Source organism: Mirounga angustirostris, unplaced genomic scaffold, assembly GCF_029215605.1.
Source record: "Mirounga angustirostris isolate CCGP_5_RB_7025 unplaced genomic scaffold, mMirAng1.0.hap1 SCAF_8, whole genome shotgun sequence".
NCBI classification, from domain to species: domain Eukaryota; kingdom Metazoa; phylum Chordata; class Mammalia; order Carnivora; family Phocidae; genus Mirounga; species Mirounga angustirostris.
In genome coordinates, this window is record NW_026991716.1 from 60,491,518 (window position 1) to 60,635,696 (window position 144,179).

The 144,179-nt window shown below is 38.7% G+C and overlaps 1 protein-coding gene across 1 annotated transcript; it reads right to left on the reverse strand.

Annotated features, from left to right (window-relative positions):
- Positions 1 to 33,625: 33,625 nt before the first annotated feature.
- COL9A1 (collagen type IX alpha 1 chain) lies at positions 33,626 to 120,343 on the reverse strand. Its single transcript, XM_045867063.2, has 38 exons — positions 120,321 to 120,343; positions 119,701 to 119,774; positions 118,453 to 118,530; positions 118,183 to 118,315; positions 112,330 to 112,726; positions 100,514 to 100,597; positions 99,746 to 99,766; positions 98,212 to 98,286; positions 97,843 to 97,878; positions 97,657 to 97,719; positions 90,376 to 90,429; positions 90,081 to 90,116; positions 88,141 to 88,164; positions 87,260 to 87,313; positions 85,711 to 85,764; positions 84,811 to 84,843; positions 83,799 to 83,855; positions 82,087 to 82,140; positions 77,918 to 77,971; positions 75,390 to 75,443; positions 72,413 to 72,466; positions 70,772 to 70,825; positions 70,578 to 70,631; positions 70,389 to 70,442; positions 69,903 to 69,956; positions 68,845 to 68,889; positions 67,505 to 67,558; positions 67,346 to 67,399; positions 58,720 to 58,773; positions 58,023 to 58,094; positions 57,390 to 57,425; positions 56,714 to 56,758; positions 55,361 to 55,393; positions 51,717 to 51,863; positions 51,428 to 51,482; positions 49,320 to 49,508; positions 42,729 to 42,806; positions 33,626 to 34,506 (listed from the first exon to the last, which is right to left on the reverse strand). Exons 1-38 carry the CDS (start codon positions 120,332 to 120,334, stop codon positions 34,322 to 34,324), a joined length of 2,766 nt encoding a protein of 921 aa, XP_045723019.1. The 5' UTR covers positions 120,335 to 120,343; the 3' UTR covers positions 33,626 to 34,321.
- Positions 120,344 to 144,179: the final 23,836 nt, after the last annotated feature.

The following is a 144,179-nucleotide window of genomic DNA, read 5'->3' on the forward strand; positions in this document are numbered from 1 at the left end:
TGCCATCTGCCTCCGTACGTTTAGGTCGGAACAAGTGAGCAAGGATATGTGTTTTTCTTCAACCACAGCCAGCCGCTCAGGTGCAGACATGTGGTAGACAGAAAGCCGGTTATACCCAGAGATGGAGCTCTTCCAGATAAGTGAGATGGGGGGAGGGGGAAAACAAATCCATTCAGGTTATTCTAAAAATCTCTAAAAGCAGTACTTGTCTAGGGAAAGCAAGTTAATAACACCTTTATATACATGATAGTCTTTGATGAATTACAAAAGACAAAAAAAGACTGTACAGTTATTTCTTTTCTTACATTGTTACCAAAAGCATGAATTACATTTTTTTTTAAGATTTTATTTATTTATTTGACAGAGAGAGACACAGCGAGAGAGGGAACACAAGCAGGGGGGAGAGGGAGAGGGAGAAGCAGGCTTCCTGCCAAGCAGGGAGCCCGATGCAGGGCTCGATCCCAGGACCCTGGGATCATGACCTGAGCCGAAGGCAGACGCTTAACGACTGAGCCACCCAGGCGCCCCGCATGAATTACATTTTAACACTAGATTTTTCTTCCTTTATTCAAGTGATACAGTTGGGTTTTTTTGTTTTTTGTTTTTTTTTCTCCACATCCTCTCTTTAATCAGCTTTATCTTTGTTGCTTGTGTTTCTGGATGTAATAAATTCTTTGAACCATACACTGCAGGTAACGTGTCCTTAGTTCAAGTACTCTAGATAATTCCCAGGGTGTTTCAGAGAGGTTGGGGGACTTTGGTTGGGTTATCAGCTGTGACGGGTTTTAGTGTAATTTACAGCAGTGAAAACATGTGCTTGTCTGCAGTTCCAGCCTTGTAGAATCCATCCCAGCACAATAAAACTCTCCTAGGCTTTTCAGAGGAGGATGTCCATGCAATTGCCTGCTGGCTAAGAAATCATTTTCCTTACCTTGATCTCTCTCTTCAAACCAAATCTCAAAAACACATCTGCTGTTGGACTCTAGGTATTTGATTTGACCCCAAGTGCTTTTCCTTCTCACATCTCCTGGCCAAAAGTTGTCTCTGTCTTATAAATCTCTGAGCAGGGGGCTTTATGTCCTCCTCCAGAACTGCCTTGTAAAGTTTGGGAAACTTCCAGGTTAGTAAACCACTACTTAATGCTCTCAAAAACCATGATTACAGATTTCTTACTTTTCTTTCATATCCTCCCACGGAAAAATAACAAATTGTTCTCTGGCTGACAGTTTATTTCACAGTAGGATCATGCTCTGGCCATGTTATGAAATTTCCCCAGCAGCAACTGAGACCATTTACTGAGAATGACTCTCTGTGCTGGAAAATTGTTAGAGGGTAACGATAAACACCACACACCAGCCACCCAGCACCACGGGGCACCTTATTTTTCAGATTGTACCAAACAGAGTAAGTAAGGAAAATAACCCCGTTGACTATTTACAGTGAGCGAGGCATTTTGTGTTCCTTTACCAAATCCTTAGTTTTAAAGTCACTTTCTTATCCTCACTTTATAAGGAAAGAAGGTGATGCTATTAAGGTTCAGTAAATTGCCTAAAGTAAATGGAACTTGTCAGTGACAGAGTCAGAATTTGAACTCAGGGCCATCTATTCTATCAACATTGTTTTCTGTTTCACCACACTGCCACACCAAAATAGCAGAAATATGATGACTAAGTCCTCGAAACTTTACCCTTTTATTGTGTTTAACTGTGTCTACTGATGTAGAATTAGAAATATTAATCACCTTTTGTCTTTATAGGGAATAAATGGAAAAGATGGATTACCAGGTACTCAGGTATGGAAAATAACACTTCAAACAAATGTTCTGATGTAAAACCTCATCCGCAGTACCTGTCAGAATACTTGACTGAGCAGGCTGGGGAAAAATCTTGGCAAGCAGTGATTTTTTAGTATTGACGTTTGTTTTTCAGGGTATCATGGGTAAACCTGGAGATAGAGGCCCCAAAGGAGAACGTGTATGTATATTACTATTCTGATCATGAGTTAAGCCTGTCTGCTGCACCTGCCTCATCCTTTGAGTTACACAGTGGGTGTGTGGATGCCTGTAAATCTCCCAATATGACACATCTAGGGTGTATGTGATCCAAGATCTCTCCTGGGCATCACATAGGCCAATTAAAGGACCCAGAAGCAGGCCGTATGGCAGGTACCCCTACAACGATGACCTTTATTCAGAACTAAGTCTAGTGTGCTATCCCAGCTTTGGGGAGCTTTGATCCTCCTGTCTCAGACACATATTCCTATCATAGCGATCACCACTTTTCTTGTTCCTTAGAGTGGGGTTTCTCAACCTCAGCACCGCTGACGTTTGGAGGCAGACAGCTCTTTGCTGTAAGTGTCCGTCCTGTGCACACAGGACGTTTTGCAGCATCCCTGGCCTCTAGCCGCCAGAGGCAGTGCCACCAGCTCCCCTCCAGTTGTGACAACCAAAAATGTCTCCAGACATCACCAAATGCCTCCTGGGGACCAGAGTGGCCCTCAGGGAGAACCCCTGACCTCGTGGAATACGAAGTCGAGGAAGGGGGGTGGTGTGAGGAGGTAGAGCAGTGGGAAGTGGACGCGAACAGAGTGACGAGTCATGCCAATTCCGTTATATCCTTTTATTGTAATTGCTTTGTTTGTTGATGTTGTTCCACCTTCCCATTATTTTCTTTTCACTGCAAAGATTACTCAAGCACTGTTATTCAGTGGCTTTCTCGTGAGGGCTGCTAATGTGTTGCATGTGTGTGTTTGTGCACCCGTATCCAGTTTACTCGTTTTTACTTACTACACAAATAATTCATGATAACTGAAGGACTTGTGAAAACAGAGATAATATAAATAAAAAAGAAAGAAAAAGGTCTACATTATCCCACTGCATAGAGATAAGGATTCTTGATTTTGGACAAGCACTATTTTGGACATATTTCTATTTCTCTTTTACACATAATATGCATTTATACTTAATGTATCAATACAAATGAATATATGCTCTTCCAAAAATGTGTTCAGACTGTTTTGTAAATGACTTTCTTCACCTAACAATATGTAATGAACATCTTGCCATGTCAGTAAATATAGATTAACAGGTGACTTTTAGTGGCTATATGTTATTCCACTGTTTGGATATACCTTACTTCACTTTCCTAGTCTCCTTTTTCTGGATATTTAGGTTCTTTCTAGTTTTCATAATAATAAATATCACTGTAATTAACATCCTTGTGCCTACATTGTAAGACAATTTTAATATGCTAAAGACTGTGATTATTTTGCACATGATCACAGTATTGATCAGCATGTGTTAGTACTTCTTTATTTTTTTTAATTTGACTCATCCCAGGTATTTCCCCAAATATGAGTTGATATACTTGTATGCAGATACATTTGTATAACTAAGACAGTAGCATTGAAATTAGGTCCATCTGCTTTTTCTTCTTTCGACATGGCTTCTTTCTACATCTCTTCATTCCATGATCGAATAGATCCCTGTAATTGTTCATTTGTTTTCATTACTTTTTTTAAATCAGAAGAAATGGAATTTGGCCTTTTGCACAGTAGTCACAAATAAAAGAATAGCACAGTGAAATACAGGGCAACCTCAATGCAGCATCCCATCATATTTGGTATGATCATCACTTCCTGGCACTGTAGAACTGAGTATTTGGAATATCTGTAACCGAAACACTCTATGGTACATATATACACCTCTCTCCTGACCCCCCGCCCCTAATGCACAAACACGTGCAGTAGTAGATACCTTGCTGGATAAAAGCCAGCATTAAATAAACTTCTTATTACAGTCAAGCCACCTAATACTATCTTATACCTAGTTTACTATGGCACCTTACTCAGTGAATTCTCTCATAGTTCCTTTATGTTATTAAGTATATGATCTCAGTGATAACCCTCCACCCCAAGCACCTGCTCTGAACTTTTTCAAAGGCTCTCCTTTCTCATCTTCCTGAGTTGTGTATCTTTGGGACACAGCATGTATGCACACACACACACACACACACACTCAATATACTGTAAAACACGAATAAAGAAACCAACCCACAGAATCTAATAAAGATTCTGATAAAGGTAAAAGAAGAAGAAAAGCACATGATTTGAGAAGGATTTTGAGGGTACTGAAGTTTTTACTTGGTGTAAAATCTAGGTGACCATCTTCATTCAAGTGCAAAATCCGCTTGGCCATCTTCCTTTATTATTGCCAAGGAGACTCAGGCCTGAAATGAGAGCTGCTGTTGACTTTCAAAAGTGTCATCATTCTAGACTAGCAATCGAGTACAGCTAACATCGTCACTAGCTTTCTATGGGTGCCTTCAACATGCCAGGCTTGTTCTAAGCGCTTGACTTGACTCACTCATTTCTCAGCAGCACCCTTCTTAGTGGGTACTATTAATATCTCCACTTTATGGGACAGGAAACCGGGGCACAGAGGGCTTAATTCCCTTATCCAAGGTCCCATAGCTAGTAGATGCCACTATGAATCCAGAACCTTTGCTTTTAACCACAGCTTATGTGTTCTCGAAGAGATCATTATTATTAACTTTTTCCTTAACAGGGTGACCAGGGAATTCCAGGGGACAGAGGGCCACAAGGTGAACAGGGGAAGCCAGGCCTTCCAGGCATGAAGGGAACCATAGGTCCTGTGGGGCCACCTGGAAGCAAGGGTTCCACGGGATCCCCCGGGCACCAAGGCCCTCCAGGCCATCCAGGCGTCCCAGGCACTCCGGTGAGTGGTGCCGAGAGCTCCAGTAGCTCCTGGCTAGTATTGACCACATATCCCTTTTACAGTGAAAGCAATCATAATCCTTTTAAAAGAAATAAAATGAACCTAAACTGCTCTCCACAAGGGTAGCGATAGCTGCCATTTATTTCAAGTTATGTACCAGATCCTCTGCTAAGTACTTACTATACATTTCTTCAGTAGATTCTCACAACTAGGAGCATTGGTGTCCTGTAGGCCCCACTTTACAAATACAAAAGCTGGGAGTTGACTTGTTCGGGGTCACAGTTATTTAGTGGGTTAGACCCACATCTGACGGACTCCAAAGCCAGGCTCTTAAATACCATCTATAATGTCTCCCTACACTACATAAATGACATATGTCTGTTTTATATTAAAACTCTATTTGTTGAATATGCGAACAACAGCCCTGCCTTGAGTGGTACTTTGAGGTGGAAAACAGGCCAAGAAGGAGTGTCTGGTTAAGGAAGCCCATGTTATTATTAATATCCTCAGGAGGGGTGATGGATGGCCATTCACAGAGGAACTTAATCAGAAAATATCCTTGTTAGGGAGAAAGGAGGGCCCTGGAGTGGGGAGGGCGGGACTGGGAGTGAGAAGGACACACTGTCCTCAGATAATCAGCCAATACCAGATGGAGGCCAAATTGGGCATTCCCACAATATTGAGATTCTTTATTTTTACCCACTCTCCCTAGGCTCTACTTGAATAAAGCCTGTATAATGAGCTCGCAGTGCTGTCAGTAATTGGTATTAGATGCATTAACTCAAGTTAATATGTCCCATATACCATGAAAATAAAATGTTGAAAGAGAGCATTTTTGGAACTATTCTGTCCTACAGAAATCATCATTTTATGAGCCCATCACATTGTCTTTAATGCCACACATATACCTCTGGATAATAACCACTAAAAAAAAAAAAGAAGAAGAAGAAGAAGAGTAATAAAATACTTTGAAATCCTAACGATCATGAAAAATAATAGCTCTCTTTTAAAAAATATCAAGGTACCATAGTAAAATATTATTATTATAAATGTTAGATTCTTTGCCAAATTCATGTAGCTTCATTTGTCAAGGAGTTAAAAATTCAACTGACATCATTTACCTACTTCTCTTTCTCATGTCCCATAGTGTTTTCTATTAAAAAAAGAAAATTGCTTAATACAAATATGCTTACAAAGTGTAAATTACAGAATAAACTATACTGTAAAAATGACTAAAACTTGGTAAGTTTTATCCCATGAATAAAACAATTTTAAAGAATAATCCAGCATACTTGGAGTTCTCTTCCTTTAAAGAAGCATAGTATTAGTTAGATATTGACTTTACCAGTGCCCAGGGATTGGTTAGAAGTTAAACTGTTCCTGGGATATTAATGTCATGATAACACTGTTCAAGTTCTGTAACTTCAGAAAATGAAGTAATAGGAAATGTCTTTCATAATCATATGAAGCCATGTCTCTCCATTTAATAAGAAATATGTTCGAATCACTGGTTGTGATTCCAGCCCACAGCTTTTAAAGCAATTATGCACTTCAAGTTCTTCTCAGCATTTGATCAAAATAAAGATATTTATTGCCTAATATAGTCAATTGCCAAAAGCATTTTGTTTGATAAATGTATCTCCACAGAAGTTTCAAGTATGCACACCAACCCAGGATTTCAATTCTTTATTCATTTGTTCTATGCTCTACTTTAACAGACCTTTTTCTCCCTTCTTTAGGCTGATGCAGTTTCATTTGAAGAAATAAAGAAGTATATTAATCAAGAGGTCCTAAGGATTTTTGAAGGTTAGATCTACTTAATAAACATTTCTGAACTTTTCACCAGTTACTACCTCCCATCCACTGTAGGGGATCCCTTCAGCACTCTCTCCAAAGCTGGCCATTCAACAACAATGTTAAGAGGCAACCTCTTTTATGAGGGGGATGAGGCAACTCTCTTAGATAGAAAATTCTTCCTGACACTGAGTTAACTTTGCTTCTCTCTAACTTCCTCTCATCATTCCTGGTCTTTTAAATAGCACAGGTAAAGTATCTTCCTCTATTCCCATGACAGCCCTTAACAATATTTTTCCATATCCATAGTACTCATCCTTACTTTTCTGTAGTGCAAGTGTATCTAGCCCCTCCACTGTCACCACCCTTGAAAAACACTTCATTTTTTTTTTAAGATTTTATTTATTTATTTGACGGAGAAAGATAGCAAGAGCAGGAACCCAAGCAGGGGGAGTGGGAGAGGGAGAAGCAGGCTTCCCGCCGAGCAGGGAGCCCGATGTGGGGCTTGATCCCAGGACCCTGGGACCATGACCTGAGCCGAAGGCAGATGCTCAACGACTGAGCCACCCAGGCGCCCTGAGAAACACTTCATTTTAAATGACCCGCATTCACCCAGGAGTATTTTGACCAAGGCAGAGTATAGTGTGTTTTGATTTAGACCTGGGTCAGCAAACTTTGGCCCACCAGTCAAATTTGCCTGCCCCCTGTTTTTGTGTGGCCCACAAGCTGACAATGGTTTTTACTTTTGGGGGGGTGTGGCGAGGGGGAGCACGTAAGGAGTGCATTTTTATTTTTATTTTTATTTTTTTAAAGATTTTTATTTATTTATTTGAGACAGAGAGAATGAGAGAGACAGAGAGCACATGAGAGGGGGGAGGGTCAGAGGGAGAAGCAGACTCCCTGCCGAGCAGGGAGCCCGATGCGGGACTCGATCCCGGGACTCCAGGATCATGACCTGAGCCGAAGGCAGTCGCTTAACCAACTGAGCCACCCAGGCGCCCAAGGAGTGCATTTTTAAATGCTTTTTTTTAAATCAGAAGAATATTTCATGACATGTGATAATGATCTGAAATTCAAATTTATTTCCACAAATAAAGTTTTATTGGAGCACGGTCAGACTCATTCTTTTAGGAATTTTCTCTGTTTTCATGCGAGGGCAGCAGAATTGACTTGTGGTCATGGGGATTGTATAGCCTGAAAAGACTTAAATATTTATTATCTGACCCTTTGTAGAGAAAGTTTTCTAACCCTTGATAATAGACTTCAATAATGCTGCCTATGATGGCATCCTTTAAAAAAAACAAAAAAGGCTTCATTGATTTTGATTTTTCAATTAACTAACAACCCTGGATCTTGTTTACACAAATTTTTAAAGATTCAAAAGGTTTGTGTTCACACATTGTCCCAAATTGAAGATACCTTGTGGAATGTCGTCTTACTGTAGGGCAGGTGGACTGACCCTCATAACTTTGTGCCATCTCTGAATTTTATAACCATGTCATCATTCTAATTATAGGTAGAAATGTTGGAGGAAAGAGTCAAGAGTCAAAGATTAGGCCTTTCTTAATGCCACTGCATTCCTCCTGTTCACTTGTTAATTCTATTAATCTATTTATTGTTTCAGTGACCTCTGAATCCATATAGTTTTCTAAAATCCACTCTACATTTTTTTAATCTGTTCCCAAGATATCACATGATTTTGTCAAATGACTTGCTAAAATCAAGATCACTCCCCTCAACTGTGAGCTTAATACAGTGGGGAATTTTTGTCTTTAAAAAATGAATCCGCATTGGCTCTCCTGGTTCCTGCTTCTTTTGCACAGCATCCTTTCTTTGCCAAGCTAAATATATATTACTGAATTTTGCAAGGAATGAGATTACAAAATGCCCCAAGTTCACGGGAAGTCTTCCTACTGCAAACATGGAATTAGCTACTCTCCTAGAAGCTCTGATTATTTTAAGCAGTAATTAGTATTAGAGACCAAAATCTCAGTGCTTGAGTATACATTATCTTATTTCACATGAGCACTAGAGATAGAACAGAGTTAACACAGGAACTTTAGCTGCTTCAATGACAAAATAGAAAAAAAAAAGTGGTTTTTTTTAAAGGTAATGAATTCATGCTGTTGATTTCAATTTACATTGATCTCTACATAAGTATCTTTACCATGCTCTGTCATGATAGGTCATTAATACAATTGTGCACTGTGTTTTTATTTCAAGCTACCAGTTTTCTCTTTGTAATTTTAATGTTGCCCTTCAATCTAGAAATCCCTTTTTACTATCTTTTTTTCTTTTAATCTTTGAATCAAGCATCATGGGAAAGAGCCTCCAAACTTTGCAATCCAAACATACCCTCTCAATAAGCACTCCTCAAGCATCACCTGCCTGAAAAAGAAAAAGGCATCTCGAGTGCTCCAGAGAAACACTGAAAAATATAGAGGCATAGACAGGTCCAGCTAATTTGCAGGACTCAATGCAGAGTGAAAATGGGGGTGCCCTTATTCAAAAATGATTAAGAATTATAAGACAGCCATAGTTAAACACTATACCAAGCATAGGGCCCTTCTGAGCAAGGGACTCTGTGTGACTGCACAGGTGGGTTGTCCTTAAAGCCTGCCTGGGCACAGGACTTTGAGGACCTCAGAAAGCATCCACATGTTTAATAGACACAATCATGGAAGGGAAAATACCAGCAAATCTGTTTTTGAATTGCGATCTAAAATTCTCCTTTAACTCTTAATGTCCATGGGTTCTAGTGTCAACCGGCTTTTATCTCAGGCAGCTTTAATGCAGAATTTCAATTCCTTAAATGACTTTAAATTTAGTCTGAGATGTGGGAAGTGTTCATTTTGCCCAGTGGACCCTGGATGAAGGCATGGCCTCTGGTGGCCTCCCTGTTGCGTTCAGCAGAGGAGACATGCCACTTGCATCCACAGAAAGCTTCCTGCTGCCCACTCACAGGCCGTTGTGGGGTTATTCCCGTGAAGGACTGTGCCTTCTGAGGAGAGAGATCAGGGGAACTGGACCACTCTCCGCCTGTCTTGGGGCAGGCTCTTGCGGATTGCACTTTCTTCTAAGTCTGTGAATGCCCCCTCTGCTGTTCTATCCCAGCTTCCTCTCCCAGTCGTTCCCTGCCTGCCAGGAAGCAAAGGGTGCAGAGGCTCCCCCAGGCCTCCTCTGGCTCCCCCTCACCCCGCATCTCCCCCAACCACCTTCCCCAGTCTCTCCAGTCTGGCGAGGTCCCTCAAAAGCCACATGTCTTGTCTCAAAACCATATTCTAAGGTGGCCCACAAGGAAATTTTTTGGGAGACTTGTAGACTCCGAGACTCTGAACATGATACCCCCTCTCCTTTCATCTTTGTCGGTACCAGTCCAGCAACACTTTCTCCCAAACAAAAATTGTATCGAAACCCAAGATTTGGTTATTTAGCACTTGAGTTAATTTGTCCCAAGATTATTCCAATTCAGTCCATTTAACTTTCCAATTAGAAGTCACTTCTCCAAGGCTTCTGAATACCATTTACAAAAAGGGATAAGGAAAAACTCCATTTCCACAAATCCTAGAGCTCCAAGGTCACATTTCTCCCTTTCAGAAAGCTTTCTCTATACAAGCAAAGACTAATTTTCACAGGACAGTGGGCTCAGTGGCAGCTAATGTTTGTCTCTACCCCATTCACCCCTGCACAGCTACAGCCTCGGGGGCAACTCTCTCTGCCCAGCAAGTCGTGCACTGTCTATGGGGGCTCAAGGGAGTGCTGGAGAGATCCCGCTCTCCCACTTTACCATCCTTTCACTGGAGGTCCACACTGGAGCCTATAGTGAAGCCTAGATCAAAACCCCAAACTTGGGCTCTCTAGCTCCCTTCAGGGATTTCCAGGTGGCCCCTTCCCACAGATCTCACACTTTGGGCTCTGTCCCAGGCCACCAAGCCCTCCTTCAGCATCCCGATGCCCCCATCTCAAACCTAAGCATGGTGGAAGAAGGTGTTTTCCTATCAACCCCAAGTCTGGTTTCTGCTGGATCACAATGGACAAATATGTACCCAGTCCAAAATTAAATTAAATTCCCTATTTGATTAGCCAACAGATCAAATCCTTTTGCAAATAAGGTGACCGCACAGAGTGGGGCAAAATGCTGGGTGTCTCAGCTTAGCCTCTTTTGGCTTTATGAGGGCTTTGCAGCTACTCTACAAATTAGCATCTTGCGAGATCTGAGAAGCTTAATTCTTGCTATGACACCACCCTATTATACTTGGAGATTTCCATCAACACGCAGGAAGAATTTGCCAACCTGTGCAGAAATGTGGATACATATCCTGCTTTCTTGGTTCTTGAGACAAACTTGGAACCAACTGCAACTGTGGGAAGAGAGGAAAGTAAGGGCTCTGTGTCCCTGAGCAGTATTTCTGCCTCCAGAGCCAATGTCCAGGAAAGCCCCTTTATCTATGTTTTCTCCATTTTCCATACATATATTTCATATATATGTGAATATTTATCCTGTTCTCTTGTTTCAAGTGTAACACCTCTCTCGCATCTCAACAACTAAGTTACTAATTTACATATGTGTATGTATATGCATCATATATATACACCTCACCTGATAAGAAACATATCTTGAAGATGTACATATACCTTTTAAATACTTTGCACAGCATAGCCTCTATTTCTTTCAATTTGCCTCTCTCCATTTCTTTGTTTGGGTCTGTTGTTCAGCTTATAGGATTTCCTTTGTGCCAGTAATCCTTGGATGTCTGTTCATACAAAAGAGTAAGTTCTAAAAACCTAATCGAAAGTTATGAGTGAATGGTGGGACTCGCGCACCATGAGCTTCACTGTAGGGTAGTCTAACTGGGCTTTTTAATTGAGAGGACTTCAATTTCAGTGCCTTTAAGTCCTTCCTCTTATTCTGGCCAGATTCCCCAGAGGAAACGCTTCCACTTCCTGCCTGGCTGCCAGCATTTGGAGAGCAAAGTAGGAGAATAGGACTGAAAACAAGAAGAATAAATGTGCACTCATTTATTCTTCTTGTTTTCAGTTAGGGAAGCCCAAGACTCAGTGGGATCTGAAGGCCCCCCAGGGCACATGTGATCTATTTACCTTTTTTTTTTTTTTTTTTTTTTTGCTAGGTTTGGGGAGGAACAACTACCCAGCTGTATAGAGAAAGAAATTTCTTTTTTTTTTTATTTTTTTAAAGATTTTTTATTTATTTATTTGAGAGAGAGAATGAGAGACAGAGAGCATGAGAGGGAGGAGGGTCAGAGGGAGAAGCAGATTCCCTGCCGAGCAGGGAGCCCGATGCGGGACTCGATCCAGGGACTCTGGGATCATGACCTGAGCCGAAGGCAGTCGCTTAATCAACTGAGCCACCCAGGCGCCCAGAGAAAGAAATTTCTAAGACTACTTCTTAAACAGGCTTTCAGCTAATTCTTTTTATTTTTCTTCCCCTCCTTTACCACACTTCCAGAAGTAACACACATTGCCGATTCCTGAGACTTTTAAGGATTTTGTGGTTTAGAACAGGTTGTTTGTCAGTTTCTAGTATAAAGATTTGGTTTTCTTGAGTCTGCTAAGTCATCTGTCACTCAGCCTCTGGTTCTCAGCTTCCAAAATTTTGTCATGTTGTCTTCTTTCATATTCTCCCCATTCTTATGCTTTTATGCCTTTAAAAAATATCTTACTATTGCTTTAAAGGGATTCAGGTGCGTGTGTTTAATCCACCATCTTTACCCAAGGTAACATTTCAAAGCAGCATGCTTACAATGGTGGCAAAGGATTAGGTCAGAAATACAATGTAGCAGTAACAGCCTTTGGGTTATGATGAAGCACAAAATGAATATGAATCCAGCAAATGATACTGTGGAACTCACAGTTAAAATGAAACTAGAGAGTAATTATTTGAATATGTGAAAGGAAATTACTCTCCTGATATTTTCTGCCCCTTAGGAGAGAACTGTATCTAATTTTGGTTTCCACATTTAAGAGATATTATGGAAAAGCCCTGGAATAGTGAAGCCAAAAAGTGATTTACAAAACAGATGACCAAACCTATGAGTAAAAGTTATTTAACCTGAAGACTAAGAGATAACAATAGTATCAAGTAGATGACTGATTTCCCAAGGGAAATACTCATCGACTGCTTTCTGTTTCTATCAGAATAACAAAAGAAAGTAAGTTGAAGCTGTACCAAGAAAATGGGCAATTGAACATTTGAATGGCCGTTAGGAGAAAACGATGAATTTCCTTATTTGGAAATATTTACAAATTCTGTCTGTGAAATAGAAGGTAGACCTGGGCCCGATGACGTCTGAATGCCCCTTCATTCTCCATATAATATAGTTTATCAACACATTAATATTAATGTCTGCATTACGTTGATGAGCCCATTCTCTAAGGAAGGCAAGCCATCGGTCTTATTTGTTAGAGTGACTGTCCTGGGTTTGCATTGGTAGATAGAATATGTGTGTTTGGTTTATGTAAGCTCCTATTTGAACTCTTCAATTTCCTGCCTCATTAGAAAGCATAGCCAAAACGGTTTAATTGGCCAAAGATCCCTGAAAACAGAGAAAAGGCAATTAAGAATACAGGTCTTTACAATTTATTTAGAGGCTCAGAAACATATTGTTTTAAATTATAGAGCATTAGAGTAAGGTTCAGAAGAAGTAATTATCCTTTTGCTAAATGAGTATTTCTGAGAATATCCTGAAGCTAGATAATTTATAGCTAGAAGTAATAATCTTTCTAAAAGAATTCTGTTTTACTAAAAATATTAAAAACCACCTAAAGCAAATACTTATAAATTCAATTTGTGCATTAAAGAGGAAAAAATTAGTACTGTGAATATTTGTGTTTAGACACTGAAGGTATTCAAAGAGATATATCTCAAATTAATAAAAATTATACTGGGGCTCCTGCGTGGCTCAGAGTCCAACTCTTGGTTTCGACTCAGGCTGTGATCTCATGGGTTGTGAGATGGAGCCCTGACTGGAGCTCTGCACACAGTGGGGAGTCTGCTTGGAGATTCTCTCTCTCCCTCTCCCTCTGCTCACCTCCCCCCTTGCACAGGCACTCTCGCACTTGCTCTCTTTCTCTCAAATAAATAAATTTTAAAAAAAGAAAAATTGTACTGAAATATATATCTTTTAAGTGCAAAACAAATAATGTGCAGAGTTTTGAATTGAATTTCATATTTGCTTGTAAAACACCCAGTTTACAATTTCATATAATAAAGAGATATCTACATCCAATATAATGATTTGCAAAACTATAACTATATGCTAATTACAAACTTGTTTTATCTATTTAGTTATTGGAAACAAGTGTATGAACATCAACCAAACTTATCCCAGGTGGGTAGTCAGGTAATTAGAAGTTTTGTCCAAAGACCCATAATTTAATGTCACTCAGGGATGATTCATCAGATCCTCATTGGTCTTCTCTCATCCCTGTCCATCAGTCTGCATCCAGAGATTCACATCCTGTGAATGTTGTGATGCTTCCATTCTGCTTGCTTTATAATTTGAGAAAAGGAGTGTACAGTGATTGCTCCTTTGATAATTATACCTAATAGTCCATGTTTGTTAGGACTTTTCCCCTAATAATTCTATTTGAAAATAAATGTGTTTTACTTTCTCAAGCAGCACAAGGTCCTACATTTTTTAAACAAAATTTTTTATCGAAAGCCTATTGAAAAATAGGTTTTACTAGGGGATAATTTGCTCTTTATAAGAAGTTTGTAAAACACACATATCTGCTTAAATGAAATGTGCCCTTACAGTTCAGCTGAATGAGCTAAACTGAGTAAAGAGGCTAGAGAAAATTGGAGTAACTCTTCACAAGGTCTTTATGATTTGGCCTTTGTTTTTTCTAATTGGCCCCTATAGTTTCCAGAATGTTGCTGTCATTTGGTCTTACCTACAAAGTAAACACTAATTTAAAATTCAGTAAGAAAATTTTCTGGAAGATTTGTCTGCACCAAACCCATGCTGAATTCTTTACATTAAAGATTCATTTTTTTCTTACACATTGGATGTATCCTTGAAAAATTGGGTGTAAATTAGTTTTACAAATGAAATCATTTGAATTTGCTTTTTGAAGAAAATATGTGAAAAGAAAAAAAAAGGGACACCTGAGTGGCTCAGTCGGTTAAGGGTCTGCCTTCAGCTCAGATCATGATCCCCGGGTCCTGGGATCGAGTCCAGCATCGGGCTCCTTGCTCAGTGGGGAGCCTGCTTCTCCCTCTGCCTGCCACTCCCCCTGCTTGTGTTCCCTCTCTCGCTGTCTCTCTCTCTCTCTCTGACAAATAAATAAATAAAATCTTTAAAAAAGGAAAAAAGTAAAGAAAAAAGAAAAAGAATGCAGTGAATATCTTTTGTTATGCTAAAGATATGCCCTGCTCTAGTTTCTGTTTTAAATCTAATTATGCATATATTCTATTTTTTAAATGTGAGATATATAAAATATAAACAAACCAAGCAAGTTTAAATAAAGAATCCAATGGTAGATTGTATTTATAATGGGCTTTGGATTAATTTACATTAATGATTTCATTAGAATTAATTCCTAGTGTAGTAAAGTATTGAATATGGTTTTGAGGAAAGATTGAACTGGATAATGGCCTATGTAGACTTTATAACTGAGAAGTCAAGAATAATAAGTACAATCTTGGAATGATTATTCAAAAAAGCAATTCCAAGAAGGAATGTCTTATATTATGGAACAAGTTTTTAGTCATAAAATAAAGTTTATCAGCAGATAATCTTTATAGTGTCAGGGGCTTATAAAACATGGGTAATAGCACAGGCTGATAATCTCTTTCAGGCTTTCTCTGGGATTCCTGAACAAGAGCACTTAATGCAGAAGGTATAAAATGCCCGATACACAGCCCTGCTTACAGAGAATGTTTATTTAATTAATGTAATTAATGATATGTCTTATTTAGGAATTTATTTTAGTGTGAAAATTCTCAATTATATTTTCATATTTCCATTTTCTTTGAACTTCCTCAGTTTCCAGATCCTTTCAATTTCATGAGTTACTAATGCACTGATGTTCTGTAATATACTCACTTTTATCCAAAGGCATTACTGATTTATTAATAAGTCTCTTAAATAAAGTATTAATAGTTGCATGACACCAAGACCACCTATAATGACACTTTCATGGGCTAATGACTGAGCTCACCTTATAGAAGCCCCTTTAATCAGTCCTCGCTTCCTTCCCTGGGTTCTTTCTTTAGGACCCAGATGAACAGTGTTAGGCTCCAGGTAGTTTGGGGAATGAACAAAAGGGCAAATGGCAATGATATGTTCCTTAAGAAGGCTGCATTACTTTTGGGGGAAGTATTCAATTCATAAAGGTCACATCACTCAACACCTGCAAAAGATTTTGCTGTTTTTATTGACATTTCTAAATGTTCTGGGTAATTTGTCAACTTCTCATAACTTGTGTGTTCTTCATTACAATGTTTTCTTCAGGTTCACAGAAATGTGTAGAAGCTTTTTATTGTTTTTACTCTGTCTACAATTGGAATTCAGTGAGAGCATGCTCATTGGTACCAATGCTGAATTTTTTCTTTGGCCAAATTAGACATACTCCCTACTAAAACCGTGACTGAATAATGGGACTAACTGGAAATAAAACCAGAAAAAAAGAATAATATTGAGGGTGTATAATAAGATTTAAAAAAAAAAAAAAAAGCAAAATTTGGGGCACTTGGGTGGCTCAGTCAGTTAAATTGTTGCCTTTGGCTCAGGTCATGATCCCAGGGTCCTGGGATTGAGTCCCACATTGGCTCCCTGCTCCTTGCTTGGTGCGGAGCCTGCTTCTCCCTCTCCTTCTGCCACTCCCCCTACTTGTGCTCTCTCTCTCTCTAATAAATAAATAAAATCTTTAAAAAATAAATAAATAAATAAATAAAGCAAAATTTAGTTGTTGACAAAGTGCAATATTTTCCCAGTATAGGAATTAAACAGTGAAATCATAGTGAATATGGAACCAATGACCATTTTTTTCAATAAAAAAATCTATTAATAATGCAGTTTTATTCAAGGATATGAAGTGTCACGTACTATATGAGTTATCTATTGTTGCATAAGAAAATACCTCAAAACTTTAGTAGCTTAAAACAGCAAACATTTATTATCTCACATTTTCTGTAGGTCAGGTACTTGATGGGTTGCTTAATTTTGTGTTTCTGGCTCAGAGTGTACAACGAAGTTCCAGTTAGGATGTCAGCCAGGGCTGCAGTCATCCAAAGGCTGGACTGGGGCCAGAAGATCCACTTCCAAGCTCACACACGTGGATGTTGACAGTGGCCTCAGTTCATCCCCATGTGGGCCTCTCTATGGGACTTCTTAAATGTCCTTACTACACAGCAGCTGGCTTTCCCCAGAGTGAGCAGTCCAAGAGAGAGAGCAGCCAGGAAGCCACGGTGCCTTTTCTGACTTAGTTTCCCTATTTGCACAATGTCAATTCTGCATTTCCTCTATTCATTTGAAGTGAAAAGTAACTCCAGCCCACACTCAAGGATAGGGGAATTAGTCTTCACCTAACAATTCCATTTGGAAGAGAATGTCAAGGACTTTGTAAACATATTTTAAATGACCCCACACATTTACAACATTGCTGGAAAGTGGCTTAAATTTATTATTAAATTTATTATTAAATTTATTCCATCTTTTAATAGAAACCCAAAATTCTCTCCATAAGTCATTACCAGGGTTTAATTAGATTTCAGGCTAGGGTTCTCTCCAGTAGACTTGCCGCATCTCTGAAGCACTGAAAATTCTCAGACCCTCTGATTAGCACAGGTGGTCTGCATTTATATTCAGACAACTTTATACAATCCATTTTGTTTGACCAATCAATAAGACAACTCTCTCAGCAGTCAGGCCAGCTAGTAAATTAAATGCGCTTAAATTGAAAACCAAGTAGGGTTTTTTGTTGAATTTCATGTAAAAAATTTTGAAAAATGTTGATGAAAACTGTTTCTGTTACATGATATACTCTTTTTTCTTCCCTAAATGAAGAGAGGATGGCCATGTTCCTATCGCAGCTCAAGGTGCCAGCAGCAATGTTGGCTGCTCAAGCTCATGGGAGGCCTGGTCCACCAGGAAAGGATGGATTACCTGGGCCACCAGGAGACCCTGGACCCCAAGGTAAGTCTTCAAGTATAATATTTGTTTAGAACATGCTGATCACAGTTAAAGCAAATATATATGTATGTACATATATATGTGTATATATGTACACACACATATATATAATGATTAATATAGAATATCTTGTTCATATTTGACATTCTAGAAGTTGATTTTTAACTGTTATGACTTCAAGCTTAAAACTGGCTAATAATTACCTGCTACTCTAAATGTATTTTAATAATATTTGTTATAAGAATAACTGCAACAAGGGGCGCCTGAGTGGCTCAGTCATTAAGCGTCTGCCTTCGGCTCGGGTCATGATCTCAGGGTCCTGGGATCGAGCCCCGCATCGGGCTCCCTGCTCCGCGGGGAGTCTGCTTCTCTCTCTCCCACTCCCCCTGCTTGTGTTCCCTCTTTCACTGTGTCTCTCTCTGTCAAATAAATAAAATCCTTAAAAAAAAAAAAAGAATAACTGCAACAATAATGGCTTATATGTCATTATTTTGTGGGAATCAGGGTTGTTTATGCCTCCCTACTGATGTAATTTGACAACAACAAGAATCATCTTAGTATCTTGAAGAAGCTGAGGAGTATTAAGAGATGCCACTACAGTAGTGATTTAGGTCCAATAAAATTTTGAGAAATTTTAGAATCCTTCCCATATGGTTTCAAAAATGTTTAAAGCAAAACTTTACTTAAATTGGCAAAAAATTATTTTTCCACTGATGACAACTTGACAGAAGACATGATTTTGAGCATAGCTTGACTAAATTAAGCCAGCAAGGTCATTTTCTAGAAATCTGGTTAGCAATCAGCAGAGAAATCAAATAGACCCTGGTTTAGAGGACTCACAACTCTGACAAGGAACTCTTAAATCCAGTAAGTACATAGCATGAAAGATAAAACCAGAGCAACTCCTTTTCATGTGTTACCATTGAGGAGCTCAAGGGTCCTCCTTGAAATATCAAAAGTTTGTATAAAGGAGAAAACAGAGAGTGAACATTAAAATTGCAAGAGAATACATCCAAAATACTATCTATGAAGAGAATTATTTTTCTTTCACTAGTTCACTGTCCTTCCTATGAGCCTGGTTTTCCATAGGAAGTGCCCAAGTGACTGACAGGCCCTTCCTTCTCTGAGAGAAAAACTATCTCCAATCACAGGGTCTGTTAGAGTCTTACCCTTCAGTCACAGCTGACAAGGCTTTCGGTTTAGTTAGCACGATGTAGAACAACAGAAACATCATTCTAGTTCACCTAAACTAAACAGTATATTCTACCTTTCCCTGAGATCATAGAGAAGTTTGGCTGATAGTTGGAAGAAAATGTGTAGAAACGGGTGTAGCCTTCTGGGTGTACATGGTTGTGTAGAAGGTAGTTAATTATTATCTTCCATTAGTTGCGTCTGTTCTGAAATCAGAGTCTATGAATCTGGAGCAAAGAGCTTGAAGACGCATCTAAAGATGGATGATGCCTCAAACTATGTGAAGGATAAGAACTGTTAACACCAATAGCAGAAAAAAATATCTGCCGATGCTTCAAATAGCTGTTTAGAGAGGACAAGTACAGTGGGGAAATCAGGATTATCAAGGAAAATAGTTCTGCAACTGGAGACACCTGTCCATACAAACTCCAGGCTTCAGACTCCCTCCCCATGTAGGGAAGGCCCATCTGGAAGGCTTTCAGTCAGAGACAATGCCAAGACAGCCATGTTAGTGAAGCTTTTGGAAAAAGACTATTCACCACTCAATTTATCTTCCATTTTGTGAAAGATTTCTGTGGGATTTATCTATTTGCTTAAGAAATCTTCCAGACTACTTCTGCTCCTGATAAGACTTTTTGACCCAATTCTTGAATTGGAAAGACTTCCTTATATGATTTCCAACTTTTTAAAAACCAGTGTTTGGTAAAATTGACAAAGCTTGTGCTCGCTCTGGCAGCATGACATATGTTAAAATTGACAAAACTTTAGTCCTGCCATGGAGTTTCTAACAGACGTGTCTTCGACTCCAGCTCAGTTAGCTGTCTCTTCAACTTTCATATGATAGCTCCTTTCTAGTATTTGTTAAATTTGCCAGAAAGGCCGTGGAAAAATAAAAACCTACATAAAATGGGGTCCATTTTTAAGGAATATTTGCCTGTACATGCTATGCTGATAAAGCCACCAAGCAATCTTGTTGTACAAAAGAAAACAAGAGGCTGCTATTTGATTTTTGGTGCCTCTCCAAGAGTTCACAAGTAATTGAAGGCTTTGTCTGTGGTAGAGAAATAGACAGGAAGTGTTCAGAAGATAAAGTTATGCATATAGGCTCCAAGTTTTGCTCTGCCTGACTTAAAAGTTTTCTCCAAAAGGAAAGAAACAAAGTGCATATAAAACTGTTACCCTAGTGTCCATTGCAGACGTCAGATGCTGTTGGCTGAATTAGTCCTCTTCGTGACACAGCATGATTGAGTTTGAGAAAAGATTGAGGTGAGAAAAGCAGCACAGAAAGGGAAAGAAAGTGTGGGCACCGAGCCTGGCGCAGCATGTTCTGCCCACTCATTGATTCTGTTTGATGGTGGCTCATCTGCAATTTCTAAGAGACATTTTTTCCAGTGTTTATTAGGAAAGAAATCCACTTTCATTTAAAAAGTGGTCTGTATTGAAATGTGTACTATAGAAGGAGTCCTTTATTATCTTACTACCTTAAGAGCAGGACAGAAATTTAAAGGGGTCTCATAAGTTTCCTGTGCAATCCTGAGAAGCAGGAGACCTGCGGGGAGCGATGAGAACTTTGAAGCAAGACTAATATCAGCACTCAATCCTAGTTGAGAAAGGGAGGTACTGCTCCTACCAAGATTCTGACAATGAAAACTTGGATCCTCTTTCAGTGGCCTGGTCTTCTTTTGATGAAAATAGAAACCACTGTGATTCTGAGTTGAGACACTTCATTTGCATTTTCCCTGAAGTCCCAAAGGGGGTGATCGTTGTCTTTTTTAAATTCAAAAGCATTTCTAGACAACTTTATATTTTAACCATCCTGTGGGTTTCTGGTTATTGCCTTCCTTCTGCAGTGAGAGAACTTTCCTTGGTGTTCATTCCCACCTCGGATCTGCAGCGTAGGTTCCGATGGCTGGTGCAGCGGGGGTGAGCAGGAAGGTGCCACACTAGGATCAAAGAAGCCCAGTGACATGATGCAGCTGGGTTTCCATATATACATGAGCGAGGCGGATCTTCCCATCAGCCCTGATCCTCTTGGGCAAGTTTTATGAGAAAGAACTTTATTTAAACTGTTTTCAAACACAACTGATTCTCCAGCTCTGAAAATTCTGAAGAGCAGATGCTACGCTTGAAAGCCCTGTTTCAGAAAGAACCCCGCCCACAGAGTAGATGTGGAATTAGTAGCAGAAAACAGATCCAGTCATTCCATGTGTCCTCCATCCATTTTGAAAGGACATCATTGGGAATGGTGGTTCCTACTTTTGATTTTTAAAGTTTCGCTGTTATTGGTTTATAACGAAGAAAGCCTTCTGTTCTTTGTAAGCCAGTGCCCCATGTGACTGATACGGATCTGACCTGGCACACTGGTTAGTGGTAAGGGCCTTAGGAAACGGGAGGCATGTGTGTCCACCATGACTGAGGTGCATGGCAGCCCGTCAGTGGGCTGGGCCACAAGAGGCTGAACGACTTGTGATGTGTGCCGCACATCAGGACAGGAAGAACTGTCCCTCCCCAAATGCTGGAAACCCTCCTTTCATGGCCATTTGTATGCAGATAGATGCACTGAATTGCATTTTAAAAGTAAATCCCTGGGGTCAAAACAAATCTGTCTACAGAAAGTACATCCAGTCTGCCATCTAAAACACTCCAACAAGCACCAAGTTTCTTTAATGACTAGGACATTACTAGTCAGATGCTGTAGATTAGGACATCACTGTGGTTTTCTTTCCCCACCTAAGCTACAGGATATCAAACTGTCACCCTGCATCCTTATAGACCATAGAAATACGAGTCCATTGATGGGTAGACCTGCCTTTTATTCTTTTCCAAATTTCAAGACAGGCCTACCCGGAAGGGGTGAAAAGCTTAATTCTAGAAAATGGGAAAGCTTTTACTGATTTTATTAGCATTCTTATCTGAAGTTTTGTTGTGAAGCAATTATAAAATAAGACCCTATGGCTTTATGGCAGCCTTCCTAAGGAATTAGCTTGAGGCCTTATTAGGAAAATTGAGAGTAAAAGCTCTCATGTGCTTGTACAATTCAACAGCAATAGTAGATAGTTATTAACCTAATGAACTGAGAGCTTTGTACAAATAAATCATTACATTTGATAGGAAAAATGTAAATGTTACCCTATTCTGCAAATATGCGAATTACTGTTTCTTGTTTTGTGATACCATATGCACTGAAATCCACGTGGAATAATAAATTTTTGCCTTATATTAAAATCTGAGAACTGAATTTGAGTATGTAAGTTTTAGCAGATACCGTCTCCATTTGGAATTGTGTTACAGTCTTGTTAATCCACTTGGTAATCGAAAGTTCATACACGGTTTGCTTTTTTCTTTCTTCCTCATTTTTTAGCCTATGATCTCAAGCACTTACTGAGATAGCTTGAGGGTCAACGTTATAATTTTTCACAGTCGTTGGACCTGGTTGAACTATCAAATACACCTCATGTAACACATGTTATTTTACTGCAGAAATGTTTAAATAATGGAATTGGAAGGGTGCTTTCAAATGACCCTAAATATAAGCATTTTTCCTTATTGTTCACACAAGTTAAATGAAAGCCACTTATGTAAAAGAAATTCTGGTAATATTTTGAATTTGAATATGTATCAACTTCTGATATCATGCCACATGTTCAAACCACTATTGTCTCTAAAATCTAGGATTATATTGAATATCCGTAACAGTCTTCAAGTATAAATGTGTGAAAATTTCCCCCGGGATATACTTCCAATATGCACCTCAAAACATATTTCCTGAATGTATATGCTTTTTTCCCACTATTTTCATATTTATGATCAGGTCACGCCTCTAAAGTAAAAAAAAAATAATGGTGTGGTGATCCTATTGCTGATATTATTTTAATTATAAGGTATGTACTATATGGTCAAGTAAAAATGAAGACTGGCAACCCCAAAACTGATGTCTAATTCTCAACAATAATGGGAAATCATTTTTCTTACATTCTGCTCATAGAAAACATTAAAATTTCTTCTCTTATCATGTTCTGCAGTAATAACACACCTTTACAGAAAGGCACAACTAAGTCAGGACCTACTTCTCCTACTGAGGTGCTCTCCTGATTATCTCTGTTGGGTGTTTGCATGTTTCTGCATGACTGCTTTGTTCATTTTGGACGAGGTGTAGTCTTTAAGCTGCTGTTTAAATATGAAAAGTTGGAAATTAAACTCTATTTACCATCATCATGAAACTCTTAGAGCCACAAAGCCTTTTTATCGAACAGAATCTTACATGGATGCCAATATATAAAACACAGATCAAAAGTGTTATATGCTTTATATTTTTTTACTTGCAACTTTATTTTAAGTATCATTGACACACAATGTTACATTAGTTTCAGGTGTACAACATAGCAATTAACAAGTCTATGCATTATGCTGTCCTCACCAGGAGTGTAGCTCCCATCTGTCACCATACAACACTATTACAATATCACCAACTATATTCACTACGCTGTATCTTTTATTCCCGTGACTTATTCATTCCATAGCAGGAAGCCTGTATCTCTCACTCCCCTTCACCCATTTTCCCCATTCCCCCATCCCCTCTAGCAACCATCAGTTGGCTCTCTGTATTTGTAGGTCTGATTCTGCTTTTGTTTGTTTATTTATTCACTTGTTTTGTTTTTTAGATTCTACATATAAGTGAAGTCATATGGTATTTGTCTTTTTGCTTTTTAAAAGCAGAGATAAGGGCTCCCAGAGGCAGAAACTACTCTGCACTAGTCTAACTCATGTGACAACAAACATATTCAAGAATAAGAATGATTTTATCTTAAAATGTATACAGATCTTAGACCTAATTCATTTTGGCTAAAGGATCTTAAATTGATGAAGTGAGCTTAGATGAATCCCTCAACCTGCTTGCTTTCTAGCATTGTTACAGCACCTCGTCCTTTGGAGTTACGAACTGCCATGTTAAACCATGGCCTTGCTGGTTTAGCTTTCCTCGGAAGAGATGTAATGCTGATGTAGTCAGTGATTTGAACAAAGACCTGATTTGTCCTCTCCTGACTTCTGAAATGGATGGCTTTCCATATACTCACACTCTTGCTGTCATTTATTAAAATCATGAATTTTTGTTCCTTTCATTCCCTTTAATTCTTGGACTAAGGTCCAGATTCTTGTTGTCATATCATCTTGTCCTCATACTAAGCAGAACTCTGGCAGTATACTTCTTATATTTAGCCTGTATCTAGCGTCCAGTCAGAATTGAATTGAAGAGGGTTCATGCACCTTGTCATAGCTATTTGAAAGATGATATGAATGGTTGATTTGAGTTACTTAGGTATCATTTTTCAGGGTCAAAAAATCTCACTATCAATAGTTTGACTAGTTGGAGCTTTTATGGTAGCTGCATATTTCTAAGATCCTCATTGCATATTGCACCTAATCTGATATGTAAGCCTAATGTGATTATAATGCAAAACAGATAGCTAATATGCTGCTTATGTTAAGTGAAGGAGTAACATAAAATACATAGTATGGATTAAGAACATGATTCTTGCCCATGCTCTGTTGCCACAGAACACTCTTGTGTCTCTCTTTTTATGTATCTCTCATTTAGGCTACCGAGGACAGAAGGGAGAAAGAGGGGAGCCTGGAATTGGGCTTCCAGGGAGTCCGGGTCTTCCTGGGACTTCAGGTAATAGTGATATTATCTTCACAACACAAGCAAGCCTCTAAAACCAGGAACTGCACCTTCTCGCCTGTGGCCCTTATGTGTTGCTACAGGTGAAGTTGAATGACCCATGTTGGTTGGAGTGAGGGAGGAAGAGCCATATATGATCTGCATTCTGATGGGGATCTTTTATTTCATTAGCTCCGGGTTTGCCAGGCTCACCAGGTGCCCCAGGGCCCCAGGGCCCCCCAGGACCTAGTGGAAGATGTAATCCAGAAGATTGCCTCTATCATGCCCGTCAGCGGACAGGTGGGAAATAAACACACCTGGGGAAGACTTGACATTGAGCTATCTTAATACTCTCAAACCCTCATGATATATGGGTGGCTTTTTTTGGTTTTTGTTTTTGGTAAGCCAGACATTAAAAGCAACAGTTGGAATCCTATAATTGGGATAGCAGCATTTTCAGCTTTTCCCAAATTCATTCCATATGTTTTGCTTCACCATTACTATGATTTTTATTCAGGATCTTCTATGAACTAAGTAAGCAGATCTTGTCATTAGTTCTTCTTCAAGATGAAATTACATCTTATGATTTAGTAGGCTGATGGTGATGTACATTTTCTAGACTTATCAACTTGTATTTGGCCTTTGATTTCTGAATTTTAAAGTTTCAGACTTCAAGTTTTCTTGGAGTTTAAATTTACCATCATTGCTAAAAATTTCAACTTTTTTGACATAGTGCATTGCTCCTGCTCAATGTTTTTTGAAGACTTTTATAGCCGAAGATTTCTTATACCATCCTATGTCCATCCTGCTTATGCAGAGAAATAGATAGGCAATAAGAGCTTCACTTCGTAACTCATTTTGGAAAAAAAAAACCCAGGAGGCTATTTTATCAGGGAGCCCAAAACCCACCATAGCCAACGACTGAAATGATTTTGTTAATTCTGTATAATGAGCTCAGTTCAAAGCAATCACCACTGGCATGAATATGTGCTGCATGAAGAGGGGAACAAAGTCCAATTGTACAAGAGTCCCACAAGAAAAGCCCAACACTGCAGTGTCTTTGCTGAGTTTCTCATTTGGGAAACAGAAGGCAGTTTTCCCTAACAGGTGTTTGATGGTGGAGGCATCAAGCTGTCTTTGGTACCTTTGAAGCTTACATGGCCTACCAAGGTCTTGGGGTCCTGGTATCCATTATCCTTCTGGCTGGATCACTCTCCGATTTTAAGATAAGATCTGGCCATCAGAACAAAGGATGGGATGTGTAGCAACTGGGAAAGAGACCCCTTGATCTAGAAGATGAAGGTGTGGTGCCTGCAGATGCGTCTTGAGGAGGTGAAGCCCAACAGCTCTTATGGAGAAACAGTATTCCCGAGAAACAGGGCAGCCAAGGAAAGCCACGGGACCGGATATGCAAGTAGCGCTCAGACCAAAGAGTTAGCACTAACTTCAGGGGAAAAAACAGGCACTGTGAAGACTGCGTCCTCTGAAAGGGAACGAAAGTACAGTGATCACCAACCCAGTTGCTTACTATGGTATTTTTATTGCCTAGCTGTACGTTATTTTGAGAGGGTGAAAACAACTGACTTTCTAGAACACTGGGCACGAGGATGTTGCTGAAATCTAAGCAGTGGGTCCCACAGATGCGGTGAGTGTGCGGCCCAGAGCCCTCCTGCCGGAAATGAGGAGGCCCCACCTCTTCAAAGAGCAGTGCAGATTCCAATTTGGCTAGACTGGGCTACGATGGTTGCTTTTCTTTGTTCATTGGAAAACGGGATTTGGAAAGACAAGCCCACTGGAATTGGAACAAGCTGTGAACAGAGTTGTGTAGGGTTGTGTGTGCTTTTGTTCAAAGGCACCCATGATTTGAGCTGGTTTTCATTAGAGATGAACGAACTGCTGGTCAGGTGTTGTCAACGTGGCTGTGTGCACGCACAACCGTTTAGTTATTTCATATTGAATAATGCTGTATATTTCAATTCCAAGTTTGTTTCTTTTATTCTCTAAAGTTATTGTATTTATTTCCAATGTTTTAAACTTTAAATTGATTTTCTTCTTCAGTTTTCCTTCTTGTGCAATACCTACCACGGTGCTGTGTTTTGGATTCCACGATTGGAATATGCATATGCATTTTCTTAGTAAAATGATAAATTATCCCTCCCAGAAGTGTACAGAGATCCAAAATCTGGTGCTATGTGTATATCTTGAGCTTTTAATTTGTTGAACTTTAATTTTTTGAATTTTCTGAAAGCTTACAACTCATCTGCCACTCCTTAATTTACTTGAACTTATCATGACGCTATACATTTTGTATGTTTTCAAAGATTATTTTTTCATATTAATTAGTAGGTTGTTTATCCTTTTGCCTCTTTGCTAACCCGGAAGTACTTATTTTAGCATGTTCATGTTCTCGTGAACATTTTTGCTGCTGGTGATCAGTGTATTTTTCCTTGTTTTCTTTGAGTCTTATATATCCATAAAAAGACTCCATTTATTTTCTCGTTTTATAACTTATGTTCATTTTAATTCCACAGATTATGTCATGCATCCTTTCTTACAAATTGTATATTTAGGAACCTTTCTTTGTCTAAATTCCATTAATTGCTGGGCTGGTTTATTCCTGTTCCAAGAATTTGGATTTATTCAGGTGATTTAAGGGGCATGGGGAATGTCACGTTCTATGATGCATATGACAAAATAGAGCTCATTGATTCAAGCTCATCTGTTATAACTGACATATATGACTTAATCTACCTTTGGCATAAGTAGAAAAATGGGACTGTGTCCACATGGAATGAGCTCTTCTCACCCTGCTTAACATTTACCTTCCAACATTTGCTCTTGTCTCACATGATCTGCAGCCAACAGCAATGAGAAAGCCTGGGCCCAGCTAACACAACACCAAATAAAGTGGACATTTGGCAGTTGCCTAATTCCCTTACTATCAAGGAAGTGGATAATTAAGGCCCTGAAGTAGGGTGGGAAATTTTCCCCTCCATAATTTGGTGGTGGCAAACTCTGTGGTATCATTTTATTCCATTCCGAAGCATTTGTTTACTTTCAGATAGACGTCAGTAGCGTCCACAGCAGGGAAGAAGAATTATCAAATTTCCTGAATTCTCTCTTATTTGGACTCCAGAATAATTACAGGCCATGATGACAATTAGTAATTAAAACGGGGTTTGCCCTATATAAGTATGTTTGGATTCCAGTCTAACAATTTGTACCAAGATCAGTTAACACTTTCAGATAGAAATCTTTCTATGCAAAGAATAAGATATGACTTCAATTAATATTCATAGCCTTTAGAATCTAAAGAAGAAGGAAGAATAATTCATGAGTTTGTTCATTGTTCTTTCCTGTTGAAGACATTAACCACTTCTTCCTGACCGTAAGAGAAACACTACCAGTCTTAAACTTTGAAATTTTTCACTATGTGATCACAGTAATTTAATTAATAACTTTAAAGTAACCCCATACACTATTTCTATATTTCATGACATTAGTGAAACTAAAAATTTTGTCACTTACAGAGCTTAAGTAATTACCTTAAGATTTGTTGTAAAAATGTCATTTGGTGTTTGGATTATAAAATATTTTTTATGAATATGTTTTAGGAGTTAAGTAAGACTTAGTCTTTCTCATCTGAGAACCTGTGATATACCTCCTTTTGTCCACAAGATGGTGTATAAAGCAATTTGAATCAGAAGAACTGAACAGACTTGCAGAAATACAAGGCTAGAAACAGTTTAGTGGACAACTAAATCAGACCCTTGCCTTTGCACTTATTTTATTTTTTTTACTTTTGTAAATAATTTCTTATTAATTTGTGTTTTGTTAATTTGTTTTAATTTATGTTCTTCCTCATTTTAAGTATCTTAAAAGACGAAGAAGGCACAACAACCTGTGATTCCTTGGCTGTTTCCATTTTATTTCTTAAGTGGATTTACATACCTGCTTAACTTGCAACTTTGCTATTGGTAACTTTAGATTGTATACTACCCTCATATTTTGGTGATTAACATGAAAACACTTAAGTATTCATCCTACTTTTTAGACAGGACACTCTCTTTTGATGGACAAGTAAAAAGCATTTAGCTTATCTCAAGAAGTAGACCATTTATAAAATTACACAATGTCTAAATCTCCATAATGTTCAAAGTACTTAAAATTTTTAAATTTAAAAATTAGATTTCTATGATGTTTCTATTTTCTGGAAATATATCACTATTTACAAAAATAAAAGATAAGGAACACTGTTTTTCAAATTACTATTTTAATTTTGCTCACAGAGGTAGTAATACCCTGAGATTGAGAATTTCTAGGTTAAATTATATTCTCCAGTCTTTTCAATGAATTCTCAGAATCATTTTGCAGATTGGTTCATTGCTTTTCTTCTTTTTTTTTTTTTTTCCACATTTGCCTGTGTTCCCTTTCTTAAGACACATCAGTGTTTATTGTTCTTTCTTCCCAATGTTCTTTCTTCCCAATGTTCTTTCTTAGAACTTTAGTGTTGAGGGACACACACCCTCTCTCCACCCCCCCCCTTTTTTTTTTTACCCTTTCCTCTCACAGACTACACAGGCTTCTAGGAGGAGAAAATGAAGAAAAGAACTGAATTTCTACCTTTTATGCCTCAGTACTTCTAAGTGACTCAGCCCATTGAATTCATTTACTAGTTGCCTGGCAGTGGTAGCATGATTTCTGTTAATTTTCTTTAATTACTAGGAGACTCAGGAAACAAGACAAATGGATGTTTTCAGTTTTACTGTGTTGGGTAGCTGGAGTCATAATCCAGACATTTTTCTCAACAAAATCATGCCAGACTAACTGGTCAGTTTAAACTGAATGAAGAACCTGAGCACAGAGAAAGCTCACTCAGACAAGCAGACCCAGAAGAGCAAAAACTTACCTCAAAGATAAGACAGGCTTATAAAACCAAAGCCAAGTCTAAGAAAATCTAAATGGAAAACATTTCATGTTCACATAATATAGTAAAGAGTGATACATGGTACAACTCAAGGAGTCAGCCACTTACTTCATGAATTTGTCAAAAATGAATACTAATAAAGTAGGAGATTTCATTAAACTTATGGGGTAGTTCAATAAGAATTAAGTTCATCAGAAGGGTGTGTGTCATTTGACCATAATAAGCTTATGGGTGTAAAGATGCTAATTAATTTACAATTTTTCATTTTACTGTATTATTTAAAGTATATTTTAGGGATAAATATTTTTCAGTGTATTGATGTATTTAAATTCAGATTGTTTTATGGCATATTTTATAACTATTTATTTTTAAAATAACATTTAGGTTATATTTTTTCCCCATTTTGTTGTGCTCTACCTTACCTCATCCAACTATTTAAGATTTCGTTTGACATAATCAAGTTAAGTGGAATGGCACTAGTTTTATTCCAAATCTCACTTGGATATAATGCTTTGAGGCCTTGATTCCTATATGTCCATGATACATAATAAGCTTTTCGCTTATCTTAGCAATAAAGGATTTGACCCTAAATCAGGGAATTCTAAGGTGCAGTTATTAACACCATTTCTACTCTCTACCATTTCACCATTTCTCATGACTGAAGCTCCACACTTAGCTCCATTCTTGTAGGTCTCAGCCACAAAGATGCCCCCAAAGCACTCGCATACCAAACGCGAGCCACACAGATGTCCAGGAAACCTGTAACTTGGACTATTGCAGGTTTCATGTTTATACCATGCTGGAGATTATGCTTTTGCTTGTCACAGGAATCAGTGCTTAGCTCATAATAGTTAAGTTTATTACCCATCTCCCTGGCAGCTCATAAAAAGCCTCGTCTGATGATTGTGGACAAGAATTACAAGCAGAAACAAAAGTCAGAGAACAATCCATCCTTTGCAACTTTTGTCACACAAAAGTGATCTCCTCACTAAAATCATTTAAGACTCATTGGTATAGAGGGGCCTGAGCAAGATAAGAAATATCACAGTTAACTTTTCTCATAAATGTAAGCTCTTACATCATTAATGATAAGGCAATAGGCAATAAGAAGTTAAATACATAGCATGTTTCCTTAACAGAAATTAATCACATCAAAACATGCCCGTGGATTTACATGTCTGTTTAGACTGGGAAATGATTTACATAGGTCTTAACTATTCTCATCTTCAGGTCTCCTTGTGATATAGTATATTAACCAGGTGTTCTCTAAGGAATATTCTCAAGTCTTTTCACACACAGATCTTCAACATGGAGGCCAAAGACAAATGCAAATAAATCTTAAAAAGAAAGATAGTTTCGTGGAGCCAGTTTCCCTCATTTGTTCTCTCTCTAGTTAGTCTTAGAAAACTTGCTGGAGTCAAGAGTAAGATGTGGAAGCATGTTAAGGAGAAAGTTAATATGGATTGCCATTTACGAAGACTAAAAATAATATCAGCGTCCTCTTTCTGATAACTGGATCTGACAAATAGATTACACTTCCCCTAGTTAATCATTTAAAGAGCATTTGAGCATGTGTATTTATAGTCCTACATTGTAATGGTTAACAGATTGTGATTTAATATTTACTGAACCATATGCACTTAATACCACCCTCCCAGATCACAAGCTCACTGAAAAGGGTTAAGTACACAAATGAAAAAGATTTGCTTTACTCAATGGAAAAAAAAGGACCTATATTTATTGATCCTATATTTATTGACCTATATTTACTGAGCACAAATATTCTTTATTAAAGATATTTAAAACCATTTATGTCCATTGCAAAATTTGTAAATGGCAGAATCACTAGCTTGCTAGTATTTTTTTTCTCATTAGTACTTTTTCACTCCTTTTGCCAGGGCTAACAGAAAAAAGCAACTTTCTTGATATTTGGTATGATTTTATGTATTTTTAGTGATCTTCTCCCTAAAATGGCTTATTTGTAAACTCATAGATATTATATGCCAGAAACACTGTCGTAGCCAAAAAAAATCAAAAAATAGAGATGATCTTCTAAAGCAGGGAGTCTAGCTTATTTCAGGTGGCAAATCAGATTTTACTAATGATGTTTAAGAATAGCAATTTTCATTTAGACAGTTTGACATAGAAAGTGTCTATAATCAAATCAATCATGTAACTGATATGACTACTAGTTCATACTCTTCTGCTAGACAGAAGTCAATTATCCCAAACCATGCCAGTGAATTTGTGTGCTCAGTCAACCCTGGAAGTGATTTCCATAGTTCTTAACCAACCTGTCAGATATTTGGGATGAAAATCATATCATAATGCCATAGAAGCACTGACTAGTGATCATTTGTCCTTGAGTAATATGCCAGTTTCTAACCAACCTTAATTATTCACACACTCTTCTCTCAGTGAGTGCTCTAGGTAGCACTTCACCCAACTTTTAAAAATATCTCAAAGAGGTTTTGAACTTTCTGTTCTGCTAGAGAGAGAGTTGGCTTAATTAAATATTTATCAACTCTTTCACTGGAGAGGATTTGTTGGATGCTTTTCTTTGCAATTTCTCAGCCAAGTATTTACGGCTTCTGTAAACTACTTCACTTAACTGGATTTACAGTGGATTGTCCCCACCATTTGGAATGTACTAGTTTTGCATAATCTGTTTGTAAGTGGTTGTTTCCAATATTGCATATGGTATCCATGGGGCTTGTTGTACAGCCTTTTGTATATCAGGTTTGTAAAACAGCTGGATGAACTGTTCTTTGAAATTTTATTTTTTAAAAATTTTCTTCTGAATACAATATTATAGAACTGGGAAATGTATTTATTTGGTTATCTAATTTTTCTTGTGTTGTATTTGATTATGCCACTCCCATTAAAATAAAACCATCTTTGTGGAAAGACAAGGCCATTTCTTTGCATTTATTTGGTTAAGTGTTGTAGTACCTAAAAAGGTTTGCCATTTATATAAAGATCATTTTAAGTAGTTAGAACGGATGTCTCTATTTCCAAAAATTATCTATTCCACATAAAGGAAAACATCCTTTTCAGTGTGTGTAAATGGCATTCATTTATGCAGCCAAGTTGGAATCATTCTCCTGAAGCACAATCCATGCTCAAAGCACAGAACTAGATGCTCTGAGAAGTTTTAAAGAAATCCAGATGCAGGGAGAGGGGAGGAGTGCCTGGATGGCTCCTTCGGTAGAGTATGCGACTCTTGATCTTGGGTCATGAGTTCAAGCCCCATGTTGGGTGTGGAGATTACTCAAATAAATAAATAAATCTTTTTAAAAACTTAAAGAAATCCAAATACAAATTAAATAATGATTGATTTAGCCAAACAAATAGGGCTAAAATTTTTAAATGTATAGCAAGTACACAAAAGTAAAATTGGTATCAAAGATCCTATTAGGGCTCACACCCCCTTGATTTGAGATAACTGAATTCCATAAACCAACTGGAGATATTGACTGTTTTGAGCACTGTGCCATCCCCCTGGGAGAAGTTACTGTGACATAAAATTAATATATTAAGTCTGATCAATAGTTGATAGAGATGTCAATAAAATAGCCAGTCAATGTGACTATGTAAATAGTAAGAAAGTGCTTGAGTGGTCAGGCAATACCTATCCTATCGATAAGAATACAGTGCTTTAGCTGAACTGTCGTCATAAAATGTCTACGAAAAATGGTGGAAAATGGTGAAACATAAATCATTTTTGCAGCAGTGAAGTTCTGACTAGGAAGGTGCTAACCATTGACACAAAAGCGGTGGTTCCTAACCTAGAAACCAAGTCTGAAATGAAGTCTGAAATAGTCTGCCAACATGTTTGTACAGATGCACTCATGTGTTTTCCTGGGATGATGGCCCCATAGCTTTCATTAAAATTTCGAAAAGGTCCTTGAAGCTCTCCTGCACGCTGCACACGTACACACAAAGAACCTCTATCCCCAGGGTAACACCCCCTAGGGAACAGGAAGGGTTTTTTTTAAATTTCTCCATAGAGAAAAAGCACTACTATTATAAACATGCCTATAGAAATACCAGTAACTGGAAATTTTTCAATGTATCTAAATAAGTTCAGTGACTTCATTGAACATGATTATTTATAAGAAAACATACAAGAGATTAAGAAACCATATTTATTTCTTCTTTGGTACAACCAGGGATGTTACCTCAAACCTTGAAAATAAATAACCTCATTAAAACTTATGAATGTCAGGATATTAAAATTCCTTCTTTGCTTCACAAAGAAGAGCTCAAAACATTAATGGGTTTGGGATACAGTACAGTTCAACAAAAATCCAGGCTGACTACAAAAACCAACAGGTGACGTAAAGAAATCATTGCGGACGGCTCCCGAGAGGACACACTGCCGGGCATTTTAAGCACCAGTTCTAGTGACTACAGTGAGGTTTCTTCCTCACTGGTCTGATAATCCTCTGTATAACCGAAACAGTAATCTGAGAACATCTAAATAAAAAAGGAAAAGAACTACTCCAGCTAAGGAAAACCAAACAGTTGTCCTTCTTTATTGGCACAGTGGCCCACGACGGGTCACACATGTACGGCGCGCTACAGTTCAACATCCCGGGAATAGGATTATAAATTTATTTAAAGGGAGGGTTTTGGGGTTTTGTTTTTGTTTTTATCTGATGACTCTCCTGTCTCCCCTCCAGGGGCAAAGCAAGAGGATTTATTGAATAGCACCATTGTTTTAAATCTGTCATTAAGACTTATGTAATAACGTTGATGGTAATGCATCGTTTCTTGCCTCGGCTTTGGTGGTGTTTCTCCTCCACGCTCCTTTGCCAGGCATGGTTTATGCAGACAGCCACGTGGCACTAAGCTTTTCACTGATCGGGCCCTTTGCTAAATGCCCGTTGCCCAGCCTGCAGGGTGCAGGAGGCTGGCTCGCAAAACCCAGGAGGGCCAGGAGGGCCCGGGGGACCAGGTACCCCGGGAATTCCTGCCACCCCTGGGGGGCCTCGCTCTCCATCCCGGCCATTCCTTCCGTAGCTGGCAGGACCTGGTTCACCTGAAACACAAACGATTGCACATGTGAACAGGAGAACCCCGAAGGCTGTGAGCTGGCCGAAGGCCCCCGGACTCCCTCCCCCAGCCCAGCGGGGTGCACACAGGGCCTTAGTAAGTGCTTTTGGAAATGACAGATGAAGATCGATGATGATGATGATGATAAAATTTCTTCGCTGGACTTGGGTTTCTTAGAAATTAAAAACGGAAGGAGGCCTCAGCATCTCCAGTACGGTAGCCTCTAGCCGCAAATGTCTATTGAGCACTGAAATGTGGCTAAGTCAAATTGGGATGAAGTGTAAGAGTGTAAAACAGACCTGGACTTTGAAAAATTAAAATATATTTCATTAATAATTTTTGTTCTTATTACATGATAAAATGATAATATTTTGGTCGCAATGGGTTAAACTGTATTATTAAAATTAATTTCACCTGATTCTTTTGACGTTGATAATGTGGCTACTAGCAGATTTAAAAGTATGCACACAACTCTCCTTGTGGCTCACACTGTATTTCTCCAGTGGCATCGTCCCTAACAGGTGATGTGTCTCCAGACAGGGAGTCCAAGTATAGCTCAGTGGTTGGAAGCATAGGATTTAGAGACAGATAGCTCTAAGTTCTTGCTCTGGCATTTGTGATTAGGGTGACATTAGCAAGTCACTAAATGTTCAGTTTCTTCATCTCCAAGATGGGACGATACCTTCCTCAAAACTAACTTCCATGCCTGAAAGCATCTAATAAACAGGGGCTATTATGATTATGAGGAGATCACTGATGGATGTCTTAGAAGCCTGTGCAATGCACCTACAAACTTCCCAGATGTTTTCTCATCAGGGGTTCACGCCTACGTGAACTGCATCATGGCCTGAGTTCCTTGGGAGCATTTTCTCCCTTTGTCCTGTTCAAAGGTTGTTTGGTCACCCCGTGGGGCACATTCTCTGAAGCAGAGTACCCCATAACAGGAATTTCTGCTGAATGTTTACACACCCCATCATACCAGCAGTGTTTTAGCACTATTAGCGTAAAGATGGCGGGAAGAAACCAGTGTGAGACAAATTGTATATGCCATGATGATATAGTTTCATAGAGATCCTCATTCCATCTCAGCCATCCTACCTCAGCCATTCAGCCAGACGGTGAACATGTTCAATTATGTATTTGCTTAGATTTACTTTCCTTCTCTCTCAGTGATTTTAGTTTTCTTTTTCTATTTTCATAGTCTTATTACACGTGTCTTTTATCGGTCTTATTATAGTGGTCTGGTCTTATTAAGTCATCTGATTACATATATCTCACTTTCATTTATTTTTTCATTTATTTAAGATTTTATTTATTTATTTGACAGAGAGAGCACAAGCACAAGTAGGCAGAGCAGCAGAGGGAGAGGGAGAAGCAGGCTCTCCACTGAGCGGGGAGCCCAACAGCGGACTGGATCTCAGGACCTGGGATCATGACCTGAGCCGAAGGCAGACACCTAACAGACTGAGGTACCCAGGCGCCCTCTCACATACTTTTAGAAGGAAGATAGATTAGAGATCTTACTTTGTATGTAAGATCTCATTCTTCCTGTGATTCTCTCAATTAGATCCACACACAGCAAGAAGACAGAACAACATATTATTAAGTTTTAAGAGAATTATCTTTGATTCTATCCATCTCAAGGCTGTAGATAAGCAGAGATGTAAGTAATTTCCCCTAATGTATCCCATAAGCCTCCATTTAACTATATTAAGTTGTAGTGAAGCAGATGATTGTGTTTTCCTCTAAAGACCAGGCCCCTGAGAAAGTCTTTCCCTAATCAAGAGCACCTATAAATAAGCCTGTAGCAGAGCCTCTTCAGGTCTCCTGATACAAGCAGTTGTTCAAAGTTGCTCTTTTAAGGTTTAAAAGCTAGGCCAGATAAAGGGGCACATAAAGGGTAACTTTCATAACTTTAGGAGCAGCACTATTCCCATGGAGACATACCAGGTCTGCCTTCACAAAATCAAATCAAGATGAAGAGGAGAAAAATGCCCAAAGGAGAGGTCACAAACCAAATGACCCCAGAGGCAAAGCGGGTAAGGCAGATTGGGGTGGGCGAACAGAGGGGAGCCCATGAGCCAACCCCTATTTTTGTACATAGTTCTACTAGAACAGAGCCATGGCCATTTGTGTATATATTACCGACAGCTGCTTTTTCACTACAAGGGCAGAGCTGTATAACCTCCACAGAGCCCGCAGGGCCCACAGATCCAAAAACTCTGGCCCTTTGCAGAAAAAGTTTGCTGGCCCTTAAGGTAGTAAAGAAATGCCCTGCAGTCTTTACAAGAAGAAAACTGATGTAATGAGAACTCCCCATTGGTGGTACGGAGGCAATAGGGAGGACGGGCCTGGGGCAGCTCGGCTCCAGCCAACAGCTGCCATGAGGGAAGATGCACCGGAGCCTGCAGAACCTCTGCTAATTGTCAAGGAAAGCTAGAACCTGCATTCTGGAATAGGTCTCTCCGTTTCTACATGTTACCAACTAATTCAAATTTTTATTGAACATTTGTACAGCCAGCCTCCTGCCTAAAACCTTAAACTTAAGGGAATTTATTCTCTACTACACAACAATATTAGAAAGCAGAAGGAAAGGGGCGCCTGGGTGGCTCAGTCATTGAGAGTCTGCCTTCGGCTCAGGTCATAATCCAAGGGTCCTGGAATCGAGTCCCACATCGGGTTCCCTGCTTAGCGGGGAGTCTGCTTCTCCCTCTGCCTCTGCCATTCCCCACTGCTTGTGCTCTCTCTGTGTGTCTCTCTCTCTGACAAATGGATAAATAAAATATTTGGGGAAAAAAAAGAAAGCAGAAGGAAAGCTTTTTAGGTTTTCAGATGTGATTCCCCATCACTACACATTCCAGGAGAGGTTTTTCCCTTGCTGCCTTTATTCCAGATTCCTGCTCATCCTTTGAGGAAAGAGTTGATGAGGCCATCCTGTGTACCCTCGATTTACTTTATGTAAAGTACATCTAGTCCAATTCTCCCTTGGGCAAATACAGCAATTGACCCTCTGGAGCTCTGGATGTCACTGTCATCATCATCATTAACGCTTATAAAATATTTCCTTTTTACCATGGCGATGAACTGTGCTCATTATTGATCCTATTTTCCTCTTGTGTGAACTGAGAGTTAAGAAGGCTAAATAATCATCCATCGTCACACAGCTAGAGGGTGTTGCAGCTAGAAACAAGGGCCCTTCCCCGCTACTCTAACCCAACCATATTTCCATACCCACTGATGAGCTAATTCTGCCAAGGTGTGTGCGCGATTGCACGTGCGCATGCCGGCACGTGTGGGTGGGAGGGTGTTTTTTGTTTAATTTTTTGCACCTGAATTGACTAGGGAGTAAAAAGAGGCACAATAACCAAGAGTAGTACTGATTCTTCTGGAGCTCTATCATAAGAAACTAAAGATATTTTTTCTGAGGTTTTGTCCTGTAGAAATGACCAGAGGAAAAAAACCCAGCCGTCACATAACAGATCATCATCAATTTCTGGTGAGTCCGCACCCTGGGCATTTACTCTCAAATGTTCTTGTTACTGTTTAGGATGTAATTTTGGGGTGACACTATGTCACAGTCCAAATCATTCAAGAAGTCCAGCAGCTGCATTAGCAAGTATCTATAAACTACCCTCCAACTCTTCAGAAGAAAATAGATCTGAAGTGTTTTCATTCTGCTTTGTCTCCCTCATGGGTGTGTTGGCTGCACTAACTAGCTAATGATTACACAGTTTTCTGAAATTTCAAAGACCTATAAAAACGTTACGGCCAAATATTTCGTTATTTTTAAAAATGAATGTCTGTGTCATTCTCTGTGCGAACACTAGAGGGTAGTCATGTTACATTGATGAAGACCAGTCCCCGCTGGAACATTCTGAAGGATCTAATACATGCCGCAGAGTGAAAGGGACTGTGTATAAAGGCCTTAAAAAACAAAACAAAACAAAAAACCTGAAAGTGATTTTCAGCATTAATTTGGTGATTTATCCATGGGTTATGTAAAATGTTTGTATGTTCCAGGGACTTCCTTACATTTCTCACCTTATGCTGAGCTTTTGTGGTGTTTGACAAAGCATATGTTTAAGGAATTGGCATAAAGCCGTTTATTTATATAAGATCCCCATAGCCAAATAAAATAGCTGCAGTGATGGAAATAGGATAAATGGCTACTGCTAAACCAGCCTAAACTGAGTGTGCCCTTGGTTTGGGGCTTGTTGGGGTTTTTTCCACTCAATATTCACAAGCAAAGCTCACCTCTGTGCAAATTTTGCATAAGAAACCTAAATAGCCCAGTTGCCTAATGTGACCCTGCACAAAGCCAGCTCTGCTTCTCTCCTCGTCCAAGAAGGGAAAGCTTGTCAGTTTACAAGCTACATTCCTGGTGGTCACATACATATGAGTCCTTATTGAACTGGCTTCTTCCCCCCATGAGTTTGAATGCACAGTGGAGATCAGGACCTATTATTAAATATATTTCCTTAAAATCCTCAGAGCGTCAAGGAACTGGTCCCAAGTAGGCAAGTTAAGTGGCAGTAGGGCATAGAGAGTTACCCTTAATGAGACAACCCAATCAAGCGATACCACCAAAGGCCTGTGGGAAGAAACCGAAGGTGGGGGTGGGGGGTTGAGGGCATCTAAAGTCCCGGGGATCTCTAATGTGATCCACTCTGCTCTGTGAGAGAGGTGAAAAGGAATCAAGACACTAAGTGGTTATGGGACTTGCTGAAGTTATATGGCTAGAGTGGCGAAGACAAACGAATCACATTACTAGACAGTCAGCTCAACATTTTGTCTACTACATGAATCTGGACCTAGAAAGTATGAATATTTGCCTCTGCCACTTATTACCTGAGAGACCTTTGTTAGAGTAGGTGAACTTTTAAGTCTGTATTTCCTCAAACATAAACAGAGGAATACAAAATAATAATAGCTAAGTTTGCAGCATGCTGGCCATAGGCCAGGCACTGTTCTAAGTGTTTCACATGTATTAACATGTACATAGATCCTCCTAAATAACTCTAGAAGGTACATGTGGTTATTAACCTTGTGATACGGAGGAGAAACCGAAGTGCTAAGAGGTGAAGCAGCTGCAAGTAAGGGACAGCCGTGTATACACCCTGCAAGCTTGGCTCCAGAGCCCATCCTTCCTAAATACCCATTCTGCCTCCCTCCGGCTGTGGGAAACACACTGGAGGATTCATGGGTACTCTTCAGACAACAGAGCACTTCAGCCAGAACGATAGTCAGCATGGCGGTTATCGTAATGATCTAGGGCCATAGGAAGCAATGTACCATTACAGCCCCAAAGGGCCGCAGGATACTTAACACTGAACAGTGAGATACGATATGGAGAGGAGACAAAGAACTAAAACCATCCACGAAGAGCAAAGGAATTCTGATAACTGATAAATAATTAATGTATTAGTTACATTTTTTTTCCAAATATATCAGATATGTTTGCTTCAGGAAGAATGATCAAATGAACTTTTTTCATCCAGGAGGATTTAAGTCCCGAATCCAAGTCCAAATTAAGGGACAACAAGGAAGGTTGCGGGATGTCCTGTTCTGCAGGATGTTTCTTTTAGGTACCAGACAAGTCCCTGCACCAAGTGCTACTGGAAGTTCCTCCAGTCCCTGAAGTCCTATTACTATTGTGTTTGTGAGAGACCAGAAACCACATTCCTAATCACATTCCAGGCTCTGCCAGGGAAATTAAAAAGCCCAGCCTCTCAGTGGACAGTGAACTCGTTCAATAATTTACTGTGAGCCAGTACTTTGCATTTATGATTTGGAGTCGGAAGTCACCCAATGTCATAGAGCTAGTAAGTGACAGAGTCAAAATTTGAACCCAGGATGTCTGAACTGTGGAGCTCCCAAATAGCCCACTTTCCCAGTACTAGCTTAAGGGGAGGAATGACCCAAAGAGCTCTTGTTTGGGGACTGATGGATTCGAGAAATTGTTAGCTAAGCATATTCATAGTGTAGACGAGAGAATGTGAGCTGACCTAAAAACCAAAGAAAACCAAAGTACCCGGCTGGCGCCTCAGGGACTGGGGGAAACATAAACCCTTTGTGCCTGTGTGCTAAAGCACTTGCGAAACTGCATGCTTTTGAAAGGTAGCCCAAACTTGTAAAATATAACCTGAAACTCAGATTTCCCACTAAATAATGTCAGTATCCTTCAAGAAATATAACCAAAGCATAAACCAAGAAGACCAGATTTCGGAGTGGTACCAGGAAGCAAGGGGCAAGGACTGGCAAAAGGCAGAAAGGAAAAGGCAAAGGACAAGTGCAGCAGTCCTGAAATAGCCCATAAATGTTTTTAACAAATCATATTTAAGTATTAAATCCAAGACCAGCTATAACAGGTTGATTTTTTCATAAGGGAGACTAGATGAGGACCAGGCAGAACTGCCAGTGATGAGCTCGTCCCGCCCTAACCACTGTGCCCACACACAAATGTCTCATGTACTAAAAAGCAAATCAGGGAAGCCCCTTTTTGGGAGAGCAAAGGCCCAAGAGCACATGTAAAGCCCTCCCAGTCAGAGTCAGCACATCTGAGTGGGTGAGTGCATGTGGGGAATAATGTGTCCCCTCACAACAGCCTGGGACACTGAACTTACAGAGCTGGGTCTGCTTCAGTCTTCTCATTTGAAACCTAAAACATGGTTTATCAACAGAGTTTTTGAAACTAAGAGTCATCAGAAATGATAATATATTTCTGATAAAGGAAAATCTTGCCAAGAATGCAAGTTGCTGGTCTGAGAACTGTTACGTGATTTGTCAACAAAATAGAAGGAGAAAGAGAAATTGTAAGGCAATGCTACAATATACAGATAAGTAAATTGTAACGGTATTTTTATCAACTTTAAACCACCTACTGCTACCACTGATAAAGGAGGAAAGCACTCAGTAAATTCTATTTCCCTTTCCTCTTCTAAACATCCATCAATGAATGTAGACTTTATCATACACTGAAATCTTCTCTTGGTCCCATGAAGCTTCAACCAGATTTTCTTTCCTTTTCCAATCATAAAAACTTCCTTTCCCAATCACGAAAATTTATCAATTTGTGAAAGCATCTTGACAGACCCATGAATCACAGCTTTAGCAAAGCAGTGTTTGAGCCATCTCCAAATGTATTCGTATTTAAAAAAAAAAAAAAAAATTTAATGAGAAAGCAATTCCCAGGAGCAATGAAATGGATAATGAAAAAGCAGTGTTTTTGGCCGCAATTAGAGTCATGATTGAATAGGTAAGCCTCTGTCAGAATTAGAAAATGAGCATTCCTTTTTCTAAATTTCCCTACACCAAGTTTTCCAAATCCACTGTGGAAGCATGGACCACCTTTCTCTGCAGAACCTCTCACCCTGACTCTCCTCAGCTCCGGGGTTTGGGAGCCTTCCTTAGCCACCACCCCGGCAGCTGTAAGGGTTCGCTGGGAGGCTGCATGTCATTCATGCCCTCAGACCCAACTGACTTTCCACCCTGCTCTGCTGCTTCTGGGGTTGGGCTGGTAGGTCATTTCCCGGCGGATGAGTGGGTGGCAGCTTGAGCTGAGGGGACAGAGTAGCCAGTGTGTAAAGAGAGAACAGACGCCCAGTGAGCGAATCCAGGCTCTTCACACAGAGGCAACTTTGTCGCCTCAGCCAACACAGCTGTGATACCCGGCTTGTGCATGGCTCTTTGTGGTTATATGAATAGGAATGTTCAGGTTTATTTATTTTATTTATTTATTTTTTTTGGATATGGGTTTCTGGAGGGTCTGGATATTTGAAACAGGAGCTTTTAAAATAAGATTTCAGTTACTCCCTATGCAACATGAGTAGTTTGAAAACTTGGATTTTCTTGTTGCTCTTTCTGGTTAAAAATAAACGGAAAACTATCAACGAGGCTGACAATGGATAGGACCTCATTCATTCAGAATTTTCTAACGAGTGCATTGTGGCTGGACCTTGACACGATTTTTTTAAATCATCTATTCAGGAAATTAATATTTTAAGCCCTGATACTTGTTTTCTCAGGAGGAACACAGGCATCATTTACAAATCATTTGACTCTTCATTAAAGTTGCCTTGAAAAATCTGTGCCAGCCGTTATTGTTACAGGCTTAAGTAATCAAGGAGCAAATCTTTAAAATGGTATCCAATTCAGACTGCCCACTTGCTACCAATTTCTCAACCCTGTGCTGCCATATAACACACTTACCTGGGAGACCTGTAGCTCCAGGCAAGCCCTTAGGACCTCTTCCAGGAGGGCCACGTTCCCCCCTTTCTCCCAAGTCACCTGCATTTCATTAGAGAAATGTTATTTTTCTATATGTCTATAAAAAGAAAGTTCCATATTTTTAAACTTTAAGCAAATCCAGCATTGAGAAAGCAAAAGGTCATGAAATTGCCACAAACTAGGTTGTAGTAAATATGTAGCAAGGCAAAACCTCAGTCAATTATATGAAGAGATCGAAGGGGAAAAAATCTAATAATCATATTCATCAAATGATAAACAAACTAAATCAAATATCAAATGATCAACATTCAGTAAAATAAGAATCAAAAGCAACCTCCTTAACATGATAAAATATATCTACCTCAACCCAAGAGTTAGCATAATGCTGAATGGGAAACACAAGAAGCAGTTTCACTACCCATAGAACATCACAGAGATGCCCACTTTATCACTAGTGTTTGTCATTTGGTTTGAGAGTCAAAAACCTCCCTCTTTTTAAGTGGTATCAGTGTATATCTTAAATCCTTGAAAAGCAACTCAAAATCTACAACAAGCAATGAGAGAATTCAGTAAAGTAGCAAGATACAAAATTAATATATGAAAATCAGTAGTTTTCATATATACAAACAACCACCAGAACTAAGATGTAGTGAAAAAATATCCCATTTATAATAGCAATTAAATTAATAACAAGGAATAAGTTTAATCAGAAATATGCAAATCCAACATTAAAAAAATAACATTTCTAAAGGATACAAAAGGACTTGACAACTATTCTTAGGTGGAATGACATCATCACACAAAGGTGTAGTTCTCCCCAAGCTGAAGTTTCATCATGATCCCAATAAAAAGATTTTTTTTAACCGAAAAGGGGGATTCTGAAGTTTGTACAGAAAAATGCATAAACCAGAGTAGCCGTAAAAACTCCAAAAAGAAAAGCTACATGAAGGGAATTAATCCTACTGCATATTAAACCAATTAAAATGGGGTGGTACTGGTACATGAATGGATAGACCAGTGAAACAGCCCCAAAACAGGCTCCGATACATACAGGATTTTGTTTTGTAATATATGTGTCATCTTAAAGTGGGAAGCAGTCAAGTAAGTCAATAAATGGTGCTGGAAAAAGTAGGTAGCCAGCTGGAAAAAAAAATAAAGTTGAATCTGTTCCTCACAACATAATCCAGGATACATTACAAGTGGATCAAATATTTAAATGAAATTTAAGAATCAGAAGAAAACAAGGGAAAATTATTTTATAACTTCAGATTTGAGCTGGCCTTTCTGCTATGATTCAAAATATGAAGAAGAGTTCCTAAAATCAATACAAAAAGGTCAACAACAATAAAAAAAAAGAATATATAAGCAAGAAAGTTGCTAAAAGGAAACAAAAATAGCTCTGAAATATATGAAAAATTCCTCAACTTCACTCTCACATCAAAATACACAGAAATTAAAAAATAACATGAAAGCTACTTTGAACTGTAAGATAGGCAAAAATTCCAAAGTTGAATCAAACCTATGCTAGCAGGTCTGTGGAAAAACACATTATTACATATTGCTAATAAGACTGCAAATTGGGACAGTCTCTTGGAGGATAATTTAACAGTGTCTATCAAAATTACAAATGGCAGTACCATTTTACCTGGCAATTCCACTTCCAGGAATTTATCATAGAAAGAGGTTATGTTGATATTTACACAAAAATGAAATAGTGTTTTCCACGGCAGCCTTGCCGTAATGGCAGAAGACTGGACACTAAATGCCCACGAGAGGCTTAAATGCACTATGCTATTTCCGCAGAATGGCATACTATGCAGCTAGGAAGAACCAGGAAGCTCTTTGAAACGATCTCAAGACCGATTGTTCAGTGAAAAAAACGCAAGGTCCAGATCATTACTAAAGGGCAAAAAGACTTGTTTCTAAAAGGCTGTAGGGAATGTATGTAACCATATATTGTACCTCATCACTGGTAAGGATACGTAGGAAACTCATAAAAGTGATTACCTAATGGGAAGGATAAAGGAATCTAGGCAGATAGGAGACCGGGGTGGTGGGAGAAAAACTCTTCGCTAAATATCTTTTCGTATATTTTTAAATTCTCAAACACTGTAAATTTAGTGTCACTGAAAGTAAATTAATGAATTTTCAAAATTTAAAATGTGCTACCACAAGTGCCTACATTTCACTTGTGACTCATTATTTACAGGGAATGTGCTTTGGATTACAACCAACCATGTGTATTTGCAAGACAGTTGATTGAATTTGGGGATTCAGAAGCCACAGAACCAAGTTTCATTAATTATCCTGGCTCCTGCAGAGAAACCCAGAAACTTGGCCTCATTAACAAAGTGCCCTAATACCTAGTCAACTGCTCCTAGATGACATTTATGGCTCCTAATAGAAGACATTATTCTACTATCCCATTGGTATAGTATTATGTTATTATCCTACTACTCTTTCAGAAGATTCAGTGGCATTTTGCAAGATTCTATACATAATCATTTTTTCCAAACATTTGTCTCGGCCCAACCTTATTCAATATTAAGTCAAGTTTGTTATAATTTAAAAAACAAAAGCATGCATGCCAAAATAGCAAAAAAAAAAATCTCTATGAAGTGAATGTTTAAATAGTCACCGTACTTTGATGTTGGCTGTGAATGTCCTTGTATGAATATTTTTATCATGAATCAACTATATTTTTAAAACAATTTTAAAATTATATAAATACTGCATAAGGATATAGAGCTCAAGTTGAACTCATACATAAGCTGTTTTTTTTATCCTCCTCATCAATATGGCCTTACTATATTAGGAAGATACAATTAGCATTTTAAAAACTAACAACTTAAGCGCTCTTGTTAACTTAGCAATTTAAATGTCATATCCCTGTAATTCTGGAGGCTAGCAACGAGAAGAGAACCAATAAATGTGCCACATTTTCTGAAGACAGGAGATGAAGATTATAAATTGAAATGTAACTTTCACCCAGACAGTGAAAGTTAAACACATTCTGGCATGAAGCCACATCCCCTTTAAAATGTCGCTTGCAAGGAAGAAGACTGCTGTCTTGGTGCTGATGCTGCCCTGTGGATGTCGGTCGTAGAAACACAATTTTTAGGTGGGCTCCAGGACAGAGGTGCGTGGCAGCAGACAGAGCTGCGGCCGGGCTCTGGGATCCCCAGGGTCCATCCGCTTCTTCAAACCCTGATCATGTCTTCTTTTGACATGTCTGAAAACTGGCTCAGGGAACTAAAGTCCACTTTTATTCGCTAGCCTACTGTGTGGAAAAATAGAGCGAGCTTGTAAAATGAGCTTTAGATAAGGTAAAAAGGGAAATGTGCAGTGTAAGTAGCAAAACAGCTCCCTCTGAATGGAGTGGCTAAAACTAAAGAAATTCTCATTGCTCCGTAGTTGCAGTTTATTTCATTTATTTGAAAGCTATAACTGATACTCCAACCCCATGCAAGCAGATTAATACCGAAAAAAAGTGTTACAGTAATGACGTGTATTTTCTCATGCCATCACTTACATATCGACACATCCGTCTGACTCACTAAAGTATCAAAAAATTGATATATAGCCTTACTCAAAGGGATTTAAAATTAATCCAAACCATCAACATTTAAAAATAGTATTTATGACACAAAAGACTAATACTAAACAAAGTGAACATAAAGCCAATTAGGTATCTCTCGTGTTTCTGCTTGAGTATACATATAAAATGTACATGCAGCATGGGTCTTGGCCCTGTTTGTATAATATTGCACAGAACATGTCAATGAAAAACAAAAAAATATATATAAATATGATTTAAGATTTGAGTATGATTTCTGGCATCTACAAACTCCTACTGAAAATGTTTCACTGTGTTTTGCAGACCAGTTTTATAGGAAAAAAATTATTTTATTAAAGACATAGTTTGAACTGCTAAAAGCTTTAGTAAAATTTATTTGTTCATTATTTATGTAGTAATTTCCTTGGGAAAAGACTCTTAAAGTAATATGGTGAGCAAGACTCAGACTACCCCTTTATTAGGCATGGGAAAAAGGCAACAGGTGACACTGAAATACATCTCTTCTCAAACTGGCTGAACATTTAAGTTTCAAATGCTGGAGTATTTGTTCTCCAGGAAGAACTGATCTGTAACCTTTGACTAGTGGGACATTATATGTTTTCAATTAAATATTACTGTTATAATGTATGTGGTAGAACAAGAAAGGTCAAGTCCGATTACCTGGAATCATACATTTCCAAATTTGTGACAGCACTCATTTAAATCCAAGGACAGTACTCCTTTCTTCCCACACCCCAAATTTCAAGAAGTAAAACAGAGGAGATGCTGCTTTAAAAGGACCCAGTGATAATAAAGGGATGGAGGAGGGTGGGCAGAAAAAGTCCTTTAGAGAAAAGAAAAAAAGACCAAATCTTTTCTAGATTATGGACTATGTCATAAATACTGAAGAAGCATTAGGGGGAAGTCCCTTATACAATCAAACTATGCTTGATGAATAAACTCTGTGCCAGGGGCATTTTCCGGGTTCCAAATACAGAAATATATTTTTCTCCCCTTCAAAATAAGGTTCATCTGCTAGATCCAAGTCAGCCCAACATAGCCACTGAAAATTTAGTGCTGCTAGGAGCTTCCCAGGAAGCTTCCTGAACATTTCACCTTTGTTTCCTATTGTTCCCAACCCTGGTTGTATATTAAAATCACATGGGAATGTTTTTAAATCCTGCTGCTCAGACCTATTAAGTCAAAATCTCTGGGAATGGGATTGAGCTGTGGACAGTGTTTAAAGCTCCCCAGATGATTCCACGGTGCTCCCCAGGCTGAGAAACACGGCTTTAGGCAGTCTCTACCAGCATAGTAAGTAGACATGGACGTTCTTTCTTCTTAGAACATGAAATGGGACTTCAGGCGAGTTCTCTTACTAACTCAAAGTTAAGTTCTGCCCCACGTATGGAGACTTCCTTTTAGCCAAAGAAAACAGAGGGCTGTGATTTCTATAGCCCCTACAAGGTGTTCCTTTTCAGCAGGAAAATGGGTGACTGCTTTACATGGTGCATTTAGCAGCATCAGATTCATCTGGAGGCTTGTTAGAAAACAGACTGCTGGGCCCCACCTGCAGAGTCTCGGATCAGTGGGACCGGAGCGGGCTGGGGAATCTGTATCCCAGACAGGGTCCCTGGTGGTGCAGACACTCCAGCCTCCAGGTACCGGCTCTCTCGGAACCACTGTCTGAAGGGAACTAACAAGAAGGACTGAGGAGTCACGGTGGGCTCTGGTGCCACAGAAACAAGGACGTCAACAACCCACTCGAGGCAGCAGAGTTTCTTAGAAATTGTGAACAGAATGAAGGGGGACTAAGCACAGAGGGAGGACCTACTCGTGAGTTCCTGAACCAGGAGCTAAAATCAGGACAAAGATGGGTGGCGATGTGATCCTTTCAAAGAAAATACTCGGTTCTCTTTAAGATGAGCTCTGAGCTCTCTCCATATTTGATTTTGTCCAGCCTCTGAGAGCTTGGAAATTGGGCCAGCCTCACAAGAGACTCCAATTAGTGCTCATTTTTTCACATACGGCAATGCACATGCCAAAAAAAACAAAAAACAAATATAATTAACAAAATTGTTTCAGCTGAAAGTGAAGTTAGCCAAATACATCAGCAATTCATTTATAGATCCAAAATGGCAGCTTGCTTGGCCTCTGACCCTTCACACCACAATATTTATCCCTAATTGGAGCACCACCATTAAAAAAAAAAAAAAAAGCCCCTCTCTTGTTTCTGAAGCCCCACATCTTTCTGAAGCTCCCTAGAGAACTGTCAGTCACTCGCCAAGATATAGAAAGTCCTTTTTGTTTAGCGCTCTCTGTAAATGATCCAGGACACACACCCACCCCACGCTGACATACTCACCTCAACTAGTAAACACCATCTGAGGCAACCAGTCCTTCCGCAGGTCCTGCTGAATACCTAACACACTCACAACACTTTTTTTTTTTTTGGCAAAACACTTGCTTTCAATAAAAGGGGAAGAAACAAACTTTCTCACATTCCCTCACATGTTAAAGAAGGAAAAAAGTTCGATTGTACTTCTGAGCTGAAAAAAATCCATCAAAACTAAATATCCAATGTCACTTTTTCAAAGAAGAGGGAGGCAACCTCAATTCATAGAATTTATGTCTTCTGACCTGCTAACAAATGTTATTAGTTTAAGTAACGGATACAAACGTTCTAAGGCTGGCTGCCATCTTAGAAGAGCTCCGCAATGATTTTCGAGTCTCAAAAAAAAGGCTGAATGATCCTTTACGAGATCCTAGTTATTTTGAACTATGATTGAGGCAGAGGGTAACTGGAAAAGATCAGTACTGAAAATCAAGGGACCTTAATTCTAGGTTTTGGTCTCTTGTTACCACACAGCAAGGTCAAGAGGATGTCGTATAATAGTTTTTTGATCTTTCCCATCATCACGGTACAAGAGAATGATACGTCTCCTTGTCTCAAAGGATATCTGGAGCTTGGCAGGATGTGTGGATACATCTGAAAAAGGACGAGCAAAATGGCTTACCTTTAGGCCCCCTCAAACCAAGAGCACCAGGGGGGCCTTTAATGCCTGGGAGGCCACGAAGTCCCATCTGGCCTGGGAACCCATTCTCTCCAGGTGGTCCCGGAGGACCGGGGGGTCCAGGCCTCCCAGGGAGGCCAGATGCCCCTGAGTCTGGTCGCTTGAGACTAGCAGCCATCTCAGCAAGATGCTCTAAAAGATAATAAACAAAACAGTCCAGAGAAGTCAGAAACATGAAAGTGATTCAAATGAAAAAAAAAGGGGGGGGGTATTCAAGTGTCTTTTTTTCTAAATGTGTCACCAGAGCTTCAAAATTCGTGGTGGGAAGTGAATAGAGTTAGATCATCTTTCCATGGACTTTCTGCCAAGAAGCTTCCCTGGTGCTGTTTTATTCAGCTCTTTTGGGATATATTTGGTCCTGCTGTTGTGAGACAAGGGCAGGGGGATAACACACACACACACACACACACACAGCAAAGCTTTCAGGTGAGTAGTGTTCTAAAAGGATGAGTCTGTCACCTGAGTCCCAGCTGGTTATCTGAAAACCCAGGACGGGAAGAAAATGAGTTTCTTAACAGAGGGAGAAGTGGATGTCCCAAAGCTTTTTAAAAGCCAAGGACATTGTCCAGAATTAGTATTGAGAGAGCATTTGAGACCTAGCCCCACATTTTCAGTCTGAAGATATTAAGTGACCTAAAATATCCTGAGCATTCACAACTTCTTAAAAATTCCCCTCTCAAAAGTTTTTTCATGCTTGGAATAGACAACAGACATTAAAAATAGCCCGCTTCTTGGGAATGTTCACAGTCTGTCTTAAAAATTAATAACTGTGTGGGCTTTTTCAGGAACCATTAAATAGATTAAGAATCATCCACTGAAACCATGAAGAGCAAGAAACCTTTCCTATGGAAATACTCTAAGGGAAATATGCCAGTGTAATATTTTTTAAAGGTGTGAAGGAGATTATGAATTGGAAACAAATTTCTAACGAACACTTTAAAATTGTTTAAATGTGAGCATTCTAGTTTGCCTTATGTAAGAGTTAGCATAAAATTATAATTTTCTAGGGATATAACGTTTAAAATTGAAATATCCTTTCAAGATTAAATGTCTGCCATAAAGAGACTTATATTGGCTTTCAAATATAGAAGTGACAATTTCATTCTGGAAAACTCTACAAGTCTACCAGACAAATTAGACTATCTCATGAGCTTGCAAAAGAAGAGTATTTATCATGACGGAATTGGTTCCAACTAGAATAAGGTAATTATTTGTTAGAAGGCCCCAAAGTTACAGGATCTCCCCAGTTCCTGTCTCCCCAATTTCTTCCTTTTCTATGTGATTTTAGAACTAGACCAATTCTAAAACAGCTATATAGCAATTGCTATAGCTAATGAATTTAGATAAAGGTTAACAAATGTAAAAATATATCACCCATTTTGGTAAAATACTAGTTATTGGTTTTCTACATACATGATACATGAGTAGAGATAATGTCCTTATGCTTCTTATGGGCATGAAGACTGTCAGTTACTTCACATATAAGCTACAGAGAGAGCCAGGGTCAGTGCCAGGGACACACTAAGTGGTAGGATGTTAAGGAGGGGAAAGATACCTGAGAATCTGTGTTCCAAAGGGGGGGGGGAAGCTTGTGTGTGTTTGTGTGTGTACTTTCTTGTAAATTAACCTCCTTGGCAAAAAACAAAACCAAGAACAAAAATAGGCTAACCCAGGGGCGCCTGGGTGGCTCAGTTGGTTAAGCGTCTGACTCTTGGTTTTGGCTCAGGTCGTGATCTCAGGGTTGTGATCTCAGGATCATGAGATGAGTGCCATGCTGGGCTCCCTGCTCAGTGGGGAGTCTGCTTAAGACTTTCTCTCCCTTTCCCCCTGCCCCTTCCCCCCACTGGCTCGTGTGCTCACTCTCTTTCTCTCTCTCTCTCTAAAATAAATAAATCTTAAAAAAAAAATGGGCTAACCTATAAAGATAAAAATTTTCTTTGAGGCTATAAGCTATTCTGTGGCCAAAAAATTAGATAAAACAATTAATATAATATTATTCAAAATCTCCCACCTTTAAAGCACACCAAAAGTCAAGACTATGATTTATTTACCTTGCATGACTCTCATGCAAACCTGCTTAATGTGCTGATCTGTCGGTGCTCTACCCTGAGACAGGGGGAAAAAAAAAAAGATGGTTTATACACAGAACCATAAAGAAGACATTGTTAAATGGTAGGTAACCTGACAGACTCAGCAAGTGGCCAGGTGGCTGGATTTACAGGAGAACTCTCCCACACTGCTGAGGAGCTGGTGTCTGGGCTAGCCTGGCTCCCAGCCCCCTTCCTGGGGCTGTGAGCTGGAGTCTCCAAAGGGAAACCCCAGAGACTGCCCACCACTCACTGGAAGGCCCTGGATGCCAGGCAGGCCGGTGGCACCCTGCTCTCCCTGCACGCCTCGTGGTCCAGGGGGTCCTCTTGGTCCTTCAACGCCAGGAAGCCCCCGACTTCCTTCGGGCCCCCTCAAGCCGGGTTCCCCAGGGTTACCCACCTAGAACAAAATGGCACATTATAAAACCAGGGCTATCCACAAGTCATGTGTCTGCTTAATATTAATACAAGACTTACGTGAAATTTGGGGTTTGCTTACATTCTGTCTCCCAAGAGATGTTTGCTCAGAGGTTACAAATTCTCAAGGTAAAGACACAGAATGCCACAGTCTCTGAGAATTCCAGTTCAAGTAAAGTTTTTCAAAATCTTTCTTTTTGGTATAGTTACTATTTCAAAATGTTAATTGAAATAATGCATTTTTAAACTACATTCCTTATACTTTAAGCCACTTCCTAAGAACAAGTTCATTTTTAACAAGACTTGTGCACTTTTTCTGGCCACAAAAAGGCCACTGAGTTCATACAAGACATGTTACTTTGTATATCACCAATACAGAAAGCATAAAATAAAGATATTTCCAAGGACATAAGTTATTTAGCTTTGTAACACTCAGGAGAATTTGAAGCAGATGTATCCAGGAATTATAAAATACTAACATTAACTAAATACATTTAAAATGCCACATTTCAAATGCTGCAGTTAAAATGAATACATTTAAAATACTGGAACAAAAAGAGTGAGTCCATAATTTATCTAAGTCTTGAGGAAGTTAAAAATCTAAATATTAAAGAAGTTAAAAAAATAAACCAACTGTTTCCTTAGCACAAAAGCATATACCAGATTTTTTTTTCCTGAAAGCAGACCACTAAAAACATTTTTTAAAGTCCCCATCTACAATAACTGCTTTAAAACAAAGCTAAATTAATTCACTTTCGGTTAAACTACCTCTGGTAGAATTTATGGCATAGTAGTTACAATGTGCCATTGTTTATAGAATAAGAATGAGAAGATAAAAGGACAGGAGGCAATAAGGGAGTGCTAGGGCTCAAAATGAAGTTCATGAAGCGACTTAACCCTGCTTTTTCATATGCAACATTTATGTAGAAACAAACTGAGGGTTCTAGAGGGGAGGGGGTGGGGGGATGGATTAGCCTGGTGATGGGTATTCAAGAGGGCACGTACGGAATGGAGCACTGGGTGTTATACGCAAACCACGAATCATGGAACACTACATCAAAAGCTAATGATGTAACGTATGGTGATTAACATAACATAATAAAAAAAAAGTTAACTCAAACAGTCAGATGTTTTAAGCTGAAGGGAAGAAGGTGATGAGGCAGGGCTTTCACTAGATGCCTCTGAATAAAGCTCAGTGCCTATACTTTTTCCAATCTTTCTTTAGGCAAAAAAATTGATACTCATCTAAGTCAACTTGTCAAAACTGCTTCTATGAAGAAATTATGGCCTAAAAGACTTCCTGAAAGACAGTGTCAACAGAGAGAGCTAAGGATGTGCTGTGGAGGGTTCAGAGCTGTCAGATGACTACAGAATAAAACTACAGCAACTTCTAAAACAACCCTGAGGAGACGCCAAAATGAATTTGGAAGTGCACTAAAGAACTGGCAGAAAACAAAGGAGGCCAAATCAGAGTCTATCATCTTGTTGACGTCTGAAATACTGCTACAACATGGGACAGGACATTTTCGATGAAGGGATCAAGGGCCAACATGGCTAGGATAGCTCAAGGGCCCCAGGGCTCTGGAAAGAATTCCTCAATTGAGTGGTATACTGAAGTAGAAACTGGAGGTACAGACTTCACCTACTTATCAGGTTTGTCTCTGCTGAGATCACCGAGCAAAGTGAAAGTGTGTCTCCTTGACTCTGGGACAACACACTTCAGCTGCATCAGAATTAGGTGGGTAGTGGCAGAGAAGAGAAAGGGGTAGGAAGGGGAGGTGATAAATCAAGAGTTAATTCCTAGTAAGATACCCAAATTTAAATGAAATTAACTCATTTTGACCACTGCATTGTTCATTCACTTTTTCCTTTTACAACAAATTCTTACCATTGAACATTACCAGTTATTTCTAGATAGTGAGGTAGGATTTCTATTATCAAATCCTATCAAGGTTTACTCTTCACATTTTTTTCTCAATCCTAAACCATTCCTGTCAAAAATTCTTAGGTGTAAAGATGTTACTTAAAGCTTGAGACTGTCAACGGTGTTTGGAGAGTGTGTGTAAACAGGTGAGTTAATACAACATAATAGTTTCCATCTCGGGCGCCTGGGTGGCTCAGTTGGTTAAGCATCTGCCTTCGGCTCAGGTCATGATCCCGGGGTCCTGGGATCGAGTCCCGCATCAGGCCCCCTGCTCAGCGGGGAGCCTGCTTCTCCCTCTCCCTCTGCGGCTCTCCCTGCTTGTGCTCTCTATCAAATGAATAAAATCTTTAAAAAAAAAAAATAGTTTCCATCTCAGGGGCATGTGAAGAGCCCAGGGCTGGCACTGCAACCAAGTCTGGGGGGGAGGGGTGTCCTCCGGGGGGAAAGTTGAGCTGAGGATCGGGCTACATGCCTAAGTAGGAGGTAGCTCTTCTAAGGAAAGAGGAAGAGTGTTCCAGGCCAGGAGAACAGCACAAGGCATTAAATAGCATGCCAAGTAAAAACAATTGCAAACAGATGAAGTTCCAGATAGCTAGAGACGAGGTTGGCAAGGCAGAGACCACTTCATCAAAGACTTTATATATTTTGCTAAGAGTCTGATTTTATTCTATCAAATGTCATTCCTGAAGGGCTTATGCAGAGGAGGGATAAAGAGTGGGCTTTATATTTTTCTCTAGATGGCACTGGCTGCTATGAGGATAATGTGTTGGATAGGGACAGAGAAGAGTGGAGAAGATTCTAGAAACAGGAAGGACTAAAAGATTAAATGGAAGCTAGTGGTGGTGGCTTTTGAGGTTAAGGTCTGAGCTTCATCTTTTCCCTTATACTCTCTTAAATTTCTTATTGTATTAAATGTGCATTCCTTTCAAATTAGTGAATCATCCCAGGTTTGCTGGTTCTCTACTTGATTCTATTAATTTTGTTCTAATAATTGGTTCTATTATTGGTTCTATAATTCTGAATACATCTAATCTCTAAGGAGATCAGTTTAGTTTCTGTAAAATGATGAATTGAATGAGATGATCATTTTCTAGCTTTAATAATTGTCTATTAAATTTTCTGATGCATTACGACTTTATGTTACTTCCCCAAAGAACACACAGGAGATTAATAAAATTACTGAAATATTTGCAATGGCATGAGTGCCAGTGAAATTCATTTATACTCTTGTCACCACAAAGGACAAGTCAGTTCTTTTAAAATGACCCATTTGTGAAAGAAATTACTATGTATACTACTCATTGAGCTACTTATGATAAAAACTTCCTTTAGAGTGGATTAATTCAAAAGGCAGATCCATTTACACTGTTGTGAGGTGGTTCCCCCACCTTTGGATGAATCCATTACTTAAAGAATAAATTTAGACATTAATTTCCTTGAAGGTAAGTCCTTTAAGACTTGAATTTTATAGTGATTTCATAAAGCAGAGCATTGCATTTTCTATGGCTTTATTGGTATTTTTATTTTTTTATACCATTATTGTTCATTGTACTTACAGATCCCTTTGGCCCAGGTAATCCTATCTCTCCCTAAATCAATAAAACAAAATTATGTTAGAACCATGCATTCACATTTGATAGTTTACTAAAAACATTTAATAGGTTATTGTGTTGCTGAAATCTATAGAAAACCATGAAGAGATGAACTCTGGCACTACAGAAAAACATGAGATTCAAAATTTGGATTCTAGTCCCAGTTCTGCTACTTTCTGAGCTTTGTAACCTCCTAGCTTTTGACTAACTTATCTGTTAAATAACAGGGTAGAATCGGAGCTCTACTAGGCTCCAACCAGATCTAAAATGCTAGGTGTTGAGAATTAAAATGTGTAAGTCAAAAGACATTAAACTAGCATGCTGTTTTAAAATATAGTGGACATTTAAACCTGATGACTTCATTTTTGAAACTCTAACAGTATTCTAAAACTCATCTGGAAAAGTCTATCAAACCAAATATGCCTGATTTTATGCATAAATCTCTCACCCCTAATTCTAGATATGAATTCAGCTCAAGTTCAAGCACATCAGTTCATCTCCACCACAAAACAATGATTTAAAACATCCTCTTAGCCCATAAAATGAAAAATTTTAACAGAAAATAAAATTAAAATAATTCTTTTCAAATTTACTTAATAGAGAGCTTTGCCTAATTCAGATGTTACATTAATATTAGCTCTAAATCCTGAAAATCTGGATAAAACAACATTACAAGAATTTTTTTTTCTGCACTAAGTGCTCTCTGGAACTATTTTATGAGAAATCTATCACCATGCAAAGGACCAAATGTAAGTTTCCACATTAGGTCATGTTAGATTGTGTCAAAACCACAAAGATGAGCCCGCAGATGTAGCAGTTCTGGCAGTAAGAAAATTTTTTCTCATTCTTGCTGCCTTCCTGGAGATTTAGCAGCAGCATCCTCTGGAGATGGAGGTCACTTCTTTGGAAGGTTTTAGACTACGGAAAGTACCCACCGTCAAACTTGTGAGCCACAGCTTTCTGGCTATAATAAAATTCATTTTGTTTCCATGATAGGCACTATTCATAGACTTTCTATAGTCATCTAAGAATCACTTTGAATGTCTAGGTGTAAAGCCACAAGAAAGTCACCACCTATAAGAGAACACTTTGTTCTTCAAAGGCTTAAGGCCTGGTCTATCAATTTTGGGATGTTTACCCTCTGCTTTACTTGAACTTGGCTGCAGTCTTGGGGAGTCATTCATTAGTATATATAAAAACACCGCAGCCGCTGAAGAAGTCAGCAAGGATAACAGTATCAGAGAAAAAGAAAAATTATGTTTCTAGTACAGTTAAAAATCAGTAAGGCTCATCATTAACCAAAACAAAATGTCTTACAAGTTCACCCCTTTCTCCTGCTTCACCTTCTTCACCAGACGAACCCTAAAAATTAAAATTAAAAGTCACATTTTTGAATTCTTAGTCCCTTGTCTCAGTTTTAACCTGTCAACATTGATAAGCATTCCTAAGTGCCCACGGTGCCCACCAGATCATGCAGAAATACAAAATGCCCTCAATGGCTTTTCAGTCTAGCTGTCAGTGGCTAGTCAAAAATATAACAGAGCCTAGAGAAAAGATAGCAGGTGAGGTTGAGTTTCTTCTAAAGTTAAGGATTAATGATTGTATCCAGCAATTTTATAATTAGGTAATCCTTGAAAAAAGGCTTTCACTGTAGAAAAAGGAACCCAGAAAAAGGACTAACTCTAATTCACATTCACATTTTATTTGTTAAGGTCTTGATAAGTAAACCAATCTGGTGAATGAGAGCAAGGGACACTCTTTTCAATGTGTCATCTTGGAGGCAGAGCAATCATCAGCTCCAGCCTATTAAAGCAGTAGATAAGGTTACAGACCAAACTAAACTCTCTAGCTTTCACACACTATGAAGCACAGTTGAGAAACACTGCTAGCCTCCGTCCTTTTATTCACCCATAAACCAGCCAGTGCCCCCTGCTGGTGAGGCACCTCCATGCACATCACGGACTGCATTTCATACTCTCCTGATAGGACCTACCTGTCCACCCTTTGGACCTGGCTCACCGACTACTCCCTGTAACGAATAAAACATAATACCTTTTCAGTATTTTGAGATGTTCAATTCTATAATTTCAAATGAACCAACTTCCCGCCTCAGGCTGGTAGATAAGGGCAAGTATGAATAATGTGACAGATGAGGACTTGCTCCTCTCCCCACAACCTAACAACAGGGCTCCAGGCTGGGCGTGGAGCTTACTTAAAAAAAAAAAAAAAATCAGGATGACAACCTAACAACAGCCAGGTAAGGCCTGAAGAAACTGACAGTTGTCCAAAAGCTGGCAACTCGGGGTGCTCTCTGATCACATCCACATAAAATTGGACTGGTAGGAATGTAAATTTAAAACTAAACAGGAACTATGATTACAACTGGCATTTTTACTTTTCTCAACTTCTGTATTTTCCTTCTGGTAAATTATTATATATATATTTTTTATTTTTTTTAGCTCCTTAATCTCAACTCTCACTAATTCAGGATACCTTTCTTGATAGCTGTCCATGATAATTGCTATAAAAATCTCCACTGTGCCAAAAGCAAGCTCGGTTTCTCAATATAGTAAAACTCATCCTTCCAATTAAGGAACTTTCGGGGGGGGGGGGCTAGATATCTTACCCTGTCACCTTTCATTCCAGGAAGGCCAGGGGGGCCAGGCAAGCCAGGAAGGCCAGGACTGCCAGGAGAACCCTGAAAAACAAACACAGGGTCTCCAGAATCGCTGTTGGCACGACACTGCAATCACACGAGGCAGACACAACCTTGGGTGTGTGGACTCTCGTCTAAAATAAATGCGCTGTCGTTGGTTTAACTCTGCTCCTCAAATCTGCCTCTCTCCCAGGCTCTCCAGGGAAAAAAATAGGCCAGTCCCTCCACCCGCTTGGTCCCACCTCGGAGGTCCTCAGTTCCTGGGTTTGCACCCTTGCCAACAGTGGGCTCTTTCAGTGGAGTCCCTGCAATAGTGCTGCTTCTCTGGCTGTGTAAACAAGCAGGGCTCAAGAAGTAAAAGGCAGCGCTCACGCCCACTTCTCTTCAATTCCAAGAACCACCAGAGGCCAAGTGCAGCACTTCACGTTTCTCCCGGTTTCAAAATGTATGCTGCAAACCACACTGATTAAAATACCCTCGGAGGGTATCCTAGGTATAACTTGAAATTTCCCATTTACATTTTCACGCGTTCACATAACAATAGAAATCAAGTACAGATGATTAAGTCACCCTTTGTACATTGTTTTTCTCTCCTTGCTTATTTTTTAAAATGTATTGTGTTTTGTATAAAGCAAATAAACTTCTGGAGGCTGGAAATATTACTTACCAGTTTACCTGGTAGTCCTGGGGGTCCCACTGGTCCTATTTCTCCTCTACTGCCCTGGAAAAACACAAACATGACCGTCAACTGGCTAGTTTGCCAAAACTCAAATGCTTAATTACTATGTCAGTAAAACAACACTCTACTTAGGTTTTTGTTTAAATATAAAAGTCATCAAAGTATTCTCCCCATCTTCGACTGAAGGCAGAGACCTTTCTGTAAAATGCCCCCAGCCTCCCCAGTGTTTATCCTTCGGTGAATGTGGTCATGTTGTTCCTTGTGACTATGGCCCATTAGATAAAAACGATGTCTGCTACATCTATGTGAAATGACAGTAATTTCCAGCATCTGAATCACAATGTAACTTATATTATGGTTATCTGTGTACGTGTTTTATCCTCTCATTAGAGTGTGTGCTCTTGAGGTATTAGGTACATCACTTGTGAATTCCACCTAATGCCTAAAACACGGTAAATTTCTGGTCCACAGTACATATTAAAGCAGCATCTAGCAAACGATCTTGAACTGCACAAGAGTGGGGAAAAAAAAAGAGAAACAGGACGGGGATGTTTGCCTTTAAATTACTAATGTGACTTCAAAAAGACAGAGAGAATAGAAATTTACAAAGTTTCTAACATACAAAACTCTTTGTTCTACTCATTCTTGTTCTAAACATGTCTTAAAAGATTAAATAAACTTTGGAAAGTATAATTTATAATGAAAATACACCGAAAGCAACATTTCATTTTGTGAGCCAATTTCAATTCTTTATTTGAAACTCTAAGCCCTTTGAGAAAAGGAGACATATGAATTCTTCAATTTCTTTCCCCAAGAACCTCATACAGTCTTATGCAGTCTGATAAAAGCTTGTTTTATTTCTAACTCATATTCAACTAAACTGAACACAAGATTATTGGATAAATAATCACATCTCCTGGATAGTGTATATAAAAATGAAAGTAGTCTTTTGAGTTCATTTTACTTTAAAATGACATGACAACTTCATATTAATTCTTGATATTTATAAATGCTCCTGCTAAGATTATCCTGATCTGGCCCATATGCTATTCATTTATCTCTAAGTTGAACCAAGTGTCAAGGTCCATAATCCTTCTGAATTTTCAGTTTCTTTAAAGGATTAAGTAATATTTGCCAAATTACAAGTCTCTAGTTTGAGCTACACTTAAGTGGCAGTTGTCTCAAATGACTTATAGGTGATTTAAATGAAATGCTCTTAAATAGTTTTCAAAAAATTTTATATAAGCAACCTGTCTAATATGTAAGTTTGGATGATACATTGGCCCTTAACCCTTGTGAGCAGCTTAGAAGCCTGAGGCAGGCCTATGAGGATGGGCACTGGAAAGATGTAAGACTAGATGAAAACCAGCCACGTGATAGATTCTTCTATCCATCTATTAATATAAAGATTGGGTTCTACCCCATTAATTTAGCCCAGCACTTGAAAGTTCAAGACAGATTTTCTTCAGTATATCTGCTCTGTTGGCATTTTCAAATAATTTCTGAACTACATCATGATGAAGATCCGAAATGTCATTGGGCTAACATGACTTTAATTCACAATATAATTAACAGTCATTGGTGGGAAAACTAATTAATGATATCAGAAGGGGAAAGCAGTTCTTGGCACAACCTCAAGTATTCACTTCTTTTATATATATATGTGTATATATATGTACATATATATATTATATATATACAAAACCGTATATATATGTACATATATATACATATATATTATATATATATACAAAACCGTTCTTCGGTCAAGGGTATACGAGTAGTTGTACTCCCATTAGAACCTCCAAACAAACTCTCAAGTATTCACTTCTAAATACATGCATCATTATGCCAAAAGAAAGATGATTGATGTACTTTTATTCTCTTTCACAAACCAAAGGGCTAAGTTAAAATAAAGGGCTGTGTGACTTTTCATTTCTCTTTTGTTGGGATTATTTTGCCAAAGACAAAGATTTTCTCTGCTGGTACTTATTTTCTCTTTCATGAGCTATTAGTCAATTTGTAAGTGTTTTCCAACCACTGGCAGGCCCTTGGTAACACATATGAATGGCTCAGAACCCCAGTGGAGACTATTCTGCTGACCTTCTGTTCCCAAGAGAGCCCAGCATGCACAGGTCAGTAAAATTACAAGCATTTACTCCTCTGTTAGTACACAAACAGACAGAATGTGTTCCTCATTTTTTTTTTCTCTTTCATCCTTTAAATCCTTGGCCATTTTAAATGTAGGTATTTCTATAGAAATCACCTCAAGGTTGAAAAAGGTAATGTTGATTTTCACAACAATGACCAAGCAGTTATGAATAAAGTGTTAGGACAAGATTTTCTGATGGCCATTCCTATGATTTCTATGTATTCTAAAAACATGTAAGTAAGATGAACATGAAGTGTTCATGAAGTGTGAACATGAACCGAGATATAAATAGTCATATCTAAAAACATAGGTTAAACTGAACACATGTTGTAGGGAGCAATTAACCATGACCTTGTAACCCCAGGTGTGCTAAACTTATAAATGGTAAATCTCCTATGTTTCAACAGCTGTGGTATAACCACATTCTCAGATGTGGGCAAGGGAAACTGGTAGGGATATGGCTTTTCTGCCCAGTAGCTAAGATTTACGAGCCCCGTGACAACAAGAGTTATGATCTGTAACAAAAGGATTGTAAGGAACCAGGAAAAAAGGCAAAATCCTACCATTAAAAATATGAGGACCAAATTAAAGGCTTTTTTTTCCCTCTTGGACGCTCTGTGCCACCATATATATCTCCAGCATGTTCAGACACATCTGCCAACCACTCCCTACTTAAGAAGCCAATCGAGGCCTTAAAAAAGTTGCAGACCCTCTACCAGTGATTCCCAACTCTGGCTGTGCATCAGAATCCCCCAAAGAGTGTTTTAGAAATATATTTCACTAGATGTCTTCCACCACTCCATCTCCTTGTTCTTCCTCCTATCTTCCCCCCTCTCCCCTAGATTCTTATTCTGTGATTTTGAGGTCAGACCCAGGAATCTGTTTGGGTTTATGTTGTGTTTGTTTGTCTTCACCAGCTTTACTTTAGACTCTTGTTAAATGCTCACTACGAAAATTCCATGAACACCAAAATTTAAAGTTTGCTAAATATGCCTTGTACCTTTAGAATTGGGCAAGCTAACTTCAAATAAAAACCATCCTGCAGAGCCTTGACTTGAGCCGTCGAGGCACTGGAGGGTGGAGATGAAGCTGCGGGCACTGAGCCCCACTGCCAGGTCTGAAACCAGGCTCCACCATGTTGGCCCCAGCCAACTCCAGCCCCACAACTTCTCCTCTCTGTGCCTCAGTTTCCTCACCTGTAGAGTGGGGATAAAAACAATACCAATCTCATAGGGTTTTTGAAAGGACTGAATAGATACGTAAAGCACTTAGAACAGTACGTGGCTAGAGTAAGCACTATGAGAGCATTAGTTATTTTTATCCAAGGTTTTACCCAAGAACTATAGAAATCAGTCAAAATTAAGTACTTTAATCTGTTTAATTAAATGTTCTTTGCCTTTCAAATCTCCCAAGTTTCTTTAAAAGTACAAGTTGCTCTTGGGGAAAAAAAAAAAAAAAGTCCCTAGTCCTCATTTCTCCAGTTTCTGTCAAGACCATTGATCACCGGGTGCCTGGGTGGCTCAGTTGGTTAAGCGACTGCCTTCAGCTCAGGTCATGATCCTGGAGTCCCGGGATTGAGTCCCGCATCGGGCTCCCTGCTTGGCAGGGAGCCTGCTTCTGCCTCTGACCCTCCCCCCTCTCATGTGCTCTCTCTCTCTCATTCTCTCTGTCTCAAATAAATAAATAAAATCTTTAAAAAAAAAAAAAAGACCATTGATCACCAAGAAGAATCGTCTTCTTTTTTTTTTAGAGAGTGGGACGGGGGCAGGGCAGGGAAAGAGGGAGACAGAATCCCAAGCAGGCTCCACACCCAGTGTGGAGCCTGATGTGGGGCTCAATCTCACAACCCTGAGATCATGACTTGAGCCAAAATCAAGAGTCAGACACTTAACCGACTGAGCCACCCCAAGAAGTCACCTTCTTTATAAACAAGTACTGAGAGCTATTTTGCAAAACTCATTTCAAGAAATACAGACAAATAATTCCATCTGAAAGTCTTCCTTTTCAAATGGAAATACTAGACTTCTAAAATATCACAGAAAAAATCTACTTCATTATACTTGTGTTGTCATAAGTATTTTGCAAAAAAAAGAAATTTAGATTTTATTGCATTGTGCTGTAGATTGTGAAGGTGGTTGTATTTGCCTGATTACCCAAAATGCTAACTAGTTGAAGAATGAACATTATTCTTAGTGCCATGCTAATTTTAGAAGTGAGAAATTACAAATCATTATACTTAGTCTGAATCATATACGTAAGTGCCTCTCTCTGGGAAAAAAGATGCTGATTAACCCAGAAGATCAATTATGATTTCTACAGATTGTTGCTTTTACAAACCCATCTTCATATTAACATTGGAAGATCAAATTAGTCCTACCACAATGATAATTTTTAGGTTTGTCATAAAGATATTTTAAAAATCTATTCAATTTTACAGCATTGTATAGTTTATATTTTTCTCTGGTGTAGGTTTAAATATTCCCTCACACACAGAGGCAGATCAAAAACTATAACCATCACAGCTGCTTCACAGATTATTGACAGGGATAATTTTCCATGGCCTGGGCGGCACAGGAATGCAGTTTCGATCATTCCACAACACACCATATGTGGACCTCTGTGCTCAGAGCTGTTGGTGATAGGGTGGGGGTGGGACCTCAAGAGAAAATGGGGGAGGCTCTGTACTCCAGGAGTGTATAATCTTCAGAAAACTGGAAGTAGATCAGCATGGCACTCATCCCAGTCAGAAACATGAGAGCAGAGCAAACACAACTTACTCAGCAAAAGCCCTGGCAAGTTCTGGGAAGCCTGAAAGAGGGAAATGGACCAGGAGCCACGGCGTCCAAGGCCGCCGCCATTCTCCTGCTGTAAACCAGGAGTCACCCAGATCCAGGTATAACCAGTAGTGTGAGCAAGAAAGCCAGAAGCACCATCCAACTGGTAAAGATACGTGCTCATATGTAATTGCTGGAGGTGACCAAAAAAACTCCAATGTGTGTTGCTGTGACACAGGGCTAAAGCTCTTAGAACAATGGTTTGAAAGGGAAATACCACTTAATTTCAAAGACGTGCTCCAATTAGCCCTGGTCCACTAGTAGAACACATTAGAAAGAGGTTTTCATTCCTTCTACTCAGCTTTTCAACTTGACATTCGCAGGAAAAACTGATAAAACTTGTGAGGAATCATTGAAAATGTGTGAAGTTATCTATGAAACTAAATGTAATGATGTAAGATGAAAGAACAAATGTATCTTTCTGTCAGTAGATTTGGTGTTAAAACTCTGCTCCAGAACTTCAATACTTAAAACCTCTCATGACACTTTTCTGTAAAATTTATAGTAGGTGAGAAGTCAATTATTACCAACATAAGCAGCACAGTGAGATTTATTATACCTCCAATTCAATTCGTTTTTAGAAATATTGATTGAGCACCACCTTGCGACAGGCCCTGAGGGAAGAGATGTAGAGAATGCAAAGGTGGATCAGAGATGTCCCTGCTTCCCTGCAGTTCCCACAGCATGGGGCGAAAGGGGCCCTGGGTTACAGGGTTCAGAATAAGGAGAGAACACTTCTACCTGGGGGATAGGGCATAATCAGAGATGGTTTCACTGTCGAATTAACATTTCAGTTACATCTAAGAAAGGACATGGGCTGTTGAGTCAGAGAAATGGGGAAGAAAGCCATCTAAGGGCAGAGTGTAACAAAAGAAAACAGGTGGGCTGAGAAGTGCAGAGATTATTTGGAAATGAGCATGGAATCCAGCTTGACTTGAATCCAGGCTCTGAGCAAGGCAAAAGTGAGATGTAAAACCAGGGGATAAACAGACAGTTTAAGATTTGGTACGTCCTTTTCTTGCCAGTGGAAATCCACTGAAGATCTTTAAATAAAGAAGTGATGATGGAAGCTGTACTTGGAACAGACCAATATGGCAGTGTGTGCAGACTGGGATCGCAGCCACTCCCCAGGCCTTTGGCATTGTGTCTGACACTCTTATTTGTCACCATGACTGGGGGAACCCTACTGGACTTCTAGGGTGAAATCCTGGGAAACTGAAGAACTATCCCAGCCAACATACCAGGAGTACTTTGTTGGGGAACACTGGTAGGGGAAGGAAAGAAGCTGGAAAGGCAAATCAGGAGACATCTGTTAATCCAAGCATCAGCTAATGAGCTGAGCCAGGATGGTGAAGGTGGGCTTAGAAAAGAAGAGTCAAATACAAGAGATCTTAAAAAGGAGGAGGTAGAAGGCCCCTGGGTGGGTGGCTCAGTCAGTTGGGTGTCTGTTTTTGGCTCGAGTCACGATCCTGGAGTCCCAGAATTGAGTCCCAAGTCAGGCTCCCTGCTTAGTGGGGAGTCTGCTTCTCCCTCTGCCCTTCACCCTGCTTGCGCTCACTCTCTCTCTCTCAAATAAATAAATAAAATCTTTAAAAAAAGAAGGCGGTAGAATCAACAGGTCCCATTGGAGATAGGAAACGTGATGGAAGAAGAACACCAAGGCTTTGAGCCACAGTGATCAGAGCAAAGAGAATCTGGACATTTACAGAAACTCAAAAATCAAAACCTGAATCAGGCTCAAATCTTGCATAGGCATAACAGATCTGCCTCCCCTCACGTGAGAGAACTAAACACCCTCCACCCCATCTCCTGCAGTTCTTGCCTCTAGTTCTTTATACATCCCATGGCACTTAACCGATGGGCCAAGCCCTCTCTACCATGTCACTTTTTGTGTTCAGTGCATGGACCAGACATACAACAGGTGCCCCTTCAACTTTACTGTTCCCTGCTCTATAAAGGGAATATTAGACTTAATAGCCAACATTCTCAAAGTTCCAGTGCCCCTCTCCCACACTGTTAAATCTTTCTGGACCAGTCATGTAGCACCTTCATTGTTTTAGGAATATGATCTAGCTATAAACTCACTGCTTTGGCAGTCGATTAAAAAATTATTTTAATTAGAAGTTCACAGGCTTCAAGCAAGAGAGAAGAAAAGAATAACTGAGCAGTGAGTGAGCAAGGAGCATAATGAGGAGCAGCAGCTAGTTTCTTTGGCTGCAGAGAAACTTCTGGAAACCACCTGATAGAGGTCAGTTGACAAACACCTGTGAGAAGTGGAAAAATTCCCCTCTCATGTCAAGACACCTAGAATATTTCACTTCCTTGAAACGAAAATTGTCATTCAACATGCTCATGAAATCCTTTAAAAGAAGTAACAACAATATTTGGAAATGTTTCTGTGTTCTCACTTGGAGTTCTTTTTGTTACCCAGCAGATTTTTTTTTTAAAGATTTTATTTATTTATTCATGAGAGACAGAAGAGAGAGAGAGAGAGAGAGGCAGGGAGCCCGACTCGGGACTGATCCCAGGACCCTGGGATCACGACCTAAGCCGAAGGCAGATGCTTAACCGACTGAGCCACCCAGGTGCCCTCCCAGCAGCTTTTAAAAATAAGAACTTAAACTGAAGGCCAGAGAAAATTTTTTATGGTTAACAGTAAGTGCATAGTGTTTAATTTCCTAATCAGTTTCTCTCTAAGGGTTAAAGTGTATCTAGTGAGACAATATACATTGCTGTATTGGCTGCAAAATAGACACATTTACAAACTCACACTAAAAGAAGTCCAGCAGTTTCTCAAAAGATTAAATATAGTTACCACATGACCCAGAAATTCCACTCCTAGGTGTTCTACTCAAGAAAATAAAAACATGTGTCCACAGGAAAACTTGTAGAAAAAATGTTCACAGCTTCATTATTCATAATGGCCAAAAAGTGGAAACAACCCAAATGTCCATCAGTGGATGAAAGAATGAAGGAAAGGTGGTATGTCCATACTATTGAACATTAGTCAGCAATAAAAAAGAATGAAGTAGGGATACATGCTACAGCATAGCTAAGCCTTGAAACATGCTGAAGGAAGCCATTCACTGAAAAAACCCCATACTGTATGATTCTATTTATATGAAATTTTCAGAACAGGCAAATCTAGACAGAAAGTGGATTAGTGGTTGCCTAGGGCTGAGAGGATTAGGGGGAAATGCTGAGTGACTGCAAGTGGACACAGAGGAGGTTTTTTTTGGGTGATGAAAAGGTTTTAAAACTGACTGTGGCAATGATTCCATAATTCTGTAAATATGCTAAAAATCAATGAATTGTATGCTTTAAATGGTTGAATTATATAGTATATGAATTACAGCTCATTAAAGTTGTTTTTTTAACCACACTAAAATATTTCCTTCAACATGAGACAAGAGCAAAAAGGGTCCTCATGCTTTTTAAAAATACTTAAAAAATGTTTTTAAATGCAGATTGTATACACGAATAGCATTCCCATTTCCCTGTCTCTCTCGACTAGCACATGCTCCAACTTGAGAAGGCATTCATGGATAAATGAATAAATGGCTGGAAGGACACCCAGCAAAACCCTGAGAAGGCACTTCAGAAGGTTCTATAGAAAAGGAGTACTCACAGGAAGCCCCCGCGGTCCTCGGGGTCCCACCTCTCCTGGCAGCCCCTGTTGGCCCTGTTATAAGGAAGGCAGGGAAAGAAAAAGTTAACACTCCCTAATTCTTTGCTGAGTGATTACAACAGGTGATAACATAAGGAAAGGTAACTCATGTCATCTTACCTGTTTGCCTGAATTTCCCAGTTTACCAGGCTTCCCTGGAGCACCTGTGTTACCCTAAAGGTAAAATGCGACATTCGAAGTAATTCAGACAGCAAGTAAGCAAAATCATCAACCTGTCTTACCCAGACTGGGCATTTCTTACACCTAAATAGCATTAATTTCCCAATTTCACACTGAGAATTTGGGAGGATATAGAATCTCTTTCTTGATGGATACGTTAAAGTTCTTTAGATTCAGGATACTGTTCTGTTATTCCCAGAAGTATAATAAAGGTATCAAAAAAAATGTTCAAAAATGAAGGTCAAATGTCAAAAAATGAATAAGAAGATTTTTCTTTCTTCACAATGTTAATGACATTTACCATTTCTATCTCCAATAAACTTCTTGGAGCCCTTTTATCTGACACTGACACTATTAAAATTAAAAAGAATCCTGTGAACATGAGGAATAGGTGGGTGTGCTCTTGAGAGGACCCTGCCAGCAAGCGCCAGAGAAAGCACATGTCTGGGGATCCATCTGCACCACCAATCTCTCACGGGCCACTTAGGAAGGGAGCATTTCTGCTGAAGATGCTGTGGACCCCAGTAACTGGAGAGCTATAGCCATAGAACGCAGTAGTGGCCAAATTCTACGTTGCTCCCATGTTATCTCTTTTATTTAAAGTAAAGCTGTGGGCGCCTGGGTGGCTCAGTTGGTTAAGCGACTGCCTTCGGCTCAGGTCATGATCCTGGAGTCCTGGGATCGAGCCCCACATCGGGCTCCCGGCTCAGCAGGGAATCTGCTTCTCCCTCTCCCGCTCCCCCCTCTTGTGCTCTCACTCTCTCTCTCAAATAAATAAATTTTAAAAATCTTTTAAAAAATAAATAAATAAATAAATAAATAAAGTAAAGCTGTATCTTATCCCTTTCATTTTTCCTTCACCTATTGCTTTTAATTGCTGCAATATAAGCACTGGTTGCTCAGTCTGAGAACGAAACGTTTACTATCTTTTCAGCTTAAGCGAAATCATGTTAGTAACATTCACTGACATAATTTCTATAGCTTAATCATAATTTCCTTATTTTAAGTGGTAAAGAGCAATAACACTGTCTGTGTTTTGCACTGACAAAGGATGACACTTCCCAGGAAAGAAGTCTAATCAGCGACAATTGGTCAAAGTATTCTTTCTACAGCTAGGAAAGAGGTTAGTATTTGAGGCCTTAAAAAAAGCCTTTTTTTAAATTTCTCTTTAGGATCAAATATAAAATAAAAGGTTGGAAATACTAAAAATGATAAAGCATATTAATGAAAAAATAAAAAAAACAGAGAAAAGTATTAGTTAAAAAGTTTTCATCTTTTACCTTTTCACCAGCAACACCCTTGACACCGGGAATCCCAGGTACACCCTAAAAGAGGACACACAGAACATGGGTTGAATCACCTCAGCGGAGAATCTGTGAGATGCCATGCCCACTGCACACTGCCGAGGGGCTGAGAGAATCATGACAACATCAAAGCTTTAGTGTGAGGGAGATTCTTCCTAATTCCCAAATTCTGAACGGTTCTAGAACTACCCACAGTTTAGAAGGAATGGCTTTACTCTATCTGGCTTGTTAAGTCTGAATACCCTTAGGCAAATCCTACCTCTAAACTAAAGTTATTTTTCAAGCATGAATTTCCAAATTATAATCCAATCAAGGGGAGCTCCTACCAGCATGATCCCATGTACAGAATAACAAAACAAAGACCTACTGAAATGCTAAACCTGAAGTAGAAAAACGGAATGGTAGGAGAACACTGGCTCGAACTAAAATCTGGTACTATTGGGAGTCCTACTGTTCTCTAACTGATTATTTTAAAACGTCAGATATCATAATAAATTGAGGTCAGCCCTCAGATTACCAAGTATCCCTTTATTACCTTGAAGCATTTGTCTCCAAGAATACATCTGTATAATTCACGTTAACCTCTAGCCACATCAATGCAGGGAAATGCCAATTCGAATAATTCAAAATAGCACACAATCAAAAAAGTGGTATCTTACACCTCACATCATTCCATGAGCATACTCTCAAGCCTCTTATGACTCAACTCTGCTAACAAGAACTTCAGAACTGGTGAAAAGGAGGAGGGAGTATGTGCTCCTGGCCCACAGCTCAGAATTAGTAAAAAGATAAGAAAGATTGAGTGAGCTAAAGAGAGAAGAAGAATACAAAATACAAATTAAAGCTTAGTATAATTATTAGAGAAATAGTTCCTTATTCAGGAAAAAAGTATAAAATGTCAAAACTGTAAAAATGTAAACTTAAAGCATCATATTTCTTCCCCAGAACTTATCAAATTATTTATTTCTCCCTAAAATTCGTATTTTCCAAATATGTAGCTAAACCAATAAACATTTAAAGACCCAAATACTCACAGGTAAGCCCTGCAATCCTGCATCACCAGGAGGCCCAGGCTTCCCTGGTTCACCCTGAGAAAAGAAGTTTTTATTGCATCATCGAACATGTGTGAACTGCTATGTCTTTCAAGAAAAGAAAGGACACAGGGCTTCTGCATAGAAGGATTCCCTACAGGGGACCTTATGTGCACTTTTAAAATATGATCCAGTTCAGGGCGGGGAGGGGGGGCGGTGTGAGGTGGGACGGGGGACGGGATGGGGAGGATGGACTTGGGACATAAATTTAATCAAAATACACAATCTCTTTCAACTGCTTTCATCAACAGGGCATTTCTACTGAGTTCCTAAAACCAAGTAAACAAACATACTATTCTAATAGTATTTTTGAGTTGACACTTGATGAAAAAACTAAATGGAGGAAAAAAGCCAAAACCAGCTGAGTAAATCTCCCAGTAATGTAGTAATGGAAATGCTGGGCTCAGTTGGCCAGGGCTACATAGCTACCTTTGTCCCGGGCATTCCAGGTATTCCGTCACGGCCATCCACACCTGGCAAGCCCTAAAGACACACAAAGCAACACACTGTGTCTTAGAAACAGTCGCATTCTTCTTCCCTTCATTATTTTCTAAAGTTTTATTACAAGTTAATAATCACTTGGAAAAATGTGGTGGATGACTATGGCTCAGGACATACCGTGTCACCTTTGGTCCCAGGGAGGCCAGGAATTCCTCTAGAACCTTGAGGGCCCTTGCAGAGCAGAAGGGAAGGGATAGACAAGACATGCTCATTTATCACAACACTTTGGACACATCAAAGACATAAGCATAATCAGCAGAGGACACCAAAAAGCACGATGTCTATAGTGACTGACATGAATTTGAACTCACTCTATCTCCCCTGGGACCTATTTCTCCTGGAGGTCCTCGCTGTCCTTGATCACCCTGTATGAAAATAAAATGTTAAAAATAGCAAAAGCTACTTATTGATAGACTTTTGAAACTATAAAACACCATCCATATTACCTTATTACTGCTCTTTCACCCCAATGCTTTGCTCTGTCATGGATGCCCAGCTCAAGAAATCTTTTTATAAAAATTACATTGTCTTAAAAATTTATATTGCCATAGGGATCACAAAGACTCACATGTCCTTTGATTTCATTTTAAATGTGTAAATCTTCTGTGCTCTTTGGATCCATACTGCAGGTAAACTTAACGTCAGTAACTATGTCCACGTATCAGCTAAACTCATTGACTATCATGGTGGGTTGAGGTTTGGGTCAGTTGCCCCTCTTTTCTCCATATTATTTCACTCTCCAGGCAATAATAACGGTTTCTGTCAAAATTATCCAGCTAATGTTGATTTATGGTATAGAGGGTAATAGATGAGAGGATGTGTCTTCCTAAGCTAGAGCTTTTGTTGAATTGCATAACTACTCTAAAACCTCAAATGGCTTCCTGTTGCTACTAGATCAGTTCAAATTGCTCCCATTAGCATTAAATACTCTCCACAACGTGATCCTACTTTATATATTCAATTTCATCTTCTCAACAGAAACTTTCCAAGCCAAGCAGTAACAGTCCCTGTGACAACACACACCCCATCACCACCAACAGTGTTCCTTCTCACCTGTGCTCTGCTGTCTTTCCCACCCAGAACAGCTTTCCAGATCAACCCGCCTCTAGGATCCTCCTCTTACATGCATTACCTCTACCACATACTCCAGTGCTGGATCTCGTAATGCATAATGTAGTTACATTTTCCCTTGAGCCATAAGAGCTTGATAGTTGGAAATTCTATTTTTCTTATACCTTTTCTACTTTTTCTGTGATAAAGGTGGTTATTAATGGGTGGCTTTTTTATTTATTTCTAGAAAAGGTCTGAGGCAGCCTATAATAATGACACATGTACATATAGCAGTCAAAATATAGAATAATGAGATCAGAAATCACAGAAAAGGATAGAATTACCCAAGAAGCTGAAATGAGACAGTTACTGTGGACTCTAAGCATCCTGGCAGCCAAAACAAAAGGAAAAAACAGCAAACATAAAAACTTAACAATTTGGGGCGCCCGGGTGGCTCAATCGTTAAGCGTCTGCCTTCGGCTCGGGTCATGATCCCAGGGTCCTGGGATCGAGCCCCGCACCGGGCTCCCTGCGCTGCAGGAAGCCTGCTTCTCCCTCTCCCACTCCCCCTGCTTGTGTTCCCTCTCTCACTGTGTCTCTCTCTGTCAAATAAATAAGTATAATCTAAAAAAAAAAAAAAAAACTTAACAATTTGACTTCACCTATGTGAAAAAAACCCATATCAAGTCAAAAGAACATTTCTCTTTATTCAAGGAAGTGATGCTTATCTTAATTAAAATTTGTTTAAATAAATATAAAAACTACTGCCAATTTTACCACTTGAATCATTCACATGTAAAAGACACTTGCATGCAGACACACACACACACAGAGCAAATAATCTATCACTGATCATTGCTAAATAATCTATCATTGGGTCTTGTAAAAGGAAAACTACTTACAGGTGCACCAGGAAGACCTTGAGGCCCAGGTTCTCCATCTAAGCCCCGAGCACCCTGCCAAAAAACAAGACGAAGAAATGAAATTGAGATCAGTCATTAAAAGGCACATCAGTCTTTCCATAGAACATTAATAGCCAGATAAAAAGGAGGTTTTGTGTCTGTAATATATACTGTATTCATCAGTGAACCCCAGGGAGTATTCAGTTGGACACCTCAGATGTGAAAACACTAGTTTACATCTCCTCATCCCACCAAGAGTACTGATGGCCAATCTTTGATACCACTCTGGATACTTTAACACTACAGCCATCCTTGATTGATGACATGAATTATAAACACTGGTACCTATTTTGAGAAGTTGGCAAACCTACCAGAGGAGGTTTAGGAGTCACCCTCCGGGGTTCTCAGGATTCTATAGCTATTCATTAATGGTGAAGACCAAGGAGCCACCCAAAGAACAGAAAGATTGCCATGGACTGCTGCTGCCACAGCTGTGGGTGGGATTCTGTGACACCGGATTTCCACCAAGATCCAGAATCAGAAGTCCAGCCATGTGATTTAGAAGAATGAATTGTAATAAGGATTTGAGTGGCCCCCATTCCATTCTAGATAGACATTAGGTTTGGTTAATATAAAAAGAATCCATCTATTTTCTTAACAATAGATTCACCCTACCAAGAGATGGGAACTACAGAGCTTCATAAATCTAATTATCTTGAAATCAATGGTGACTTGGTTATATCGTACATATCACCACCTTATTTAATGATAAGAATCAAAATGTGATCTTAAAACAAATATATCAGGGTTTTTTTAGTGCTTCCTGCATACGCTACATGATAAAATACAACCCCCTTCTTTAAATCTTTTTCTCATCCGCTAAGTGAATGAGAAGGCAGAAGGGTGACTGAAGTCAACAGGCCATCTCCTAATGAATAGGGTTGAGATAAGGAGATGATAAAATAAATGGAAAACAGTCAAAAGAGTGCTGGATGGATGTCAGGCCAAGAAAACCAGGTGGACAGCATCTGTAGTAAGAATTAAGAATTAGAAAACCTTTGATAGAAGGTTCAGAAAAGGCAGAATCAAAGAAAGAACACAACTGAAGCAGAGGCACCACAGAGACTTGAAATTCTTTGATCCCTAAACACTAGAAGAGAGCAGAAAGCATTTTACATTCACCAGGGAAGAAGAGGTTTGGAAGACCCAAAAAAGACCTTGAATTCATCATTCACCCTGCGTTGTGAGCGCGGAGTCCGGCCTTTGCATTATAGAAATGGCTGTGATACACTCTCTCTCTTATTGCTGTTCAGCATGAGCTCAGTTCCAAAATGCTGTTACTAGGCAACCACTCCAGGGGTCTGAGTTCATGAGAAGAGCTTGCTTTCTTTTTCTTTTTTTTTCTTTTTTGTTATTGAAAGCAATTTGACAGAACTCAAAGGAAATGAGACATTTTGAAAAATGCCAAGTAAAAAAAATACTTCAAATAAAGAGCATATCAGGAACAGTAATTGGTTTCAAAGTGTGGGGTCACATATTTTAAATGATTTAAACCCAGAAAAAGCAAAGGCTGAGGTATCAGCAACTTCAAAATAAATGGGATTTATTATTTAATAACAGAAGAGATACACACAGAATGTTACTTAAGGTAACATGAATATAGAAATATGAAGCACGTTTTTTTAAAATACAGTGTTTTTAGAAAAGAGATATTCTGGAGGAAATAGAAGAGTAAAACAGACAGAATGAGAATACCTAGAAGGGACAAAGAGGCTGAAAAAAAAAATGAAGTTGAAGGAATTGGTCGCAAAATAATTCCTTCAATTTCCAAAAATGTGCATTTCTTTTAGAAAAATTTGATTTATGGAGCACCTACAATGTGCAAGTTATTCCTGCTTAGCTGTTAATAAAAGTCTCTGCTTCTGTGTGAAATGACACAAATTAGCCATAGAAGTTCTAAAGAGAAAGAGGCGAGGGTCAGAAGTGGTGGCAGGCAAAGTGCTTTTTTGTTTCTCCTGGAACCTACAAATTGGCTTTCCTAATATACTCTCTAAGTGGTAACCATTTTCTTAAAATCTGATAGAAAAGCTAGACACAGCCTTACACACACACACACACACACACACACAGTGAGAAAAACATTTCTGAGCACATCAGGAATGTCCAGGTTTCCATTGTTTCTGTTTATGATATTCACCCAGCCAAGCATTCCCCATTCTCCATCCTCCACCAGTGGGAACATGTTATCCTTCTAGGCCTGGCATCCTTCTAATGTCACCTCCTCCATGAGCCCTCCCAGTTCCCTGATCAAGAATAGCCAGCACTCCTTCGTCTTCAGTCCCTTACTCTACTTGCCCTCAAATTTACGTGTCTCTTGTTTACACTGTAGTTAGCTATCTACTCGTTTGTTTCTCCCAATAAATAACAAATTTGAAGTCCTTATTACCCTTTGAATCTCCCCATCATCTCACGGTGCCTTGCTATGGAAATGGTAGGAGAATCTGGCTTTTGAGACTGGGCTAAGGACAGGTTGGTAAATTGGCCACAAGTGTATGATCCTTGTTGAGGACAGAGCTCAGCAACCAGCCTGGAGGGAGGGCCACGGGTGGCCCTCGTGTCCCTGGGGAGATCCTGCCTTCTCTTACCTCTCCCTTTCCATCCTCCCCTGTATTTGCTTTGATTTCCAGATATTGTGTCAGTGCTATCAGTATTAACTATTGGTAATGATAAAGAAATACAAATGTAACATCCCTCGTATTCCTATCTACCCAATATAATTTAAAATATATAATACGTAAGTATCATACATACCTACTCATTTCTGTCATCTATGTTTATAACAGAAATGTGAAAACCTAACAAAACATCTACAAAGCAAATAAGAAATTAAAAAATGATGTTGCTGAAAATAAGATATTTTTAAATGGGCAAACAAGTATTTTTACATTTTGATATCATATCATCATCATCATCTTACTTTTTCCCCTTTGGCCCCAACTATGCCCATAATGCCTCGTAATCCTTGAGCTCCCTGGAAATATAAAAAAGAATGGTGAATTTTTTCAGCTGAAGCACACACTTGTTTATCTCATCACAGAAGTTCCTCCAGAAGCATGTTAACATAACTAAAGGTAACAATAAGAAATAGTGACATTATGTAAACAAATGTTTCTAGTTTAGAAAGAAAAATCCAAGGAGAATTCTTCTGATGGTAAACACTCTTCTAAAACCCTGAAGACGTACACAAACCTGGAGTTGGAGCAATCAACTGATGACAAGAAAGTAAACATCATTAGCTTAAGAGAAGTACAATCATGTATTTTGACTTACTTTTTAACTTAGGTACAGAATACACTGCCATCTCTACTTCCTTCATGATTTGTAACTTGGTTACACATAAGATGGTTGTAATTTTAAACTTTGTAATGATTTTTCCCCACCAATGTATGCCATCAAAGGCCATTCGGTTTCCAGGCTAGTCCACAAAAGCTTAGGACCTGTAAATGGAGCTGAAGTCTCTACTAACCACTAGGAGTCACTACTCATCTCTATGATAGAGGCATTCTGCATTCCCACCTGGGGCACAACGAATCCATCTCACCCCATCTCAGGCATAGGAGTGGGTAAGCCTAAAAATAAGGATGTGAGTATGATTTCTAGAATCTTCTTCAATACTGGAATGTCACCATTCTCCATTCTCTGGCCCCACAGGAGCAGGGCTCCAGGAGTGGATCCTGTAAAGGGGGAACCTGGGTGCTCTCTTGGGAGGAGCAGCAAGGGGATGCTCCTTCAGGAAGGAGTGGCCACTTCTGAGCAATTTGCTAATTGGCTTAAGATCAAGTAGCTCTTGGCCAGTCATTCTCTTGTGTTCTGCCTTGGAGAAAATGGGGCAATTCTCTGGCCAACCCTGCCTGCATCTAGATCAGTCACAAATTCTGTGTAGATCAGTTAGGAATGACCAGAATGTGTAAGATGATCCAGCTTAGGATAACCACTTGGGATATAAAATGAGAAATGGCCATTTCAGATTAAAACTGCTCTTTCTGAAGATAATTCTACAAAAAGAATTCCAAAAATATTTGAGCCAATGGAAGTGACATGAGAATGCCGTGGATTATCTCTTAAGGTGACTACTTTGAAGGACAGAGCTTATATATAAATGTTCCCCAAAGCATTTTTTTTTAAATCTGTGCATTACTTTATAGATGCACATTTAAAAAGTGAGCATTTGTGAAGTTTATAGAAACATTTTGGCAAGCCTACTGCCAAACACCAGAAGGTCAGCAAGCACTAACGATAGCCCCCAATGGACCACTTGAGCCATGCAGAACCCAACAGATATCCTTAATCCATGAAAATACTTTTAAATGCTGCTTGCAAAATCCTGTTCTCAGGATTTGGAGGGACAGCTTTAAAAATAACTTTAAGTCCCCACTAAATTTTCATCAGATCAAAAAAAAAGCATACATCTCTTACACTATTGCTATCTCCCTCCTACAAAATAGAGTCCATCTCCTTATTGTCTCCTTTCAAAGGCTCAGGGAAGACAATCTTCTGAAATAAACACCTCGTATTCCTCCAGGTTTCCTTAAAGTTCTCATGTGGCTTAAAAACAGAGGCCATTCTTACAAATGCTCAGACTCATTTACTTTAGCTGGAATTTCCTTAAACTCTGGGGTAAGTACTAATCTACACAGCTCCCTGAACTCTTTCATAAAAAGCCAGTTGTTTGGGGAAGAGCAGAGCAGGACAAGGAAGGATGGCCTCATATTTGTCCTCCCTAACTCTTTAGTTCCTGAGAATAGGACCTGAGCGTGTCCTTTACATAGCAAAGGCCTTGGCTAGCTGCAATGTTCAATGGATATTCAGAAATTATTATTTCCATAATTGCTAACTACTCATCTTGACAAGAAAAAAAGTGTGACAATTCTACTTTCGTATACAAAAGTAGTATAAATTTTGATGTAGCAAACACTAAATTGAAGTATGCCAATGCCCCAAATTACCTCATTGTGCATATAATTGCAGCAATCTGCCAAAGCACAAGGGACTAACTTTTTATTAAAAGACATGATTACAAGCTATTAAAAATGTTCTAATTATAATGATTACATGCTGGCATAAGGTACTTAAATCCAGTGGATGATGTACCTGCTGTATATTCAGGGTACATGAAATTTTCTGTATCATGTGAAAGTACCATAGAATATAAAATATATATATCAACCTCTTGTGTTCAATATTTACTTTCAGATTGCCTAGCCCTGAAATCTAGTAAATGAATGTATGTAATTATAGGTAAAATTTTTCTGTAAAAATGGTGCTTGAATATACAATGGGGATCCTTTCCTATTTTGAAAAAATGGAAATCTCCCAATGCTGGCTTGGTGGGAAAATATGTTAATGTAATACTACTAATCCAAATGCTAAACAGGAAATATTCCAAAAGTCACGAAAAAAGAATATTTGCATATCCTAGTTAAATATTTTTTTAAAATACTTTACTGGAGGTCCTTGAGCTCCAACTTCTCCTTGTTCCCCCTGGTCACCTTCTTCACCCTAATAAACAACAGAAAAGCACACCAAATGTTATTCTAGCAAATGAGCATAGATAGATGACTCAGCACATTTGAAATTCACTTGGCATCCCCTGAGTTATGTTACTATACTTTCTTAAATTAGTTTATATGAGTAATCCATATTAATTGTAGGACATAGAAAATACAGAGAAATATACGAATAAAGTCACCCAAAGCCCACCTTTTAACTATAAATACCAGTAACGTCTTAGATGCTTCTCTATAATGGGGTCATGGGGAAGGAAAGGAGAGAGAGAGAACATATATACATTCATGTTTCCAGTGTGTGTGTGTGTGGGGGGGGTGTTATTAGGAAAATATGATCATGCTGTGCAAACTTTTCCATCAACTACAATATTATTTATTTGTGATTTTCACTTTTAACTTTTCTTATTATAATTTTTCTACCAAAACAATTTTTTAAAAGTATTTAAATCAGTCTTTCTTTTCTTGGCTTGTACCTTTGATGTCACCCACAGAAAAGCTTTCTCCATACCCAAAATATATAAATATTCATATGTATTTTTCTTCTATAACTTCATAGTTTAATTTTTTACATAGAAATCTTTAATTGATTTTAATGTAAAATATAAAGTAGAAATCTATCATTTTTGGAGGTGGGTGGGGTGATGGGGTAACTGGGTGATGGGCATAAAGAAGGCCATGTGATGTGATAAACACTGGGTATTATATGCAACTGATGAATTATTGAACTCTACATCTGAAATAAATGATGTACTATATGTTGGCTAACTGAATTTAAATTTAAAAAAAGAAATCTATCATTTTTTTTTCCTGGTAATTGGCCACTTTCTCTAATATCATTTATTGAATACTAGATTCTCTCTACATAGACTGGAAAATTCTTCTTTAACATATAGTAAATTGTGAAATATACTCATTTCTAGATTTCCTACTCTGCTCTTCTCATCTGTTGTATGAATTTGCCAATACCACATTTTAATTATTGAAATTTTATAATACATCTTAGTCTCAGATAGAATTCCTTTAGCTTTATTTTTCATTTATGGTTACTCTTATTTTTCAGTTTTTCCTAAATGTTTACTCTTCCGGATGCACTTTAGAATTATTTGGAAAATCCTCACAAAAATACTACTTGTTTTATATTAGGACTGCACTAAATGAAAAGATTACTATGGACAGAATTAGATTCTTTACAATACTGAGTCTATCTTGGAACTCAGTGTATCTCCCTAGTGAATCAAATCTTTTTCTTTCCTTCAATAAAGCTTTGCTCTTTTCCTCATATTAGTCTTGAATATTTAAGTTTGTTCTAAGGTATCTTTACTATTTGGTAGCTATTGCCAATGGAATCTTCTTCCATTTTGTTTTCTAATTATTGTTTGACTTTTTGATATTAATTTTATAACCTCTGATATACTTTAAAATGTTAGTATATATAATTTAGTATATTTAAAATGTTAGAAAAGAAATACAACTGCTGTTTCTTACAGAAAGATTACTTGGCTGACTCTGAAAAAATGTTATTTTTCCCTCTGACAAGGTTTTTTTTTTTTTTACAGAAATATACTGCCTTACATTTCCTATGGTAATGGATATCTTAAATTGTAAAATTAATCATGAGAAAAATTCATTTTAATGTTATGTGCATAATGTTAGATAAAAATCTATTTCTGTTGTTTATTAATATTTCAATTCATCCATGTTCTTTCTCTACAAACTATACCTTATAGAGATTGTCACACATACACACACAGAGAGAAATACAGAAAATTGAACAGCAATATTAATATAGAACTTTTGGGCATAACTGCAAAGAACTAGGTTATGCCTAAATCATTTATACTTGACTTTTGAATCAATTATGAGAGGGTTACATAGTGGTTTCACTCTCATAATTTTATTCAGATTATATTCCATAAGAATATATGATTGACAGCGAGGAGAGGCAGTCCCAATGGGAAAGCCAGAGAATTAGCTATTTCGAGGAATGGATAATCAACACATGTGTGTAATTAACTGCTATCTCTATGTCCCTGCCTAACTATCAAAACAACAGTGATGGATATGTGCACAGTAAGTTTTCATTAGCAAAGTTTGGGGTACAGTAAGTTTTCATTAGCAAGGTTTGGGGTATTTTCCTACAGATTCCAGGATAAACCTTGGAGTAATATAGTTGATTTAAATATTTTACCAGTAGATGAATAGCACACAACTAATCAATAACCACAACATAATGACAAATTTAGGAATAGAAATTTATTATCATTTTACTGAAAGACTTTTGACTGTTCATTCCTACATCCATAAACAAAATTTAAAATCTTCATTAACTAATTTGTAGAGTACATTCAAGGCAGAATTGTGAATCCACTTTCAGTTTACAGTTCAGTGCATCTATTACACTTTTAAGTTTCATTCTTCAATGAACTATTGTCATCCTATCTTCCCATATAAATTTTCAAAGACACAAGGTGTAAGTGACACAACATGTGAAATAAATTAAAGGAGTGTTCAACAATGACCAATAAAATTTTGGCCAATTATCTCACACACCCAAACAATTTTCAGGTTCTTCACTGAAAATCAAGTTAGTATAGGTATCAATAATATTAGTTTCTTGGAGAGAGGGGGGAAAATACTCTAATTGACAGCTCCATCCCCAAATAGGGTTGTAAAAGTTCCCCCAAAGAAAAGGGGTCACTAAAAGAAGAAGGAAAAGAGCATGGCATCAAAAATAACAGAAGTCTACCATATCTGCTTGACTACATGCATTAACTCATGAATATCTTTTGGTATAATGTAATATCCTTACACACCTTTTTCTGTGGTTAGATAATATTCTATTATATTAGAATATTATCTAAGATATCTAGGATATGTCATACTTAATTTAGCCAGTCTCCTGTGGGGGGACATATTTTTTTCACTTCTGTGCCCCTGGCACTTAGAATAAACCCTGGCACACAGCAGGTACTTAATAAATATTTGTTGAATTTTTTTAACTATGAATTTCAAGATTTAATGGGGGAATGAGCATGCAGAAAAATTTCTAAAGTACTCAACTTTTTTCTACTTTCTCCAATTTGACATTAAGAACCCAGCTGTTACATTCCAGATAGATAAAATACCTTAATTACTCAGGGCCCAAGTAATAAAAGACTAGAAATAAATGTCCAAACTGTAATAGGGTCGAGAAAATTGGCTTATTTATCCTGATTATCTCAGGTTGTTCAACAGACTGATTTTAGCTAGAGTTCAAGGATATTAATGCCTGAAGATATAATAAATTGCCTCTCCAGTTCTTAACTTCCAAAGAAAAAGACTAAGTTTCTGTCTCCGCCCAATAAAGGTATAGAAGGGCACAGTCAACAAAGTCTAGAAAATCCACATTAATAAGAACAGTTTGACTTTGTAAAATATCACAGAATTAACAGGGACAAAACTTCTGTTATGCCGGAAGTCAAATTCTTAGACAATTTACACCAGTGGATTTAAAAAAAAGCAAATAATTCATTTTACTTCACATTTTTGCCTTGGTTTTTCTGCAAGGCACACCAGCTCCAAAGCAAATTGTGCTGTGGATTCCATGTTTCTATCCAGATAATAACATAATTCTATCACTCACTTTCGAATTACTCAAAATCTAAACTCTATTGAAATGGAGTCAGAAACAGACAAATTATTTCAGAACTTAAGATGAGAAGCTATCAGCTCTCAACCTCCTGTTTGCTAGTGTCAGCAACACTTGTCATAAAATTTTACAAATGTCATAAAATTTTGCTTAGTGCAGTGGAAAATCTAGCTGAATAATGTTTGACTATCAAAAGCATCAAGGAAAAAAAGCTGAGTGTGATTGATTTCAAAAGAAAAGCAAGGAGCAACAACACAGGAAAGAATGAAATGTATGGTGTATTATTGTTTCTTGTAACTGAACAACATGAGAATATTATGCTTAGTCAGAATATTGATGCAGCTACTGAAAACCTGTCAATCATCATTTGGAAAGGAAGGATAAAATCTCACGCTTTCTTATTCCTTAAAATTCCTTGGAATAAAAGCAATCACTACCTCCTAAGCACAGTTTACCCACTATATACTCATTTTTCTTACCTTGTGACCTTGTCTTCCAGGTTCACCAATTTCTCCTTTAGCCCCTTTATGACCCTAAAAATGCATAATTAACAAGTAAATAAATTAACAAATTAAAAAATAATTCTATTGGGTTTGTCACAGAAAGTGGTCAGAAGGTCATAAAGTGATCTTGCTTCCCTAAATGTGTCAGTGTGCTACCCAGAAAAAGGTTATGTCACAAAGAAAATGATGCCTTCAATGACCTTAATACTGCCACGCGTATTACATGACTAGTGTATATGATAAATATTAACTCCTAGTTAATAGAAAACCACTGTTCTAGAATAACAAAGCTTCATTACCCAGTTCAGCAACATGATGTATTACCAGCTGATCCCTAGATCCCTCTGTCCCAAACTTCCTCTCACAGCTGGGTTAAGAGCTTTAAGCCTTGTCCAGCATCAGGAACTTTTTCCTCAAAGGTGACAGTCCTGACCGAGCTCAGCTGGCTATCCCCTGCTCTCTCCATGCTGCTCCGAAAACCCTTCCGCCTCCTCTATACCCACCTCCTTCTTGGTGGAAAAAGAGCTGATATAAGAAAGGCAGCTCCCCAGATGCACGACTTCCACCTCTTCTTGTACACAATTACAAATGCAAAGGGAAAGCCCTAAAGGGCAGTCCGTGAAAGCTGCATAGCATGAGGAGAAAATCCCTCTCTTCTTGTCGGGCCACTAGTTCTAAGTATGTGTGTGCTCTGGGTGGTAACATGAGGCAAATGGGAAACGAACATTCCAAAATTAAGTCTATCAGAGCTTTCACCCTCGGAGAATTTCTTGTTCTGACAGTGTAGGTCTTGGTGAAAAATAAGACACCAGTCCAGGACCAGGGGCACCTGGGTGGCTCAGTCGTTAAGCGTCTGCCTTCGGCTCAGGTCATGATCCCGGGGTCCTGGGATCGAGCCCCGCATCGGGCTCCCTGCTCCGCGGGAAGCGTGCTTCTCCCTCTCCCACTCCCCCTGCCTATGTTCCTGCTCTCGCTATCTCTCTCTCTGTCAAATTAATAAATAAATTCAATCTTTAAAAAAAAAAAATCCAGGACCAAATCTTCTGCAGTTGTGAGAACCCACTAAACCAACCTTAGAGAAAACCATAATTGGAAAACCAGTGCCCTGGGGCCTTTCAGATCATAGCAGAACTCCTCTGGTCTGGAATTTTCAAAATCACTTCAGACCTCATAGACTAGAGAGAAAAAGCCACTTAACCCCAACATTTGGTATTTTTTTATGGGAAATTTTGAAGCAATTATGATATAGAGTGAGAGAAAAACATTTTGGGGATGTCTCTTTTCTTGCCTATTTTGCACTGTTTTCCCAAATTTTTAACTAAAATAGTTTCAAATACATTATGTGTGCGATTACTCCCCAGTCTTCCTGCATAGGAAGCAAACTTCGGAACCTTTATTTGGTGTTATAGCATCTCGAGCCAGTACATTTTACTGGTATTTCCTCCCGGAACAAGAGAAGTATCGTGTAATCAAACATCCATGTCTCTGTGTACCTGCCAGGGGAACCAGCTGGAGTTTCTAGGACTGAAGAAGGACCACAGACTAAGCCGAAGAATAAGCAAACACAGACAGGCCTAATTCATCAAAATGGGGTCTTGCACCAGAAAGGACGGTGCTTACAGGAAAGGATCTATTTTTTTTCTATGGATAATACTCTTGAATATAAAATACTGAAATTATTCTCTCACCCTCATGCCTGGTAAGCCTGGATATCCTGAGCGACCTGGTGGACAGGAATTGGGACACTGCCAAAGAGAGAGAGGTAGAGAGAGCATAAATTAGAGCCCCCCTTTATGACAAAATGGTACTGTTTTAGGGATTGCAGCTTCAGAACCCCAGTATAATTATATTCATTAAATAAGTCTGAATATCCCTTTTTTTCAATATTTCATTTTTAAACTCAGAAATATTCCTAGCTTACAGAAAAGCACAGAGAATAGAACAAGCTTCCCCCACGTGTTCACCATCCAGATTTAATAAATGCTAATATTTTTGCCATATTTATTTCAGATTTATTAAAGAAATAAAATGTTTCCAGACCTAGTATACCAAATTCTTCCAACTTAGTGTACCACAACCTGATCCTTTCCTTCTCCCACTTCCACCAGAATAGCTCTATCCTGAGGCCCACAAAACCCTTGTCAAATTGGCCAAAATTGCACTTAGTACAGTTTCCCAACATCATTTGAATATTAGGCTATAAGTAAAACAAGTCTCAGAGGGAGTTGTTTGACTTCTAGCTCCTGAAATTGGAGTGCTCTGGTGAAAACGATGCCGTAGTCATAAAGTAAAAAGACTAGGGAAGAGCAAAAACAGGGGCACCTGGGCAGCTCAGTCAGTTAAGGGGCTGCCTTCGGCTCAGGTAGTGATCCCAGGGTCCTAGGATCGAGCCCCACATCGGGCTCCCTGTTCAGCAGAGAGCCTGCTTCTCCCTCTGCCTGCTGCTTTCCCTGCCCTGCTTGTGCTATTTCTCAATCTCTCTCTGTCAAATAAATAAATAAAATCTAAAAAAAAAAAATTCCATAATGAAAACCACTTATACAAACCACCAGCCCACTAGTGCAATGGATTGCTCTGCTACCCATGTAAAGTAAAACACAGAAATACAACATATTCCAGCAAGATAATTTTAAAGAGAACTCATCTGAAGATTACATTGTCTTTGACTTAAACTGTTTCGTTCAAAGATAAACATCTTACCAATGGATCTCCTTCATGAAAGCCAATTGTTCCCTAAAGTAAAGAAAATATTAAAGTTAAGAATATAGCTAAATACCGTATTCAAACCTACTTATAATAGAAAGTCCACTGGACAAAAATATAATAAAAATATTTGTTCAATAGAATACAAGGAACAAATAGCAACATATAACATGCTAATATTCTTAAACTTTGACTCATGGGCATATTCCTTTTGGAGACCCCTCTTTCAGGGAGCTGAAAAGAACTGAAATGAGAGACAGAATAGATAATATGGGGAATTCTGGATCATACATCTAAAATATGAGTTATCAGGGCGCCCTGTCAGTTGAGCATCTGACTCTTGATTTCAGCTCAGGTTGGGATCTCGGACCATGAGATGAGCCCCGCTTTGGGCTCCACTCAGTGGATAGTCTACCTGAGGATTTCTCTCCCTCTCCCTCTACCCCTCCCCGACTCATGTGCTTTCTCTCTCTTTCTCTCTCTCTCAAATAAATAAATACATCTTTTAAAAAACTGAAAAGAAATAAAATGTGGATTATTTCCTACTTAAACTCCTATTTTTTAAATTGCTTACTGTGTAAATCCTTTGTAAACATTAGTTCATTTGAAAATGTCCCTTTTATACAGCCAAGTTTTAAGCATTTGCAAAATCACAAATGTCAAAGGACTTCAAATATATGAGTAAGCCATGCCCTGAGAAAACCACCTTTTAAATCATTGTTATTCCTCTACCCTTCTGGCCTAAAAAGACCCATGCTCTGAATGGGTGAAAAAATTGATAGCCATTTTGGAATTTTAGAACAATGACTTGATTAACAAGTACTTCCATTTTTGGTTCTTAGGTTTCTTTAATCCTAACTCTCAGATACAAGAAAATTCAAGCTACAAATAACTTACACTGGGTCCCGGGGGGCCAGGGGGGCCAGGTGGTCCTCTTCTCCCAGGGTCACCCTAAGTTATTTGAAAATCGTGACACAGTGGTTATACACATGTCAAAACACAGTGCATAAAACTGGTGAGGCATGAGAGAATATTACTAGAAACCCCCACAGAGCTCAGCCATGCATAGACCTGCCACGAAAATCGAGGGGTGGCCCATAATCCAATTAGCTCCACAAAACCAGAAGAATAAAGGAGCTCCAGTCTCACCAAAGTAATAAAACAAGGCAGGAGATTTGGGGGGAAAAAACAAAGCCAGTTCTTCTCTATAGAATGATCACTTTATTCTAAAAACAAACTGGCAACACTACATATTTTTCTAGTTGATTTAAGAGAAACTGGAACAGCCAGTACTGCTAGTGCTATCCAGATAATGGTAGCAAAAGAAGGCTTGCACCTGGCCCGAAGCCTTGGGAAGGAAGGTTAATCTCTGCAATGCCCGACTCTCCCTCGTGCTGTTTACCCACAAGCTATTCCTTGGCCTGTCACCGTACTCTTCTGCAAATGGGACTGAAGATCAAAGATGGCTAAATTCAAATGAAAATGGATTTTGGGCGCCTGGGTGGCTCAGTCGTTAAGCGTCTGCCTTTGGCTCAGGTCATGGTCCCAGGGTCCTGGGATCGAGCCCCGCATCAGGCTCCCTGCTCCGTGGGAAGCCTGCTTCTCCCTCTCCCACTCCCCCTGCTTATGTTCCCTCTCTTGCTGTGTCTCTCTCTGTCAAATAAATTAGAATCTTTAAAAAAAAAAAATGGATTTCAATTTGTCTTAACATCCAGAGTTTACTCCTTGCATACCTTTTCCTTCTTAATATTCTACCGTAAGAAGTCAAAAGCATCTTACAATTAATTTAACCTTACAACCGTTTCAGGTTTATTCATCCATTCAGTGAATAATTTTATCAAATTGTAAGACATATAGAGAAGCAAGAATAAGTACATAACACATGGCTCCTATTCTCAATGCGTTTACAATCATCTGTCCTCCACATAATGTCACTACCTCTCAACATCCTTGAAATATTTATTGGATAGTAACATCAAGAACTTATTACCAGCAATTTCTCCTATGGAGTTCAGCTCTTTATTGCCTAATGTTAAGTTCTGTTGGTTCAATTATAATTTAATGATCCTAACATAAATATACTTGGCAATAATTTTTGGATATTCACTTTTCATTTCATGCAGTTAGCCTAATACAAAAGACACTGGACCTTATTTCTGGCTGAGAGTCTATTAGATGGAGGTGACACCCTTTTGACTGATCACTAATTCTAGAAGTTGGGAAGAAAAGTTTAGCTGATAACTTTGGGAAAAAAATTAAAATCACCCTACAAAAATGAGGTAACATTATTATCCCTGGTTCCCATCAATATTATGAACTGGAATGAAATTCATCTGCCATTTTTTGGATTTGCAGGGGAAAGCATACAGTTAGGGCAGTTTGCCTTCCTGAGTAATGTCTTCCACTAAATCAGCAAATGTCTATCAAAATGCACTGCAGTACTCACAACTGGTCCAACACGGCCAAGCTCTCCAGGGAGTCCTGCTGCCCCAGGAGGACCCTGTATGTATATATGCAATGGAATATTACTCAGCCATAAAAAAGAATGAGATCTTGCCATTTGCAACAATACAGATGGACCCAGAGGGTATTATGCTGAGTGAAATAAGTCAGACAGAGAAAAACAAACACCATATGATTTCACTTATTTGTGGAATCTAAAACACAAAACAAGGAAGCAAGCAAACAAACAACAAAAAAACCAAACTCTTAAATACAGAGAACAAACTGGTGGTTATCAGAGGGGAGGTGGGTGGGGGTACAAGGTACAAAGGTACAAACTTCCAGCAATAAAACAAATAAGTCACAGAGACGAAAAGTATAGCATAGAGAACATAGTCAATAGGATGGTAATAACACTATTCGGTGACAAATGATGACCACATTTATTGTGGTGAGTACTGAGTAATGTAGAGAATTGTTGAATCACTATATTAGACACCTGAAATTAACATAACACTATGCTAATTATACTTCAATTTTTTAAAAAACATAATTATAAATAAATAAAGGGACATGGTGACTTATAGGTGGTTTTATAATCTATCATAAATCATATCAAATATGGTAAGTAATTGATTCAGGATTACGTATCTGTGCTAGCTTTGGTTTCCAATGACACAATAACTCATTTGACCAAATTTTAATTACTTAAAATGGAGCAGAAATTTCTAAAATGAATAAAATTTTTTGTTTAGCCACCTAAGGTCATGTATGTAGGACACTATAAATACCATGGGTAGTGTCCGTTGGCGAGTAAGCTTGGGAGTGGAGAAATAGGCCATTGTTACAGACTTAGGTAGAAATAAACCAAGAGATGATACTTACAGGGGGCCCAGGAATACCACGTCCCTAAAAGGTTAAAACAAAAATTGTTATGGTATGTGATTTAAACTTAATATAAATATAGACAGACATAACTGAATTAAAAAAAAAAGTATAAACTTTGTCACTAAATAAATATATGATGCTCATTCGAAAGAAAGGACTGGATAAAGAAAAGCAAACGTGGCTCTACTTCTAAAGGAAGAAGCTTGTTTCAGCACCTCAAATATAGCTTGGATATCTAAGCTAACCCATAATACTTTTTCCAAACTTGTTTTTAAGAAAATCAAAGAAGTCATTCATGCTTACCGTCAGAACTTAGCATCACTCACAAAGAAACACAACACAACCTGACAAAGATTTTTTTGCTGTTTTATAAGAAATCTACATTAAAAGCAATACAGTGTACTGCTTTATAATTTATAATGTGATGTTTGGAAATCCTCCCAAACAAACATTTAGCACAGAAAGGCGGGGAGGGGGGAAAGACCAGAAGCTACCCTCTTTTGACAGGTAGGACTGTTTCCAGACACCAAATCCAGTAGATGAAAATAAAATGGTGTCACTCCAGAAATGATTTACTATGGGATCCTAATTTAATATCCCGAATTTGATCTTAAAGCTAATTATTTTGTCTCCCTCTCCTTTATCCTTTATATCTCTTTAGCAACACCGAACTGCATATAACCAAGGATTGACACCACATCTTATTTATACTCCCAGTCTCAATTCCTAACACAAGGCCTAATATATGTGAAACCCTAACTATATGCTTGTTGAACTTCATATAACTGAACATCAGCTGCCTAGAATCCCTTTTTCTCTATCTTTGCTTTCCAGGTTCAATATTCCCCTCCCCTCCCCGCCCCCCACCCCCTCATTACTCCTTTCCCTGATACATTGGCTTGAATAACTTTTATTTGCAGCTATCTCTGATACCATATTCATGTTAGCTTTCATTCCAGACTTCATTTTCTAAAATATCCATATATGAAGCATTTAGTGGAATCAACATATACCCTGTGATAATGATATTATTATTTCTAATTATTTAGGCAGCCAAAACAAGCACGAATTTCACATGAGCAGTATCTTTTAATAATAAGTGGGGCTTTTTCAAGGCATTTGAAAAATCACTCCTATTTGATCATTTTAATATGTAAATCAATTTGGGGAATAAGTATTATGCTTGAAAATACCAAAGTAATCAATAAGTTATTTCATTACCATAGCTCTAGATGTTTGACAAATTTCAAATTTCACTCAGTTTTTTAAAAAAGGCATCTCTGTAAGATGTTGAGCTCTGAGTGGAAAAATATGGGAGTAAGGCCAGCAAGCTATTTATTTCTGAAAATAGCCTTGTAATGGAAAAGTTGACAGACAGTGAAATATGGCCATAAAAACAGTGCAAATAGAAAACAAAGACGACAAATACAGATTAATGACAAGAACAAAAGAGGAATAAAGAGCAAAATGGAAAGGAAAAGCAGCCTGAGAACATAGTAGCCCCCTTATAAATAGAAATAACACACAAATCAGCCAGATTGGGCAATGCAGGAAAGGACTAACCGGGGAATCAGGCTGGTAATTATATCTGATGGTTGACATTCCATTAGAGATAAAACCAGTTGTGAAGTGGTGTGATATTATGGTCTAAACATCGAATATTTAGATTTGCTGTTATTATGCAAGAAATGTTTTCTATCAGGGGAGTGAAGGGGGAGTTGTCTATTGGGAGATACCATCTGTAAGCAGACATATGTATTTTATACTGTGCATTCAAATTTCTCTAAATGTTCAATACTCATACCCAGAATGTTTACCATAGCAGGTAAGTCATGAACTCCCTTGTGATGCATATTATGTCAAAAGCTGCATTTAAACATTTCATAATAACAGGAAAAATGGGAGATTTTCAATTCTGTCACTTTACAATTACTTACTGGAAATCCGCGAGATCCAGGAACACCAGGTTCTCCCTAAAAATAAAAACAGCTTCATTGTACTTAGCTTTTTGTGGCATGAATATGTAAATATGTAAATTGCATAAATTTTGAAATCATTAAAACACTCCATCTTGATGTTTTTAATTTAATTCAACTAAAACACGATTTTAGTTGAACAAGTATATTTCCTCTGTTTCATAACTAATTTTTCAGTTGATTTGCAAACACTATAATGAAATTATACTTCAGCATCTAACTAATACCAGCAATTAATACCAGGTGGCTAACTTACTTTTTGTCCTCTTGGTCCAACAGAACCAGGGGATCCATCAGGTCCTGTTAATCCCTAACAAAGCAAGATGATGTTAGAAATATTATAGCATCCTTAGGCAAAGCCCTAAGTGGATAATTGCATTTTATTTATCAATTATGTACAGAATGGTTATCTTTGTATGATGTAAAAATTTACAAAGAAATACCTTCCTATATTCTTATCAACTGCCTGTTACTTTCTGTTGATAAATTTTATCATATTCCTAACTTCCTGCTAACAGGGTCCAATAATTTTAGTACTTTTTGTCTCCGCTTTGGAAAAATGCGTATAACAATTATAGCATTCTAATACCCACATCTAATGGGACAACAGATCTGGCTTTGTCCATTACCCATGTTTATGCACCTCCTTTACTTCATTTATAAAATAAAAATACTATATGTCTCTATATCTCTCTAATAGTGTTTTGAGAGTTAATAAAATATTTCTTTAATAGGAATTAAAAATACTCAATCTCATTATTGCTCTATAGCCATCTAAAGCCTCTGGCCATCTTCCAGCAATAACAATTGCTTACTGAAGAAACTTAACTTTTAAAATAAAATATTTGAGAGCATGCATGTTTCTACACTATCTGCCTTAGTAAAAATAACTATAATTAAGTATATATTTTCATGTGTGTCACCTAGTATGTAGAATTTAAGCCAATTACTATAAAACACATTTTATATATCATATTTAATACTAAATATGTTATTTAAAGCATATCCTCCAAACATTCTCATTTTCCCTACCAGTACTTTTTTTTACCATCATCCTCAATATAAAATAGATTTTAAAGCATTGATAACACCTTATACACCTGAATTTCCATATTTGATGAAGATGCATTTTTATTTTTTTAATTTTTTCTTTACTCTTTGACACTTTTAGATATCATTTATAATGCAATATTGAAATTATACCTTGTCAAAGATAAGTATGTGTATGAGTATCTGTATGTATATGTACATATACATATGTGCATGCATATATAAACATTTTACAAAACTATTATCAAGATTTTGAAAAAGACTCAAATGGTACTAATCGAGGGAGGGATTCCTTGCAAGTATGAAAGCCCTACTTAAAAATGCATCACCAAAATCCATATTTAATCTGTCATAGTCTACATATCACTAAAATGCTGTCATATAATTTATATAGAAAATTAGTTCACTGGCCACCATTTTTACATTTCTCTACATCAATCCATTTCTCTTATAACTCCAAAGAGTGAATCAAAGGAAGTAGAAAAAAATAAATTGAAAATGTTAATTACTGGAAATTTACCAAAGAAAATTATTAAACACACATAAATTTCTATTTTTCACAGACTGTCCTTGATTTTTAATCACACTACTCTAAATACAACACTGTAATTTGGGATCAAGCCCCAGCATCTTAGGTCCTGAGCACTGGTAGTAATGAAACCTTGGCTTTTGATTTTGGTAAACAAGCCATACATCCAGAGCATTCTCTACAGGCACATACAGCACATAGATTGTACAAACCTGAGAACACATCTGACTAATGGAACCCCTAACTCCCGCTTCATGTATATACCCTCCAAAATCAATCCTGGCCAATTCCCACACATGCAACCAATTAACAATCTTCAATATGTGACTGAAGTAACTGACGAGATTGGTGAGCAATAGCTACAATATATGGTAGAATTTCAGCAGCATAATAATAAAGCAGAACCAAGTAAATAGTTGGACAACACGGAGGCTGCTTCCACGTCACTTCTTATTTAAAGTACCTTCTATAATACATAATAAATTATGTCTATCACTAGGAAGTTCTCTGAATTAAATTGCTAATACAGGGGTGTTGGGTGGCTCAGTCGGTTAAGCATCTGCCTTCAGCTCAGGTCATGATCCCGGGGCCCTGAGATGGAGTCCCACATCAGGCACCCTGCTCAGCTGGGAGTCTGCTTCTCTCTTCCCTTCTCCCTCTGTGTGTGTGCGCTCTCTCTCTCTAGTTCTCACTCTCTCTCAAGTAAATAAATAAAATATTTTTAAAAAAATAAAAAAATAAACTGCTAATACATTTTGGTGTCAGATGTTACAGTGAACTCTGTTATGAAATAGCTATGTAGAAAACCATAAGCTCCATAAGGACAAAGACTGCATGTCCATGATAATCCAGGCACATTGCCCCTGGCGTCTAACACATACTCAATACATGAATACTGAATATTTAATTTAGTCTATTAGGTAGAAGGCTATGACACTTATCCCTCTACATCATCTTTATTTGGGGTTCTAATCCCAACTTTGCCACTAATTAGCTGTGCAACCATGACAACCTGCTTAACTGCACAGTGCCTCAGTTTCTTAATCTATAAAATAGGTATAGGGGCGCCTGGGTGGCTCAGTCGTTAAGCGTCTGCCTTAGGCTCAGGTCATGATCCCAGGGTCCTGGGATCGAGTCCCACATCGGGCTCCCTGCTCCGCGGGAAGCCTGCTTCTCCCTCTCCCACTCCCCCTGCTTGTGTTCCTGCTCTCACTAGGTCTCTCTCTGTCAAATAAATAAATAAAATCTTTGAAAAAAAAATAGGTATAATATTAATATCTACCTGATATGGTAATTTTGAAAATTAAGTGCGATATTACACACAAAATGCTTACAACAGTGCCTGATAGAATGGGCCCTGAATAAATGTTAGCTATTCTTATTATCATCATTATTATATGGTCAGCACTGCTATAGATGTTGTGAAGAGTTCACCTGAAGTATAAGACATGTTTCCTGCCCTCTGGGAGCTTAAAACCTCATACAGAAGGGGTTCTGCAAACAAACAAATGAACAAACAAATACCTAGATATTAACCATGGGTACTGTATTTTATGGCCCCCTCAGATTTCTTTGATGTCTGACTATTTCCACTTACACTGACCTTTTGGAATAATTTCTTAATAACTCACTATTCTAATCATATAAGCATCTGCCAGGGATAGTAGTTGTATACATCCTGAGGATGTTCTAACCTCTTTCCTGAAACAAGTGGCATGGTTTAACTGTAATGCCTATATTTGATTCTAATTCTGCTTCTGCCTACCTTAGATGGATGCTATAAGAATGAATAAAATACTGTTTTCAGAGCTCACTGAGCATGTCAGCAAATAGTGCCAATAAGAATATCTCTATTGATTATTGATAATAACACAGTTGTCCTTTGCGTGCAAGGTTATAACCAAGCTCTGACTTCTTTAATTTTACATATATACATATATATATATATAATCTCCCACATTTATATTTACACACACACAAATTCCATTTTGCAAGGATTCTTATCTGTCAAAGAATTGACAGAGAAAAATATTACCAGTGGCAGAAAGAATTGCTTTCATATGAATGTTTATGAAGATAAAGTTCCGTATGGGGATGATACTGAAGCTGTGTTCTGAACTTTCATGCTGCTGCTTGGCAGAAAACACCAGCCCTCAATAGTAATTTCCTTCCAACATTCCAACTACTCAGCTCGTGAGACTCAAGGCATAATTCTACAAGCATAGCTGCCATGAATCTTCTACATTTTCTGTCAAAAAACTCACTTCACACCAGTCAGAATGGCTAAAATTAACAAGACAGGAAACGACAGATGTTGGCGGGGATGCGGAGAAAGGGGAACCCTCCTCCACTGTTGGTGGGAATGCAAGCTGGTGCAGCCACTCTGGAAAACTGTATGGAGGTTCCTCAAAAAGTTGAAAATAGAGCTACCCTATGACCCAGCAATTGCACTACTGGGTATTTACCCCAAAGATACAAAAGTAGGGATCCGAAGGGTACGTGCACCCCGATGTTTATAGCAGCAATGTCCACAATAGCCAAACTGTGGAAAGAGCCAAGATGTCCATCGACAGATGAATGGATAAAGAAGATGTGGTATATATATACAATGGAATATTATGCAGCCATCAAAAGGAATGAGATCTTGCCATTTGCAACGACGTGGATGGAACTGGAGGGTATTATGTTGAGTGAAATAAGTCAAAAAGCGAAAGACATGTATCATATGATCTCACTGATATGAGGAATTCTTAATCGCAGGAAACAAACTGAGTGTTGTTGGAGTGGGGGGTGGGGTGGAGGGATGGGGGGACTGGGCGATAGACACTGGGGAGGGTATGTGCTCTGGTAAGCGCTGTGAATTGTGCAAGACTGTTGAATCTCAGATCTGTACCTCTGAAACAAATAATGCAATATATGTTAAGAAAAAAAAAAAAGAAGAAGAAGAAGATAGCGGGAGGGGAAGAATGAAGCGGGGGAAATCGGAGGGGTAGACGAACCATGAGAGATGATGGACTCTGAAGGGCAGGCAGGGTTCTAGAGGGGAGGGGGGTGGGAGGACGGGTTAGCCTGGTGGTGGGTATTGAGGAGGGCACGTTCTGCATGGAGCACTGGGTGTTATGCACAAACAATGAATCATGGAACACTTCATTTAAAACTAATGTTGTAATGTATGGGGATTAACATAAGAATTAAAAAAATATATATCTTAAAAAAAAAGAAAAAAAAAGAAAAAAAAAAACTCACTTCACTTAGGATAATTACCCTTTAAATCATGTTCCGTCCATATTCTTCCAAACATCATCTGATTAACCATTTGTTCACATTACCAAAAAGTATAGCCTTGCAATGAACCAAAGAGCAAAAGACAAAGAGGTTGGAGCTTTAAGGTCCCACCACTACACTGGGGCTCACCTAACAAGAAAAGATCACTGGAGCTCTCCTGCTTACTTAGCTCCCCTATGGCCAGGGACAAACAAACAGCAAACTGATCCAGTTACTGATTTTTCATTATTCATTATTCTCAATGCCTAGTCTCAATGTAAGGTAAAAGATTTGTTTATGAGCCAAAGAATACAGTAAGTCAGAATCTTGTAAGCCCCATGTGGCTTCATGTCAAAATCTGGTGGAACCATACCAATATTTACAAATAATTAGAAAATATCAATTATAAATTATTCCTATGATCCATTTAATGACCCATATCATTTTTCTTGGCTAGGAATTCAGATAATTAAAAATTCACTATCACTCTTTTTCTATTTTCTCTGATTATCCATCTATTTAAGATACTCATTTGTAGCCACATGAGGCAAAACTATCTGGAGAGAAAGCGAGTCTAAAAATGAAGAAATCTAGTTTCTTTCACTATCTTAGCCACTTAATAACTCTGGGTCCCTGGGGAAACTACTTGTCCTCAAAATTATTCAGTGTTCTTATCTCTGGAGAATAATATTAGCCAAACTTGCCTTCCAGGTTATGTAAGGTTAAAGTGACTGCACTTGAGGAAAAAAGTTCTACACAAATGCATATTAGCATAGTTAACTTTTTGCTTAAGTAGAGTTAACTTCTGTTCCAGGAAATGCCTGAAAAACTGGCACATACATGGTTGTCTTACTACAATACTGCAACTATAGACCAAGACAAAAACTCCTTTCATTGTTAACTATATTGTACTTCAAAGATTTTTTAAGCACTTTCAATTGTTTATCCAAAATGTCTGTTGAAATGGGGGAATTACTTTATAAAGCAAAACCAGGTATCGTCTTTATGACCTTACAGTAAAAGGTAAAGAAGAATTTGTAGCACGTTGAGCATGCTACAAAAGCACCATTAAACTGATGCACAGATAACTCTAGCCCTGTATGAAAGTATTTCAACTCAATACCAAGGGAAGACTCCAGGTGATTAGTTTATGCTTCAACCACCACAAAAATTAATAATAATAATAATAATAATGTAATCATACATTTTCTTTTCACACAAAAGGCAGATCCAAGTTTCATAGAGATGCAGAAATAAATCCAACCCATATTGGGCTACTGTTTTATAGAGTAGCCTTGGATTCATCAGACCTTTTTATTATGCTGTGACAGTTTGAAGTAATTCAGTGTTTCAAAAAGAACTGGAAAACCAACAAGTTATGTAATCTCAGTTCGTATTATACAAATATTAGTTTGATACTCAGTTTGTATTATCCAAATATTAGTTCTTGGGGGATTCTTGCACACTCACTTTGCATCACAGAGAAAGTTCAAACTTGGGGCTCTGAACTGTAAAACAAAATCTTTCCTAAAGTACTAAATAGCATAGACAAATACCCTCATAATGGTAATCTCTGTAAAGAAAGCCCATCTTAATAAACACTAAAATCTAGCGGTTTTTTCCTTCAATATGTAAAAACTATAGTCAAGGATTCTTGGGAATTATAATCATAGGTTTTCAGGTGCTTCCTTTTATTTAGAAAAGTCTTTAGGTTTTGGAAACCACATAAAGTGGTAACTTGAAGGATAACTTGATGAATGCACCACGGCATGTTTTCTGAGAACACGTAACTTCATTTTACTTCACTTTGTATCCCAGCTTTAAAGTCAAGGACTGGCCTGTAGTAGGACTTCTGTACCCATTAGTCCAGCACATGGAGACAGGAGAAGCAGAGAGTCCTGAAGTCACTATGCTCTGAGGCAATTTTATTACTGTCAGGTTTACCCTACAATTCTGCAGGAGCTTTCTTCAATAGAGGGGAGGGAGAGGTGTAAAGGCGGATAAACTGGAGAAAGGATGAGGATTCCCAATTTTCAAGCAACCCTACTCAGCTTATTTCTGAGTCAAAAAAACATGGAAAGAGGAAAATTAGTTTCGAATTTCCTGTTCTTTGTGCGTTGACCATTTCCCTGCCCCTGCCCCCCCCCCCCCCACACACACATTCCCACTCACTTCGGGCCCTCCCCTCAAAGGTATCTTTCTTACTCCTCTTTTTCAGGATTTAGTACTCTGCCCCTTCCCCTGCCTGCAGGTCCTTTACTAAATTAATCTAGGAAGTGCCCGTGGAAGGGCAGGACCAAAGGCTACTTGCTGCGCAGCCCCACCGAAGCCCCACCAGCGCCGACCAACGTTCCTCTTCCTCCAGTTCCCCCGGTGCCGGAAGTGGGGCTGAGAGTTCAGGCGGTGAGCAAGGAGCGGGGGGTTAGGGGCAGGCACCCGGAAGGCCTAGGGGTTTGCTGAGAGCAGGGAACGCCCGCGCTGTGTGCTCTCCCCAGGGGGCCGCGAGCTATCTCCACCCTCGCAGGACCCTTTGCAGAAACTGCCGCTTCCCCGCCGCGCGGGGAGTACAAGGCCCAGGTCAGGGCCAGAGCCCTGTTTCAGCGTGGATCCCCGCAGTCCGCACCCACCCAGCAGATCGTCACGTCTCTCCCTCCCTTCCCCCCGCCCCCCGTGCGCGCACCCGCGCCTACTTACGTCGGCGCCCGGCGTGCCCGGCTTTCCCGGAGCTCCTGGCTTGCCCGGTTCTCCAGCGGGACCCTGAGCAGGGAGGGGGCGGGGGCGGGAGAGAGAACGATGCAAAGTTGAGACTCTTGGAACTCACGTGGCTGCAAACCACGTCTAAAGGAAAGAAGTGAAGTGCGAATGCGCTGATCAACTTACCGGCGGACCCGGGGGACCCTTTGGACCTCGGTCACCCTGCAGGGGTAGTAGAAAAGGCAAGAGCAGTCCATGAGTGGGAGGCGCTGAGGACCCAGCCGGGAGACTTCCACGCGTGTTCACCACACAGCTTGGGGACGGGGACAGGGTAAAGCTAAATGGTGGAGATCCTTGACCAGCGGGGACAACTGAACATGTCTACCTCATCCCCCGAAAATCCCCAGGCTTCTACAGAGGCTCCAACCCAGCTCTCACCCATGCCCTAGCCCGCCTTTGGATGGCGGGCATCTGGCCCCGTCAAAAACCCATCCCGCTGGAGAAAGGGTAGGAAGCGGTGGGACTGGAGGAACAGGACTGGAGATAGAAACTTACGTCGATGCCATCGATGCCTGGAACTCCAGGGGGACCTGGGGGCCCGGGGGGACCCTGCTGGCCCGGGGGACCTCTCTGACAAAAATAGCACACACGGGTTAATGGAGCACGTTGGGCAACAACAAGAAACTGGCGCGATGTCCTGAGGCCCCCACCTCCACCGGTAAGAACACTTCCCTTTGGGGGACGGAGTCTTGAAATGCAGTAAAACTCCAGTATAAAACTCCCGAGCGACCCCAGGTTTCTTTGGTTCCGCCATATTCTGAATGAGGCTTAATAGTGTGGTTAGAGCAGAATCTAGGCCCCACGGTGGGCACTGGGGTCACACGGCCTCGCCCTACAGAGACCATTAAACCAAAAGGGGTCTTGAAGAAGCGAGGGCCTGACGCCTCTTTTTTTTTTTTTAAAGGACATCAAATCGCTACTTCGATTTGATGAGTAATTGAGAGTCAGTGTTTTGGCTGAAAAGGAACTGCTCAGACTGGAGGCGCTCCACCTCAGATCCAGTACCGGATCGTTTTGTAAATCTTTCTACGTCCAGTAGAAATCAGGGAGAAATACTGGAGGAAAACTGGGGAGGATTGGGGCAAAAGAGCCTTGAAACCCAGGGAGGGCCTGGCTTCATTTCGGATTTACCTGCATTGACACTCTCTTGCATAAGGTCTTTGCACCTCGCTTTAAAACTACACCAAATTTCAGACTGACCCTAGGGTATTACCGCTTTTATCGCTTGCAAACAGCCAAGCTTTGATGGTGCCCGAGGGAATACTGGCGACTGAAAATGTGTGAGCAAGTTGCTTAGGGTATGTGGGATTTTTTTTTTTTTCTCTCTCTTCTAATTTAGAAGAAGAAAAAGAAAGGGGTAAAAAGATTCTTTCATCAAGGAAACTTTGTTTTTCTAAACTCCAGTGACCAGACAGGTTACAATGGGGTCTTTGTAAGTGAAACCTCAAACCGCGTCTGGGCTCACCGCCCCCGCCGGGTCCTCTCCCGCGCGGGAGGAAGGAGACGCCGGAGCCTTCGGGAAACTGCTGAAATTTTGACTGATGCCAGCCAAGACCGCCGGGTTCCAATCCCAGAGCGGCGGGCACCACCAGCAAGGTTCGCGGTTTAATGCTGCTACCGCGGGCTGGTGGAGCTGCGAGAGCGCTTAGCGCCGCTAGGCTGAATTCCCGCCTTCTCCAGAAGGGCCTGCTCGTGAATGCAACCAGGAGGGGCGGGGTGGGGGAGTTAAGAAGCAACCCGGTAAACCGCCCAAGTTTAGTGACCGGTCCCCAGTCACTAATGGCCTTCAGAGCCTCTGCCTGCAGTGTTGGGGCCCAGGTGGGGGAGGAGACGCCTTTCCCCACCTAAGGGTCATCTAGGGTCCCCGACTCCGATGGTACTCGCTGCAGGTGCTCAAGGCTGGAGGAAGAACGCGGCTGCAGAGCCCAGGGAAAGCTCTGCGCCTTCCCCACAGCTCCCGCGACGGCCGTTCCTCCACTTTTCCCTGCGTGCACTTGAAAAATGCAAGCACTTCTCGCCCTCCGCTTACCTGGTCGGTGGTCTCGCTGGGCTGGAGAAGAAAAGACGGGGAGAAAGTGAGAAGGCTCTCCCCTCCCCCACACTCGCGCACAACTTACTTGAGCCACGCACAAGCAGAGCCCAGACAGCAGCAGTCGCAGCCCTAGGGCCCCTCGATCCCGCGCGGTCCAGGCCATGCCCGCCACCCTCTGCTAATCCCCTGGACGGACTCTGCCTCCCGCCGCCCCGCTGGGCTTCCCGGACCCGTCACACGCCTGAGGTGGTACTTCTCCCCCGCAAAAAGCGCCCCCGGGAGTAGTTCTTTACAAAGGTGCCCAGCCAGGGAGGCGTACGTTCCTCCTGTTTATGAATGGTCCTGGAGAGGGTCCTAGGGATTGGAGGAGAGCTTGCGGGCTGGAGGACGGATAGAATGACAACAGTCCCCCTTAACCCTTTCCCCGCCGCCACACAGGCAAGGCCTGAAGGTGCACCTCTGCCTCTGCCCATCTGCCCAAGTGTAGTCTCTCGCTGTCCACTGTGGGCGACGAATGGACTGCCAGTGTTCTTGGAGAGATGTTTGGGGGAGGAGGAGTGAGGGTCATAAGCCACCCAAGGTAGAACCAGACACCCTGAGGTGGTTTCTCCTTGCCAGGCTGTGGGTGGGACCTGTGCTTCCTTAATATCTATGTGGTCCCTACAGTAAAGCCTGAACTCTTTAGAAAAAAAGTGAGGAGGTGGGGAGTTTAAGGAGGTGGTGGGAGGTAGGCTAGGTGGAAGTTTAGGTGGTCAAGGGACTCACAGTTACCCGGACTGGCAGCTCATGGCAAGTTTCTCTCCTGGGGCGTAGTGGGTCACAATGGATCAGCATCCACTGAAGTTCAAACTGGAGAAAGACGGCAGACAGTCAATTCAGATTCTGGAGGACAGAAGCAGGTCATTTAAGAGAGAGATAAGTTTGTAAGTGTGGTCCAATTGTTTAGTGACTGGAGACCAATTTGAACTGATTGACCTCAGTGGACCAGTACTCTTGTTCCTTGAATACAGATTTTCCAATGGAAATGGGCTGGAGGCACTTCCCAAGTTTCTCTGATGATTGAATGTAGATGTCTTTAGCTCTGCAGTATTCCAGCGTAGCCTTCAGCAGGAACTGGCACTGACTTTCCATTTCTGTCCTTCCACATCCTTAAGATGCAGATTCTATTCAAATGAGGCCCTGTGAGAACAAGGAACCTGCCAGGTCACAAGCCGGTGTAAGGGTCTAGATTGGAGCCCAGGCCTACTGAACTTCACAGAGAACACATGCACTAAGAGTTTACATGGGGGGGCGCCTGAGTGGCTCAGTCGTTAAGCATCTGCCTTCGGCTCTGGTCATGATCCCAGTGTCCTGGGATCGAGCCCCGCATCGGGTTCCCTGCTCGGCAGGGAGTCTGCTTCTCCCTCTCCCACTCCCCCTGCTTGTGTTCCCTCTCTCGCTGTGTCTCTCTCTGTCAAATAAATAAATAAAATCTTTAAAAAAAAAAAAAAGAGTTTACATGGGGGAAGACTAGAGACAGAGACAGCCAAAGAGGTGGCACGTAGGAGGAAAAGGAGAGGAAAGAAAATCCAGTCCTAGAAGAAATTTGCATGCTAGAGAAGACATTCTCCATGGAGTATTCACAGCTTAAAATGGAAATAGGAAGGACTGAAAATGGAGGGAATGAGAGGGAAATCTAGAACTCAGGGAAAAAACAAGAGAATAGAAACCATTTAAATTTATTGCTATCTCATTCATTTGTTGAAGAGATATAAAATTTTCAGACACTTGAAATCCAAATGTACCCTGACAAGTTCTTACATTTTAGCAGGTGTTAAGAGAGAAAGACGGGAACAGGAGAGAAACAATACAACAGAAGAGTGACCAGGTCTGAAGCTGAAGGCCTCAGGTGACAAGGTGAGGGAAAAAAAAAAAAAGGTATACACCACCCAGCACCTCCATTCTGGCCCATCTTCTTAAATTGAGGAAATTCCTTGTTAGTCATCTCAAATCAGATCTGTATTTCTTGGTCAGCTGATTCTTCTGGCATTATGCAAATATCTAATTAAGTATCAAGGTCATCTCAAATCAGATCTGTATTTCTTGGTCAGCTGATTCTTCTGGCATTATGCAAATATCTAATTAAGTATCAAGGTCCCAAATCCAAAACATTATGTCTTTTCTTTCATCCAGTAGTGATTTACACTCCATCCCACCTGCGAAAAGTTCTCTAGATCTGCTGGATCTAGCATTAAGTTAGATCCATTTTTTCCATTTTTATGGAAACACCCAGAGTTGAGGTTACTGAGCAAAAGATCAGACTTGGAGAGGATGAAGGATGAAGTCCTTCCCTTCTACTCATAATGAAGGGAAAGTTAAACAAAAGGAAGTTTTCCATTTTATGAAGAAGGGGTGAAAATAAGACATTAAGCTTTCAGATTCCTGCATTTGTACCTCTTCTTAGATGATTCTAATTCTCCTGGTTGCTCTCAACCCTATCATGGCTCTTCTCCAGAAAATACAGATATCTGGAAAAATGAGGTAAGTGGGGTGAAGAGAAAGTGAACAGCTAAACCAAGATATATTTTAAGATGGAAAGTTCTCTATAAATTGTATGAAAATTGTGTATTCATGGTATGAATTATTTACAATAGTATACTGACATCCTACAGAAGAACTGCTTATTAAGCCACACAATTATCTTACAGTTAAGCATATCACTTTGTCAAATACTTTATCTTTATTAGAGTAGTCTCATTTGCTTGGGAAGGATTTTATTTTGGTTTTGTTGTAAACTGCAATGGAAATTTTAATAGGAAGACAAAAGAAAGAATGGGACAACCTTCTCCTTAATGACTACTAAATACCTAGCTGTGCCTCAAACAACTCTTTGAAGCCGTCCACACATGAGTAAAGTGGGGCAGAGAGGTTAAACCACTTGCCACAGGTCACACAGCTAGTAAAAGACAGAGCTAGCATTCCAAATGTGCCTGATTGTGAAATAAGGGGCTTCTCTACTCCTCTACTTAGCCTCCCCCAAGAATACATCCCATCTCCAGAAAGCCATCATGTTCTAAGCCAGTAACCAAGGAATTTGGTGATTGAACATTCGTATTAAAGATGAAGAGAAAAGAAGAGTGATCTAGAATTTAAAACTTTGTAAGCTTACATCCAACATCTGCTAGAAAACCTCAAAGCAAGACTAAGGAACTTCCCTAAGAAGTCAGACCTCTCCCTGCTTGCATGATTGTTATGCAAATACATCCAGAAGCAAATTTCTAATGCTTCTCCAAAAACTGACAACTATTTTTATATGCAGTTACATATACATGTGTATAATAAAATATCAAATAGGAAAGAGGGTTATAATTCTTGTTCTTCAATGAGTAGATAAAAATATTACCAGAATAAGAAAAGTTGTCTCCCCCCTCCCTAATTCTCAAAATAAGAAAGACCGTTCATATATTGTATTCACTAAATCCTTTGTGAATTGGTAATTCATACTAGGCATGCATTGTATATGTTTGATATTTTGATTTTCAGAAAAATTCATAGCCTAATCACCTTGAGAAACTTTAATTATATGGCTAACCAGGAAACCTATATCCTTTGTTTAGATACTTCATTAAAGTTACTTATTGTAAATGCAAAGTAATTCATTAAGCTGTTTTCTGAGAAATGTAATTCTCTCCGGATAAATTGGTACACCTGCTTAAATATGCAAGATGCAATTGTCGCACAGGATAATGGGGAAATGAAATGCAATTCATCTGTGAATACAGGTTGGGTTGTTCAGAGCGCCACATAGATCAAAGGTTTCTGCACACATCTGTGCATCCACATAAACACCGCCTACGCACTAACAATCATCTATACAACAACCATTTTTTGGCTTGCAATATGAATTCCAATTTGCATGTTAATTATTTTGAAGGAAGACTGGCAGAGTTCCTTACTAAAAGTCACTTTCATTACACATCCAAAATGCTGATTTCCAGACGTTTCTCATCTTCATACCTGGAATCACTGTTCTCTTTGAATATCCACTGACAAAATATATGTGACAAATATTTTAATTTAGTCCTTCAGTTAACATTTTTGAAGTCCTAATATAAGCCACACACTAAGGAAACATTCTAGGGAAACCAAAGATATTCTCCTCCCCCTAATGAGTTTACAGTTTGTAAGACTTGAGAAAAATACAAGTAGAGAAATAAGAAAGATTTTTTTTTAATCAGTTAAACAGAATGTCCTAGCACAATTCATCCTTCTCAACATAAAATACTTCACCATTGTCTCAGGGAGAACTGAGTTGTGTGATTGTAAGGTGCCTTACGTGATCCTGATTTGGCATTATCCAATTCTTTTCTATAGAACATGAAGGTATAATTCCTATCTCCTAAGCCAGAGTAGTGTCCAGCAGACAACGCATTGAAACAAGGAATTTTGGCACCAACTTCTACTCTTCTAATAGTGCTAGTGATTTCTACTTATTTTGCTAGGTTGTTGAGAAAAATTAATAAGGTATTTAAGCTCTTCTTAAATTTAGGCAAAAACTAATATTAGACAACTATCTTTTCCTCCTGAGAAAATTCTAATGACAAACTATAGAACTTGGTTCAGTATTATTGAGAATAGCACAAGGCTTGATTTTTTTTGCATACTGAATTATGATTAAATTTTACAATTATAAAATATCTAAAAACTAGCTCTTCAAAGACAAGTTTTTTTAACAGGAGAAATGTTTCATTAAGCTTTTGTCTACTCAGTAGCAACAAAGATTTAAAGAAATAATTGAACTCTTTTTCTTTTCATTTTATGACAAAGTGTTGGTTTTTACCATCATTTGGGACCTCCTCCAAGTGAAGCTTCCTAGTTGCTAAGCAGGAGGCTCTGAGCTGCCCTGAAATCAGAAATTTCCCCAATTCTCTGTAGACTAGGCCCTGCAGTTTCAGACATAGTGCTAAGAATTGTCATTAAATATGAGTGGGGGACAGTCATCTGAATCATACCAAGGGCAGAGACAAAACAGTGAAAGGAAAGAGCAGTAGACTTAGAGTTAGCAGACCTGGCATATAGTGCTTTGTTCATCTTTTTATCCAGCATATCTTTATATAACACACTCACGCGCTTTGAGATAGAAACTATGGAAGACACAAAAATGTTTAGTACATAGGGCAGCATCTAGGCCACAAACTGCTTTTGACAATATATAGTATTGCCATTGATGTACAACATGGCTAAGGTCATCAGCAAGGGGATCATATAACCTGTAACATGTGAGTGAGGCCCTGAAGAGCAACTGAGATTCTCATAAGCAGAGGTGGGGAGGGTAAAGGTTAGAGTTCTAAAGAGGTGATAGTAACACAGCACAAGAGGAGAAAATGATGTATACAGAAGAGATCCGATTCACTGTGGCAAACAGTAGACAATAGATGTTTTTTCCTCTGTTGAATTCTAAGTTAAAGAATTTGAGTAGTATTGGATAACTAATTATTGGACCATCATCAAAGATTTTTCTGCACCAGGGATATGGATGGGGAAAGGTGGCCTAATTTAAAAGGGCACTTCAAGGGGATTCACGTGGTAATAAATGCCTGATCCTTGGAGTCAGAAAGGCTACTTTAGTAGAGCATAAAGGAATGTTACACTCTGAGCTATGATGAGGCATCCTCAGTTATCTACCCATTTAAAAAAAAAAAAAAAATCACCCCCTCATGCCACATCCCCCTTCAGCTGCCATCTTGTTTTCTGCTCTTCTCCATTTAAAACTCAGAAGAGTTGTCTGTATTTGTTGCCTCCAATTCCTATCCCTTTTATTCTCTCTTGAAGCCTTTCCAACTGGGCTTTCACTCCCAATACTCCAATGGGTCTTTTCTCAAAGCCACTCTCATGGGCTTCTGAATCCAATATCAAGTCTCAGGCCTCATCTAATTTGATCTGTCTACAGCATTTGGGTGAGTTGACCATTCTCTCCTCCTTAAAATTCTATTTCCCCTGACTTTCAGAGTACCACAGTCTCCTGATTCTCTCCAATATCACAGGCTGCTCTTTCTGGTCTGTTTTGCTGAATCTCCCTCATCTCAGCAACCTTTAAATGTTGGTTGTTTCACAGTCTGGTTCTAGAACTTCTCTACTGCATTCATCACTCAGCGATTCATCTCACTGCATGGCTTTAAATACCATATATACACTGACAACTCCTAGAGTCCTATTCCCAGCTGGGCCTGCCTGTTAAACCCCAGAAGAACATACCTAACTGCCTGCTCGGCATCTTCTCTTAGATGTCTAATAGTGATCAAAATCCTGATCGAACTTAGATGTTCCAAACCAACTCTTTATATTCTCCCTGATAACCTGCTCTTCCCATAGTCTTTCCCAGCTCAATAAATGGCAACTGTATAATTCTGATTAATCATTCCAAAAATATTGGTGTCACTCTTGATTTTGTTTTCTCTTACACTTCAGATCTGTTTACTTTATTCTCAAAATGGATCAGAATCTGACCACCTTGCACCACCTCCACCACTACTGCCCTGTTCCAAACCAAGACCAGCCCTGCCTGAGTTACTGCAGTAGTCTCTAAAGGTCTCCTTTTATTGTGCCCCTAAGTATTCTGTCCTTCTCTCCCCCTACATTTTATTGCCAAAACAGCAGCCAAGGAGATACTTTCAAAAAATGAGAACATATTACTTGTCTGTCCAAACCTATCAGATAGACTCCCATCTCACCCAGCATGAAAGCCAAAATGCTAACACAATTTCCCCACCCTCACTCCATCATGCTACCTCTTCAGGCTCATTGGCTACTTCTCTCAGTCTCACTCCAGCCACACTGGTCCCCATGCCCTCCTCAAACACAGCAGACAACCAATATCAGTCCCTTTTCACTCCATATTCTCTCTTTCTAGAACCCTCCTCCCTCAGAGAGCCACATGCTAATCCCCCCAACCCCTTCAGGTTTCTATTAAAATGTTCTTTTCTCAGGGAGGCCTTCTCTCCAGGGTCCAGTTTTCTGCTTCATTTTTCTCCAGAGTATGCATGAACACCAGGCATACTATACATATACTCATTTATCCATTTGTGTCCATCTCTTCTCCCCAGAATGAATGTAAACTCCATTGGAGTTTTCATTTCTGTCTATAACTTAACAGATGTTTAATAAATAGTTGCCAAATGTTAAATTAATGAATATATAAAGATGAAATGAAATATAGTGAACTAAGAATTGATAGTATTTATCTTCTGGTTTGATTATGACTTGGGGCAAATCCCTTCCCCTGTCTGGGTTTCAATTTCTTCACATGTAAACTTAGAGGTTTGGAGTAGATAACAATCAAAATTTCCTCCAGCTTTGAGAGTCCATGATTCTATTGACACCACATTGTAAACAAAGAAACCAAATGCACAGAGATTAACACAAAGAGGAGGAAAAATAACATTGAATTAATCTCTTGACTTACAACCACCCAGTCTACGTAACAAAGATTTCTTTATGACCTTAGCCCATATATAGTTTAATAGAAATAGAAAAACTAACAGCACTGACTTTTTTTAGTGCAACAATATGGGCACAGCTGAGGCCAATAAAAAATTTTAGTGTTTTTCAATTTTCCATTAAAAGCAAGTTTGACCTTCATTTAGTTTATATTCTAGTTATCCATAGTCCCTTCCTCTGATTATGGCTCCTCGTATGTTAACAGATTTCTTTCTATGTGCTTGTCATTTCATTGCCACCTAGTGGAAAATCCAGCTGATATTGTTAATATGGTTTACAATGCAGCAGGCTAGATTTTATCTCCAAAAAAATTGTCTTCACAGTCAGTATTCAAAAATATTCCATCAAATTACACCAAAGTGTTTTAAAGAGAATTTCCTATGGTTATGTATACATGACATAACTATTTCTTTTGTATTTATTTCATACTTACAAGTGAAAGAGTATTAGTAAAAGGTGTATTTGTCAAAAAAACAACTTAATAAGCAAACCTAATAGTTTAGATATTATGCATAGTAGAGTATGCATTTCTTAAATCACTGAAAAATAACTTTCCTACAATGTTTCTTAAATACCAAAAAGAATATTAACCACAACCTCGTAGCTGATTTTCCCATGTTATCTTTTATGAAACTTTCATTGTTTCTGTATGTGGAGATGAGTATGATTTAATTCTATGGAGTAGAAAAAACGACAGATAACTTCTCTATCACTAGTTTTGACAGTTCTTTCTATTTGCTCTCACATTTTCTCTGAATTTAACAAAAATAACATAGAGTAGCACTCTCGAAATATACTTTTAAAGGCACTATATCTTCTGATTATTTTCCACAGTGGTTTATTTTGAATAAGCATAGGTAAAAAGAAAAAGGTTTTGAATCATGTATTTGTAAAACCACATAAACCTGTATCCTTCTTTAAGCCCAAACCCCTAGTGTACATCCCTGAAAAAGGAGAAAGGCTAACTTTGTTTTCTAATAGAGCTGTACCAAATAACTCTCCTAGGCAATCATACTGACAACAAACAATAAAGAACCTCTCATAAAATAACATGTTTTTATGGTATGCTGCCAGAAAACTGAGTTTGCAGTGGGATAAATTGCACCATCCTAAAATATGGGCACAAAGGAGAATAGGAAATATGGGATTTATTGCTTTAAAATCAAACTAACAATGTATTACAGCAGTACATTGGGAAAAAATATAAAATGCTCTGAGCCCACTAAATAACCATGAATGATGAGAAGGTGTTTGAGTTGTAGATCACGTGAGCAGCTATATTGCAAGCTTTATGAAAAACCTCTTGAAATTGGTTTCCTTTTCCAATTTAGAAAAGAGAAAGGGACACAAGACAGGATAGATATGGGAAAATCACAAACAAGTACAATATAAATGAGTCTTTTAGCATTAGTGCTCCATCAAATGTTTTCAATTGCATTTTTTATTATGCAGTTCCTAGGGCTACCTTCTGACATTTGTTAATACCTTTAGAAGGGATGTTTGCTTTTGATTTATTTGCTGAAGAAAAGCCAGTGTTGATCCTGAGAAAAGTATTCAATTAATCTAGAATGTCAAAGATTAGAATGAATCCAATTTCATGAAGAAAAATTGAAAAATATACTCTTCCTTATTGTTTCTATGTTATTGGCACATTTCATTCCAGTTTAAAATTTCTCACACATTAATATTGACTATTTGCTGTCTCCAGATGGAGAGAAGGGTGCCCTATCAGTATACTTCTACCTCCCAGAATATATGGTTACTATTACTCATCACTCTCTAAGTCTTCTAAGGGACATATGGTCACTGTTGAGCTTCAGTAATTGCCAGCAACTTCAAATTTCAGCCAAATTGGTAAGAAATCAAAACATAAAACAAGAATAAAAACAAGGGCTTAGGGTCAACTCATGGGCACTTGAACTTGGACTTTGAGGACTTGTATGAGTATTTGACTATTCTTAGTCTAGATGAGTAAGGAGCAGTGTGGGAAGACTAATAAACTTGAAAGGAAAGAATTGATATATGTGGGAAGTCCCTAACGAGAGCCTTTCTTCCTAGAACACTGGGCCCTATCTTCTCCTGGATAATGCTCATTCAGCCCCAGGGTTTCTCTAAACATCATCTTCTACAGTAAACATGATTGACCTCCACTCTCAGGCCTCCCTGGCGTGATCTGAGTGGGGAGCCTCTTCCACGTGCTTCCATTCACTATCATGATCCTTATCATGTTGTATTGTCATTGTTTACTTATCTCAACCCCTCACCCTCAAGAAACTGAACTGAGGAAGACAAGATCTGTGATTTATTTAACTTTGTATACCCAGTATATAGGCACACGATGGAAGTTTACTAAATTAATAAACAAGTAGGATTAATGTCTGAGAACATGTTTTATACTGTCAATCCTCCTTCTTTAAAAAAGAAAGCATTTAGTTTGTCCTGCAAAGTAAATTCTGAAAAATCTACTCAAATCACAAATGCCTTCCAAAATGAAAGTGAGGAAATGCTTCAAAAGGAATGATATGTGGTTATACATATTTTTACTTTTCTCAAAGGAAAGTTAGTTGGCACAGCAGAAAATAGGTAGATTAGAAATTTTATGCCTAACATGGCTTCTTACAAGCCGAGAAACCCTCTTGAAATCACATCTTCAACTGAGAAATGGAGATAATCCTTTCTATGCTTGCTATTTTATAAAATTGTTGCAAGGATAAAATAAGTTAATGGGAATGAAAGCACTTTTTAAACTTTAAATTGGCATATTAAGGGTATTAAGATGCTTAAAAAGCATAAATGGGTTTTCCTTACATAGAATTTTCTATTTCTTTGTCTAATACAGGGTAAAAATTGAGGAATACATTTTGGTGACAAGTTTGAGTTTGACATTGTCACTGTCAGTACTTGGATGTAAGTAGGGTTTTTTTTGGCCTATAACTTTGAGCTGTTTTATTTATTATTACTACAACCAACACTATATCATCAAATATGAAACTTTAATGAAGCTTTAGGTTCAAGTCTCTTTTGTCTTTCCTTGTGGGAGAGTGAAAATTCAGTATAAAGGAAAAAAATTGTTCATGCCTGTTTCAATTACTTTTAACATTGGCTATAATGTACTGATTTTGAAAAGCTCCTTGGTGGACCAGAGGCAAAATATAATATCAGCTGCCAGGTTCTTTGTTGCCTGCCCACACATGGCAGAATAAAATAGAGGATAACTGGTCCTAACTGGTCTCCACTCTGATATGAGATTAGACTTAGCAGAAAACCTGCCATCAGCTATAACATTATTAGCTAGATTATAATATATTGGAGTAATATTGAGACTTTACCACTCTGGCAATCAAAGAGTTTAATAATTTCCATTACACCCAGAATTATAATGATTTGAAATGTTTTACAAGGGATGGGTTAAATGGGTGATGGGTATTAAGGAGGGTACTGATTGTGATAAGCACCAGGTGTTGTATGTAAGGGATGAATCACTAGTTCTACACCTGAAACTAAAATTACACTGTATATTAACTAACTGGAATTTAAACAAAAACCTGAAACTACAAAAAAATGAAATGTTTTTCAAGACCAATGAAACAGTAAATCAATTTTGCAAGTACTTGATTGATGCTCATTATACTAAAGAGGTGCCTTAAGGTCTCTCTGCCCTTACCCATGGCCCAGAAATGACACAGATACTGCAGAAATTTGGTGTTGTCTGCAAACCAGTCCCATGCCATTGCAACAATCTTGCTGCACAAAATTTCAAGATGGCACAATAGTGGTCCCATTGGCTTTTTAACCCAGCCACTTGAGGTGTGATAACTCATTAGTTGAAGAAATACTTTCTCAAGTGTCTACAAGCCAGAGCAGTAATGTGGCAGTTACAAATTGCTTCCTGTCCATCACAGAATATAGAAATTTCACACTACCCTTCACACTAATCACAATTCTTCCCTTGAAAATAAGTTATTTGAACAATTCCATTACTGAGTGCCTGATAACCTTTTTCCTTTGGAGAAGTACACAGAAACAATTCAAAATCATTGTATCACCCCTGCTACATGCCATGATACGAGTTTTGTGACTAGAATTTAACAGTTCTGTATGAGAGAGAGAGAAAGAGTATATGTTGGTATCAACAGTTTATTGAGCTCTAAATTCTTTAATTTCCCCCAAAGAACACTTATCCTATAAGATATATTTTTTAAATTCCTGTAATAATATTATAAAATATCCTTTTAAAGGATTGTTCAATGAAAGTTTAACAATTCAAAATGATAGAACTATATGGTATTAGTTGGCACAATTATTCTGTTATTATATAATTCCTAACCTTTATATCCATGGAACTCTACAGCAAAATCCTGAACAGACTTCTAAAATCCTTTACTTTTGTAATATGTCATGCAAGACCTACTTCTACATACATATTGTACCATCCATATACTTGTCATTCTTGTTAATCAGATACCATATGGCTTCCTAACCTTCTCTCTCATACCCTGCAATTAGTATCTCCTACCCTTCTTCCCCTCATCACACACACACACACACACATTTTCACATATACATTTCATCCAAACCAGCTGGTCTCCAGACCTTTGATTGGGCCCACTTATTCTCCACTTCCTTTTCATTTAATGCTCTTTCCCTCAGCTAGTTCAGATCCTTCTATTTCAAAGTTCATTGCCTTCAAGAAGCACAGAATTCTTGACTTTGTAAATCCACCATTCATCTTAACCTTACTTTGAATATTCTCATTAGTTATTTATACACTATGTGTACCACACCAGTATTGGCTTCTTTTACATTGCCTCTGAAGGATTCTGGGAGCCCCAGGTTGGCATATAGCATCTTCCAAGTAGATTTGAAATTCCTCAAGACCAGGAGCCACTTACTTGACTTTCTCTGATTTCCCATTCCATTTGATACATGCTATGCTCAAAACAGGCACTGAATGCTTTTTGAGTAAGTGCTTGAATGAATTTTGAAAATGAATAACTGTTCATTGCTTAAGATTTGTTCAGATGATTATCAAAGATACCTGAAGTATTCGTCTTTAAGCAATCCGGTTTGTTTTAATCAACCATAGTGTATGGTTTTATACTTACCGGAACAGAAACTTGAGGATTATCTGCAAGTTTTCCCAGCACGGCAAAGCCATCAACACCAATTTGGCCTCTTGGCTTTATAGGTAAGGATTGAATCCTGTTGCAATCAACAAAAAGAGTAGCACTACTCCTTTCCACACCGATCATGATCTTATGCCACTGGGAATCAAACAAGGAAGGCAAATTTGAAAAGGTTGCAGTTTGGAGACTTCCATCCATTCCCTTGTATGAAAATGCAACAGATTTTGTTTGGCCATTAAGCTTCACGCCAACTTGCTCCTTCCCTGAGGAATCCTGAATCTGCCAAATGGTCCAGGTCTTTTCAAGTGTGTTTCCAGTCATCCGAAAAGTAGTTAAAAAGGAGTATTCTTCAGGCAGACCATTGGGATATAAATGCCTGAGTAAAATTTTAAAACAGTAAATAAAAGTCTTGTTTTCTGTACCCATGCATATTACCATATTCCCTTATTATGCTTTCTTAGATTCTAGACCTACAGAAAGGCTACAGTGTAAAAAACTATGCCCTGTTTGTTCTTTCATGACTGTCCATAAAAACCTTCAGAAAAGTTCAATCATTCATGTACATTAATGCTCCGTCCTAAAATACACATTTAAAAAAACCCTTCCTCATAGCTGAGGGTTCCCAATGCCACATAACTCCAACAATAGTACTGTTTATACTACCTAAAGAACTCCTGTTCAGCAATTCCTTCTCAGCCAAAAAACACATTCTTGCAAGATTTTTGGCAGCATTTCTTCCACAAATTAAAGAAGAGATCATTTGGAATCCAAGTCAGCTCTACTAGTTAATAAAGCCATTTAATTAAAGCAGCTTTTAAATTTTTTATTTTAATATAGTACGTTGTTAGGAGTATTTGTTATTTCCATAATTGCTTGGGTAGTTCCCTCCACAATTATATCCTAGACCCACATATGCATTTTGAGAATCAGTAACTGTATAGACTTGAGAAGCTCCTTCACACTGAGCATGTTAGATGCCATTAATTTTGTTTGGTAAATAATAATATTTACATTTCTGAAAACAGTTATGGACCAGGACTCAAAGTCCCGAATAACCTTCCTTCAGGTCAGACTCCTATTAAATAGCCCCCTCTTGTGAAAGTAAAAAAGAGAAAGGCAAGAAGAAATATCTAAGTGGATGCTGATTTGATTTGTTACAAAATGAATAACATATAAATTTATCATATTGGCATATGTGTTACTGCCAGTTGCATTAAAATATATTGTTGGGGGTCAAGAATTTCTAAACCAAAAAATTATTCAGTTCCAAGAATGTTTAGCAATAAGTGAAATTACTCAACTTACTAAGCTTTTCTATCTTTACGCTGACTTTAACTGTAAAATTTTACCATCCCTCACAATAGCATAAATAAACATATAACTTACTTTACTGCAAATATTTTGTACACCTTCAATAAAATGGGTCAACTATGTCAACAAATTTCATTGCTTTGCTGATTTTATAAAAATAACAAAAATATGAAGCTTTTCACCTGAACACCCTTTTAGCATCCAAGTAGTTTTTTTTTTTAAAGATTTTATTTATTTATTTATTTGAGAGAGAGAGAGAGAGAGAGAGAGAAACAGCATGAGAGGGGATAGGGTCAGAGGGAGAAGCAGGCTCCCCACCAAGCCGGGAGCCCGATGCAGGACTCGATCCCAGGACTCCGGGATCATGACCTGAGCCGAAGGCAGTCGCTTAACCAACTGAGCCACCCAGGCACCCCCAAGTAGTTTTTTTAACCTTAAGTTCTCAAATGACTTTTTTTAATTTATAATACTGGGTGAATTCCTTTGTTAGTACACATTCTTAAGTGGTCACTGGTGATATGTATTATACTTATTGCAAAGTTTTCAATTCATTAAGTATTTGTCAAGTATACAGGAGGTTTTGGGGTGCCTGGGTGGCTCAGTTAATTAAGCATCTGCCTTTGGCTCAGGTCGTGATCTCAGTGCCCTGGGATCAAGCCCCACATTGGGCCCCTTGCTCAGTGGTGTCTCCTTCTCCCTCTTCCTCTGTCCCTCCCTGCCCCCACTCAGGCTTGATCTCTCCTTCTCTAATAAATAAATAAAATCTTTTTCTAAAAAAGTATACAGGAGGTTTTAACATGTACATTTAAAAAGATTCAGTTTGGAGCTAAAGAAGAAAAAAAAATGTGTGTAAGAACTATTTCCCCAGAATAAAGATGTCTACATCTATTTGGATATTTACTTTTAATATAGATTTTGTTTGACATATTTCCATTGACTTTAAATTTTTCAGAATATGCATATTCCAGAATAACCTCTAGAGAAGAAGCTCAGGTTCACTGATGACAGTATAATATATTGCCTACTGTATAATTATAAAACCTTATAGAAGTTTATACATTTCATTTAAATGACCTCAATTAACTTGGAGCTGGGAGATAAGTTTTAAAAGTTTTATCCAATGGTGAAATTTGACAAGTATCCATTTAAATTATGAATATGTTATTTTAGTATTCTTCTCACTTAATGATCTGGATTTAACCAGATGCTTAAAGAATTTTTCTTTTTTGTCCAAATATAGTTATTGTTGGGGTGTGAGCCTTTCATAGAAGAAAGATAAATCTTAATGTTTTGTTCTCTGCCTTAAAGCATTCTTTTTCTAGGTTTTTGTAAACCAATGTTTTGTTACCAATGTATTTGTTTACAGATGCACTGAGCAAGGCCGTAGAATTTCATCAGTCCCTAGATAAAACAAATCTATTTTGCTTTGATTCCACAAGTCACAGTAACTTGTCTAAGTGACTCTTTTGCAAAGACATCGTGAGGTTGACTGAGGAATCTCTCCCAATTTATGCTTCATCTCATCTTTCCTGCTGAATGAGCAAAGAGATTATGTTGAAGGTAGGATAGAACATAATGTCCCCATTTACCTCTGACTTGGTTTTGTAATGCCAAAAACTTTTTTAAAAAAATGAATTGGTGACTGACGTTGCGAGAAGAACAGTTCATTTATAGACATATTGTTAAATCAAAGGTATCCATCTGCTCTCTTTCTTCATATACATGAAGATAATATATATGTTTATGTTTGTGTATATATACAAGTATAATCAAAATTATCATGTTATTAATCTTTTAAACTAGGTAATACAATTTGTCAATATAAGAGAAGAAAGTTCCTTTCAGTGTTCAAATTAATAAAATATATCTGTATTTATACATACTTAAGACCTTTTAGAAGTCCTCACAAGTCTAATAGCAGTTGGTAGCATTGTCTTTTTTGAACACCTGAGAGTCTGTTCTTGCAAAGATGCTATGCACATCGATAAGTAAACTTGACAGCATACATAATGTAAAAGAAGCTGGACCTATAAATGATTTATTTCATTATGTTACAATCTGCACAGAGTACCTTAAAAGAAGAACTGTAGGGTTTGAATAAAAGATAAGAAGACGTTAGATCTTGAAATGGTTGTTTATGACCTTAACCCAAAAAAGAGCTAAGAATTGTATTTGTTAAGGTAAACAAACAAAAAATGTTTAGAAATTTGAGTTGAGAATATGATACTATTATGTCTAAATAAAGAATAAAAAGCAAAAACTTATGTCTCATAATCTTTCAAAAAAATTGAAAATAGGAAGGTAAATTGTGATTCTATCACATCAGCTTTATACGCCGTATTCTCGTTTCCCTCCCACGAAAATCCTGTTAAGGTTTTTTTTTTCATTCCCTCAGAACCTATATTCTCCAGTATAGAAATTTCCTTTAAACCAAGACTACTCCCTGCATGGTCTGAGAGCAATTCCAGTCCCTGCTTTTCTTGCCACCTGGTTTTTGAATGAGTAGGACTAAGAGGGCAGCTTGAAAAGAAAGAATCCACTAAGGAGAAAAGGCTCCCATCTGCACACTCTCTCCTTCTAGTGCTCTTCACTACTTGAATGAATACTTAACTAATACTGCCATCTGCCAGGCTCTGTCCAAACCCTCTCTGACTTATTAACATTTGCTCCTATGACACAGTTATTATCATTCCTAATTTATGCTGAAGGGACTGAAACAAAGATAGTGTAAGTACTTGCCCAAAAGTACACTTTATTACCTATTTGAGACTCCATTTATTTCAGTGCTCTGCCTCTCCCCTCCTCTTTTTATTTCTTTCTCCTACTTTTTTCTACTTCCTACCTAATTCTTTTTTCATCTTTTAATAAGCTTTGCCAGTAAAGCAGAGATTTTAGTCTTTGGGGGGCAGGGAGTCAAGGAGATAAGAGAATATGGGACACTGGTTATATACTGTGAAAAATATTTAGTGACAGCTCTAGGCACTTAGAGAAGAGCAACAGCAAAGATGAGCAGGAGGTACAGGTTTATGTGGCCTCAAGTTGGTCAATATCTGAACTTAATGACAGTCCAGATCGTACCTCAAATTATAGAAGAGAGAATTAGGTCAGCACTGGGGGGTCTTGCATCATGTTTATTTTATTAAAGAAAGAAAAAAATGGATGTTTTTAAAGCTTATTTAAGAACACAACTAGGGCTAGACACTGGGCATGGAGACTACTTTTTTTAAAAAAAGAACACAACTAGCACTTCTGTGCATGAAAAGAAAATATAAGCAAAAAAAAAAAAAAAAGTCAGTAGCTGTTACCATGCCTATAATCTTTCCAAATGTGAATAATTTTCCAGGGTCAGTATTGAATAGTGGTTGAAGCACCATTCTGCCTGAATTTCAGTCCTTCTAGCACCTCCTAACCCTGGGACCTGATGTAAGTAACTTAAATTTCCTGGCCTCAGTTTACTCTTTCATAAAATATGGATAATAATGTCTCTACCACAGGGTTGTGATGAAGATGAGATTTCATGTTAATTAGTAAATTTATAAAAAGGGCGTATGCAGTACACTATTGTCATTTTATAAAATATAGTTCATATTTAGAAAAAATATAGTTCATATGTTCAAAATATGAATTTCTATCTGCAATCTGGCACTATATCAGAATATTCTAATTTGACCAAAATTTTCATTATTATAAACATTTAGAGCTTTTATAATACTCTTTTACTGTTCTAAGTAATCACTATTTACTTTTACACCTTAATTTTTATCAAAGCCTTAATTTTCTTGTTCATCTATCAAAGGAATCCTAATTCAATTTTTTGCAGTGCACTAAAATATACAATAATTATGATAATTACATATAAGGTATTTAAGTGATATAAAACTGAAAATCCTGAAGCTCATTCATAACAATGGCTTGACTCAACACATACACTAAAGCACCACAGTTATAAATAATTTAAAGGATAAAAAACATAGTTCTAGAGAAGGATGTAAATGAAGTGGAGGATTTTTAAATTATTATCACTACCATTGCTTCGGTTATCATTATTCTAGTTTTGCTTTTGTTTGATTCCTGCCAGGAGCCAAGAAGTAGATGTGTGGTTCGATTTCAGCACCAGGACGCTTGAACAGCACCATTGTGAGTCTTCCTAACCACTCCGCGGTTCCTAGTTAAATTTATGCTTAAACTCTGGCACTTTTCACAGAGGGTCCTTTCAGCCAAAACCAGACAAATTATACAAAAACAGAGAGCAAAGTAATAAGAACATGTCCTGAATCAATGTATAATGGTTTCAGTGACTTTTTTTCTCCCTGGAATGAAAAGTAAATTACATACTGAAAACATGAATCTACATATTTAGACACTGAACACTGAAGTAGATAGGTAAATATATTTCTTCATCTTCAAATAAAATCATGATCTAAGAAGCATTGAGCATGAGAAGATTTTCTAACACTGCATAGCTTTTCATTTCTTAAAATGCATTTGAGGCAGATAATTAGATAAAATATTTTTATATACCTTGTTGGAATCCTGAAGTCTACATTATTTCCCAATTTGTAAGCCACTTGTAATGCAGTTGATCCTACTACCCTCTGAATAGCTCTTCTAGATGCTGCTTTATCTACCTGGAACTGAGAAATCAAGTCAAAGCCTACAGAAAGGGAACACAAAATAGAAAGTCTAAAATGAGATTGGTTATATTCTTTTCCACAACCTTCCCAAATAAAAGAATATATCAGGTAGGTTTATAGAAAGCATGGATTTTCAATATGATACAGGACTACTTGCCTGGTAAATCATCTTGACCAATCCTGACCTTTGGACAGAGTTCATTTCCACCATTAGAATTTGAATTAACAGGGAATCCTGCAAAAGAGATAGCATGTCATCCTACCCCAACCCCCACAAGGACCATCAAGATATATCAATAACAATAAGAGCTGAACAACTATTTAAAGGAGAATAATGTGCCAAATAGCTTGCTTATAGTGTATTTGGCTTTAACTCTATGACTCTATGAGTATAATTAATTCATCTTCAGCTTATCCTGGAAGAGAAACAAAGTGGGAAGTTTTAATAATTTGTACTGGGAAAATGTTACTTGGGAGAAGTTAGGAATTTGTTCCTTTTGGAACCAGAGCTGTACAATGTTCTGAATGGCAGAGTGTCAGACGCCTGTTTGGAAAACTTCTGGTGGCTTGGACTAGAAAATATTCCTTAAACACCACAAATTTTAGAATTCCTAAGAGAATCCAGAGCCAGCCTTGAGCCAGTTAATGGGACTTCTGGAGAGTGGAGTTCTCGGGAATCTTTGTTAAATAGAGGAGTTTGGGGGGGGACTTGGGATTCACTAATCCAAAATAAAATTTATAGGGTGCTTTTAATTTTACAAATTCTTTCCAAGAGATCAGAAAAAATGATCCCAGCTAGACTATTGCTAGCATCCTAGGATGGGTAAAAGTAATGAGAAAAGGAAAAGAATCATGAAAATGATTAAACCCTTAATTCAATGAGAAATCCTAGAATTAAATTGGGTGCTCCTTACACAGGTAGAAAGTTGCAGAAAGTTTTTAAGAAGGCTTCTTGTAACTGTCCAACGCCAGGACCCTGCTGAGACTCACCTGACAACAGAGACTTCCCAGACTTCAGAAAAAGCATTTTCCAGCTACAAGTTTTGGTTCAGCCATCCCAGTATATCAAAATACTCTTTATACCTCCACTGACCCCAGGTCATCCATCCATCGGTGCACCCACCTAATATTACCAATCATCATTGAACCAAGTAGGCACTGTGCAAGGCACTGGAGTACACAGCTTGGCTTTCCTGTCAATTGTGATCACACCCAAGACTTCTCTTCTATACCTAACACTGCCCACATAAAACCAGCCATGGAGTAAACCCATGGCTAAAGCAGGATTGAAGAGTGAGGCTGTGGAGGACTATGGATGTTTCACTCAGTCCTCACTCAGCCATAGCCCTGCCTGATCCTTTCTGGGAACAAGTGATATTTCAAAATCCAGTAATTGTGGTCTTACTTGGGCGACGCTTGACAGCAGCAGATGCCCAAGATCCCAGGAAACTGCATACAAAGAAGAAAACTGGAATTTTCCTAAAGAGGAGAAAAGAAAATAACTCAAATAGGAATCCCTCCAGATGGGGACTACTTAAATATTTTGAAATATGGTAAACACAATTAATGTAGGTGATCAAATCTCAGTATAGTTTATTTTTTTCCGTTTGACTTTGAAATCTTGAGAGATTTAATGAATTCTCACATTTCCAGCTCCTACACTAAAACAATCATGAGACTGCTGTTTGCTCTATCTCACTTTCTCCATATCTACCTATTTCACCATTTCTACATCTATTTCCCTGTCTATGTTTTCTTTCTTCTTAGTATTTCTCCTTCTTCACTTTAATAGCTCTCTCTTTCTTCTTTCTCTATCTCTCTCCTGTCTCTTATGCTTGTTCTCTTGTCTCACTCTCATCTGTCTCCCTGTCTTTCTCTGTATGGGTCTCTCTCTCTTTCTCCTCACCCCTCTCCCATCTCCCCTCACCTCCTCTCATCCTACCATCACTGCAGAAACACAGACCCTTGGTTGTAAGGGCCCCCAATCCAGTCTCCCCATCACTCTTTCCAATGTCAAGGCCTTACCAGAAGTTCTTCATTTTCCCAGCCGGTTTTCTTTTGTACCAACAGTCCTAGTGATGAAGGGATTGTAGGGGAGGGAGGTCAGTGCTCCCCCCAAGATCCCTTCACTGTCACCCCAGAACTAATGGGTTCTGGGCCCAGCCTTTGTTCCTCCTGCCCTTGTAAGGGCTTAAAGCAAAGGGAATGAACCAGAGGCATCTGGTGACACTTTAAACCACAGCAGAGGGAAGGGGTGGGGAGAGGCGGCCCTGTGAGCCCAGGCCTAGCCAGGGGTGTGTCCTCAAAGCTAACAAGGTTACACTGAAGGAGGGATTAGCAAGGGAAAGTTTGCTGAAAAGAAAAAAGTCAGGAGGTGGAGAAATTCACCAGAAAGATTCAAGCAAGCTGCTATAGGAATACAGTGGAAGCTTTTAGAACTGCTATAGGAATACAGTGAATGAATGCTTTTAGAGGACTGAAGTAAAGAGGGGCTCACTGGAAAGCAGAGATGTGGGAACTCATGGGTATCTTGGTGCACAGCCAACCTAGATTTGTATCTCCATTTGTTCTGAAGCATACTAGTTGTATGTTTTGGGGCAAGTTAGTTAATCTGTCTGTAACTCAGTTACCTTAGATGAAAAGTGGTTTGGTTTTTTTTTTTTTTTTTTTTTTAATTTGACAGAGAGAGACACAGCGAGAGAGGGAACACAAGCAGGGGGAGTGGGAGAGGGAGAAGCAGGCTTCCTGCGGAGCAGGGAGCCCGATGCAGGGCTCGATGCGGGGCTCGATGCGGGGCTCGATCCCAGGACCTGGGATCATGACCTGAGCCGAAGGCAGACGCTTAACGACTGAGCCACCCAGGCGCCCCGAAAAGTGGGTTTTAAATAGTCACCCAAAACAATTGTTTTGAGAATTAAACAAGATAGCAGAGAGTCTAATTCCTGGCTCAGGGGAATAGTCATTATTCCCCATCATCATCATCATTATAGCTAATATAACTTCACTCTTTGCCCCCCTCTGTTGAAAATGCTTGAAGCCTGATAACATTTGATTCTCAGAACACTATAAAGTAAAACTAAAATTATTCTTATTCTACAGGTGAGAAAACTGAGGCACAGAAAATAAAGTAACTTGTAACTTGCTCAAAGTTGCACAGCTAACTAATTACTCAATACATGCCAGTTCTCTGTACTTCATGGCTAGAAATCTTGGTAAAATGTAACATCAAGCCCCCTAGTTTTTATTTTTTCTTAAACTCTATAATTACCGGAGCTAAGTAGAATGTCTTGGGATATAAGCAACATATTATCCTCTATGAACAAGTTGAGAGCATGTTACAAGGAGCACAGACCTGAAGAGAAAGGTTTTTATCAGAACCATGTCACACAAACCAATCCTCTCTCCAGAACCTGAGTACTTCAAGAGAGAGCCTCCACCCTATTCACCTGGGATGGTCTGTTTCTTGTCCCATCTTGGGGAACATCAGTGTCCACTCCAGAAACAAAGACTTTCAGGCCCAGATGATCCAATGATCTTAATAAGTTTTGGTGTCTAGTGTGAAATAGTATTGTTTTCTTGAAATTTCTTTAATTCTTAAATCAATTTAATTTTTCAATTGTAAAATAAATGGTATTATTTCTTATTTTTTGTTTGTTTCTTAAAAAAAAAAATTCCTTCCTCTTCTGCTTTCCTCAGCTCAATGGAGAATTTGTTGCCCCTGATGAGCTGAGAACCAGGTAAACCTGAACATCCACACCCTTTGTTCCCGTTTCCTTTTCTACTCATGACCTACCTGTCTCCCCCTGGCATTAGGACATCCATTTCCTCATGTTGTTTGGGGCTCTCCACGGGGCCCTGTCATTCTCCTTCCATCTATCAAAATTAGGATTCCCAAATGTAGCCATTTTGGCTGAGTCACAGAATTATAAATGGTCCTAGCCTAGCTTTTTCTTGAAAGTTGACTAGGGCTTATGTAAATGGAGTTTATTAACCCAAAAAACCCTGAACTTCCAATGGTAGGACTTCAGAAGAGAAACTGTGCAGCTGGGGACCTCCCTGAAATCACACAAGGTAAGACAGCCCTAGATCCACAGGGGAAGGGGCATTTTCCTAAGGGACCCTCTCCACTTAAGTTCTTTATTCATAGTACAGATCCTCCAATACTATTTACTGTGGGAAACAAGAGGGGCCGGTTTTCCTATATAATTAAGTGTTTGAGAAATCCTTTTGTTAAGTGTTTTAAATATCTCATTTCTGCTTTTGTCCCCTCCTCCTCCCACTCTGAAGATTCCTCTACAGCTAGGATAAGAAGGCAAATGAAGGGGGACTTTTAATAAAAGATTTTTGAAATGAGAAAAAAATAGGTTTTCTCATAAGCAGTTTGGCTTTAGTCCAGCTTGGCAGTTTTATGTAAAATGATGAAGAGCAAGTAACAGCTCTATTAAGAAAGAATATAAGTCCAGAGAAAACAAGATCTCTCTCTCTCTCTCTCTCTCACACACACACACACACACACACACACACCCTCATTTAAAGATACTTTTTTCTCCCTTTTCCACTCCTGTTTTATATTAATCATATTTCCTAACTTGACATGAGAGTCTCACAGGGAGCAGTGCAAACCCCACACTCTCTGGCCTGGGTCAGAGTGCACCCTAAAACCAGACACAAGCTTTTTCATCACACACACACACACACACACACACACATCTTTCCGTTTCTAGAAATCCAGAATTTTATTTACTTACAGTTTACATCAGGGAATATCATCACAAATAATCAGCTTTCTTGATCATCAGCTCTCTTTCATTTGTGTACCCAATCATTCAGCAAACACTTATTGAATGACTATATGTACCAAATATATAACCACTCTTACCAAGTGTTAGGAGTTGAGGAGACAAAAAACTTTGCCCTGAGGAAGCTCACAGCCCAGTTGGGAAGTCCAATATGAAAATGACTGCAAAAGAGTGAGGGAATGAGGTTGCAGTGTCACTGAGAACAAGTATGAACTCAGTCCAGGAGCAGCAGGAAATTTTTCATAAAGGGAGTGCAATCTTAAAGGATGAATAGAAGCCTACCAAGAAAACAAGTGGGAACAGTACATTCTGGGCAGAAGAAATAGCAGGTACCATGACAAAAAGGTAGAAGAGAGTATTTCAGGAACCCCAAGTTTAATTCAGGAACTCTTTCACTTGGTAAATATATATTGGTGACTCTTCTACCATGAGCCTTGAACTGGTCTCAGCACAGAGGTACAGCAGAGAAAGACCAGGTCCCTGCCCCTTGGACTTTACAGCTGGTGGGGAGAGAGATACTAAATACATTTACAAGAATAGACATGGTAATTTGAATTGGAACTGTTATAAAAAAATATATAGGGGTGCCTGGGTGGCTCAGTTGGTTAAGCAACTGCCTTCGGCTCAGGTCATGATCCCAGGGTCCTGGGATGGAGCCCTGCATCAAGCTCCCTGCTCCTGGGGAGCCCGTTTCTCCCTCTCCCTCTGCCTGCCACTCTCCCTGCTTGTGCTCTCTGTCAAATAAATAAATAAAATCTTTAAAAATATATACAAAAGTGGGCAATGTGTATTAGAGAAGGGCAGGGGTAGGTTTAGAGGTTGATGAAGATTGAGGGGTAAGGGAAGGCTCTGAGATGATAAATTTTGACTCAGACTAGATGAGAATCCAGAGACAAGACTGATGGGGTAGACTGAAAAAGGAGAGGAGGGCAGATGGAACTACTTGGTATTTAAGTTTAGCAACCGGGTATATGTTGATGTCTTTTTCTGAAATGACAAGTAGAAGGACCATGGGGGAGGCGCTGAGGAAGGGGAAATCGAAAACCTTTGAAAGAGTTTGGACTTTATTTTGGCTATTAAGGGAGCTGGATGAAGAGTTTGAGGCCAAAAATGACTTTAGATATGTCTTCAGAAAAATGGTTCTGGCATTGCTGAAGGATGGATTGAATGGATTTGATAAATATACTCAACTGAAACAAGTTTCAGAAGACAGTACTTTTTTTTTTTTTAATTTTATCATGTTATGTTAGTCACCATACAATACACCATTAGTTTTTGATGTGGTGATCCACCATCCATTGTTTGCCTATAACACCCAGTGCTCCATGCAGTATGTGCCCTCCTTAATACCCATCACTGGGCTAACCCATCCCCCCACTCCCCTCCCCTCTAAAACCTTGTTTGTTTCTCAGAGTCCATAGTCTCTCACGGTTCATCTCTCCCTCCGATTTCCCCCCCTTCATTTTTCCCTTCCTTCTCCTAATGTCCTCCATGCTATTCCTTATGTTCCACAAATAAGTGAAACCGTATAATTGACTTTCTCTGCTTGACTTATTTCACTTAGCATACAGTACTTTATCCATGTAAAGGTAGAGCACTCTATTTTCTGTTTTATTCTATTTCATTTTTTACTGATGATGACCAACTCAATAAATTGATTTCAGGACCAGCTAATCGGTTGCAGCCCATGGTTTTAAAAACATTATGTTAGGGGCACCTGGGTGGCTCAGTCGTTTCAGCGTCTGCCTTCGGCTCAGGTCACCATCCCAGGGTCCTGGGATTGAGCCCCGCATCGGGCTCCCTGCTCAGCGGGAAGCCTGCTTCTCCCTCTGCTTGCCGCTCCTCCTGCTTGTGCTCTCTCTGTCACATAAAATCTTCTTAAAAAAATAAAATGAAAAAATAGAAACATTGTGTTAGAATACAGTAGGCACTAGATATGTCAAGATATATCTTTCCCCTTATTTCCTGGCATAGGGCACAATAGTTGGGACATTCCATAAAATTCATAGAATAGTAGAGAAGGCTCCTTAGTTTTAACACAACGATATTTTTTTAAAGTATTCTTTTGAAGTGAAGTTACCAAAAACACAACTTTTCTTAAAGATGCCATGTGTCCCACATTTACTTTATAGATTAAAACTAAGAAGACGCTCTTTTAAAATTAGCTTTCTAATAGTGTCTAGTTGTTAGCTTTCTTCTGTATATCTTGTCTTTAAAAATAAAAGACTTGAATGCCTAGTGACACAGAGCAGTTGTGTGAGGATGCTGCAAATTAGCCTCAGCTAGAGCTTGAAATTTATCAAAGAAATCTAGCTGAGAGGCTGATTAATAATCAGAGATTTGCTAAAACTAGGACTCCCACAGTTTTGCATTAAGCTTTACTGTAAAGAAATCTCACCACAATCAAAGCTCTATTTTTAATCTGCTTATTTTGGTTCTATACTTGTAATTGTAGCCTAATCATATATAGCAAGCAAATAGAGCCTCATGATGATAGCCATTTCTCTCTGAAATCACTCACAAATAAATGTGTTCTTGCCATGGACCATTAATACAAGAATGTGTTATTTAACATAAACACCACCCCCACCTCCAAGCTTTCTGGTGTATTACTTTTGCTTTCTCTAAAATTGAGCATTTGCCTTACCCCAAGGAAGGGAGAGATCAAGTCCGCTCCACCACACATGTGCTTCCAACATGTGTTGCTACATTTGCTGCCTTGCGGCTCTTCAGTTTGTAGCAGGGGATTCATGTCCTAAGCCTCTTTTGCATCTTCCAAACCTCACATACTGATCATTCAACATATTTTTCTACATGCCGTAAACCTCCTTTTCTCACAGTGGTTCCCAAACCTCAGAATCGCCTGAAGATAAAAACATATCTCTGGGCTTCACCCCCAGGGTTTCTGATTCAGGAGATTTAAGGTGGGTCTGAGAATTTATATATATATTTTTTAGATTTTATTTATTTATTTGACAGAGACACAGCGAGAGAGGGAACACAAGCAGGGGGAGTGGGAGAGGGAGAAGCAGACTTCCCGCCGAGCAGGGAGCCCAATGTGGGGCTCGATCCCAGGACCCTGAGATCATGACCTGAGCTGAAGGCAGACGCTTAATGACTGCGCCACCCAGGCGCCCCGAGAATTTATATTTCTAACAAGCTCCCAGGTTGAGGCTGGTACTACTGGTCCAGTGAGAAGTGCTGCTCATAAAGATTAAGTTTTCAACTCTATTGAACTACCCCTCCTTTTTATAACTGATGTGGACTTGCAGACTGAAATTTTTTTAATAATTGCTTGCAGAATAACTTTTTAAAATAAATATCAGATGCACCCATAAGACAGATCTACTGGGAACTTTCACACTTACGAAAACAAATTGTACTAATGTCTTTACATTATATGTATCGAGGAAATTTACTTGGCAGAATGATGTACAGAAACCAAGCCTTCCCTTCTGCACAATTCTCATTTATCAAGCAAAATATATAAAATGTATTCCTGAATCCATGTTACCCTTTATCAATAAAATATAGAAAGATCCTTCATTCTGAAATCACTCTTTCTCTTTTACCAAAGAACCCTTAAGTGAACACCTTTTATGTTGTATCCTATGAAATTTTATCTGCGTTCACTAGCTTTCACACGCTGGGAAAATGTGTGTCTACACTAGGTGGCAGTGTAATCCTGGAATTTGAAACCTGAGCTAAGGGGTCAGACCAGAATTTGATTTCCAGTCTTTAAGTAGATAACTTTGATTTTATGCAGATATTCCATTCTTGGTTGGTTCCCATATGTATATATTGAAGTATTATAATTGATTCCATTTTAGGGCTATTCGCAGAATAAACAATGCAATCTGATTGTTCAGAAAGTCTATTGAAGGAGAAAGACTAAATCAACACTTAAATTTTTTTAAATTTTAATTTCAGTATAGTTAGCATACAGTGTTATATTAGTTTCAGGTGTACAATACAGTGATTCAACAGCTCTGTATATTACCCAATGCTCATTAGATAACTATACTGTTAATTTCCTTCATCTAGTTCACCCATCCCCCTACCCATCTCTCTGTAAGCACCTGTTTGTTCTCTATAGGTAAGAATCTGTTTTTTGGCTTGTCTCTTTTTTTTTCCCTTTCCTCATTTGTGTTGTTTCTTAAATTCCACATATGAGAGAAATCATATGGCTTTGAGTTATTTTTTTAATATATTGTCAGATTCAGTTTGTTAATATTTTGTTGAGGATTTCTGCATCTGTGTTCATCAGGGATATTGGCCTGTAGTTCTCTTTTTTTGTGGTGTCTATCTGGTTTTGGTATTAGGGTAATGCTGGCCTCAAAGAATGAATTTGGAAGTTTTCCTTCCTCTTCTAATTTTTGGAAAAGTTTGAGAAGATTCAGTGTTTCTTTAAATGTTCAGTAGAATTCACCTGGCAAGCTGTCTGGCCCTGGACTTCTGTCTGTCGGGAGTTTTTTGATTTCTGATTCAATTTTATTGCTAGTAATCAGCCTGTTTAAATTTTCTGTTTCTTCCTGCTTCAGTTTTGGGAGGTTATATGTTTCTGAGGATTTATCCATTTCTTCTAGGTTGTCCAGTTTGTTGGCATATAACTTTTCATAATAGTTTCTTACAATGATTTGTATTTCTTTGGTGTCAGTTGCTATTTCTCTTCTTTCATTTGTGATTTTGTTTGAGTCCTCTTTTTTTTTTTTTTTTTTCAAATGAGTCTGGATAGAGGTTTATCAATTTTGTTGATCTTTTGAAAGAACCAGCTCCTGGATTCATTGCTCTGTTCTGCTCTTTCGGTTTCCATATCATTTATTTCTGTTCTAATCTTTATTATTTCCTTCCTTTTGCTGGTTTGGGATCTTATTTGTTCTTTTTCTAGCTCCTTTAGGTGTGTAAGGTTAGGTTGTTTGAGATTTTTCTCGCTTCTTGAGGGAGGCCTATATGGCTATACACTTCCCTCTTAGAACCACTTTTGCTACAGACCAGAAATTTTGGACCATTGTGTTTTCAGTTTCATTTCTCTCCATGTAATTATTGATTTCTTCTTTGATTTCCTGGTTGCCCCATTCATCGTTAGTAGCATGTTATTTAACCTCCGTGTATTTGTGCTCCTTCCAGATTTTTTCTTGTGGTTGATCTCTAGTTTCATAGCATTGTGGTCAAAAAAGATGCATGGTATGACTTCAATCTTTTTGAACTTGTTGAAACTTATTTTATAGCCTAATATGTGATCGATTCAGGAGAATGCTCTATGTGCACTTGAAAAGAATGTGTATCCTGCTGTTTTAGGATGGAAAACATGTTCTGAATATACTCGTTAAATCCATTTGGTCCAGCATGTCATTCAAAGCCACTGTTTGCTTGTTGATTTTCTGTTTGGATGATCTGTCCATTGGTATAAGTGAGGTATTAAAGTACCCTACTATTATTGTGTTACTATTGATTAGTTCTTTTATGTTTGTTATTAACTGCTTTATGTTGGGTGCTGCCATGTTGGGTGCATAAATATTTACAATTGTTATATCTTCTTGTTGGATTGTCCCCTTTATTATTATATAGTGTCCTTTTTGTCTCTTGTTACAATCTTTGTTTTAAAGTCTATTTTGTCTGATATAAATATTGCTACCATGGCTTACTTTTGACATCCATTTGCATGATAAATGTTTCTCCATCCCCTCCTTTTAATCTGCATGTGTCTTTAGGTTGGAAATGAGAATCTTATAAGCAGCATATAGATGGGTTTTTTTTCTTTATCCATTCTGTCATTTTGTGCCTTTTGATTGAACATTTAGTTCATTTACATTCAAAGTAATTATTAATAGATATGTATTTATTTTCATATTGTTACTTGTTTTATGGTTGTTTTGTAGTTCTCCTCTGATCTTTTCTTTCCTGCTCTCTTGCATGGTTTGCTGGTCTTCTTTGGTGATATACTTGGATTCCTTTCTCTTTATTTTTTGCATATCTATTACTTATTTTTGATTTATGGTTACTATTAGGTTTGTATATAACATCTTCTGCATATAACAGTCTATATTAAGTTGATGGTCGCTTAAGTTTGAACCCATTATTTACTCAACCCCCCCCACCATGTTTTAAGTATAAGATGTCATACTTTACATCCTTTTATTTCGTGAATCCCTTAACTGATTTTTACAGTATACTTATTTTTTACTACTTTTGTGTTTCCTACTTTCCTTTCCCCTATGGTCTTTCCTTTCCACTCAAAGTGTCCTTTCTAACATTTCTTGTAGGGCTGGTTTAGTGGTCATGAACTCCTTTAGCTTTTGTATGTCTGAGAAACTCTTTATCACTCCTTCTAATCTGAAATGATTGCCTTGCTGGGTAAAGTATTCTTGGCTGCAGATTTTTGTCCATTCAGCACTTTGAATATATCATGCCACTCTCTTCTGGCCTACAAAGTTTCTGCTGAAAAAACTACTGATAGCTTTATGGGGTTTCCTTTGTATATAATTGTCTTTTGCTGCTCTTAAATTTCTCTCTTTTTCACTACTTTTTGCCATTTTAATTACTATGTGTCTTGGTGTGGACCTCCTTGGGTTGATTTTTTGTGGGGGATCTCTGTGCCTCCTGGGTCTGGATTTCTTTTTCCTTCCCCAGATTCAGGAAGTATTAAGCTATTATTTCTTCAAATAAATTTTGTGCTGCCCTTTCTCTTCTTCTTCTAGGATCCCTATAATGTGAATGTAATTATGTTTGATGGAGTTGTTGAGTTCCCTAAGAATATTCTCATTTTGCATATTTTTTCCTCTTAGCTGTGCAACTTGATTACAATACTCTGTCTTCCAGGTTGCTAATTCATTCCTTTGCTTCCTCTAGCCTGCTATTTATTCCATCTAGTGTATTTTAAATTTCACTTATTGTGTTCTTCATCCCTAGTTGGGTCTTCTTTATCTCTTTGTTAAGGGTCTCACTGATGTCCTCCACTCTTTAGCAAGGCCAGGGAGTATCTTTATGATAATTACTTTAAATTCCCTGCCAGGTGTATTACTTATATCCATTTTGCTTGGGTCTCTTGCTGTGGTTTTGTCCTGTTCTTTCATATGAGACAAATTCCTGTGTCTCTTAATTTTGTCTAACTCTCTGTGTCTGTTTATGCGTGTTAGGTAAGTTAGCTATGTCTCCTGCTCTTGAAAGTAATGGCCTTATGAAGAAGAGGTTCTGTAGTGCCCTGCAGAACAGTATTCCCTGTTCATCAGAACTTGGTGCTTCCAGGAGTGTCTGCTATGTGTGTTGTGTTGTGTGCGCCCTGCTATTTTGTCCTGGCTGCTTTTTTCTTCAGTCCAGTCATTTGCAGAGGCTCTCTTTGCCTATTGTGGGCATTGTTTGATCCCCAGCCAGGTGGGGCATGTGGTTTTAAAAAGACACATACCAGTCTGCTTATGAAATGAGACCTGCTGCCACCACTTCCAGGACTGGGGTGGTCTGGGCAGATCCACAAAGTGTGCATGTACAGGGCATGCAATTTTAACAAGCTGTGCCTCAGGCTTCTGCATGGCCTGCCACCGCCACTACCGCCACTCCCACTGGCACCGAGGCCCCACAAAACACACAGGATGGGAGACACAGTGTTGACAAGATTTGCTCCAGTTTTCTGGGAAGGGGACATGCAGTGCTGGGACTGAGGCAGATATGACTGTGAAGGGCCAATCTACCAAAGTGCAGGAGGTGGGGCTTGGTGTAACAAGTTAGGTAATGAATGTTGGCACCTCACTGGTTCCTGCAGGTGGTCATGTGTTTATGTTGGGGGGCAAGGGAGAGAGATGGTGCCTGCCAGCTACCTTGTTCCTGGATAAGCTCCTCAAAGAAGCCTGCCCTTTTAAGACATGCTCGGAGATTAGTCAATAATTCTCCTGTATATCCCAGGAGTTTTTCAAACTGCTGCTCCTACAGGTTGTTTGTTGTCATAACTCTTATAACTAAACAGAGCCATCTCCAAGGTTAGGAGTGTGATTACATAGGTTCAAATCAGCACCACCACTTTCTAGGTAGGAGGCCCCGAGAAGTAATTACTCTCCCTGTGACTTGGTTTGCTCATCTGTAAATATGAATAATTAAAGTACCCACCTTTTGGTATATTTTATAGGGACTAAACTGGAGCTTAAAATAGTAACTGTAACTCAATAAATTTTAGCTGCAATTTTTTTTTGTTATTATAACTTGCTCTCCTCTACTTAATTTTCCCATTCAACTCTACTCTGCTAGAGTAAATGGTGGCTTCTTTAGATCTCCTTAGGAAAAAAGGATGTGACTATTCTAGAGGTTAAAATCTCCTAGACAATATTTAACTACTGGAAAACCCACCTATAGATATCAAAGTAAATCAGTCAAAAGACTTCTCCTCCCTTCCATACACACATCTTTTGTTCTCTGCTACACTTTTATGATTCTTCTTCTTACAAAGCTTCCCTTAATAAGCCCTTTAAGCTCACCTCAGTATCAATAATGCCTTCTCTCTCATTATATATAACTGAGAATTATATATATATGACTTCTAAAATGAAAAAAACAATTATATGTAACATTATATAATATATATTTGGGGGTTTTTTTGCTTTAGAAGTAATATGTAAATATTATAGAAAAGCAGAAAACATGTATATAGAAAAAAGAAGAATAAAACACTCAATGAGACAACCCACTATAAACATTTTAGGATGTTTCTTTTCTTTTCTTTTTTTAATTTAAATTCAATTAGCCAATATACAGTACATCATTAGTTTTTGATATAATGTTCAATGATTCATTAGGATGTTTCTTTTCTATGCACAAGTTGTGGTCATACACAGATTTACAACTTTCATAAATGCACATCACTTGAAGTGCTTACACATTTTCTTTCACAAAATTTAATGCAATCACATAGCATATAGAAAATAAATAGTAAAGCCCAGGTGTAAGAACTTTGCCTTGAAGCTAATATTATAGCTTTTAATTCTAACTGGTGTAACTTCGAAAGAAAACAATTATAGAGAAAGAAACATTTGAGTAACTGGGAGAGATTCTTCCAGCAGCTCATGGTTTTTGAAAGACACTATTTTTCTCACCCAAAGCCGCTTGAAACTGTAAACTCCCAACCAACTGACTAACCACAGAGCAGCACGGGCATGCACAGACATTCCAGAGGCACCAAAGGGCAACCACAGAGAAGTCCTGCCTCCTGCCATTCCTGCATTTCAAATATCCCTGAAACTATGATTAATGCCAGGAATAGCTATAGCAACTGACATGGGGACAGGTGATAAAGAGGCTTTGTTCTTGAGGACTGAACTTAGAGTCTTTCCAAGCTGAAAGGGCTCTAGCATTAACACAGCCAGTTTCTAGGCAGTGGTCAGTCCAGGGTGGACCAGCAGGGATGAAGAAAGGGACAGGGAGTACCAGATGCTGACAGAGGCTCAGGATTAGGACTGCTGGTGTTATCCCAGTATGTCTTGGCCAAGGGTTTCCCCAGGGCTTCCAGGACTTTTTCTAGAAGTCCAGAACTTTTTCTGGACTATGCCAGGAACTGTGCTTCATACTTAAAAAAGAAGTTATCCCATTTAATCTACACAACTCATTATAATTGCCCTTTTACAGGTGAGGTAAGTGAGGCTCAAAAATGTTAGGTGACCTGCTAAGGGAAACTCCAGATGACAGGTCAAAACTAACCTTTGGTTTATCTGCCACCAAAGCCAATGTTCTTCCTATAATTTGTTGTTTCGAAGTACACACACATGCACACACACACACACAGCACAATGTGCTTACGTACATTTTCCATTTCACTGTGCATCTAATACTTCGCAATTATTTTCTTTTTTTCATAAACTTCCAAGTTGAAGTACTTTTCAGAAGTTGATAAAAATTTGCCCATTGTGCTGGTCACCAACTTGGTGCCCTAATTGTGTGAGCTGCATGCAAATGTTTACCTCGCTGGTGCTTTGCTAAAAGTTACAAAAAGTAGTAGTAAAGGTCTCGTCTATATTTTTCTGTGGTTTTATCCATACCAAAGTTTGGCCCAGATTTTAAACTCTCCAAGGTTAGGGACCTTAACTATTTATAATCTCACCCATACTTCCTTTATTACCACTAGTCATCATTTTATATATTCCTCAGCAGTCAAAACTTCAACCAACACCATATTAAAAGCACAATGCTGCATACTAAGGAAACTTTCAGAGCCAAATAAATCCCATCTACCTTTAAGGAAGAAGGACGCGTGCGCGCGCGCACACACACACACACACACTCCTAACACACCCCAAAACTGTGAAGCACACTTTGGCCTAAAAGGACCCCCAAAAGAAAATAAATAGAATCTTAAAGTATTTTGGAGACAGAAACTGATTCTGTTCAGAAGGATTCAAAAGCATTTCACAGAGGAAGTGACATTTTACCTTGACCTTGAGGAGTGAATCATATTTTACAGGCAGGTAAAGGCAGAACAGGTTACAAGGCAGTTGGAATAATGAGAGCAAAACCTCAGAGGCATGATAATGCATGGAGTGTATTTAATTATGTTAAAGGCACAACTTAACTTTTTGAAAATATTATTTGTGTGCCATTGTTAACCCAGAGGTTGAAAAAATTAGTATCATTAAACTGCCTTTGTAAATAAAGAAATGAGTCTAACGATGTTTCTATCTTCTATTAAGCTGCCTATCACAATAATAAAGTTTTCATTTCCAGAGATATTCCTTCTTCCACTGAAAAACAAATCAGCAATCCATTTATATGGGAAACATAGAAATAAGAGTTTCAATTGCAGAGTGGCACGGTTCTAGGAGAACCCTTTTGTTGTCTGCAAAGGATCCTCAGGTTGGGGGTACTGTCAAGACGTAAGGAACACCAGGTAACCTGATGCCAGCCAAAGAGTAAAAGAGGCGAGATGTATGTACTAAAACACAAATTATTTTCTACCACATAAATCACAATTCTTTTTTTTTTCATTAATACTAGTAATAGGCTACTAAACTTGCTTAAAGTCGGGTGCTAGGAAGGGTCAATGGCATAAGCAGTTAGCAATATTTTCCTTTCCTTAGGGGAAACCCGATGGGTAAGTAAAATGTATATTACTTTTAAAAAACAAAGGTCCAAGAGAATCCTGGATACATACTAAGTGATGAATTTGGGCTGCAAGAATGAAGGCACACAGCCAAGAATGGGAGATGTGTTGTGTGCAGGGAAAAGATTTGAAATCAAAGTTGCCCTGAACGGTGAAATGAGCTCTCAAGTGGAGCTCAAAAGGGAGAAAAGGAAAAATGTAGAGTGTAGCTGGAGCAACTCGAATGGAAATCAGCATGCCCATGGTGTATTTCCTAAAACCTATTCAGTCAAGTAGAACAAAATAGTAAAGAAGCAATAAAAGAATAAATGACCTAGAATTATTGGCCTCACCAAGCATAACTTGCTACACAGGGCTGGTTTCGGAAGCAGATGCAGAGAAATTGCAACACCACAAGGCTTTCATCACTGTAGATATTCTTTTAAGCTTTGTTATCTGACAGGACACTGTTGAAAGCCAGAAGAACATGTAAAATGTTATTACTAGAATCACCGGAGTAACCAGTAGAAATCTGTCTCTTGGTGCAATAGTGGGAAATGTCATTTGGCTACAGATTTGTATCATACTAAAGTCCATAAATATACACTATAAACACAGAAGGAAAGAAATGAATAGCTTCAATGTTATATCCAAAGGTTAAATGATAGACCATTGGGTGTGTTACTGTAAGCAGTTATTTAAGAAGAAAAAAAGCCTACCAAGTTAGTTGACCTACGTTGGACTGTAAATAACCATAAAAAGACTTTTTTAAGAAATTGAAAGATTATGAAAAGCCTCAGGGTTTTACTGTGTTGCCTACAAAACCCACCACAGTCATTTCTATTGCTGGGTCCAGAGTTACAAATTCAACTGTAATTTTAGTTGCAATTCATGCATTTCCTTTAAAAATAAATGCTTTCTGCAACCTAAATTTTTTCAAATATGAAATAGTTAAACTAGTTTTAATAAAAAATTTTCATGTACTGTAGCTTCCAAAACATCATTCACTTCCTCTCTGCCTGTCACACCGCATGTTCTTCCAAGGCACACTTCCAAGCCCTTCTCAAGCAAGCCCCACCTCTTCCACAGAGCTCCCCTATATCTCCAGCCAGATGTTCTCCATTCTGATCACTCAGGAAAAGCTATTTGCATGAAATGATGTTACATTCAGTTTCACAGGCAGGAGAGTATAGCAGAGAAAGCAGAGACATCTAAAATCAGACGACTTTAACTTGAGCCCTTGCTTGTCACCAATGTGTGTCCTTTCATTCATCTTCTGCCAAATGGGGACTTCCCTTGGAGGCTCACCAGGAGACTCAATGAGCCGATCTATGTGGAAGAGCTTTGTAAAGTATAAAGTATTCTGCAAAGGTAATTATTGTTTCAGAAATATTTAGGGAGTACCTCTTCTAAGCAGGACACAATTTTGAACACTGTGAAGTAAATACAACTGAAGAAGCCAGATTCCCACCTCACAAGGACCTTAAAATATAGTAAAGAAGTGATGAGATATACCTTAGTAGTTAAAACACAGGATAGTGTATAGTAAATGCCTTAAGCAGTACCCCCCAGGACTTTAACACAAGTTGACAAACATCCATGAAACAGGCTCTTGAGATACAAAGGTAAACACAGAGGTCACTGTCACCTGTCTAGCCAGAAAGACAGACACACAAAAACATCAATACAAGGCAGATGATGATAAACACTGTAGAGAAAGTGCTTACTGGGAATGAATTAAGTCTGGGTGGGTAGACAGACTGAAAGGCTTAGGGCTAGATGCTCAAGGATAAAGTTTGATAGATGTCAGAGCTTAAAATCCATTTTCAAAGACTGGGTTTTCATTTCCAGAAAAGGTGAAAAGGATCAGATCTGGCATCAGATTGACCAGCGCTATAAGGCAGAGGGACACTGGGAAGAAGTGGAGGTGACCATGGAGATTCAGCTGAGCTGGAAAAACACTCTGGTAAGAGACCGAGGACAGGTTAACATTTCTGCAAGTCCTCAGGAGAAACCTAATCATAATGAGGAGAGAAGAGAATAAGGTCAGCAGAGGTCAGTGAGCCAAGGGATGGGAAAAGCTAAGACAGTGGTGAGAGAACAGGATCTAACAAAAAGTTTTCTTATTTTTTTGTTTTAAAATTATTTAAAAATAACAATTGTATGGTGTTTACTACATGGTGGGTATTCTTGCAAGCATTTACCTATATTGCTTCATTTAATCACACAGCAACCATCAGTGGTAAGTGCAATTATCTCCACTGTAGTGATAAGGATGCTGAGATGGGGGAGAGCTGACCCCATTTCTGGGTTGAGAAAAAGGAGCCAGTGCAGAGAGAGAAGTTGAAGACAAGAGGGAAGAAAAGATGCTATCAAAACTCAGAACAGGAAGAGCTCAGAAATTAGGGTGATCATTATTTTCCTTTCTACACTTTTCTTTAACTCCTAACTTCTCTACAATAGGTACTATCACTTTTATAATCAGAAAACTAAATAATATAAAAATATGCAATCACTTCAGTGATTTTGTCTAAATTATTCTTTATTCCTTCTATGTAAAAAATAAGTTTTCCGATAAGAGAGTTTAGCTAGCTCCCTGAGAGTAGGAATGGTGCCTTATTTTCCTTTTCTCCCCATCATCTAGCACCGTGGGGGGGTGTGTGTGTGTGCACGCACGTCCGTGTGTTTCTTTTAAAGGAAAAATTAAACCCAACCAAACCCAGATGCTTGTTAATATTGCACCCAAATTTACCTTTCCCTATACTAACTACCCTATATTACTATCCTTAAGTAATTTTAGGATTGACCTGTAAATTCTTTTTCCTTCCCTTCGGTCCCCTTCCATTATTTCACTTCCTACCACCACTACTTACAGACCTTAGAAAATAGGGAAACTTCTGGGGCCTGCCAGGTGGCAGATTTATTCTGTTGTTGGCTCTCAGTTGTCCTGTGTTGGGGGTTCACAGCCGTTCCCCTGCAATAAGACCTGGATATCCAAGTAATAATTTGAGCATACTATCATTAAATTGCAGTCTTTTCACTTAATATAGCTTTCCTTCAAATTATTGATTTTTAAAGTTGTTTTCACTATTGTTGTTTATTTAGGGGAGGAGAAAGCAAAAATGGCTGTTTTCTCTAAATTTTGATATGCATTTCTCCCCCCCCCTTTCCTCTTAGCAAGCCCATCTCTGAAGTTCATGTTTCTCTTTATTCTTTCGAGAACCATTCCCCTTAGTTTCCTCACTACAATAAAAATTCAAGGAAGGAAGCCTAAATTCCCAGTTTCCATTCGTGAGAAGCACTTCCTCCCAAGTTTCAATACAGGTCCAGCAGGGCTTTCTCCGGGGGCGGGAGGGGGGAAGAAGACAGTTGTTTGGGAGGAAGAAAGATAAGCATCTTGCTTGTTTCTGTACATAGGCCTTTGTGTGGACCTACATTTAGCATGCTCACAAAAGAGGTAGATGTTATAAGTGTGCACCTACTTTACACTTCTCCCTAGACGTGCAGGTGAGAGGAGTCTCAGGAGGGGAATGAAAAGAGAACCCCTTAAGACAGAATGTAGGTTATGCTCTCAGTATGATTACATTAAAGCTGTCACACAATGCCTGATATTCTGGAACTTTTTGTCCTCTGAATTTTTTGATCCATAAGAGACGTTATAGTTGTTAGAGCATTTAGAATTGCTTGGGGATCTTTTAAAAAATTCAAATGTTTAGGGACACCTGGGTGGTTTAGTTGGTTAAGTGTCTGCCTTCAGCTCAGGTCATGATCCCAGGGTCCTGGGATTGAGCCCTGTGTCGGGCTCCCTGCTCAGCCAGGAGTCTTCTTCTCCCTCTCCCTCTGCTCCTCTCCCCCTTCCCCACTTATGCTCTCTGCTCTCTCTCTCTCTCAAATAAAATATTAAAAAATAAACAAATAATAAATAATAAATTTTAAAAAATAAAAATTCAAATGTTTGCATCTACCCACAGAGATTTAGATTTAATTGATCTGGGATGGATGCCCACCTAGCCATCGGTATTTCTTAAATCCCACCCTACACCCCCACCCACCCTCCCTACCCCCACCCCCAGAGATTCTAAAGTGTAGCCAGGTTGAGAATCACTGGTAGAGAGCCAGTCCAAAAACCTAAAAATTTAAAAATTTGAACATATATATATATATATATATTCTCATTGGATCTTAGAATACAGTCTAGATCTAGTTTCTTTTTATTTATTTTTATTTTTTTAAAGATATTTTATTTATTTATTTGACAGAGAGAGACAGCGAGAGAAGCACCACAAGCAGGGGGAGTGGGAGAGGGAGAAGCAGACTCTCCACTGAGCAGGGAGCCCAATGCGGAGCTCAATCCCAGGACCCTGGGATCATGACCTGAGCCGAAGGCAGATGCTTAATGACTGAGCCACCCAGGCGCCCACAGTTTCTTTTTAATTAAAATTAAGATTGTGTCTAAGGTTAAAATAGAGTCAAAGTTATTCACCAAATTATCTCTTCTTTTCCTACAAGTATGCACACAAATATTAGACTAAAATAGCACTCAAGAGCAACTCAAGGGACTAACCAAGAAACCTGACGTAGTTATCTTTATACCAGCTGCATGTGACATCGCTAAACTTGTTAATGAGACAATAAAGTTGTTTGGGAGGAAAAATTATCTTTAGGTGTTAATAAGACTCTGAGCCAAGAAAGCCAAAAAAGCATATTCTGTCAAAAGTCTCTAGGATAAGATATAGTACTTAAAAAAATCATGAAGAGATTGTATAATTCTAGCCTTGAACACCAAGATACATGGGGAGCGTTAGGATATAGAAAGTCATTCTTTGTTTCAATTTCTAGTATCCAATTATGTAACAGATAAATGTTCAGGTGGTCCAAGTGTAGTATGTTCATACTTAAAACCACTTTTCTTTTCTGCAAAAAGCTTTATTGTTTCTATTTGGTCCACAGCTTGGGAGAGGGCTCCAGGGTGGTTAAAAAGCTGCCGAGTGGCTGTGGGGGGAGGTTCAGGCAGAAGCCCTGGCACCAGGGGGATGCCAGAGGGGTCTCTCAAAGGCTTCTGGGCTTCAGAGGTTCCTAGTCATGCTTGAGGGTGAGCCTTTTAGAGCCAGGCAGCCTGTGGAGGTGAGTCAGGTGGTCACTATCTTCTTGGTTCTCCAGGAAGTGGTTCTCCAGGAATCCACAGAGATGGTTGTCTGTGGGGGCAGAACCCAGGGCATGCAGATCCAAAAGGGCCTGGTTCATGTTCTTCTCCAGAGCCATGGCAGTTCCATAGCGTCCAGGATTTTATCCGACCCATTCTGGGATGGCTTCTGCCCATACTGGAAGAGGGAGTGGTCACTGGGCTGGTTTTGCATCTTCAAGAGACACTCAGCACCCTCATGCTTCTCCGCCCACTCCAGGAAGAAGTGGCCCACACCCTCCAGAGCCACAGGGTTGGTGGAAAGATAGAAGCCCAGAGAGAGGTAGGTGTAGGAGGTAGGTGGGCATGCTGACCAAGTGGTTAACGGTAGCCTCCACCTCCGTGGAATAATTCTGACAAATATAGTCAATAATACTGTAATAATGTTGTATGGTGACTACACTTATCATGATGAGCACTGAATAATGTGTAGAATTGTTGAATCGATATATTGTACACCTGAAACTAATATAATATTGTATGTTAATTATATGTCAATAAAAATTATATGTCAAAATATATGTCAAAAAAATAAAATAACAAAGCATTTTGTTCTTCAATAACTAGTGAAAACTAAAGAATTGTACCCCAACGTTAGAGGGCATTAATTAACATAAATCATGCTTCAAAGTTTTTAGTTATGAGCTAACTACACCAGTGGATGCCACTCAATTGCTTGGCCTTGTTTGCAGCTACATTTCTTTCTTGGTTGGTTTTGTCCTAAGGTTAGGCTACCAGATGGAGAGCTATTCCTCGGGTGCATGGACTTTTTTCCTGCAATAGACAGAGGGCAGTGAAACACAATTTTCATGACACTCAGTTTGAGTGGCTCTTTGTCTTATATAAAAAGCCTCTAGGCTTAGGTTCATGTCATATAAACACACACACACACACACACAGTCTTTGCAAAGAATTCACAATGCATCTTCACTTATACCTAAATAATTATCTAGGGTGACCAACAGTTCCCAGTTGTCCAGGACTTTCCCAGTATTAACACTAAAAGTCTGGTGTCCTGGGAACCACCCCCCTACCCCAGTACCAAGCAAATCGGGATGGGTGGTTACTCTAAAAACAACCCAAATCAGAATCCAGTCTGGGGTAGTCTTTGAGATATTGGACCCATTCTTCAAACCAGGTGTTCTTTACTGATACTGCTAACCAGTGCATGCCAAAGAGGGCCAGATTGACACCACAGGCCACCACGTAAGAGCTACCACCATGCTTTACCCAGGTTATCTGGAATCCTCCCAACAATTGTGGAAGATACTTATCATTGTCCTAATATTATAATATCAAGATATTGAGGCTCTGGTAAATTACAGGGCTCCAGAGGTTCCTAGTCATGCCCACACTGACAGTAAGTGGTAGAGCTGAGATTCAGGCCTAGTTCTGTCTGACTTAAAAACTTATGCTCAGTCTGTTTCATTCTCTGCCTCTTGCATTCTGAAATCCATCACCCATAATAAATTTTAAGAAGGCCTGCAGAGAGGAGATTTTATAAGAGCTAAAGCAAAACCAAGTAATAAAATATAGAGGGAGAATGGAAATAACAAACAAAGTATCAGAATCTATATGAATACAATAAAATATAGGGCATAAATAAACCAGAAGCTAATTGATGGATTACAAATTGCCCGAAGCCAAATTCCTAAGATTGTTTATAACATCCTCCCAAGTATTCAAATAAAATACTTACTGTCTTAGGCAAAAAGAATTTTCTGTTCATATGTATGAAATATTTTTTCCTAATTATCCTCAAAGTGAGGAATAATACATAGTGTAAATATGATTTGTTGCTTAAATTTTTGTATTTTGATTTATCCTATATGCTTACAAAGAAAAATAAGATTATAAAGCTGTTATTTAAGAAATGTCTAAAACAGGCAAGAAATTGTTGATTTATAATTCAATTCTTAACTATGCAGATTTGTTCTCAGCATATATTTAAATCTGAGTTAAATCAGCACATATTCTTGGACGAACATAATTGCAAGGATATTCTTCAAGAAATTCATGTCTGCTACTTTTTACTTGACACTCTTGTATACTCGTAATTTCTCCCTACATGTCAGTCCTGATATCTGCCCCCTTACACTGGATCTTAGGAAAAGTGCATACCAAAGGAGATTTCCTTCTAGTAACTACACATAGAAAAAAAGGAGTTGATATCCTTCAGTGTTAATGAGAGTGAGCCTTGACAATGTGTGACAGCTAATGACAGGGTCCCCATGTGAATTTCTCAGCAGAATAGCAGAGAAGCAGCTTTTTGATGCTGACCTTTAACTGATTTTTTTTTAATGTGTGCTCTTACTTCACATCGTCTTAGAGTTGTTAGGTAACTTAAAAAATGTTTAATATTCTTAGATGTGATGCAACAACCAGATGTACAAGTGGCAGAATCAACAACCAGCCCTAAAATTGTCAGGGTCTCAATTATATCCAAAGTCTCTAATATTGTGGTTTACCAAACACTATGGAAATCTTCTGGAAAAGTTAACTAAAATGTCTTTAGGATATCATTTCCTACCATCTTTAGGGTATCTTTTTCTCAGAAAAGATCTGGTCATGGTGCATTTCAGAGCTTTCTATAAAGGTCTTTTTCTGAGGAAAACCTGTAAAGTCTTTCTGTTGCATGGAAATGAGAGACCACCAAAATGTTATATTCTATCAAAAATGGACTCAAGTATTTCTGGCAGCTTTTACCTATTGGCCATTATAAAGCAAAACGGATATAATTTAGTCTCTCTGGATGAGATATTTTCTAAGAGATATACAATATTCCCTGGTAGCAAAAATTACTTCCTTTTAACTTTATGTGTAAATTAGACAGACTCTGCTATGGACTGAATGTTTGTGTCCTTCCCAAAATTCATATGTTGAAATCCTAATCCCCAGTGTGATGGTATTAGAAGGTTGGGCCTTTTGGGGGTGATTAAATTATAAGGCCACATGGAGCCCATAGCTAGGATTAGTGTCCTTATAAAAGAGGACCCTGGGAGCTGTCTTGTCTCTTCCACCACGTGAGGACACAGCAAACAAGTGATCTTCTGTGAACCAGGAATCTAGCCCTCACCAGACACTGAGTCTGCCCACTGCTTGATCTTGGACTTCCCAGAGAAATAGATTTCTGTTGTTTATAAGGCACCCAGTCTGTGGTAATTTGTTATAGCAGCCCAAACTGACTAAGACAGACTTTTGTGGCATCTTAAACTCATATTTGAGGGCATGAAGAATCAGGGCTGGGAACTCTTCCACCAGCTGATGAGAAACATAAGAGAATCAAGAATAAGAGCAAAGTTCCTTTTATTTTAAATTAGGTACTATATGGATTTATTATAATATAATAGTGTTGCCAGATTTTTAGAAATTGTTGTAACTGCTTCATCTGTACTCTCAGAAGAAAAAAGTGGAAAAGAATAACTGAAATAAAAGCAAACCAAATTTTATGAATGTAATACCTGTGAGCTGAAAATCTTAGTGATTATATTGTATTTTTTTATTTGGCTAATAAATATGTAGATGTCCTCTTTCTTTGGTTATATTCTGCTTCATTACCAATGGGGAAAAATAACATGCAAACTTCACTATATTCCCAGAACTCATGAAGAACAGATGGACACTCTGAATAGTGATACAAATTGATCCACAAAAACAGAAAAACCTCTAAAATAATTAAATACTTCTTTTGCACAAAAACTCAACTCAAAGGATTAAAAGCTAGGCACTGTTTCTAAATACAAATTCAGTATAAGTCAACACATATGTGTAATTATAAATTATAGGTCATGTTTCCTATTTACCTATGCTCTTTCCTACACCAGTCATTATTAGCAAGCCAAAATTGGACACAAATGGACAAGTTAATTGCCAATGCCATTAGAATTCCCATATTTCTGTAGTGTGAATGAAATTGCAAATTAAAACTACTAATTTGTGTATTTTTAAAAAGGTCACATTGTTACACAGGAACTTGAATGTGAAGAGAACAGAAAATAAATCTCAAGGTAGCTGTTGGGTAGGGAAGTTGGCTTTTTACAGTTTCAATTTTGTTAAAACTTTTACACATATCTTGTTGGTTTTTTTTTTTTCCAGAAATTTAGACACTGTGTGAAGCTATAATGGAGTGAGGTAGGGGAGGCGATAATCTGGAAGAATCCTGAATCAAGTGTTTCAGAATTCTTAACCAATGGCAAAACAAATCAAAACCAAGGTTGAAAGATTCTCAAAAGCATCTTGTATCTGCCAGCAGCAAACTGTGAGTCACATTATTTTTTGGATCCTCTGCAAGAGTACAAAACAGGAAATAATTTTAGAATCTAATAATGTTTCTTTCCTGTTACCTAGAGAGTTTTGACTTTATAATTAAAATTCTAATCTTTCTCAGTTGTCACACAAATATATTATCCATATCCTGAATATTTGTTGTGTCATGACAGTCTCCTGGGAGGGGCTCATCAAACACAAAGTCACACCAAGGCAAGCCATATAATATGTATTGAATAGCCGTTCACAGCAGCCAAATCCAATGAAGAATGGAAAAACCCAAACCCAATTCAAAGCAGGTGTTGGTACCCATGTCAGTTAATAGAGGTCACTGATGGTCAAAATTAATACATCTTAACAAAATGACAAAATAAAATTTTAAAAAGTGACAAAATAATTATATAGTGCTTCTGCATAAATATACAAACATGATAAAAAAAAATCTTAACCTAGGCACTATTACTGAATTCAAAATCCAGTGCAAGCCAACACATATGTATAATTACAGATTATATCTCTCCACCCTTTATGCCAAAGGTAATGGGAAACAGGCAGCAAGAGATACCAGAAACTAGTCAAAAGGT

Excerpts from the sequence above, each read along its gene's own strand:
- COL9A1 (XM_045867063.2), bottom strand. Across the intron at positions 99,767-100,513 it reads AGCTGCCAGTCCGGGTAACT|CCCAGCGAGACCACCGACCA; the intron begins GTGAGTCCCTTG and ends TTTCTTCTCCAG. Across the intron at positions 68,890-69,902 it reads CAGGATTGCAGGGCTTACCT|GGTGTACCTGGGATTCCCGG; the intron begins GTGAGTATTTGG and ends GTCCTCTTTTAG.